Source organism: Coffea arabica, chromosome 2c (genome assembly GCF_036785885.1).
Source record: "Coffea arabica cultivar ET-39 chromosome 2c, Coffea Arabica ET-39 HiFi, whole genome shotgun sequence".
NCBI lineage: Eukaryota > Viridiplantae > Streptophyta > Magnoliopsida > Gentianales > Rubiaceae > Coffea > Coffea arabica.
The window spans coordinates 64,700,157-64,844,335 of NC_092312.1; the positions used below are offsets into that span (position 1 = coordinate 64,700,157).

General features: G+C 35.6%; 6 protein-coding genes and 1 long non-coding RNA gene across 12 annotated transcripts; 3 read left to right on the forward strand and 4 right to left on the reverse strand.

Moving 5' to 3' along the window:
* Window positions 1-572: 572 nt before the first annotated feature.
* On the reverse strand, window positions 573-3,068 carry LOC113727442 (UDP-glycosyltransferase 83A1). Of its 2 annotated transcripts, XR_003457808.2 has the most exons (3): window positions 2,523-3,068; window positions 1,369-2,345; window positions 573-1,130 (listed from the first exon to the last, which is right to left on the reverse strand). XR_003457808.2 is itself a non-coding variant. In XM_027251605.2 (2 exons), exons 1-2 carry the CDS (start codon window positions 3,007-3,009, stop codon window positions 1,438-1,440), a joined length of 1,395 nt encoding a protein of 464 aa, XP_027107406.1. In that variant the 5' UTR covers window positions 3,010-3,068; the 3' UTR covers window positions 1,151-1,437. The 2 variants fall into 2 exon arrangements, 1 of the variants encoding a protein (XP_027107406.1); XM_027251605.2 differs by lacking the exon at window positions 573-1,130 and having other exon boundaries at window positions 1,151-2,345.
* Window positions 3,069-13,290: 10,222 nt separating this feature from the next.
* LOC113727443 (UDP-glycosyltransferase 83A1-like) lies at window positions 13,291-15,230 on the reverse strand. The gene is made up of 2 exons (XM_027251606.2): window positions 14,567-15,230; window positions 13,291-14,390 (listed from the first exon to the last, which is right to left on the reverse strand). Exons 1-2 carry the CDS (start codon window positions 15,051-15,053, stop codon window positions 13,483-13,485), a joined length of 1,395 nt encoding a protein of 464 aa, XP_027107407.2. The 5' UTR covers window positions 15,054-15,230; the 3' UTR covers window positions 13,291-13,482.
* Window positions 15,231-16,427: 1,197 nt separating this feature from the next.
* LOC113727446 (PITH domain-containing protein At3g04780) lies at window positions 16,428-29,437 on the reverse strand. Of its 3 annotated transcripts, XR_011839527.1 has the most exons (9): window positions 29,287-29,437; window positions 29,033-29,119; window positions 25,936-26,059; window positions 25,201-25,249; window positions 25,039-25,096; window positions 24,852-24,898; window positions 24,686-24,763; window positions 18,771-18,932; window positions 16,428-16,726 (listed from the first exon to the last, which is right to left on the reverse strand). XR_011839527.1 is itself a non-coding variant. In XM_027251608.2 (8 exons), the coding sequence occupies exons 1-8, from the start codon at window positions 29,323-29,325 to the stop codon at window positions 16,678-16,680; spliced, it is 531 nt and encodes a 176-aa protein (XP_027107409.1). In that variant the 5' UTR covers window positions 29,326-29,436; the 3' UTR covers window positions 16,428-16,677. The 3 variants fall into 3 exon arrangements, 2 of the variants coding, with proteins under 2 accessions (XP_027107409.1, XP_071932193.1); XM_027251608.2 differs by lacking the exon at window positions 18,771-18,932 and having other exon boundaries at window positions 29,287-29,436; XM_072076092.1 differs by lacking the exons at window positions 16,428-16,726; window positions 18,771-18,932 and adding an exon at window positions 21,560-23,696 and having other exon boundaries at window positions 24,685-24,763.
* A 12,600-nt stretch (window positions 29,438-42,037) lies between these two features.
* On the forward strand, window positions 42,038-45,303 carry LOC113723549 (uncharacterized). Its single transcript, XM_072077298.1, has 6 exons — window positions 42,038-42,169; window positions 42,264-42,419; window positions 42,987-43,061; window positions 43,335-43,460; window positions 43,602-43,682; window positions 44,935-45,303. Exons 1-6 carry the CDS (start codon window positions 42,076-42,078, stop codon window positions 45,009-45,011), a joined length of 609 nt encoding a protein of 202 aa, XP_071933399.1. The 5' UTR covers window positions 42,038-42,075; the 3' UTR covers window positions 45,012-45,303.
* A 1,862-nt stretch (window positions 45,304-47,165) lies between these two features.
* On the forward strand, window positions 47,166-49,420 carry LOC113724509 (protein IQ-DOMAIN 19-like). Its single transcript, XM_072077095.1, has 3 exons — window positions 47,166-47,579; window positions 47,743-47,961; window positions 48,448-49,420. Exons 1-3 carry the CDS (start codon window positions 47,166-47,168, stop codon window positions 49,042-49,044), a joined length of 1,230 nt encoding a protein of 409 aa, XP_071933196.1. The 3' UTR covers window positions 49,045-49,420.
* Window positions 49,421-55,495: 6,075 nt separating this feature from the next.
* Window positions 55,496-57,648, forward strand: LOC113727454 (uncharacterized). The gene is made up of 2 exons (XR_003457811.2): window positions 55,496-56,144; window positions 57,083-57,648. It is a non-coding gene; the product is annotated as an uncharacterized lncRNA (long non-coding RNA).
* A 1,012-nt stretch (window positions 57,649-58,660) lies between these two features.
* LOC113727445 (pentatricopeptide repeat-containing protein At1g62350-like) lies at window positions 58,661-64,627 on the reverse strand. Of its 3 annotated transcripts, none has more exons than XM_072076093.1 (4): window positions 64,473-64,627; window positions 64,258-64,312; window positions 61,078-61,589; window positions 58,661-59,336 (listed from the first exon to the last, which is right to left on the reverse strand). In XM_072076093.1, exons 3-4 carry the CDS (start codon window positions 61,408-61,410, stop codon window positions 58,920-58,922), a joined length of 750 nt encoding a protein of 249 aa, XP_071932194.1. In that variant the 5' UTR covers window positions 61,411-61,589; window positions 64,258-64,312; window positions 64,473-64,627; the 3' UTR covers window positions 58,661-58,919. The 3 variants fall into 3 exon arrangements, with proteins under 3 accessions (XP_071932194.1, XP_071932196.1, XP_071932195.1); XM_072076095.1 differs by having other exon boundaries at window positions 61,078-62,550; XM_072076094.1 differs by having other exon boundaries at window positions 64,226-64,312.
* Window positions 64,628-144,179: the final 79,552 nt, after the last annotated feature.

Sequence of the window (144,179 nt, forward strand, 5' to 3'; positions counted from 1 at the left end):
CACTTTACTCCTCAGCCCTTCTTTTTCTTTCTTAAGACTCCAAGAGTCTCCTCCCTTGCTGTACCCCAGATCACTCCCCTTAAGACCTACTATATTAGAAGGATTCCATATAAAGGTGAAATTGCAAGCCTTATATCTGTTCTTGGCAGGTAGAGCTCACCAGTCACCATTGCAACGAATATGGAACAAATGTATTTGCCAATGCTAAATCAGCAGAAGTTAGAAGCCGAAGACCGACTCATTTTACTTTAAAAAGTTTTATCATATTCATTTATTAGAGCATCAACATGAACAGTGCAAGCTAATTGTTGTTCTGGCTTTTGTCAGGCAACAATGAGTTTTTTAACAGTTAACAGTTAGTCGACTGAAGATGCACTTGCCCGTCAATTTCATTCTTTTCCATCGTGTGTCCTTCATGCGCCACTGCTTCCTATTTAACATATTTTGATGTGAGTAAATAGCTAATGGAAAAACCATTCAAACAGAATCATCAACTGAAAACAGGATTATGTGTTTCGTTTGATAATAAGTAGTCTGAGGAGGTGCTTGATTAAGCAACGAATGAACAAGAATTCTGGGAGCACAACTTTCATATTTATGCATCGGTGGCTTGTGGGAAATCTCATTTGAAAGTCAATTAGAAAAGCAAGTGTATTTGGAAGTCCTGCTATGCTTGACAGATACTAGTCAAACCTGCATTCTGCACGATTTCAGCAGGTTACGAATCAGACATGTATATCAGCCTATCAGGTTGACAACCGACTTGCATAAGTGCTTGAGAATGGGGAAATTTTCTCCAAATTTAATGCAGATTTTTCGTACATTTTATCATTCTCTCCCTCTCCCTCCCCCCCCTCTTTGGATCTATATATGCACTTCAGTCATTTAGCAACAAGTCATTACAGACTACTAGACTTCGACGACTAAATTTTGTAATGATATTTTAGATAATGAGTAAAGATTTCGGAGATAGGCTAGACCAATACAAAGCCACTAAGCAAGCTGTACAAACTCCATATAGCTTGCTCAGTTGCTCCATGCCCCTTTTTGCTTCATCTCATGTGCTTGCTTTATGCCAGGAGGGGCCAAATTTTGTGTTTTCTTTTGAAAGAACAGTTGGAATATTGGTCCTGTAGGCAACAGAATGATATATCAGAGGCGAGTCATGCATGAGATGTCTTATTGCATTTTTAAAAAGATTATCATGATTTTTTCAGTAGCCTTAGAGATTGATACTCGAAGAGGTAGGAATACAACATGAGAGATCATTAATTATTAATACAATCAAATTGATCTTCTTCGGAACTTTTTTTTTCTTTTGGTCGGAGGGAGTGGGGCTGGTGGTGGAATTTGAAGCGAACAACTCACAATGATATCCTTCTGGGGTCTCATTTCAACATCAGTCTCCTGATTCACTTTCACATGTGGCAGTCAAGCCTATCCAGAGCAGGAATAATTTTTCTCAGCCTTAATCCATTGGACCAAATTGTTGAAATTCTTGCCAGAGCTCCCATCTTTGGTAACACTGTTGATAACCTTGGTTTTTAATTTTAAGGCCCTTTTTTTGTATTCTCCAACAGTGAGAAGCTGCTCAATTTTATTCTTTATTTCTTCTCGTGCAATGATTCCATTTGCATCTCGTTCAAATCCTAAACCGATCTTCCAAACATCACATATGTATTTCTCATTAAGGAACTGATCTGCAAAGTAAGGCCAACAGAGGAAAGGAACACCACTGCTCAAACCTTCGATCGTAGAGTTCCAACCACAATGGCTGAGGAAGCAAGCCACCGAAGGATGGCTCAAGACCTGTTGCTGAGGTGCCCAGCCTGCTAGTAGCCCACGGCCTTGTATTCGATCTTTGAAGCCTTCTGGATATGCATTGTCTGTCTCGGTAGTTAAATCTTGCCTCACAACCCACAAGAATGGCCTATTGATGAGTTCAAGCCCAAGTGCCAGCTCTCTGAATTGTGTCGGATCAAAAACTGTGAAGCTCCCAAATGCAACATAAATGACAGATTGCGGAGGCTGCTTATCAAGCCATGCCAAGCAATCTGAATCTTCAGGCCAGAAGGAGCCAACCGATTTTCCAAGTCGATTACTTGCCAAAAGAGGGCCTACAGGTAGTATTTGAGGAAATAAAGTGAAGGCTGCCGCCTCTAATTCACAACTTGTATTGCAAATGAACCAATCTGCCAGTTTAACTATTGTGTTAGATTTTAAAAAGGTATCAAAAGAAAATTTTTGTAATGTGAGATCACTAAAGCAGGTCCAAACAAGATGTTCAGGCTTCATCTCTGGCATGGTAGGTGACAACTTTACCATCTGGTTCTTCAACACGGTACCTGCACTAAAAAGCTTGACGTGTTTAGAAACTTTTCAACTGAATACAAAATAGCAAAATGCAGAACCGATAGTACTAATGCGTGTTCTGATGATTAGCAGTTTGATGACTGCAAATAAATTTATCTTCTTTCTCTAATGGTGCTGGCAAGGAATTATCTAAATGGACTCAATCTTACCAGTGCTACTTATGATTCCATCATCCATGAGCTTTGGGATGCCGAATATCTGTGCCAATACTGAAGCTGACGCTGGCCAGAAGTCTACCGCCTTGATTCTCATTTTCTTTGCAATCTCTAGTGCCCATCCCATGGTTTCATCAGCAATAATGCATGTGATTTTATCACTGTCAGATTGATTTATGCTCTTTATTAGACACTCTAGATTCGCAGGCATGACCTGGTAAACTGATAGCGTCAATTTGATCAGGTCATTTCTGTCCTCCCATGATTCCAATCCATCTGGGATTGACACCAGTTGCATCATAGCTGGTACATTGTCCTCCTGTGATAATGATTTGGTAACTCTCTTGTGATCGAATTCGGAGTTCACAAATGTTACTCTAATACCCTGCCTGACTAAGCACAAGGCCAGTTCCATTAAGGGAAGAACATGACCTTGGGCTGGATAAGGAATGGCTAGAACATGTGGATGAGGATGATTCATGATATTTTGTTGTTATCTTATCCTGCCTTTCCTCTAATGCAGAAATTGTAGTACAAGAACAGAAGAACTTCCACGCTTCTCCCACCGTTTATAGACTGCTTAGGAAAATGCACGTGCATTATGCGTGTCGGATAATGAAGCAGAATGTCATTATTCAATTACGAATTAACACTACTTAATTTGCCTTATGAATTTAAATAACAATATTAGGAGTTGTGAGTTAAAATTATAATTACAACACTTTGTTGAATTACAACAACTAATTCTTTATATGTGTTATTTGTGCAATTCTAGGTTTTACATTGATTCTTTTATACGCAACTCCTTTGTCTATCTTCCTCTATGGCTTTGATTAAGAATACCCTTCACGTCTATTGTTATTTGTCTTGTTGCGTTCTACACATTTTATATTAACTTAAAGTTAAAATAAAATTTTTTATGTGTCTTTAAAACTACTTAAATTATCTATATGCTTTGCAATTCCTAAATACATCCAAGGGAGGATCAGGTTGGATGATAAGGTGTAAGGGATTATAAGTAATAGATCTTGAACTCAAAATCTCCCACTTAGGAAAAACAAAATTTATTCATAATTTATCTTATCAAATTACAATAATGCTAAGTAGTCAATTTGTACACACATAATTTATTAAGTATTCAGTCTTTGAATGGCTAAAACTAAGGAGCAAAAGTTTTTACATACATCAGGTATTGAACTTCTAATTAAATGGCCAACTGGTTTGAAAAATATAAAGTCTTCATATTCTGGCGCTCTTTGAGCGTACAATAATCCTTATCATACAATATTTTGTTGAATAATTTGAAAGAAACAGAGAAGATTCCTCCAAGAACATTATGAAAAACAAGAAATAAATTTGGAGGAGGAATGGGTTGGATTGTTCGAGGGGAGAGAATGTAAGTGGGTTGGGTGGTTCGGGAGGGAAGGGAATGTAAGCAGGCACGGATTTAAGGGGGGGCTGGTGGGGGCTTAAGCCCCCCCCCCAAGCCGCCGGAAAACCCCCTATATATAGGTTCAAGATTCAAGAATTTTTTTTTTTATATGTCCTGAGACCAAGAAAACCATCGTAAATAACACAGGGGCCCCTTGGGCGTTTGGGCTCCTTGCCAACTGCCCAGTTAGGAGACTTACTAAATTGGGCAAACTATACTAATACCCGCGGAACGTTTTGAAAAAATTTCTTATTTTGTTCACTTGATTTTTTTTTTTTTACCCAATTCGATTTGATCATTTAGCCTAGCTTAGATGCCTCATCTTTCCCATTCGTCTAATGTCTGCCTTTATCTCACTGATTAAAAGGTCCTAGATTTAATACGGTATCTTACCCAGAGACATTTTCATCTATTATCTTCATCCGGTTAAGCCATTTACATATAGAAATGTGTTAAATTTTGTATTATTTAATTAATAGTTATTAGATTTTAAGGAAATAAAAAAGAATTAAAATGTGATGTTATGAAGGAGAAAAAAATAATATGATAAAAAGTGAAACAGAAAGTAGCACAAAAGATCCGTCGTGCGTATCAATGAAATTGAATAAAATGGGCAAAATAAGGTATTTACTATTATTGCATAACCTTTTTGAGCACCCCCAACAAAATAGGAATAAAAATAAAAAAGATTAGTACATACTGACTGATTATGCAGGTGATGATGCATATCATTATCATGTAATTTAATACTAAATGATTTTTCTTATGACCACCTTAACTTGATCGGGCAATGTATGGATGTGCTAGCAAGGGAACATATGGCTTTATTGTCAAGACTGATTTGCGCAACAAAATGGGAGACGAGTGGATGAATGACTGTCTGGTTGTATACATCGAGAAGGATATTTTTGCAACAATTGAAAATGAGCAAATATTGCAGCGTTTTCAACGGATGAAGACTCGCAGAATGCAATTGCCTCCTCTTCGTTATTCGAGTGCAACAACTACCAATACTTCAAGTGTTAATCAATAACAAATTTTTGGGTATGTATAATTATATGTTTTTATTATTTTTATAATTATTGATTCTAAATTTTACTTATTAAATATATTTATTTCGTCACAAAAAAAAATTTTAATACACTTCAGCCCCCCCAAAAATAAATTTCTGGCTCCGTCCCTGAATGTAAGTGAAAAGTCCCGTCTTTCTACTTTTACTATAAAAAAAACATTTGAAAAAAAATCAAATCCACAAAGTAGTTATGTTTCTAAAATTCTAGTATTGCACCCAAAAAAGAAAAATAATCCAATCCTACTTATACTGAATAGGATACTTTAAAGTACTTAAACTAATATTTTCTTGAATATAAATTGAACAAGTTGATTTAGTGTCTTACCAATCACAGTAGTAAGTTGAATCGATTATCAGCTGTTTTCTTTAGTTAAGTCCACATTTTACTAGAGGGCTAATGTAATTTTGCATCTTTAGCGCATATGCCGGGATCAACTATTGAAATTCAAGAATATTTTTCTAGGATGAGGCGAATTTCAGAAACTTTTGAAATCGAAATAACTTTATACCCTGCTAAAATGCACACTCTGAGGTGCTAAATGGATGGGCATTAAAGAACCCCCACTGTGGCCATGATAGCACAATTAGAAAGGTAGATAGCACAATTAATTTTGTGCCTTGAATTTATTTAGTATTACAACACATTGGGGAGAAATTTAATAATTAATTTTGTGCCTTGAATTTATTTAGTATTACAACACATTGGGGAGAAATTTAATCCCTGAATCAAGTACAGATGAAAATAAAGTAGGCTGAGAAGTTAAAAATATATTAAAAAAATGAAAATGTCATACGAAAAAGAACAATAATGTTTTTGCCTTAGCAACTTGTATCTCTTAACTTTAATTTCTGTTCTTTTAGAGGCAAAAACTAAAGAAATAAAAGCTATAACCTATGTGCATAACTAAAATTTATAATACCACATTATAACCATATTAAGATATTCCAATAAAAATTTAGTCCTACTTAAACTTCCCTAGTAATAGTTCACGTGTTTTGCACGTGATTGTAATATTTTAAAATATATTATTCTTTAGATACTACAAATTTTTATGAAATTTTGATCATCAACATCATAATATAGTATTTTTATGTTATTTATTTTTTAAGCTAGTTACTTTTAAAAATTTTATCAAATGAAAAGAGATAGAAAACATTCCAATAGTTGACATGTCCCTTAGAATTGAATTTGGAATCATGTACCAAACACTTTCTGATTTATAGCTTGAATTCTAACATATCAAATATTGATAACATCATGTTTTACCAAAATTATTGTATATTCATGGTTCTATTGCATATAAACCACAATCATTGCAATTTTTTTTATAAATGAAGAATATAATTAAGTTAGAAAAATAAATAAACAAACATGTAATTTGAATTCTTGATATTATGTTAATTCTATTTTTGCCAATAATGGAGTATAAATGATCCACGGCGTAAAGTTTTTTTTGGCTTGTACATTCTGACAATTGAAAGTTTATAGATAGAGATAGTTGGAGGTTTTCCATTTTCCATTTTCCTTTTCATTTATTCATATTTTTAGCACAATCCAATGCAAAATAAAATCAACAAGTCTACTTTTTTTCATATGAGCACAATATTTTTGGTTTTGGTATTGGTTTTTTTGATGATCATGGAATTGGAATAAGAATTGTGGCTAATTAACTTTAATATTAATTTTTTGTATATTGCAGTGTTTTATTTTTTAATTGGCAACTTTTAATCCATAACCGCTATCATTATTATCAATTATTAGAATCAATTATTGGAATGCACTAAATATGTCTAATTATAGTTGTCACCATAAATAAAATTTACTTAATTTTAAAGTTTTTCATTTCATAACCGCTTCCATTATTCGCTAATATTGCAATACAATAAATATATGTAATCATTAGAAAAAATAAGGGTATTTTGGGCATCACCAAAAATAATTTGGATATCATTTTCATTTTGTCATTCTTCATTTTAAATGTACTCTTATTGTAATTTTTATTTTATTATTGGAGATGGCTTCTACCTTGATGGATGGAATTGGTTTGCTCAAACCAATACAGATGAAGCATTACTAAATTATTGTCAATAACAATGTTTGTTTTCCCTTGGATATAAGTGATTTGGATGTTGTCTTTGGTATTATTTGAATTGTATTCTAACTTTTTAATTTATTTGCTATTTACTTTATGTTATTTTATGAATAGTTTTCAATTTTTTTCAATTTTTCTTGTTTTGATCAGTTGCTATCAATGATAACAGTGGGGTTGTTTGGAACCTTGATTTTTAGCCAAATTTGTATTATACTAGTTTTTTAACAATTCTTGCTACAGGAACCCTAAAAATTTATCAAAATTTTTAACCTACCCACTTTAAAATTATCCAAAACACCAAAAAAAAAAAATCCCTTCCCCTTTTTTTCTTCTTCCTACCCCACCCCAACCTAACACCACCTCCGTTGCCGGTCACCACTTTCGCAGCCGGTTTCGACTACGATCACCTCTTCCGATACCGATGGCAGGCAGAAGGGGTGGCGGGGGAGAGGGGAGGAAAGGACAAAGAAGAAGTTCAATATGACCAACAGCAACAGGAGCAACTCCGCAGCTATAAAGCCGCCATCCCCAAATGATGAGGAAAAGAAAAGGAGCAACGGCTCCATCAAACTTGCTTCTGTCCATGAGCCCAGTGATTTCCGTTGTAGTACTAGTAGTAGTAGTAGTAGTTTTGGAAATCGGAAAAGCTGGAGTTGCAGTTCCACTAAGGCTGCAGCAGGTGAGGCAGAGGGATGGCGGGGGAGAGGGGGGGAGAGGGGGGAAATGGGTGGCGGGAGAGGCAGAGGGGGGTGGCGGGTAGAGGGGGTGGCGGGGGAGAGAGGAGGAAATGGGTGGCGGGGGAGGGAGAGGGAGGAGTCGCGGGCAGGAGAGGGGGAGAAAAAAAATTCAGAAAAACCCAAAACTGCATTGGCAGTGATCTGAAGAGGGAACAGGGAGGGGGAAGGGGAAGGGGAAGGGAGGAAGGAAAAGAAAAAAAAAAGAAAGAAAAAAAAAGAAAAAAGAAAAAGAAAGAAAAGGGAAAGAAAAAGGAAAAAAAGTTTTTCATCACATAAAAAGTTTTTCTACAACTTCTAAAAAAAGTTTTTTCATCTTATAAAGTTTTTCTACAACTTCTACAGTAATCTACAGTAAAATTTTATACAAACACCTAAAAAACTCACCTTCCAAACAGGCCAAGTGGTTTGTATGGTGCTACTTTAGATTTCTTTTTTTCCAATTTAATACTTCTATTTCAGTTATAAATGCGTCATCATTTTTTGTATATTGAAATTTCAATGGGTGCAATATGAAAAATTCTTTACATTGGCAAAAAGTGCATCATTGTAAAATTTGCTAGTGATATTTGTATAAAGATATACAAATGAATAAGTGTTCTCTTCTTCTTGTATGTTTCTCCATTTTCTAGAAAGTGTCTGTATTTTAACATTGATTTTTTTTTCACAATCTTAACTAATAACTAATGAGAAATTTTTTGTGCTTCAATTAAGAAATTTTGATACGTAGAATAATTGGCGATGGAGTCCAAGGGTAGGTAAATAGTTTTTAATGAGCAGTTTTTAATTATAATTACCAATACTATAATGATGTAATCAATTGGAGTGTTTTTATATCTTTTAATTAGTACCACATTAAAATGCAATAATTCTAATTAAAAGACATGAGTGTAATTTAGGGATAACAAAAAATAAAATAAAAAATTGCTTACACTGACACTCCCTAATACCAAGATTCATATTTTTTATATAGTAATGATAAGACAATTTAAAGTCCTTAAACTGATATTTTATGGATGATAAAGTGAATAGGCTGATTTAAGATGAATCAATACCAGTAGTTTTCTTCAAAAGGTAATGTAATTTTGCATCCTTAAAGTATTGGGATCAAGATTCTTTTTCTACAAGTTTTACTTGTGACTATTGAGTCCCTAAAAATCTATTTTCTTGATTATTTTGACTCCATTTAAAAGTGGTGATTGCTGTTCTTAGAAGGATGAAAAAAGCATGCACAATCTCTAGCCTAGTGAAAAATAAGCATTTGAATGGAAAAAGTAGAGGATAACAAGATTACACGAAAGTTTTTCTTCAAAATGGGGAGAGAGAACACCTAGTTTGATCATTAAATTTGTAAGTATTACCTCATTGATTATGATTAGAAATCTGGTTGACTTCTCATCTCCTAACCTATTATGTTACTCTCCATGTAGGTTGTTGGATACTTTATAAAGTATCAGACAATCAAATGCATGAGCTAGTGTTGTATGAGCTAATGTCTGCCAACGATGAGCCCAAGCGGGATCCAATGGATTGATATGATTTTCTTTGGCATCTTCAATGGTTTCATTTCCTATACACATGAGCAGGTTTGATGTTACTACATTACCATATTCTATATTAGGTCACGTTTTGAGTTTGGAGCCAATCTGTGGTGTTTGTGATCAATGTGTAATTGGGAATCATTTTCCTTGCAACCTTCTTAGCTTAAATTTAATGTATTCTGAGGCTTCAATTTTACTTTCTGAAGGGAACAACCTTTTTATTGTTGAGCTATACTAAAATTCAAGAAAAACTAACAACATGAGAGTCCAGTGTCCTTTTGTTTTGCTTTCTCATCTCTCTCTCAAATTTTTTCCCCTTCCTTTCCTTTTCTTCTTTTTAGTTTCATGTAGATTTTTTGCAGAAAACATTAGGAGGACATGATATCAACTCGTGTCCGGTGAAATCTGACATAATAACTATGTTATTGTAATTTCTTTTCCGTCGCGTGCGTAAAATATTATTTACTTTCTCCCTTGACCTTATTTGAGTGGAAAACCCTGATTCTTTTGCCACCTTAAATATTTCCTTTAGGTTTTTATAACCATGTTGACCGAACCAAAAGAGTTGGCATGAATATATATATATATTACCTTCAGGATGAATCCATGTTTTATAACCAAGTAGGAGGACGTATTTTATAACCCCCCTTAAATATTTCCTTTAGGACGAATCCATGAAAATATATATTACCCAGCAGCTTTCTGACTTACTGCATATAACTGGTTTCTTCGTTCCTGGGTAGGTAATGTTTCTTTTCCGTGCTAATTGATTTTGACAGTGCAACCTCTGGATTCTTTAGGAAGATACCTTGCGAAAGTAGTATGTGCAGTGTAAATCCTTGTGATCAGCCAAACAAAATTTTGAAATACCAATCTGTAAAACCTCCAGACTCATTGGAAGATTCCTTATGAATGTGGTATGTGCAGAGCTAATTTAAATGCCTATATCAGCTAAGTAAAAGTTTGAAATTCCAACTCATAAACTTGGAAAAGACTAAAAAACAAACCCAAATAGGTCTCATGTGTTCTGAAAAGGGACTAGGTTTGAAAGCATTGAACTCATTTGACTGCAAGTGGGAATGTATGGTTTTCCTTCGTAAGTCCTAGTATATGCATTTACGGTCGAGAATTCCTCTTGGTTTATGTAAGAATTAGTGCTTGGCTTAGCTGATCCAGAATTATAGCTCCCATTGCTAGCGTTTTGAATACAATGCAAGATTTGGACCGAAAAAGACTGGACAAGTGTTTTAATTCTCAAGTCCCATGTGGAAAAACTAAGCATTTCACATAAAGCAGAAGAATGTATTTTCATCCATTACTGACAAGAACATCCCATTGTACCAGTAGATTCAAAAAGTATCCAAGGATGAAAGGAAATTACCGTTTGTAGTTCACAAAATTCATCAATTTAGGTCCTGAATTTCAAATAGTTAGTCTAAAAGCTATGTGCTGGCTAATGAAAATTCGGCCTTTCAAGAAATATAACTTCGAATATTTTAGTTACTCTAGATGTTCAAGGTCCCTATTACCCAACACCAAATGCAAATGCAATGATCTTGTGTATGTGATATCCCTAGCAAGGATTTTTCATTTTCCAAGTGAAATTATGTAAGAAATTTGGTTGTTTGGGTTGTCAGGGCACTTGAAGGAAGTCCGGATGGAGGTTTAAACTGGCATATTTTGGATGAGAAAACTTCTCAAACCTTTAAAGAACGCTTTCAGCGGAAAGTACTTGAGGTCAAATCACCTGGAATTCTAGCAAATGCCTTCAGGTAAACTTGACAGAGTTTCTTGAGTCGCTTCTAATTTGGTTTTATGTAATCTTTGCACACAATATTTTAATGGATCATGATCGTTAAAATTGCAGGTTAAGGTTCGCAGCAGTAAGAGATCCAACAGCAACTTCAAGGGTTCCAGATAGGTAGTATTGACCTCTATTCAAAAGCAGAGTCTACCTCTTAAGAATAAAATGGTCAAACATTGGTCTGGTTGTCCTGCTATGGCTTCATCCACATCTTCACTACAAATTAGGGGGAAAATCTTATGCCAAGCCATTGAACTTCTCCATCCTTGGTTTATTTATTCCGTACCAATCCCATGAACCATGTATAAGGCTTAATTGCCATGAGGGGTAACTTCTTATGTTGCTTGCAGATCTGAGATACAAGAAAAAAAAAAAAAAAAAAAAAAGCAGAGAGTGGAGGAAAGTGCATAGTTGATGTCGAGTTGTAAGAACTTGGAGTTACCATTCTGTTATGCCCATAGCATTTTTAGAATAAGATTGCTTTTGATTGATAATTGCTTCAATAGCACAGATGATAATATGTGGTATAATTATTTGAGTTCTAGTATCAGTTCATTATGTTCATGTACGGTTGGCTGGACAAGGAAGAGAAAAAGTAATCAGTTGTTCTCCAGGCTGCCCTTATACCTGATTTGTGAAATGAACGCCATATGATATGCATGGAATGTTGCTCTCGCAGTTTATTCATTTTAAGTCTTGCTCTGTGTATCTGTCTATATACAAGTGGCTAAAAAGCTCTGCATTTCATAGACGGTTGAATGTTTTCAATTTTCCCGACTTCTCCGTCCTTACATTTTCGGGAATAGAATTGCAAGCTGATAACAGTAAATTTGCACACAAAATTGGTAATATAAAAATTACGTACTTAGGTCAACTCTATGATTCTCATTCCAACGTACAAAGTGTAGAATTCTGCTGCACCACTTCACCTCTCCTCTTCTGGGCATCCTCCACCTTACTCCTCAGCCCTTCCTTTTCTTTCTTAAGACTCCAAGAGTCTCCTCCCTTGCTGTACCTCAGATCACTCCCCTTAAGACCTACTACATTAGAAGGATTCCATATAAAGGTGAAATTGCAAGCCTCGTATCTGTTCTTGATAGGTAGAGCTCACCAGTCACCATTGTAACGAATATGGAACAAATGTATTTGCCAATGCTAAATCAGCAGAAGTTAGAAGCCGAAGACTGACTCATTTTGCTTAAAAAAGTTTGATCATATTTTTCATTTATAAGAGCATCAACATGAACAGTGCAAGCTAATTGTTGTTCTGGCTTTTGTCAGGTAACAATGAGTTTTTTAACAGTTAAGGGTTAGTCAACTGAAGATGCACTTGCCCGTCAATTTCATACTTTTCCATCGTGTGTCCGTCATGCGCCACTGCTTCCTATTTAACATATTTTGATGTGAGTAAATAGCTAATGGAAAAAACTATTCAAACAGAATCATCAACTGAAAACAGGATTATGTGTTTTGTTTGGTAATATGTATTCTGAGGAGGCGCTTGATTAAGCAATGAATGAACAAGAATTCTGGGAGCACAACTTTCATACTTATGCATCGGTGGCTTGTGGGAAATCTCATTTGCAAGTCAATTAGAAAAGCAAGTGTATTTTGAAGTCCTGCTATGCTTGAAAGATACTAGTCAAACCTGCATTCTGCAGGATTTCAGCAGGTTACGAATTAGACATGTATATCAGCCTATCAGGTTGACAACCGACTTGCATAAGTGCTTGAGAATGGGGAAATTTTCTCCAAATTTAATGCAGATTTTTCGTAAAGATATTTTAGATAATGAGTAAAGATTTTGGAGATAGGCTAGACAAATACAAAGCCACTGAGCAAGCTGTACAAACTACATATAGCTTGCTCAGTTGCTCCATGCCCTTCTTTGCTTCATCTCATGTGCTTGCTTTATGCCAGGAAGGGCCAAATTTTGTGTTTTCTTTTGAAAGAACAGTTGGAATATTGGTCCTGTAGGCAACAGAATGATATATCAGAGGCGAGTCATGCATGAGATGTCATATTGCATTTTTAAAAAGATTATCATGATTTTCTCAGTAGCCTTAGAGATTGATACTCGAAGAGGTAGGAATACAACATGAGAGATCATTAATTATTAATACAATCAAATTGATCTTCTTCGGAATTTTTTTTTCCTTTTGGTCGGAGGGAGTGGGGCTGGTGGTAGAATTTGAAGCGAACAACTCACAATGATATCCTTTTGGGGTCTCATTTCAACATCAGTCTCCTGATTCACTTTCACATGTGGCAGTCAAGCCTATCCAGAGCAGGAATAATTTTTCTCAGCCTTAATCCATTGGAACAAATTGTTGAAATTCTTGCCAGAGCTCCCATCTTTGGTAACGCTGTTGATAACCTTGGTTTTTAATTTTAAGGCCCTTTTTTTGTATTCTCCAACAGTGAGAAGCTGCTCAATTTTATTCTTTATTTCTTCTCGTGCAATGATTCCATTGGCATCTCGTTCAAATCCTAAACCGATCTTCCAAGCATCACATATGTATTTCTCATTAAGGAACTGATCTGCAAAGTAAGGCCAACAGAGGAAAGGAACACCATTGCTTAAACCTTCGATCGTAGAGTTCCAACCACAATGGCTGAGGAAGCAAGCCACTGAAGGATGGCTTAAGACCTGTTGCTGAGGTGTCCAGCCTGCTAGTAGCCCACGGCCTTGTATTCGATCTTTGAAGCCTTCTGGATATGCATTGTCTGTCTCGGTAGTTAAATCTTGCCTCACAACCCACAAGAATGGCCTATTGATGAGCTCAAGCCCAAGTGCCAGCTCCCTGAATTGTGTCGGATCAAAAACTGTGAAGCTCCCAAATGCAACATAGATGACAGATTGCATTGGCTGCTTATCAAGCCATGCCAAGCAGTCTGAATCTTCAGGCCAGAAGGAGCCAACTGATTTTCCAAGTCGATTACTTGCCAAAAGAGGGCCTACAGGTAGTATTTGAGGAAATAAAGTGAAGGCTGCCGCCTCTAATTCACAACTTGTATTGCAAATCAACCAATCTGCCAGTTTGACTGTTGTGTTAGATTTTAACAAGGTATCAAAAGCAATATTTTGTAATGTGAGATCACTAAAGCAGGTCCAAACAAGATGTTCAGGCTTCATCTCTGGCATGGTAGGTGACAACTTTACCTTCTGGTTCTTCAACACGGTACCTGCACTAAAAAGCTTCACGTGTTTAGAAACTTTTCAACTGAATACAAAATAGCAAAATGTAGAACCGATAGTACTAATGCGTGTTCTGATGATTAGCAGTTTGATGACTGCAAATAAATTTATCTTCTTTCTCTAATGGTGCTGGCAAGGAATTATCTGAAATGAGTCATCTTACCAGTGCTACTTATGATTCCATCATCTATGAGCTTTGGGATGCTGAATATCTGTGCCAATACTGAAGCTGACGCTGGCCAGAAGGCTACCGCCTTGATTCTCATTTTCTTTGCAATCTCTAGTGCCCATCCCATGGTTTCATCAGCAATAATGCATGTGATTTTATCACTGTCAGATTGATTTATGCTCTTTATTAGACACTCTAGATTCGCAGGCATGACCTGGTAAACTGACAGCGTCAATTTTCTCAGGTCATTTCTGTCCTCCCATGATTCCAATCCATCTGGGATTGACACCAGTTGCATCATAGCTGGTACATTGTCCTCCTGTGATAATGATTTGGTAACTCTCTTGTGATCGAATTCGGAGTTCACAAATGTTACTCTAATACCCTGCCTGACTAAGCACAAGGCCAGTTCCATTAAGGGAAGAACATGACCTTGCGCTGGATAAGGAATGGCTAGAACATGTGGATGAGGATGATTCATGATATTTTGTTGTTATCTTATCCTGGCTTTCCTCTAATGCAGGAAATGTAGCATAAAAACTTCCATACTTCTCCCACCATTTATAGACTATGATTCATGCTGTTTATTGTGGAATGCCAATTGCATGTCCAGCCCTATTAATCAAGGTATTTGCCCAAGTTTTACTCAGGCTGCAATAAAGAATTCATTCTTCTTGTTTGCCATTGGTAGATTATATTTCAGTTGGTAGCATTAGGCACCCTTTGTTCTTGTTTGGTTTCCTTTCCACCTCATTGAAGATTCTCAGTTCCTTGCTTAAATTTTATCGACCTTTCTTGTTTGTGTTGATGTTACTTATTTACTTGATTATCCACGATTTTGTTGTTACATGAGGTATATGATCTGCCATTGAATTCTGTTTTGGTTGTGTTTATTGTTGTTTATAATATTGTAAAATTTCTAGCGTCCTAAAAGGACATATTTGAGTGATTGAGTGGAGTTGGCCTTCATCATTCCCAAAGAGAGGAAGCATACTTTGTCAAACAGTTTCTGTTCAAGATTTTTTGAAATTTTCACCAAATTCGGTGACGGATTAGACTCCTCCTAATTTTCCATTGACTCCTGTGGATCTATCCCTTCCCCTTAGTAGTATGTGATCCTGTGACGGTTCAGTCCTCTCCGAATTTTTCATTGATCTCCTTAAGTCCACCCCGTCCCCTTAATATAGAGTAGGAGTACGTGTAAAATAAAATTTATCATGTTCGAGAAAAAAAAAAGTGTAATAGTGCACGTGTTACACGCAATCTTAAGTCTACCCATTAAATGATTAAAACTTATTATATATGCTCATTCCCATTTGTATACAACGAACAAAGACTATTGGGCCATTTGCAGATCAAGATACCATCCCTATCTTTGTCTATTGCAATTTTGGCTTCCCTTGTATCTGATGCACTTGTTATGATTACTTCAAAATTATACGAGAAGATTTCAAAGATGTTAACATGTACAAACTTAAGATCTGTTTGACATGACATGCAAATAAAGGCAAGTTAATTTCACTACAATCTCAGATACTTCAAATAGATACTGTGTAAATAATCGGGTCATGTATCATTCTTCCCTTCTTGTGGCAGAAAATTATCTCATTGATTACACACGCAGAGACATCGAAAATTGTACCTCTGCCAACATGCCACTGTCAAAAGTCATTCACTCTACATTGTTTCTCAAAGATAACAGCACTGACAGATTACCCTAGTAATGCAACTATAGGGGCTATAATTCAGAAAACTTTAGTTAGATTACATGTGTAGTCATGGCAATAGGAGAGGATGTATAAGAACGTTGCGGATAATCAGATGCTCAAATGCACAAACCATGGGATAACGAGTATTACTGGAAGATACTTCAATAATGGAGAAAATCTTCGAAAAGGGAAAAAAAATACAAGCCTAAACTTTGTGTATGGAGTGTTATGCGAAAGTGACAAACAGTAAATGCTCTGTTATATTCCTTAGATAAGCAAGGAAGGAAACATCGTTCGAAGTCCCAAGCAAATGGATCATCTGATCTTCATTGTTCCTATAACAACAAAAGCACTAAAATGCTCGAAACAATCATCCATTGTTGCTGAATTTAAGGGTCAGTGGTCCTCAATCTTCTTCAGTGCCTTCATATCTGTTGTCTCCACCCTGCATCATAAAATGGCATCGCCAGAAAGTCGCATCAAGTGAACAGACGACCTAGTTTTTGACAGCCAATTTTTGGAAGAAGACAAAGCACAAAGTACATACATAAACAATCAAATAATTTGAAAGCTAACTTGAAAGCTAACTTTTGGAAGAAGACAAAGCACAAAGGACATACATAAACAATCAGGAGAATCTAAAGAGGGAGGGGGGAAGAGAGATTTAAGAGCAGAACACAGCATGCTTATAGGGCTAAGCTTAAACCAAAAGCACAATCACGTAATTATGCCTATGAAAATTATTGCTATTATCTTGCCAGAAATAAGGCCGGCTAAGCTGTAAACCCTCAATATAAAACTTTTAAAAAAAAAAGATTAAGTGAGAGACAAAAATCTTAGTACATTGCTCTAGATTTCACCACTTTATATTTAAATCTCTAATTAGTTATGGTGCCACTGCCAATCTAGACATGTATATGACAGCCAAGAATATTCCAAGTCATTGTAATTGACAAGTTTTTGGTTGTGAGTGATGACTTCATTCTCAATTGATATCTCCATAGTAGTAGAAAATAGTATTCCTAAGGATTACATGCATGGATATAATGCTTCAGTTCTTAAGGCTGAGAATGTTAGGATTTCTCACAAGTAATAGTGACTTATGAGGCTACATTTCTGCACAAACTGTTGCTTGAAAATATCACATATCAGCAAGCATAATTATTATGAAAAGGAAAAATTAGAATTACGCTGTTCTAGTATTAAGTAAGTGATAGAGATAAGTGGCAAAATCCACTAGGGTTTATAGGAGGCGTGGAAAGGGTGTGTCGAATGCCCCAGCATTGATTTGGCATGCTTTTGATGACAAGGAACCAACTTGGGAGTTGGTTTGAATCCTAAGGCATTTGTTTTCTGATTTTCACCAGTTGGCAAATTTTAGTAATTTGGTTAGCTGCAGGAATTTTATGTTTATGTTAATTTTCTGTTTAGTAATTATTTTTGATAATTAGTATTTTAGTTGTTATGGGGAATAAAAAAGCTTAGCTTTCCAGCTTTCTACTAGGATTCTATTCTAGTTAGGAGTTCTAATTAGGATTGAAGTTGACTTTGTTCTAGCATCTAAAAATAACCACTTCTCCACAAAGAGAAGTCAGAATTTTTGGCATTGATAAAATTTTCCTGCAGACTCAACATCTTTCTTAGGGTTGTGTGATACATCCCAACTTTAAGTGTGATGCCTAAGATTCTTAGGAGTGATTCCTAGACTTACTAAGCAGATTTTTATCTTCTTAAGCATATTTTCTTATCCTATTCCTAGTTGCTATTTCAACTTCGGGTGAAATTCGATATCTAGGTTTCTCTACAAAGCTGCTGTGCCTACCAAGTGTTCGTGCTGCGTCAGTTTTGGTATCAGGGCAAGGCTTTCCCATGACAACAAGTAGTGGGTTGAATTTTAGGGGTCGATACACAGACAAGGAACGGGATAGCATCATTAATCTTCTCTTGGAGAGGGTTGCTGTGTAAGAAGACAAAATTTTTAATACTAAGCAACAGCAAATTCCTAAATCTAGAGGCAACGGGGGGTCCAGATCTGGGGTCAAAAACAATGGCAAGGAACCAAAGCATTGAACAGCCTGAAGACCCAACCGGGAATCAATCTGGTAGGAGTGAAAATACATTAAATCAATCTTTTGGAAGGCCACGAGCTTCTCTTTTTGACAAGGCTAATGAGATTGTTCAATCAGCAAGGCAAGGAAGACAAGACTCTTATGATTTTGCAGGAGACATCACAAAAAATGTAAGAGTAGATATTCCTGATTTCAACGGAAGAATTGATCCTAAAGTTTCTTCTAATTGGCTTGCTACTTTGGAACGCTATTTTGATTGGTATGATATGACTGATGAGAGAAAAGTTAAGTTTGCTATCATGAAACTTGTTGAACAAGCCCAAGTGTGGTGGACAGGAGTCGAGCATGATCTTCGACTTGCTGGACAACTAGACTTGACGTGGAAAAAGATGAAACTGCGTTTGAAGAGAAAGTACGTGCCTTTACATTATGAAGCTGATCTTTTGAATGATACGAATAGCTTGAGGCAAGGAGGAATGACAGTTGCTGAGTATATGAACAAGTTTGAAGAGTTGAAAATTCGCTGCGGAGGAATAGAAAGTTTAGCACAAGCTTTGTCCAGATTTAAGTTGGGTTTGAGACCTGAAATTCGCAAAGAATTGATGGGATATGATATCTACACAGTTGATAATGCATTCCAAGCAGCTCTTAGAATTGAAAAGAGCCTACAGCAGCCACTAATTAAGAGGTTCAATACTCAAGGTGGGGAGGTAGTTCCTAAAAGATTTGCTACAAATGACAAGCCATATAAATCAGCAGCAACTCAAGTAACTTCCAAGCCTGCAAAGACAAAAACTAAGGCTTCCACAATAGATGAACAAAACAAGAACAAATATGGATGTTTCAAGTGTGGTTTGAAGGGACACATGGCATGGGAGTGCCTGAACAAGAGAAACTTGCTCATTGACACTAATTCCGGAGATAAGGAAAATCTAGAGGTCGAGGAAGATGAATTTGCTGATTATTTGACTGAGATGGCATGACTTAATGTTCATGATTTGGAAGACCAAGAAGAAGACACATCTTATCTCTTGGTTGTGAGGCATTTCCTCAGTGCACCGAAGTCACAAAAGAAACTTCAATCTTTCAAACCTTAGTTTGCTGTGGACAAGAGACTAGAAAGCTCATTATTGATGGCAATAGCATGAACATGGTTTCAGAGTCTACCGTACAGCGGTTAAAGTTGCCTACGGAGCCACATCCTAAACCATACAAGGTTGCTTGGATCAACAGTAGCTCTATTCCAGTAATGAGGCGTTGCTTGGTGTCCATTAAACATGGACCTTACAGTGATTCTATATGGTGTGACGTTATTCCAATGACTGTTTTCCACATACTTCTTGGTCGATCTTGGCTATATGACCGAGATGTGGATCATAATGCGAAGTCAAACACTTATTCATTCAAGTTTAATGACCAGCAGATTGTCTTAAAGCCTATGAGTGCTGAAACTATGAAGAAGTTTCACGACAAGAGACCAACCAAACAAGAGAATTCAACGGTTAATGAAGCGATTGAGACAAGGAAGAAGCCTCCTCAGATTTTAAGCAAGAAGCAATTTGAAAGGAAGAGCAAGGAGCAAGGAGTTATCATGGTATTAATCTTCAAAGAGGTGAAAATTTCAGCAATTGTCAACTCTGAAGAAGTGCTTCCAGAAATTGTCAAATTGCTGTCTGATTTTTCTGATGTAGCTCCAGAAGATCTGCCGCATGGACTACCACCCATGCGTGATATTCAGCATGCAATAGATTTCATACCAGGCTCTCAACTCCCTAACTTGCCTGCCTATCGCATGAACCCGAGTGAGTCTGCTGAACTTAAGAGACAAGTGGATGAGCTCTTGGACAAAGGACATATTCAAATCAGCCTAAGTCCTTGTGCAGTGCCGGTTTTATTGACTCCAAAGAAAGATGGAACCTGGAGAATGTGTGTAAATAGCCGTGCAATCAATAAGATAACAATCAAGTATAGGTTTCCCATACCTAGATTTGATAATATGATTGATATGATGACTGGTTCTATTGTCTACACTAAAATTGACTTGCGAAAGGGGTACTATCAGATCAGAATTCGTTCAGGTGATGAGTGGGAAACAGCCTTCAAGGCGAAGGATGGTCTCTACGAGTGGCTAGTGATGCCGTTTGGCCTCTCTAATGCTCCTAGCACCTTTATGAGATTCATGACACAGGTATTTCAGCCCTTTATTGGCCTTTTTTTGGTTGTCTATTTCGATGATATTTTAATTTATAGCAAGAACAAAGAGGAGCACATTAACCATCTTCAGCAAGTAATGCAAGTTCTTCATCAAGAAAAGCTCTATATCAACTTGAAGAAGTGTACTTTCATGGCTCCTAGAATTGTATTTTTGGGTTTTGTCATTTCAAATGAAGGGATAGCTGCTGATCCAGAAAAGGTGAAGGCAATAGTAGATTGGCTGATTCCTACTAATTTGAAGAAGGTTTGCAGTTTCCATGGGCTAGCTTCGTTCTACAGGCGATTTATAAGGGGATTTAGCTCCATTATGGCTCCCATCACTGATTGCATGAAGCAGGGACAGTTTCAATGGACAAAAACTACAACTAAGGCTTTTGAAGAATTGAAGAAGTGAATGACCAAAGCTCCAGTGCTTAGGCTGCTAGATTTTTCTAAGGTGTTTGAGGTCGCATGTGATGCTTCTCATGTTGGGATTGGTGGAGTTCTAAGTCAAGAAGGTCATCCTATTGCTTGTTTTAGTTAAAAGTTGAATGAGGCAAAGTAGAAATACTCTACTTATGACAAGATATTCGACGCTGTTATTCAATCTATTCGCCATTGACATCATTATCTTATTTATAAGGAATTTGATCTATATTATGATCATGAAGCCCTCAAATATATTAATTTTCAGAAGAAGTTCAGTCATCGGCATGGCAAATGGGTTTCTTTCCTGCAACAATACAATTTTATTATCAAACAAAAGGCAGGTGTTGAGAATAAGGTGGCTGATGCACTTAGTTGTGTGCATCTTAGTCTAACTACTATGGCTGTTCAAGTGGTTGGTTTTGATACACTTAAGCAAGATTATCCTCGTGGTAGAGATTTCAAGGTCATATATGAGGATTTAATGGCTGGTAAACAAGCAAAATATACTGGTTTTTCCATCCATGATGGCTATCTTTTCAAAGGGACTCTACTTTGTATTCCTAATACTTCACTGAGGGTGGAGTTAATTTGAGAATTACATGGTGGAGGTGCTACTGGACCAAAGCAAGATCGCTTCTATTGGCCAAGTATACGATGTGATGATGGCAAGACTGTTGCTTGATGCCGAGTTTGTCAATTGGCCAAAGGGCAAAAGAAAAACACTAGTCTTTACATGCCACTACCCATTCCACATGAACCGTGGCAGGATTTGAGCATGGATTTTGTCCTTGGACTACCAAGAACGTTGTGAGGTTATGATTCTATACTAGTAGTTGTGGACAGATTTTCAAAGATGGCTCACTTTCTCCCATGTGCTAAGACTTCAGATGCTGTCCATGTTGCTAAGATTTTCTTCAAAGAGGTAGTTAGACTTCATGGACTGCCAATGACTATAGTTTCAGACAGGGATGTGAAGTTTATGAGTTACTTTTGGCGGAATTTGTGAAAGATGCTGCACACTAAACTCAAGTTTTCTTCTTCTTTCCACTCACAAACGGATGGTCAGACAGAAGTTGTTAACCGCAGCCTTGGTGATCTACTTCCGTGTTTGGTTGGTGATCATGTTTCCAATTGGGATCAAATTCTACCAATGGTAGAATTTGCTTACAATAGTTCAGTGAATCAATCAACTGGTTATAGTCCTTTTGAGGCTGTAATGGGAAATAATCCTCACAAACCAATTGATTTGCTTCCATTACCAGCTAGCGCTCGTCCAAGTGCTGAAGCTGAGGCTTTCTCTAAGCATATTCTAGATATACGTGATGAAGTTCGATGCCAGATTGCTATCAGCAATGAATGGTACAAAACCCATGCAGATTTCAAGAAGAAATTTGCAGAATTTGAAGAAGGGGATGAAGTTATGGTTCATATTCGGCCAGAGAGGTATCCTAAAGGTGTCTACAAGAAGCTACATTCCAGAAGTGCAGGTCCTTTCAAGGTTCTCAAGAAAATCAGCTCAAATGCTTATGTTCTTGAGTTACCCAAAGATATGGGAATTAGCAACGTGTTCAATATTGAAGATTTGACTGCTTATGATGGTCATTTTGATGATTCAGCAGATAGGACTTCTAAAGCTACTCTTCCAACTCCTACATGCTTATGTGAAGCAATGGAAGATGTTCTTGACCACCAAATTGTGTCAACTACAGGGGGCAGCTACCAGAAGTTTCTTGTTCATTGGAGGGGACGACCATGTACAGATTGTACATGGATTAGTGAATCTGAATTTCAGAAGTTGGATCCAGATTTCTATGAGAGGTATCAGGCCATTAACTCGCCGGGGTCGAGTCTTCTCAAGCCGGGGAGAGATGATAGAGATGAGGGGCAAAAATCCACTAGGGTTTATAGGAGGCACGCAAAGGGTGTGTCGAATGACCAAGCATTGATTTGGTATGCTTTTGATGACAAGGAACCAACTTGGGAGTTGGTTTGTATCTTATGGAGTTTGTTTTCTGATTTTCACTAGTAGGGGTATTTTAGTAATTTGGTTAGCTGCAGGAATTTTATGTTTATGGTAATTTTTTGTTTAGTAATTAGTATTTTAGTTGTTATGGGGAATAAGAAAACTTAGCTTTCTAGCGTTCTACTAGAATTTTATTCTAGTTAAGAGTCCTAATTAGAATTGGAGTTGGCTTTGTTCTAACATCTATAAATAACCACTTCTCCACAAAGAGAAGGCAGATTTTTTGGCATTAATAAAATTTTCCTGCAGACTCAAAATCTTTCTTAGGGTTGTGTGATACATCCCAACTTTAGGTGTGATGCCTAAAGATTCCTAGGAGTGATTCCTAGACTTACTAACCAGATTTTCATCTTCTTAAGCGTATTTTCTTATCCTATTCCTAGTTGCTATTTCAATTTTGGGTGAAATTCGATATCTGGGTTTTTTTACAAAGCTGATGTGCCTACCAAGTGTTCGTGCTGCGTCAGTAAGACTAATATGTTTCTATTTTTCTTTATTGCTTTGTTTTCACAAGAAATACAAAACTAGATTGTGACAATGTGAAACTGTAAAAGGGAAGGTTAAGTTAGCAGGGTAGCACAACATTTTTGTAAGTTACAGCGTAGAAATGGATTGACAAAACAACTGCCAGGCAACAATTGTTTCATGTCACAAATTCTAAACTATCAATCTCCAGGCATTGCCTTTCTAGTTGTCTCCACTGTCAACCTATATCAACTTAGCAGTCATTGCTAACTTCTCTAGCCATACGAGTTATACTAACTGTTCTCAGACAAAAGATAGGAGGTATAGTACATCATTTTTGGCTAGTACCACTTTGCACCCTTTAATATTTGAACCAAGTTTCAACTTTCTACCCCAAACTTCAATTTAGACACATTGTGCCCTAAAGTTACCGCAATTCATCACACTTGGAAACTACAGACAATTACACACATAACTTGCATGCATAACATGTTAGAGGCGATGAAATGGTGCCTTCCATGATCTCAGTGGAGGAGAAGCATGACATGGTGTGCCAGCACTTAATTTCTCCCATTTCCTCTACCAATGTAAGAGATTGGTTTGTGTTAAAACAGATTGATAGCTGCAGCATGCAAAGTATCCAAAATAAAAGTCAGAGGTCAAAGTAAATTTTCATAAAAAAGCAGAGTAGCAAAGTTACATTGCTTTATAGTTTTTCAGGGCAATGGGTGACCAGCTTGTCTAAGGGATGTGTCTACTGCAAGCAATATGGATCAAAGGTTATAGAAAAGGGAGCATAGTGGACCTCTATTAACCAAATGCTTCACAGTAAGCATGACATCAAGACCAAGGGTTTCAGCGCAAGATCTATTGGTAAGTTTTCTAGCATTTCGGCGATACGCCACATTTGCAGATATTACGTTTGTTCTGAAACTAAAGAACTGACTAATATCGAGCCAGAGATTGCTAATAAACATAAATATCTAAAATAATAAAAATGCCAAACAGAAGCAGCATGTTGTACACATCTAAACTACACTACCAACATTGCCCCAACCTTGTCCATAACACCATATGACAATGTACTAAACAAAAAAGCATGAAAAGCATATGGAAAAAGAAGGAAACTGGAAATCCGAGAACGATGAATTTAGCAAGAGACAGAGTACAACTGAAATTTGGCGATAGAAGAGAACACATGAAGTGAAAAATTTGAGAAACTTACGTTGTTCCACATAAAACAATCTTTTCAACTTTTGTAATGTCAGAACCGGACTGATTATCCTCGACAAAAACTGTCAAGCTGATACAAGAAAATGCTAAAATCAAGTTAAATTAAACTGGAAAACATTCAGTCCAAGTGTAAAAAGTACCAGAAATATTCAACATACCTCCGAACATTTTGAAACTTAACATATTTTAAGATCACTGGTTTTCCCTACAAAATAAAAGGTAGTGCGAATCAATTATGACAGTGAAGCGACGAGCATAGTAACCAAACTACAACATCCAGTCAAGTTCTCACTCAAATGCAAGAACCAGCACTGCCATGAAGTTTGTCGAAGCACTAAAATTTACCTTAAGATTATCTTCAGATAGAACAGCTGTATCACTAGGAGGGAAGTCATTAACATTACTGCATGTAAAGGTACAATAAAGAAGTTTATTCCAGTTTTGAAAGGAAAAATAACATGGAAAATTAGAAAAACAATCCAGAAAGGAATTTAATCTCAAAGTTACCTGAATCCCATGTGCTCCCTATTTGAAAAAAGTTTCACAGTTTTAGGACCTGCTGACAAAGAAAACATTCAGATCTATTGCAGTTAGACATGCTCAAATTCAATACAAACTTCCTGGAAATCTTAAATTTAACACCAGCTTTCCTAAGTCTCTTATCACTGATTCTTCTTTATTCACTCTTTTCCCTTTCAATTTAAAAGCTTTTCATGCCCACATTGCAGGAAATTTGGATATGCAGACACTTCACAAGAACATGCAGATACTGAACATTTGCTAGCCATGACCATAAGCATGGAATTTAAGCAGGCTTCATACCAGAAATGCGAGGCAATTACCAGAAGATCTGACAGACCAAAATAACTTTGTAAGTTCGTAAACATGTAAAGACTTCTGTATGTTTGAGTGTACGCAATCTATTTGTGGGCAATTAGTCAAAATGATCATTGCATTTTACACATGATATTACACTTTCTTATAGCAATAATTCTCACAAATTTCACTCTCCCTAATCTTATTTCAACATGCCTATTTGAACTACTTGAAAAAAAAGGTTTTAAGAGAAACCAGGATATGTAGTATACTTAGTAATTAGACAGGAAGGCATCAACAATGCAAATTTCATAAGAGACACTTACAAGAACTGGGACTACAAAATTCGTAACTAGTCACTAAGAGCTGATGCCATTAAATCATGACCTTGTAAAATACCTTTTTGAAAGAATTATAAATGTTTACCTTCCTCCTCTGGTCCTTTGATAATGATGGAATGTAGTTTAACTACTTGATTAAAAGGTATATAGATTAATAGTTGCTCATCTGCGTCGCTTTCTAGTACCAAACCTTCGTCCTCCCGATATCCCTGATTAAAGATAAATAAAATTCAATTACATTGATAAATATAACATCCCTTCCATCTGAGTAAACAAACAAATGAAGTAAATGTCAAATCATCAATATACCATCTATAATTCCATAACCCATCTTATATCTAAAACCAAATACCAAATGCTAATTTTGCAGTATTTATTCAAAAGTTCAGTAAAAACACATGAAATCTTGGCAAAGTTGCTAGTCACCTAAGGTTTCAGGGGTATACAAACTTTGGGTAATATAAATGTTTATTCCCTGCTGGCGAATCTATAGTGTCACTACAGATCTCATGTTAAAATTTCATTGCTAACTGAGATACCATGCAGCATCAGAAATTGCCACTCCTCAGTCTCATCCTTCAGTTTCAACATAACATTGAAATAGAATTATTACACCAAAAAGCTTACAATAACCCAAAGTAAATGAAGAGAATGTTTTTCAATATGCCCCACATGATAAAAACAGAAAACAAGATAAATGGAGAACACAAGAGTGACAAAACCTAGCAAACAACAAAAAAGAAGAAGAAAACAAGATAGATTTAGAGAAAAGTATCTTGAGTGAGAATCTTCCATCATCATTTGGACGTCTTAGAAATCCTTCTAGCCCCTACAACTTCTGTTCCCCACTCTGACTTTTCAAATCTTAGCCAGAGACACATGACTCATGGCCCAACTAGAACAAAATATTGTCTTAACCAACAGTCTCATCAATTTTCTCTGTTGCAATGATTGGAGCTCTTCAAGTACTTAAGGATAATACACCTTAAGTCCCAGTTTCCAAGCTTTAGTGCACATTTTCCAAGATACTTTGCTGGAACGATTTTGTTGGGAAAATGCTTCCTGTTGTTTTAGAAATTTCCAAATTAAGATGCCTAAAACTCACTTTAAGAACAACTGAACCCCCACTCTCACAAAACTCACCCCGAACCTGAATGCAATATGCTTCTATAAACAGCAGCACTCAATAGGATCTGAAAAACTGCTTGGTTGACATGGTGAACAAAGCATAATTGGTGAAAATTATTTATCTAACTAATCGTACTACCACCCATGTAAACAACATAATCACTTCATCTCTTCCAAAATAAAGTGCTCACTAATTCTCAAGGAAAATGCGATTTTCATAAGTAACTTTGAAATATGTCCAAAGAGTAATAATGGTGGCTATCTCAGACTTGGCCACAGTGCACATGCTTATCAAGGCATGTTACTACCCACTCAAGTTGGTGAATCAATTTCTGTCAACTTTCGCAGCCTCAATTGCCATCATGTCATGGACTATCTTTGGCCCGTATCATGAACTGATGCAGGTGTAGTCTGAAGCATGAGAAGATGACTTGGGTTCACATAAAAATCAGGTTTCAAGCAACAGTGAAAGTTAGTAACTGATTTGATGCGAGAGAGGAAAAATATAATAATGTTCCTCAAAGACCTTAAAGCAAAAACCTTCTAACCTTAATATAGTCAGAAAAATAAGAATAAGAGTCCACTATTTCTGCATACTCTTTGCTAACATAGACCATCATGAATCCAAAGTAGAGTTGCTCTTAATTGCCAGAAAGTCAATTAATTTTGGTTCAATTAATTCCTACATCAATGTACACTAAAGTGAATTAATTTTGGTTCAATTAATTCCTACATCAATTTACACTGCCTGTATCAAGAATGTCTTCTGATTTAAAGAAACAAGAATCTCCACTTTCACTCAGTATAATTGCTATAGCTTAAACAGGCAGTCTCCATATTTACATTTCTTGCCTAATCCCAATGTCAAGACTAAAACTAGGGACAACAGCCTTTGCATAGTGATATTACAAGCTTCTTCTACAAACTTTAACTCCCCATATAAAAAATTGGAGTACATCTCAAGATGCCATAAGAATGTAGTGAATCTGCAGAAGTACATCTATGTGTCTAACAAGCAAGCAGGCAAATACTAAATGGTTCAAAAAAAAGTAATTGCTAGAAACTGTAGAAATCTCACTGTACAAGAACCATAAAAGTCCAGAGATCTCCTACAATTCTGAACCTTAAACCTGTAATGTGATCTGCAGACCACTTTTACAGAAACTGTCTTTCCAAAACTAAAACCATATTATATACATTGCTTATTCCTTCTAAGCTAATATGCTTGTGTCAAACGTACTCTTACTTCCAAAGCAGGAAATTCAACACTCATTCTTTCTCTAACATCTTGGAACTTGTGCTAGAAATATATTGAACTCCCCAGAGAGTTTCATAAATTAATCACTCTCCCCTCAATCCTCTTTCTTTGCTTCTTTTATGTAAAGCGAGGAAGAAGCATCTCCCTTAAAAAGACACAGCATGGCAATTTCAGATAATTAACCCAAAAAGAACCTAAAAAGGTCAAACTCAAGAGTAGCACAAGCTAGAATGCAAAAAAATGCTCGTTCACGAGTACATAATTTTATATAGACCTAGTACATAGTTGCAAAGAGGGAATTGCAGTCCTATATTTTCTTGTATTCAAATTTTCTGCATTTCAAAGTTATTGGGAAATTCAGCCACCGTATACTCGGAACTTCTAACTGAATGTTTCCTTTCCAATCAGTTCAAAATTTCAGATTTCCTTCCGTTTATTTCTTCACAAAGGTGGTCTACTCAACTATTAAATTTCAATTTCCTGCTGGCTTTCTACAACTTTGACATATTGCTAAATCCAACAGAAAAAAGGATATTTTAACCTCTTCAAACCTACAAAAATAACATAGCATACTACAAAAAATTAACTATGAGTAAACAATTCGAACACCAATTCCAACCAAAACCCTTTTAGTTATTCGTGCATTCAAACCTAATTTTCCTATTTCATCAGCCAAATAGCAGAATACACAACCTCAATAGCTAGAATAAAGCAAATATCATCAAAGAAGAAAATTGAAATCATTCAACATATATATTAAAAACACAAACGCTCAATAATTTCCAATCTTTTTTACCTGTTTAAGGGCATTAGGAAGAGAGTGAGTACTGCTTTGGTTAAGGCATTCAACTCCTGACCAGTCCACAAAGTCCAACAAATCAACCTGAAAAACAAAACCCATCATTCTTTTTCTTGTTTTTCCATTGTCTTTTTTTTTTTTTTTTTGGTTAAACGGAAAATTAAAGGAAAAAAAATGAAAAACTGAAGACAGAGAACATATGGGAGATTAAATACTGATTACTATTGATCTAAATTGAGAAAATTACTTACTTGGTTTCGTTGAATAGCTGAGGCTGATTCGGCAGACATGGCTGACGATGTGATGCAAATCCACCAAACCAACTATTACTCTTAGGAGACAATACTGAAAAGAAAAAAGAAAAAGAAACTAAATCAAAATAGATAAAATGGCTGCTAGAATTTCAGGGTACATGTATTAAGTAAATTTACACTGACCTCCTTTAGCTTTGTTGATATTATAGAAAAATCCATCTTATTTATGGAAATTGGAGTATATTATAACTTTTTACAGTTTTTATTTATTATTTTTTTTTAAGCAAAAGATTGGTGAGATTTAAGAAGTGAACAGAGAGCAGGCATTAGAAGTCATTAGAACTTAAGAACTCTAAATTCTAAACATTCAATTTTAACCACGAGATCAAAGTATCCTCAACTTATTTTTGCAGAATATTTTATAATAATATGGGATAATGATCACTTGCATTTAGGGACGGCAAGTGGGCAACGAGATGGTTTTGGTCTTGCCCCATTGTCAAATAACTCCCTCTTGGCCCCGCCTTAAATCGTGCCACCATTCCCCACCCCTAACCCATGCAGTTCCCCTTGTGGGTGCTCATAGGAAAGAAAGCAAAAAGGGAAATCACGAAAAGTCCTCTTAAGTTTTATACTATTTTGTACTTTATCCCCTAACATTATATTTTTGGTACTTTTATCCCCTTGATTGGTAGTCAAAACATTCAACTAGTAACTGTGGTAATGGTTAATAGGTAAGGACAATGGTATTTTTGGTAAAACAATGGATAGACAAAACTATCCACAGATTCGTGTCAGATAATAATTTTTTGCTAAAAATACCCTTCTTGGAGAGAAAAAATCCGTTCTCACTAATGTATTTTGCAAAGAAAATGAGCAAATCATATGCTCGACGATTCTAAAATAACTTTTTGTTTTTCAAATTATTTTATCTAAAAGTAAAAAAAGACATTAATTTATTGTACAAATTATACCTTATAATTTGAACATCCAAGAAATCCCCTTCCGAAATTTTTCGATGTCCATAATCTTGTTAAGGGTGCTATTTTACCACATCTATAGGTTTCTTAATTTGGTTCTTTTAGATGTTGTCATGGACAACATCTAGAGAAAAAGACAACATCTAGAGAAAAAGCAACGAAATGAATTTGAAGTAGTTAGAACATTTTTTTCCTTTTTGCGACCTCAAATGTAGGACTTGGAAATTTAAAGGCTTTAATGAATAATGCATTGATAACAAAATATTTCTGAACTTGAAGGGAAACATTTCTTTATATATAACACATTGGGGCATTTTTCGTCAGAAATTTTAATGATTTAAATGGGGGTATATTCATCTAATTTGATGTTTCAACAAATTATTTGTTGAGGTGGACTAATAGAGGGGATAAAGTGCCAAAAAGATAACGTTATGAGGTAAAGTACAAAACATCATAGACCTTAGGGGGACTTTTAGTGATTTTCTCAAAGTAAAATGCAAACAAGCTCAATTTGCCATTGTAAAGAAAGTAAAATTCTTTATTAGGACCAAAATCCAGAATAAAATGAGCTTTCTCAGGTAACATAACGCCAAAAAACTTAACTCATGCTCTACCTTCCAATTTGAAAAGTTAAGCATATATCTTGAATGTATGGATGAGAATCTTGACCTCATCAGGAACGAAGCTCCAATCCTTCAAGTAATTAAAGTTACATATTGCTAATTGACTGTTTATTCTAATTAGAATGAATTCATAATTATTAGATTTTATGTATGATTATTAGGTATTTAGATTATAGGTATAATTTTTTATATTTTATTTAATTATTTCAGGAGACGGAGTGGGGGTGTGCTTCCCTGCCTCCTCCCCCATTTAAGGTGGGAGGAGATTTTCTCCTTCCACCCGATTCTTGCCTTGTCTCTATTCCGTTCCAACCCTTATTCCATTTTTCTCTGCGAGGTGGGCACTCACCCCTATTGTCGTCTCTACTTGCACTTTCATAATTGTATCTCCTCAAAATTTTTTGAGTCACAGAAAGAGACGATGATGCACTTACAAGTCCTAATTACTAGTTAAGAGTATTTGAGACCATTCTTGAGAATAGAAAAGCAAATGGTAGTACCAACAATAAATAGTAGGGTGTCATGACAATTCCCTAGTTATGAGTATTTGCTATGTGTTGCAAATTATTTTTACGACTCTTTTGTAAAACTTTTTGCCAATGAATTTGGCAATTCATTCTGGTTTATTATTTTTGAAAATGATACAAATAACTATAACCTTGGTGACTTTGCATCATTTTCACGATGACCTCTACAACCTTGACAACATAGTTTAATACTTCCAAAATATGAAAAAATTGTGAAACTTCACTTAATAAATAATGAAAAATCCAAGAGTAATAGATATATATATATATATATGTATATATATTAGAAGGAAGAGTAATAGATAGTTTCAAACCACAACAGCCATTAGCTTGCTGAAAAACTACTAAATAGGTTCATACTTATATGGAATTAATAATCTCATCACTATTCACAATTCTATCCATTATTAGTCCTAAAATATTAGGATCAGTGTGAAAACAAGGGAAAGTGAGCTGAGGAGATAAAACATAATGAGTTTCTTTAGAACAATTTTGTCCCTTAGAGAAATTAAAAGGTGTTCTTGTCTTTTTATTAAGCAAAAAAAAAAAAAAAGAAAGAAAGAAAGATGGAGTGGCTAGTACTTTTTTGGAGAACCAATATTAGGGATGGCAACAGAGACGGGTGCCTACCCTGCGGGGGAGTAATGGGGCGGGGCCAAGGACGAGGCGAATTTTTCTCCTCCCGTTTTAAATGGGGTGGGGCGGTCCCCCGCCCCATCCACCGTCCCGTCCTCGCTTCAACTTATTAATATAAATAAATGTAATATATTATATAATCTAATAATAATAAATTTAGAATATTTGGTAACTAAACATAATCTTTATTCCATTTCTATCCAAGCATGGACCACTTGTCTTGTTTCAAAACTCCATTACCAACACAAGCAGACAGTAAAGTCACCATTGCACGATTATTAGGCTTTACTCTTGCTCTCTGCATATAATCAAAAAGCGCCAAGACTTCACTATACCTAAAAAATTAACCTATCTGGTGATCAATGCATTCCAAGAAAACAACGTCCTTCACTAACATTTTATCAGAAACCTTCCTTGCCTCATTAAGAAGTCTAGATTCCCATACATGGAAGGCATAAAATTCCTAGACTCCAACTTCTTTACGAGTATCTCACCAATCAAATTATGAAACAAAGGTATTAGGACATTGATTTGAAGATATCAAATTCCTAGTTGATATTTGACACAGGCATGTTACACACTCTATGAGTATTCTCAAGTGTTATCTATACAATATAATTGAGGTTCTTAATTTTCTTGGTAATTTATTTCAATTCTTTTGTTGTTTCATTTTTCTTTTTTCACTTTTTTCAACTCTGTATTTTATTTTGTTCCTTGAATTTAGCTTTGATCTATTGAATAAAGGCTTCTAGAATAAAAACCAAATTATGACCAGTGGGTACCTGCGAGGGAAACAAGGTGGGGTGGGACAGGAGGAGTTTTTTGGCACCCCCGCCCCGTTGCCATCCCTAACCAATAACAGGTATAGACCTTCTTAGTATCTTTTGCCTTTTCTGAAGAACTTGTATTTTAGCCACAACGACTCCCTAAAAGATTTGTAATTACCACTGAGAACTCCTCCTTTTTTGTGAAATTGGATATCTTACATCAACTTTCCTTAAGGTTTATTTAACATACAAGCGCATGTCTTATAAGTGCATTAACAATTTTTTAAAGCTTTTCTCTTTTTGAATAGTATCATTCTTTTCTATGCTGTAAATTCAAAGTCAAATTACACTAGTAACTCATTTTGGGCCACCTAGTTAATGAAAACTGAGTATTTATTGAATTTCTTTGCCACCAAGCAAAGTTGTTGTCTTTTTACATTACATAAAAAGGACTCCCATACAACTTCAGAAATATCAAAAGTTCGTTGTTGAAAAATATACAAGTTTATAAATTGTAAAAAATAAAATGTACTCGTAACTTAAATTATTAGTAAATGACTAAATAATTATGAGTTGAGATTTGGATATTGGTTATCTCATCCAACTTTGCATATATGCGGGTTGTCAAATTCATGAGTAAAAAATTACATCCCACATTGGTTCGAGAGATAAAGAAAGAGCACTTAATATGTAAGTAAGGACTCGAGACTTAATAGTTTAAGTTTTTAGATCAGAGTTAGGTTCCTAATTTACATGTTGGACTTTTCGATGGGTTCTCTTGAGGTGTTTTCTCCCTAACAAGTGGTATCAAAGTTTCAAGTTACGAGACTGGACTACTCATGGGCAAGTGCTTTTTTCTCGGGGTTGGATCGGTGAAATTTCTCTTCTTAGTAGTGGATCAAAGTGCCAAGAAGTTGAGCTGGTGTTGGATTAGGTACGCCATGGGTTTGACAGGGGTCCAGCTGGTGTTAGACCAAGAAATCAAGAGTTGGCAAGGGTCCAGAATTCAATTTAACTATTGAAGAAGAGCGGGTCCATGATTGGAAGAAGAGATGACCTTAGGTCTTAAGGGGGATTCACGTTAAGTATTAAAGTGGGTTTGGAAAAGAGCTTGTAAACTTGGGTTCAATGGGTTACTCATAAGGGGAGATATTGTTAGGTTCATGAATAAAAAATTACGTCGCACATTGGTTCAAAAAATGGATAAGAGTACTTAATATGTATGTAAGGGTTCGAGACCTAATAACTTAAGTTTTTGGATCATAGTTGGGTCCTTGATTTATATATTAGATTCTTTGATGGGATCTCTCGAAGTGTTTTCCTCATTTTTGGAAATTGAAAACCATACCTTAACCTAATTTTTCAAGTAGGTTTGACTAATCTAACCATTTTAAAAATTATGGGTTGGTTACCCTATTTTTCAATTTAGACCAATTCGATGTTCTCAATTATCCGCTTTTTTGATTCTTTTTAAACACCCCTATCTACTACTACTACTTCATGAATCGGATTCCATGTGATCAATCTCCCTAACTAAATGATATGGCCAACATTACTAACTAATAAACTAACAGTACGTGGTTAATAAACTAACCAATTTGTCACTAGTTTTTTTTTTTTTTTTTTTTTACAATGCCTCCTTTAAACCAAACTTCTCTAATCTGGACATACCTAACATCTTTTTCAACTTGACAAATGTTTTTGTCTTTAAAGCCTTCATGAAAATGTCTATCACTTGCTTTTAAGTTCTGCAATAATAAATCTCAATCTCATTCTCTCGAATCAACTCACGTAGGAAATTAAATAATACTTGACATCTATGTACTTGCTACGCATGTGGAAAAGTGGGTTATTAGACAACTCAATTGTTGACTTACTAACATAATAAATTTTCGTAGCATAAACTTGTTTGTGTTGTAGAACATCAAGCATGCGACACAACCACAATGCATGAGTTGCACTATTAGCTACTGCAATATACTCCGCTTCTGCATAGACAACGTTATCATTTGTTGCTTTTTCAAACCCTAAAAACCCCTCAAGAGCGAATAAAAAATGCATATCTTGAAATATTTGTTCTCTCAATCGTATCACCTATTCAATCACTATTTGCATTGCCAAATAATTCAATTGGATCATTTCTTGAATAAAAAAATATTATCATTATGAATACCTCCAATATACCTCAAAATCTTCTTATCCACCTATAAATGTGACTGACATGAATATTCCATAAACCTACTAATCAAATCTATAGTAAAATTGATGTCTGATCTCGTAGATGTCAAATAGTTCGAACTCCCAACCAAACTTTTAAAGTAGACAGGATCCACATATCCCTCAGTACCCTCCTTAGTCAAATTTAACTTCATTTTTCCTCAACTAGAGTTAGAATTGGATTAGTTGTATCCATCTTAAATTTCTTTTGAATATCACATGCATAATTCTTTTAAGACATAAAAATCCCACGATGAGACTGAAAACTTCAATCCCTAGAAAATATGACATGAGTCACATATCTATCATTTCAAGCTGCTTAACCATGGCCTTCCTAAACTTTGCAATCATTCTTGAAATATTTCAAGTAAAAATCAAATCGTCTATATAGAAGTACATGTTAAGAATATCACCACAAACAAAAGATTTAATATAAATATATATATGTGTGTGTGCGTGTGTATGTGCACTCATATGGATACTTCTAAAAACCACAAGTAAGAAAATAGGAGTCGACTCTTGTATAATATGCCCTTGGGACTTGCTTCAATCCATACAAGACCCTCTTCAACCTATATACTTTATTTTCCTAATCTCTTCTAACAAATCCTGCAGATTGCTCTACATATACTTCTTCATTGAATATTCCATTCATTATCATATGAACTGTGTCAACCTTATCAATAGGTGCAAACACCTCTAAATAGTCAATTTCGGGTTTTTGCTTGTAGTCTTTCACCACTAATCTCACAGTGTACCTATCAACCTCTTAATTGGGCTTAAATTTCGTCCTATACACCCATTTTCACTCCAATGGTTTTTTTACCAGTTGGAAGAGAAGTAAGCATCCAGGTGTCATTTTCTCAATAGCAGAATTTCTTCATCCATTACTTTTACCTAATGATAATCACGATCTACCTCCTCATGTACTATTGGGTCACAATCTGCAAGTAAAGCAAAATTAATACATAATCGTACATATCTTCTTCAAAAAAGTATTATCTGGTGTAATTACATAATCCTACAAATGAGTTAACATCTACCGCTAATACTATGGACATCCAGTTAACTCAATCTATGAACCCTGAGCAACTAGAGATGGCTAAAAATCAAGATTAACCCCCTCTTCCTGATAATTTAAAGTCACCTCTGCTGTCTTGAGATCTCCAATAAACCAGTCCCAAACACCTCTTTTAACAAATGTCACATCTCTACTCACTATCACTTTTTCTATCACAAGATTATATAATTTATGTGCCCTAGAACTTCATTATAGCCAATAAATACACTACACTCTCTCTTGTCGTCAAGCTTCTTCCTCAACTAATTAGGAATATGAGAATAGGCAATGCAACCAAAAATTATGAGATGGTCAAAAAGGGTCTGCTACCACTCTAAACTTCTTTAGGGGTTTTTCCCAAAATACTTCTAATAGGATATCTGTTCAACAAATAAATAGCACAGGAAACTACCTCTGCCCATAAGGACTCTGGCATCTTTTTCCAATTTTAACATATACCTTACCATATCCATAACTGTCATATTATTTCTTTCCACTGCCCCATTTTGTTGTAAAGTGTACCGAGCAGCCAACTGATACTGTATGCCATTTTTTCTCAAGAAAACTTCACAAACCAAATATTCCTAACCCCTTGTTCTCAAAATGTTAATCTAACAGCCACTTTGCTTCTCAACAAAAATTTTAAAAATCATAAACGACTCACATGTATCAAAGTTTTCTTCAAAAAATATATCCAATCCTTTCTACTAAAGTCGTTAATATAGATAATAAAATACCTGCATCCACCAGTAGAAGGAATCTCCATAGTGTATAAATCTGAATTAATAATTTCTAATGGTCTTCTATCCCTCCAAGATTTACTAGTGTGAAAAGAATCCATAAGTTGCTTTCTTAAAACACATATCACAAATTCTGTCAATATATCTGATATCGGATAGCCCATCAACCATTCTTCTACTAGCTAAAAATTTTAAACTATCAAAATTTAAATGATTAAATTGCATATGCCATAGTCAATTACTGTCATCTATCACTGTACTCTGACAAAAAAAATTTGGTATTTAAATTCATTGGAAATAAGTGATTTGGAGTTATTAACACATTCGCAATCATTCCATTTTTTTTTTTTATCAAAAATAGTGCAAGTACCATTTTTTATATGAATGTCATATTTCTTTTTAGACAATTGACCTATACTTAACAATTATAATGTAGCTCAGGAACATAAAAATATCATAAATAAAATCAGCAACTCCATTTTTTCAGGCTAATAGGGATTTATATTTCCAAATTTAACTTCACCACGGACAGATTCATCAAACTCAATATATAATCTTTCTTACTAGAAATATGATTACTACAGTCGGCGTCCAAATACGATTTATTTTTATCAAATAGATCAATAGCATTACAAGCTAATAACAAAGTTTTAGATTTTTTACTATTATCTTGAACCTGATTATCAGCGACATTAGGCTGAAAATTTCTGTTTATATTTTCTTCAGATTTACATTCAAATTGTCTATAGCCAAAATTTTCATAATTATAATATTGAATCTTCTATTCAAAATCATTCTAATTAAAATTATTTTTTCACCAAAATTATCACCTCTACCTCTATCAGAACCACCTCTAAAATTAAAATTATTAATTGTACTGTGTCCAAGATTTGGCGTACTTTTTCTACCTCTGTTGTTATAGCCATGACCACCTCTATTGTTATACCCCGCTCTGTTGTTGTAACCCGAGTTTCTCTGATTGGATTCACTTTGCTCCTTAATTACATTATTGCTTCTCAAATTCAACTACGTCTATAGCATCTTTTCTATGATCCTTCTTTCGGATATCTTCTAACTTCCTATTAATTCTTTATTCATGCAGTATTAATGACTCCTACAAATCTTCAATACTCAAATTTGTCAAATCTTTTGTCTCATGGATCATAGTTATCACATGATCTAAGTTTATGGATAGGGTGTTGAGAAACATGTTCTAACAAGGAAGTCATATTAATTGAGTTCCATCTCATTTTTAATATTTGACAAATGAGAAAAAGATGACTCAATGAATTCAGAATTCTCCATTGTCACAAGTTCAAGCTTCCTTTCCAACGTCATCAAATTATTTTGTTGAACTCTATCAATCCCTTTATACTTTTTCTCCAAAATATCCCAGACCTCCTTCACTGTGTTAGTCTCAACAATTTTTCCAAAAACTGACATATTAATTGCTTGATGAATCTATGACAACGCCAAACTATCTTTCATCTTGTTGTTTTCACTAGCATCCTGAGCAAGTACTTTGACATGAATTATCATCTCTTTCTATCAAAAATTAAACTCTACTTTTGTTTTGAATTTTTTGACAGAACAAACAATATTGGATTGGGGTTTTCTATACTTAAATCTATCGTAACTTTGATACCACTCTGATGGATCCAAATTGATAAACAAGCATAAATCCATGAGATAATACACAAGAAATTGATATTGAGGCAAAAGGAATTTCTTATATTATATTAGTCAAGGGATAATTTCATGAACTTCCCTTGAGACTTTTGACTATTTCACTGGTCTCCCTCCAAATTTTAAAAATTACATTAATCTCTCTTGAGATTTATTATCTTGTAACATCTAAATCCAACCAATAATTAAAGTCCTATTAGGAGAGAGAAAATAATATGATTCCACCATTACCCTTCATCTACTAAACTGTTTACTTAAACTAATACCCGTCCAAACATTAAAAAAAAAACTAGAATTTACTATTTATCATCTGGGATTAAATCATAAATGACAGTATATCATTTTGTATATTTCACTTAATGTAAGATCCAAATTTTTCTTTTTAATTACAAACTTGTTGTCAAACCTAATCAACAATAAATAATCAAAAAAATTTGTAACCAAACTATTACAAAGAGTGAACTTTAATACCATAGAAATCTCAACAACTAATATTAATATGCTGACAAGAATATTTATGATATTGATATTTGTAGTTTGTAATATTTCGATTGCATTTCTTTTTATTATTTGTTATTGATCATATTTGACAATGGGTATATAACTGAAAAGAATACTTTGAATATTGTATTAAGTGAAAAATATAAAATGGTATACCATTTTTTGATGCTACATGTGATTTGATTCCTAATGATAAACAGCAAATTTTAATGTTTTTATTTAATGTATGGGTTGCTATTAAATTAATTAAATAATGTAGTACATGAGGAGCAATGATGGAATCGTATTATTTTTTCTTTTCTAATATCACTTTTTGATTATTAATTGGGTCTAAATGTTACAAAATAATTAACCTTAAAAGAGGTTAGTGAAATTTTTTAAACTTAGAGGGAAGTCAGTGAAATAGTCAAAAACCTCAGGGGAGGTTTCTAAAATTATCCCATTGCTCAAATGAGGCTACGGTTCTTTCTCCCAAAAGACGACAAAACTGGTGCGGAGGCTACAGCTTATTCTTGTACCCTCTGCGGCCTTTTTATACTGACATCTACTACTACTAATTACTTCACGAATCAGGTTCCATGTGACGATTCCTTCGAAAAAAAACAAAAAGGATCCATGTGACCAATGACTAAACAGTATAACCAACGTTATTAACCAATAAACTAACACCATGTGGTTAATAAACTAATCAATTATCACAATTTGGTTTATTTTTTTACATGGTGTACCTGTTTGGTTTGGAGGCAATCCAGTCTCCATCAAGTCTTTCAATGATCCCTTTGGGTTTACCTATCTCTTCAGTAGAAAGTTTAGTATTAAGTAAATATAGAAATAGAAGTAAACTAGAAATCATCGTACGGATAAAAAAGGACTAGCAAATTATCAATTTTGACATTTAAGCATAGTACTCGAGCCATGTACGATTTCAAGTTATTTTATGGCTTTAACCAATTTATCAAACCAACCCAAAAAAATAAAAAAAAATTTACCGACCAACAGTTTAGACGAGATTAATATAGTTACATGCGAATATTTGGTCCTTTTTTACCAAATTATTTTTAGTACTTCTTCACATCCACCGCGCAATGCATGGGGTTATTAATAAACTCAAGACCACATACTCTAAACGCTAGGTAACAAATTGCACCTACCTGAAGGTTAGCATTTTGCTTCGAAAATAAACGTGGATTGTTGTCAAAAAAAAAAAGCGTGGATTCGACCTTCTCATTTGCAATTCAAGATTTGTCTAATAATTGTTTAGGATTATTATGTGGGCAAAATTAAGAAGCTAAGAACCAAATAATTAATGTGGGCAAAACATCAGGATCATTATGGCTCGTCCCTTCCATATATTTGATACCAAAGATGCAATTGTGGCTTTTGCAAAAATCAACCTAGAAAACAATCTGGCGGAGCAATGCATGAGCTAGTTCTATTCTGTTTAGGCAAAATTGAGGGTTCCCCGGTACAGTGGTAACAAGAATAAAGAAACATCAATTTCAACTGAACACAGTAAATGATATGATATGATGAATATACCACCACCAGGTGTACAAGAAAAATTATTTAAAAAAAAAGTTCAAAATGGTGAAAACTTCATTCTTACCCCTCATACAAGAAGAACAAAAGAAATAGGGAATCAAGATGACCACAAATATAGAAAGAAATTTAAAAAATAATAATAATAATTCTCACACAAAGTTACACACGCACAAACAAAAAGGAGTTCCACTGTCCTTATTAACCTTGATTGAGATTTCAATAAAAAAAAAAATCTGGCTTTTGAAGATTTACTGTTGGATCAATTCAAAAGTTCATCAGGTCTAACTTTGCTGCTGCTTCTGAGGAAATATTTTATGTCCTCTAGTGATTAACTTATACATATAGGAAATATTTCTGGCAAAGTTCTTGTTCTTGAAATTGATATTTTGGTCACCATGTGGATGAAATTTGACTTTTCATTGTTCTCAAGGTCAATGATCACAGACTTCTTGAAATGATACGACTATTTCGCTCAATTAACAAGATAATAATATATATGTTTTTTTTTTATAAAGTTGAATATGTCAACTGAACTAAGGTAGATTTTGGCTGCTGCTTTATTTGTCTTGTTGAAACAATTTAGCACATACACATAAATACATACATATATATACACACACATACATACATATATAATATATATATGTGTGTGTGTATTATATATGTATATATGTATGTACATATGTACATATGTATATGTATATTTATATAGTAACTCTAAGGTTCTTCCTAGAAAGGTCCAGTTGAAGTGTTATAATGCAAATAAAATTATTTACTTGATATGTGCAAAGTAAGCTGCCTTCTTTTCCATTTTTAATTACCACAAAAATAAATAGGTAAGAGAAAATCTTTAACTAGATATTAATCCCTGTTATTAAACATAGGCATCAAATTATCAAAAAAATCAACAAATTAAGTACAAAGAAGAAATTATTAGAATGTGTCAGTTGAAATTAAAGGAAACACTCATCTTTGCACCAAGAAGCTTCTAAGTTGCATTTTAATGACCACATTGCAATTTTTCCACAAAAATACTAGAAACCTTGCACAAAAGCGAATTTTTTCCTTTTTAGGTAACCGTTTCTTGCTGCCATCTAGGTCCTCTAGAATACAAGTACATGAACATGTAGGATGTACAAGAACTGAGGACAAATTCAAGCAACATTAATGTACAAGAACTCATGTAGGATATAGTTTGAGGATCAGTTCAATGTCAAAGAAGACTATGTCATAGTCCGATATACAAGTAAAAACAGGTTGAAGCCAAATTAAAGCTTTGCTTTCATTTCTTGGACCTTAATTTCCAAATCATAACTGCTTTTCAAGACTTCTACAATGACTTTTGCCAAATATGTCTAACTTAATTAGTCTAACGATCTAAGAAGCTTCCACGTAGAAAAATCCAATCTACAAGTTTATATATATATCAAGCATAAGAACACCACAAATATCACCTATTCTATCTCATTGTCTTAGCTTTCTTGATCCCTCTTTTGTCTCTCTAGAGATGGCTCTTTCCTGGTTCAAAATTTCTCTTGCCATGGTAATGATTCTTCTACCAATTGCCACAAGAGGAGATGATCCTTTGACTCCTATTTTGAGTACGTCCCCTTTTCTTTATATGTGTGTTTAATATATGGTTTGCGGGAAATAAAACTCTTCTAACTCTCTAGGGTTTTCATGTAATTGTCACAGACGATATATGTAAAGAAGTGGAGTGTGGGAAAGGAACTTGCCAAGCATCTTTAGGCTACCCATTCAACTTCAAATGCATTTGCGACAATGGTTGGAGGCGAACACGTTTAGATAACGAAGAAACTTTAGAGTTTCTGCCCTGTGTAATTCCAAATTGTAAGTCTTTCACCCTTGTTCTCGTCTGCTTAGAGCGTGTTCTTTGTTGATCAAAACCCCTGATTTTAATTCTGATTTTGAAAAAAAAAGAAAAGAAAAGAAAAACTACTATCTTCTTTTTTTTTTTTTTTTTTTCTCTTTTGGGAGATACAATTTTCTTTAGTTGTCAATTTCTGTTCCAATCTTACTTCTAGTTATTTCTTCCCAAGGCAAAAAAGTTGAAAATCAAAAGCAGTATAATAGGTGCTTTTTGGAGTCTCATTGTGATCTTGGAATTTAGAAGAATTTAATATTGAAATAAGTTGATTTGAATTATTATTCCCACCAAAGAAGCATTTTGAATATCTTTCCTAATCTTCAAAATTTTCTTTTATTTTGTCTTAAGTTGAAAAAAAATGTTAATTCTGCCACATACATCTCAAGATATTGTTTGAGAAATTTGTATATTTATTTTGCTAGTACTTTATTTGGTTGTAAGCTAAAAACTGTGATAGTTGTCAAGGTCCCTCAGTCCAATTTGCCGGCCAAATGAAGCATAAGACTAAAAATCTTTCCTCTTGTTTACAGGCTCTCTTGACTATTCTTGCATGCCAGCTCCTGCTCCTCTTCCATCAATTCCATACAATAACTCTTTCTTCGACCGTAAGTACTCTTTCACTTCAGAAAAGAAGGGGAAAAAAAACTGTCATCTCAAGTTTCCAACATTAATGTACTTTACAATAAACGAGAATTCTTAGAATTCTCTTGATTGTCAGGTTTAGAGTACGAATTTCATGTTTGATTGTTAGGAGTACGAAGGGCATAGGAAGGGGAGGGCGGATAAAAATAATAATAATATAAATAAATGCATAAATAATAAAAATCAATTTTTTTTCTAACAAATAATTTTGTAAAATTCTTTTCTTATCCTTCTAGCCTGCTACTGGATTTACTGCGGTGGAGGAACATGCATAAAGGATGCAACATATACACACAAATGTCAGTGCAATAGTGGTTACTCTAATCTCAACGACATCCCAGTTTTTCCATGCTTTAATCAATGTAAGAGCACCATGGCTATTATATAATTTTTGCAATTACTCTTTCATTTTTATTTATATTTGAGATTAATAGAAAAACATGCAGTAGAGGATATATGTATAAAACAGCTATTGTGGTGATTTAAATGTTTGATTTAAAAAGGTGCCGTCGGGTCTGATTGTTCAAGGCTGGGAGTTAAGCTTTCATCATCAACTTCATCTCGAAATAATGATGACAGCCCTGGTGAGTTTACAAATCCATTGAGGAGTTTTGAATTTTAAATACTTAATAATCTTAATTTTAATTTATAAATAGAGTAAATTTAATTTTTTAAAATTAAATTTAACAATAAGTAAATGGAAAATTAGATTAAAAAGATAAAAGGGAGTTAATAAGAAGAAGAGAAAGGGCACAAACCAAAAGTGAAATACAAATATTAATTTTTAGTCGTGATTGTATTTGTACTTGAGAACTTTTTAGTGCCATAATCTTCATTTTCATAGGCGAAAACTAGAACGTACAAGAATTGATTGTTTCACTTGCATTTTGTTTTCTTTGTATTTCTTTTCTTGTGCTTTTCCTTCAACAAGTGCAAGGCATTATATATTTTACATAGAAGTAGGAAACTGAGCTGGTCTTGATTTCTTTTTTCCTATATATTTTACTTAAAAGTGCTTTCATTATTGATAAGGATCAAAAGAAATTTTATCTGATTGATTGTTTAACGAGTATTGCCAATTTTCAAGAAAGAAGATGTAGAAGTTGTGTTCTTGAGACTTGCGCAAATACTATTTGACCAATTCAAAGCATAATAATTAAGTTGAAAGGATTGTTCCCTCATAAGTCCAAGATTAACAAACACGGAATTGACATTTTTTGTGTCAAAAGTTCAAACCCCATAATTACCCTTTTTTTTATTGGTCAAGCATGTACTAGTTGTCAACTTTCCAATCGAAATTCAACAAGTCACTTTAGCCATGGCAAGTCAACTGATATTATAAAAATTTTCAATATTTGAAGCACAATCACTAAGTAAGAATAACATGAAAACAATGTTTATCATATAGACATTTATTATGCTCTATAAATCTAAAGAATAACATTACGGGCTCCAATTTAAAGATTGAACCTGTGAAAAAAAAAAAAACGTGGTAGACATGCTTAAGCTAATGGTCTGGAGAAGCAGCAATGAAATTTAAACCATCTTATTGTCATTCGCAAGGAGCTCAATCCATTTTGTCGCTTAATTTTTATTTTAATAAAATTTGGGCTAGCATCCCACCCCGTGTACGGAATTTGCCCGAAAAAAAAAAAGGTTCCATTTTGTTGTGTTAAATCCCCAACTTTAATGCATTGACAACTTGTAGTATTATTTAGAATAAATGCATCTTGAAATTTTTGTTTCTGATTAACTTTTTCTTCTAGCCTTATTCAAGAAAACTGAAATTGGATTTGACATTTATGCTCACTCTTTCTTGTTTGAAAAAATTTTCAGCTACATCAATTTTACCATGGAAGTTTCAATGGATGGGAATCTTGCTGATATCTGGTGCTATACTACTCTGGAAATAGGAATTTCAATAGTGTGTTGCCTCAGTTTGGCATCACTTTACCAGTTATGTTTACACATAATTGCTTGATATTGATTGTGATGTAGTTATTTAATTATTTTCACAGAGGATAGATTTTGTATTCATTCATAGAATAAACATGAGGAAGAGGATTATTGCTTCTAGAATAGCCTCATATACAGTAGCAAGCAGCATTTTCTATTAAAATCTTTCTTGTGTAAAAGAACATACTGCTAGTGCAGAAATTGATTTTGTTAATAGTGAATGATGGGTTCTGGACCATTTGTTTCAAATACGAGCAATGTTTTCACATTCAGATTGGATCACGGTCTGACTGGTTCAACTCGCAATCGTTCATGCTCCGATTCAGTTCCAAACCTTATTGAATTTAAAATTTGTGTAAAGGTCTTAATTGAGATTAATCTTTCGTTATGTTTGTAATGGCTTCACTATCTTCATCTCCCAGAATGACACTTGACAAAAACTAAAGACAATATTAAGTCACACCAATAGGAAAGTGTGAAGGAAAAATTAGCCTAAATTGGCAGTTATTGTTGATAGGTACATGTACATCTGATCATTTTTGTAATACTCCTACCAATCTAGTTCTGTATAACATACCATTTAAAGTCAAAGTCAAATTGTGTATGGATTTGTGTTTGGTGCATATCCTCCATGTGGCTGATAATTAAAGTTAAACCGTCGTTCCCTTCTTATCTTTTGGATTTAAGTTTTGCTAAAATTAATTGCAACAACTTACGGTATCACTAAACCACGTACCTAAAACAAACCATTTTTTTTCTTAGAATACTAACATTCGAGAGCTTGTTATACAGTTGGAGGAGAGATTGTCCAATATTTGGAATCTCATTTATCAATGACTATAAAAAGGTTGCTAACTGTAGCTTATCAATGACTGTAAAAGGCAATTGCCAATGGGATTGGCTAAGCTAGCAAGGCTTGTTTAAGGGAAGATTGTTTTGATTCCCGATTTTTTTTTCAGTCTAACTTCAACAATCTACACTACTTCTATACTATCGACAAAAGTTTGGTTTGATTCCCATTATCAATGATATCGCATTTGTAGGTAATCTTTGTCAACAATCTACAATACTACTCCTATATTATTAAGGAGAGGGGACTAAGTTGAGTTTATAAGTGGTTGAAGAATGAACTCTTCAGATCAGACAAGTGCACTACTATACTCTCGAGAGAAGTCTACGAGACTCTCTTTGGCCATTAGATCAAAACCCAATGATTTCATTGGTAAGTAATCTATAAATCGAAAAATACACCAATGGTTTGCTTTGACTCGAGAATTGGGATAACCATCCCCCCTTCCTAATCTTTGCCCAAAACAAAAAAAAAAAAAAAAATATGGAACTGCTTCAAGGACTAGGCTTTCGTTCCTCTGCTGCAAATGAATTTAGTTACCTAGTTAAGCATCTAAGGTACTTGTTTCAGTTTCAGTGCATAACTTTGATCCGCATTGTCTCAAGTCTCTACTACACAAATGGGCTTCTACACAAATAAATGGAGATCGGAGATCTTGGTATTGCATAATTGGACATAACTGGAAACCTCTCCCTCTTTAAGAGAAGACTTTTAGTTTTCCTTTTTGGCTTTTCTTTGCATCCCTGAATGAAGAAGACGTAGGTAGTTTAGTTCTAAAAGCAACAAGTACTAAAAACAAAGAACAAACTGATTTCCAGTCGTTGAGAAACCACATCCGCCCTTGAATCCATAGAAATGTGTCAATTGGCATCACAAGGGGAAGTCTATGCAGGCCTCAGCCATAAACAAATAAAACAAGGACCAGTATTCTCCACCAAAATTATCTTGTTTGATTTTTGGGTTAGCAGAAAAGTCGAAGTTTAACGCTATTGCAAACCCTATATAATTGCTATTGTAGCAGAAGAATATAAAGGCCGGATATTCAACAACGTAGACAAATTAAGAAAGGTTGAGACATCAACCTTTTATTAGCCATCAATTCTGTGTCCAAGCTCTTTCTGTTCAAGTTATATAGAAGTCTCAATCATTTTAGTTGTTGATTTTGTTGTTTATAGACATCCCTTTATTCTCTAGGCCATTTTTTTTTTTTTTTCGTTTCTACTTCATTTGTCCCTACTGTTGAAGGCTTTGATGGTATAGGATGGGTAAAGCAGGAAAATGGATCCGGAACTTTTTGTTAGGCAAAAGGGAGGAGAAAGATAAGCACAAGAAAAGAGTGAATTCAGTTGCCACAGAGGTCAGCAATTTAGGAAGTCCAACAGCAATCTTATCAGTTACAAAAGAGAAGAGGAGATGGAGCTTCAAGAAATCCACCACCACAGAAAAAGACACTCGTCGCAATCTGTCATTTGACTCAATCTCTACTCCCCACCTGGGAAAACAGGCCCTAGAGGAGCATGAAATTGAGCAAATTCGTTTTAAGGCAATCCTAGTAGCAACTAGCAAGCAAGTCAATGGAACAATGCCGGTTGTCACAACTCCTGTTTCACAAGCTATAGGGCCCCTCAAAGATGCTGCTGCCATCAAAATTCAGGCTGCATTTCGTTCTTATTTGGTATGTGTAATTTGAGCTTCTAAAGTTTTTTCCATTGGTTTGTTAGATAATCTAGTGGTTGGATGCCCCCTTTTGTCAACAGATCAAATGAATGTGTTTACGATAATCTGATTAAAATCCAGACATACGAACACTTTCACAATGATCTGATCGTTTTCTGCAGGCAAGAAAAGCATTGTGTGCTTTACGGGGACTGGTGAAATTACAAGCATTGGTAAGGGGTCACCTGGTCAGAAAACAAACAACTGCAGTTCTGAGGAGCATGCACGCTTTGATGACTATCCAAGTTAGAGGTCGGTATGGGAGAGTTCGGATGGTTGAGGCCAGAGCAGAGATTGCAACAAAAAGATCAGGTCATGGAGAATCAGCTCGAAATAGTACAGTAAGGCCTTTTCTGGATTATTTTCTCACCTTCCCTTTGGATGATCATCCATCAGGTTCTGCATTTTGTAGGATTTGTTCTTCCACTCAAATTCTTCGTTCAAATCTACAGGATTTTCTCTTCAGTATAGAACTGTTATATGTCAGCTCAGTTCATAAACCTGATACAATCAGATTTTACCAAACCAAATAACCAATAATGTTGGACAAAGATACTCCAGGACAAACCACCAAATCTGATGTTAAAAATACTACTGATTTCACAAAATGTAATTAAATTAGATCTTCCACTCAGATGAGAAATCAACGAGATGGTACACTAAATTTATCTCCATATTTCCCCCTGAACATAGATAATGTATACTCTATTTATATAATTCTAGGAGCATGTATAGCGATATTTGTTTCCTACGTGTGCCACTGGTGTTAAGTGTCTTGTTGTATTCAGCAGCAATAATTAACAAGCCGTTTGATCACTCAAATGTAGGATAGAAAGGATGTTAATGCTCATGAGACGAGGCCCTTAGATTATTCACAAGCTGAAAGAAAGGAACTTGGAGTCATCACCACATATCACTCTGGTCGGTTTCCAATAAACATACAAGAGGATCAGCCTGACCAGACATGTTGTAGTCCATCAACAACAGTGACTGAAACGAGCTCCACCAATCTGTCCACAACAAAACAAATAAAACTGCAGGCATCCACTGCTCCACATTCTCATGAAAATCGAGGTTACATGTCCAACACAACATCTTCAAAGGCAAAAGCAAGGTCACACAGTGAACCAAAGCAAAGGCCAAAAAAATGGCGCCCCGTACAAAAAAACAAGCAGTCAACATCAGTCCAAGGTGTAAACGTCGTTCCTGAAGTTCAGGAGCAATGTACGCCTTCACCTTCAGAATTCAATGAGCAAGAAAATCAGATTCCATGGTTCATCAAGCTTTATCGATCTGCAAAGCAAGTAAACGGTAGTCATGCAGATCATTCGAGTGTAGCAACTTGCAATTCCAACTTTGAGAAGACTTCAAATCCATTTGAGGTATGTTCTAGGTATTTGGCTAATAATACTTCCAGGGGCTAGTGACCTGTTAAGCAGATTGGGAAACTTTTGATCGAAACTTTGTTTCCTAATTGAGAGATCACAGTAGTATTATCATTTGGTCAAAAAGGTTCTTGGTCGAATTATCACCTGATCTAAAAACTCGAACAGTTAGACAACACTATTTTTAAGCACAACAACAAAATATGTATTGGATGAACTCTTGGCAACATGTTTTACTTAATTCCTAAAGATCTTTATGCATATTGATTTCATCATTCCACTGCAGCCTCCCAAGAACCTATACTAACCTTCCCGAGACAGCTGAATCAAATTTAAACTGCTGCAGCCATCAGCAATCCGTGGATGCAATAATGTAGTCATCAGTATTAAAATAATGTAGTACATTCTGATATTCACTGACACAGAAATGAGACTCGTTACATGGCTGCTGAAGCCGTCAAATTTTGCTATTATTGCTACTTTTCAATGGAGTTCTAACCAGTGACTAGTAGTATACTTCTTTTGGTGAAACCAGTGTAGGACTATAGTAATGGGATCAAGTGTTAGAAGGGAATAACCTTCTTTCCCAACACATGAATCAACCCAAAATACAGGAGGTGCCAGGATCAACTCTCCAGCACATGTATCAACCTAAAATTCGGAAAAAAAAACTCCCCTATGGATTCGACCTATTCACCGCTATATACAAATTTGTATTTTTTTTTAGCAGGTAATTATTATTGTATAGGCTCGACACTTGTCACATGTTGATTCAGAAAGTAGGCTATCCATATTAAAATTGAATATGAAATCCATTTACCAAACACACTCTAAATATGTATTCAATGTTATGTGCCACACAAACAGTATTAATAAGTAAAACTATGTAATTTTGTATTGGACAGAAAAGTGGACAAACATAATGGGCAGAAGATCCCTTCTTCTCTCAGAGACGAAATAATACACACACACCCAACTAATCAATATTTGACCGAGGGTTAAAGCTAAGAGGACCGAAACGGTAACCTAAGGGGGACCCACAACGCTTACCTATCCAGCCAATTGGTGGGCAGAAGATCCCATCTCCTCAAAAACTCTCACTTTTAAGACAAATCTATTTTGGCAATTATTTTAAGAAATTAGCCGGATATCACGGGAGTTTGTCTCTCTGTGCCCATAGATAAGCTTTTTCTCACATGGATATCTTAAGAGTTTTCTTTCCTAGTGCCCATAGAGTAAGCTTTTTTCTCATTGCAACATCCACTACTACTCATCCATCTACATCGTCCTTTTCCCATTGTTGATCATCAAATAAGTCCTCAGGTGGGTCGTAAACAATCATATTAGGGAAAAGTTCCAAGAAGTCATCCTTTATTTTTTCCCTCAATTCTGGATATGGGAGGAGCCCCTTCAAGATCACTCTATAAGGCAATGATAGCAGGGGATCAGGAGATAGCCTCATTTCCTCGTATATGTCCATTGCTTCCTTCGGTAGTCCACTGTCTAAGAAGGCCCTAATGAGGTCACCAAAGGTATGCTGATAAAAAAGCACGCCTTCCCTCTTTAAGTCATCCCATACACTCCTGCTTCGTCTACCCTTTTATTTCTCGCTAGCATCATTAGCATACAACCCATGATTTTTGGGCTCATTTTTGTTATCTTGTCCAATTAAATTAAATGGTAATTTACCGTGGGTAAAAGTAAAAATAATTTCAAGTTAGGTTAAAGAATTAATTAAGAGGTAGGATGAAATAAGATAGGGTAAAAGTTCATAACAGTTAAAACTCCTATCTAAACCACCAACTAGTGGGTGGTTATTAGGGTTTAACATACTTATCAAAATAACAAAGAAAATAAAAATAACAGTTTTCCTACCTTTCATTATCTGCCTAACCTAGAGTAAGAACCGTCAGAGAGTAGAGACGGAAAAGCAGGCATCGCCGTCAATCAATCGAGAGACTAGATACTTAAATCTGTAAGTCCCAAATTTCCACGAAACTTCTCTTTTAAGTTATATTAGTTGCATTAATTATTCTAGGATATGCAATGTTGTTATATGTATGTAGATATATATGTTTCTATAAGAAATTTAGGAGGATTCATATTTGAGTTAGTAGAAATAGGGTGTTAGATTTTAATCTTTGGATAAGTAGATCGTCCAAATCTGTTGAAGAAAAGAAAAGAAAAGAAAAGAAAGAGAGCCGCCGCTGCTCTGTTTTGACTGGCGTTGCAGAAGCAACGCAACAGGAAAAAAAAAAAACGGAAGGAATTGCAAGAATTGCAAGGGTTGGCCGAGGCCAACCGAAGACCAGAAAAAAAAAAAAAAAAAAAAAAAAAGGGAAAGGAGAGGAGATGATGTCGGGCATAGTATATGGTTGGCCGAGAGGGTCGCCCGACTTTTCTGGCGACCGTGGTCAAACAACTAGTTGGCCTTTTTGACCAACCATGGGTCCAATCTGAGAAGGGGAAAAAAAAGGGACAAATTAAATGTAGATCAAATTATAATATAAAATTAGTAAATATTTAATAAATAAATTTTAAATATAACTAGTCCATTTTTTTATAATTTATTGTGGGTATTAAAATTCAGGACCCAATCTAAAGTGATAGTTATTTAAAATTATACTTAATTGATTAAGTCTAAGATACTTAAATAGAAATTTAAAACATCTTAATCTAACCTTATAAGACAATGTAAGATAAGTTCTAGATTGTTAAACGAAATGCTTAACACCATGATGATGATAATAATAATAGTAATTAATAATTAATAAAATAATGATAGTAAGAATAATAACCATATAGACATGGAGGAAATACATTAAGGATATAAATGAAAATAAAAGTATAAATACAAGTGCAATAAACTAAGGCAATAATTATAATAATAAGTCAATATATATAGGTACATGTATACATAAATATTAATAACACCTACGCACCCACAAAAGTGAAAATAAAGCGAAAGATAATAGTAATTAATTAACAAATATATATAAATGGTAATAAAATAAAGTAGCGACAACAAGGACAATAATAATAATGAATAATTATAAATTATAAATACGTATAGTAAGATAATAGTTAAGATAATAAATATGATTAGGAATAATTATTTTCTTTTAACTTAGGAAACTTTACAAAAAGGAGAACTTTCCAAATTAAAAAACTTTCTAAAAATAGAAACTTTCCAATTTAGGAAACTTTCTGAAAATAGAAATCGTTCAATTTAGGAAAAGGCTGCTAGGGTTCATATAATGGTTTAGACATGAAACTTCGACTCATTTAGAGTTTGTATATTTATGCATCTATAGGAAATATCAACTAATTAGGAAATCTGTGCATTTGATAGGTACGATATAAGTTTAAAAGACCTAAGGTAGCCCTACTCGAGCAGCCAGGCAAAGGTAGGTGGTACTTACCCTTCTGAGATTTCAAAGGTGCAAAATGAAATTTTGTTTTCAATCCTATTTTGTTGTGTTGACTCAAAATGTATTTGATTAAATGCATTAATTGAATATTCATGAAAGTTATATTTTCCTATACAAAATGGACCATGTGACTTATTTGAAATGTTTTGATACGTTATTATATACCAAACGAGCTGAATCTTTTATGAAATCAAGGATCTATGTATGGGACATGTGGGATGAATTTTCAAAACAGTCATGGAATAGACGGTAGGGGCTATAGTCCTGTCTAATCGTCATGGTAGCTTGGTATAAAGTCCGGCCGATTGACAAGGTCAAGGTAGCCTGGTATAGATTCCGGCCGATTGACAAAGCCATGATAGCCTGGTATAAAGTCCGGCCGATTGGCAAGATCATGGTAATTTGGTATAAAGTCCGGCCGATTGACCCATGTATGAAATGAGACCAATCGGTAGTCATGAAATCTATTGGTCACCCACCTAGAAGGGGTTTAATCTCTAGGCTGAGTACTTGCTAGCCGGTCATCACATGTACTTGTTATAAGCTAATATGAAATGATTTATGAGCTAATATGAAATGATTTATGAGTTGATATGGAATGATTTATGAACTGATCTAAAATGAGACTTGTGAACTGATTTATGAATTTATTTATGAACGGATATGAAGAGACTTGTGAATTGAGACAAAATGATTTATGGCTTTATGATTTTTCATGTATATTTATCAATAAGATACTTTTAAATTGTTTGCCACTCGTTACTACTGATTCTTTTATGAACGACGTTACTTTCAAGATTATGGATGTGATCGATGCGCAAATGGTTTGATTTGTATATATATATGTATCTATAAAGTTACGAGTACATGGTCCAACAGAGGGGTAGATATTACCTACTGAGCGATTTGTCGATCAACTCACTTTTTACCATCTTTGCAGATTGGGAAGAGTACGAATTGATTTACGTAGAAGACCCTGAGGACGACTTTATTAGTTTTTAAGTGAACTAACTACTTCTAGCTGTTAATTTTATTTACCTTTTTTCCGCTGTTTCGACCAGAGAATAAATGTATGAATTTATTGGATATTTGTAGACTACTTTTTATATGATATTTGTACTGCACTTTATGTAGTTATATTATTTAGTACTTTTAAAGTTTAGTATAGTTAAATGTTGCCTTGTATTATTGAGTGGGACTTGAGAGTACGGCGGATGTCACATGATGGTCACGTGCGGGCTCAGGGGCTTGGCAATTAGCATATCCCTGTAGAAGAACATATATGGCCTATACCAAATTTCTTTACGGACCACCTCATACAACTAAAAAGTAAAAGACAAATGTAAGAAAAAGGAAAGACGTTACAGTTTAATTACTGATCCATCTATCAGTAGTAAAAGTTTGTACAAGCCTTAGAATACAAGGTGTACGCTACAATGAGAGAGTGGGTAGGACATTTACAATAACTTGTTAATCTAGAGTTTTGAACCAAAAGAATAACAAAAAACTCAAAGGCAAACACCATGTCCAGAATTCACTCGCATAAGCACCATAGGAGTACAATGCAAATCAGTTTCTTTTCAATGAATTTCATGATATTGGTATCTAAGTTCTAGCTCATTCACATTTCTGACAGCAAATGGCTATAGCAGTATAATCTAGAGTTTTGAACCAAAAGAATAACGAAACTCAAAGGCAAACACCAAGTTCAAATTTACTCGCATAAGCACCATAGGAGTACAATGCAAATCAGTTTCTTTTTAATGAATGTCATGATATTAGTATCTAAATTCTAGCTCATGCGAATTTCTGACAACAAATGGCCATAGCAGTATTCTGGTTTATAAAAGAGACACACACCCTTACTTGTTTTCTCTATACTTGAATGCAGAAGTCCAAAGAACTAATTTCACGGCTACATTTATATGTGTATGTCAGCTAGAGTTGCAAACACGGAGTATTTCAGTTGTTCAAACCTATCTATAACTAATGTGCATGTGTAAGATTGTGGATGTGTGAATTTGTTCTAGGCCTAATACCACAGCCACTTGCAGATCCTTTGTGCTAAAAAGAATGGGTGAAGTTAAGAGCTTAGGTAATTTGTTTCTCTTTCTTGATTTCAGTAGATGAGTATGGTTATTTGTCACTGAATGAACCCTTTTCAGTGGCAAATATGCAAAGCTAATGTCTAAAATCCCGTCCATTTTATATGCATCCACAATGGTCTAGACTTGGGTAGACTCGGATTGTTCAAAGACCCAATGACCCAAATTGTGCCACACCATCTCTACTATAAAGGTATAGTGGAATTGATTTTCAATTTCCAAGCCATCACTGAGGTATTTCAAAAACCAGGTCCACTGCTCTATAGCTTCCCTTTCTACAGCAACCCTGGCAATATGCCACCACCTATTATTAGGGTCAGCAGCATTGGTAGTCAATAACTGCCTCTATAAGTCCCCTTTAGATGTCACCTATCCAAACCTATTATTGGCCTACAATCATCCTTAAATCCTTTCTTCAATGGCCCCAAATAGCAGTATATGGTAAAAGCAAATAATTAGGTCAAAGTCATTTTCACTCCATTTTATGGAGCGGAAGACAGCTCGTCGCAGACAAAAATGCCCTTTGTATTTCAGCGTGCTTTTGACGTGTTATTAGCTACTGAACTTAACAGATGGCCCAACATTTTGCACTTTGGACAGATTAGGAGGCCAAAAGTTCACCCAGCTAATACTTTGAAGGCCACTAAGACTTTTTTCCCTTTAAAGAATATGTGTTTATCACCACATAAGGTTATGCAGCGACAGACACACTCTTTTAAACACAATTTTTTATTTTTTTTTTACAATGAACTATAGCTTCACAATTTTTTTTTCTAAAAATTGTACAGATTAATTAAATTCCTTGCACAATTTTTTTAGCTAAAAATTTTACAGATTAATTAAAGTCTTGTTAATTAGTTAATGTCCACATAAATCATAAAATCGCAAAATCGTCTTAAAGTGACGTGAAATTTGAAGTGAGGAATTCTAATAAAAATTATGTAAGTTTTACATGTTAAGAAAAAAACTACTAGATCTTGAAATCCATCCAAGCCCCTTGCATTTACCACATGGAGTGGTATAGCAGTCCCATTTTTTGTGAACGTTCGTGTGATAGATCTATAGTCGCTCGATTCTCCTAAGTTGTACCTGCAATCCTATATGCACCTGTTCTTTCTCATAAATCAAGGAGCCTATCATAGGAGTCTTCCCACAACTGGGACAAGATAGATAGTAGAAGTAGCGGACCGATCCACACTAGGAGTAGAGTAATTGATCACCTGTTCTACAGATGGTCGAACAACAGAACTAGGGGATCACCTGCACGTGGTTGATTACTCTACTCCTGATGCGGATCGATCGATTAGCCAAAATAGGGGTTCATCACCTGCTCTTGGTCGACTACTCTACTCCATGGATCGGGTTCGCTATTTCTATCGATCTACTCTAATCGATTTGCTACTTCCATCGATATATCCTATCCTGGGAAAACTCCTGTGATGGAATCCTCGATTCTTCTTGCCTGTGCAACCTAAGAGGTCCAAACAATTGCAGCTTGTACAAAATCTACGAAAGAGGTCCAAACAATTGTAGTTTGTACAAAATCTACCACACAGAAGATTACACTGGAAATGCGACTCCTCTACCATTTCACGCGATAAAGGTAAGCATAATTGAATTTCATGACCTAATAATTTTTTTCTTAATATGTAAAACTTATATCATTTTTATTAAAATTCCTCACTTCAAATTTCACAACACTTTAAGATGATTTTGCAATTTTATGATTTTATGTGGACATTAACTAAGTAACTAAATTTTATTTCATTTATACAATTTTTTTAGATAACATAAATTGTGCAAAGACTTTAATTAATCTGTACAACATAAATTGTACAACTTTTCATTTATGCAATTATAATTCATTTAAAAGAGTGAGTCTATTGCCGCAAAAGCTTATGCTGCCACAAACACATATTTTTTTAAAAATTATGTTTCAACAATTTTGTTTAAAAGAATTATTTTGAGAAAAAATTGTGTTTATCACTGCATAAGCTTCTAGAGCTACATACATGTTCTAAAAAAAAGTTTTAAAAAAATTGAGTTGTGTGCAACAACAAACACATTCTTTAAAAAAAAAAAAAAAATTGTATCAGACACCAAGTATGACACTTCTATTTCAACGACGTTAATATTAGAAGCATATCTCAAAGAGATGGGATCCTCTGTCCATTTTTTCTGTCTAATGCAAAACTACGTAGTTCCACTTACTATTACTGCTGATGTGGCACATAACATTGAATGCATATTTAGGGGGATGTTTAATAAGTGAGTTTCAAATTCAATATTATCCATAAATGATGTTTGTTTATACCTAGTTGTATCCATAATCTTCTACTTTGAAATTTCATGCCACATGATTCAGATGAAATTAGGCAAGCATTTGAAAACGAGATCCTTGAATTTATCAGAGTTACAATTACGTGCAGTCATGTTGATAAGTTCCATTTTTATCATTAATTTTACTATTGTTTCCCTCATTTATTCTACCAAATATTGCGTTAATTGGCGAGTTTTACTCATTTTTGGTAATTGTGTTAGTTGCAGGGATTTAAAGCAAAAAGTAATTAAAAGGCGTGATTTTTTACTGGATCTGCTGTTCAGCGTAGGCACGTGGAAGTTTAACTTTTTCATGCCCGGAGATCTTGGGAGTTGAAGCGGAAGTTCCAGCCGTTGAAGTCTCGAAGTCCGATCACAGATGCTTCATCATATGATCATTGTTGATCTTTTCGGATAAGATGATTTGTTAGATCAATTTGATTTGGCTAAATAATAGTAGTCTACTAATAGTAGGAAACATGCGGTATTATTGATAGTAGAAGCTGAATAGGAAACAAAAAGAGAGAAAAAGCCGGATTCCTATTTGATTAGGAGTTGGCCAGCAACAATTTCGGGATGAATTCTTTTGAAGTATTAGGCCGTCACTTGTCTTTCGGCCGAGTCTCTTTCATTAGTCTTTAGGCAAAAACCAATTGTTATCAATAGAGTCCTACGGATTTCCCCTGAAGATGCGTAGCTAAATCTCCATTTTCTAGTTGGATGTCAACTTGAAAACTTGATTCCATACATTTGTAAGATCGAATTATTTTACTTATTTCTTTTATTCATTGATATTCGTAGGTTTTCTGATTTAACTTCTTATGATTATTTTATTGTTTGAATATTAATGGTTCGATATTCGAATTAACCTAATAATTTATTGACAGATTAATTGATTGAATCCGTAATTATTTAATCAATTAATACCAGTGCGCGACTAACGTGATTGGTCCCATGTTAGGAAAACGTATGATCTAATTTAAACAAACTCTTGTAGCGTGACTTTTCTAATTCTTAATGCAAGTGAGAAATTGAATCCTACAACCATAACTAGGGTTATTTCTTAGTTAGGAAAATAGTCGACAGACATACCTTGACTATCGAAAAAATAAGAAAAAGTTGGTTATTTATTGCGTGTATGGCAACTATAACCAATATATTAATAAATAATTGAATTATCATTGCATCGATGATCAGTTGAATGAACCGTGTCTGAAAAATTACACCTTTGGTTAGAGTCGTGCTTATTATCGATTAATTCCTATTAATTTCCGTTAGTTGTTTTATTAGTTGGTTAATTAGTCTCTGTTTGGATCCCCTATTTTTTAAGTGTTTTTCAAATACAATAAAAATTTTTAAAAAGTACTCTAAAAGGTAATTTAAAAATTAGTTCAAATTTTTTAAAATTTTAAAAATTATTTCAAAATATATTCTAGAAACTCTTCTACTCTTTAATATTTCAAAATATTTTCTAAAAATATTCCAAAATACATTCTAAAAACTCTGTTACAGCAAAGTTTTTAAATATTTCCAAACGGCTAACCCAAAACTATTTTCAAAAATCCCCCATGCTCTGAACTCTAGAAAAAATGAATTATCCCCGATCCCTGTAGATTCGACCTTATTCACCGCTATATACAAATTGTATTTTTCTTGAGTAAGTAATTATTATTGTACAGGCTCGACACTTGTCACATGTTGATTCAGAGAGTAGGCTATCCATATTAAAATTGAATTTGCAATCCATTTACCAAACACACTCTAAATATGCATTCAATATTATGTGCCACACAAACAGTATTAATAAATAAAACTACGTAATTTTGCATTGGACAGAAAAGTGAACAAACATAATGGGCAGAAGATCCCATCTCCTCAAAAACTCTCACTTTTAAGACAAATCTATTTTTGCGAATTATTTTAAGAAATTAGCCGGATATCACGGGAGTTTGTCTCTCTGTGCCCATAGATAAGCTTTTTCTCACATGGATATCTTAAGAGTTTTCTTTCCTAGTGCCCATAGAGTAAGCTTTTTTCTCATTGCAGCATCCACTACTACTCATCCATCTACATCGTCCTTTTCCCATTGTTGATCATCAAATAAGTCCTCAGGTGGGTCGTAAACAATCATATTAGGGAAAAGTTCCAAGAAGTCATCCTTTATTTTTTCCCTCAATTCTGGATATGGGAGGAGCCCCTTCAAGATCACTCTATAAGGCAATGATAGCAGGGGATCAGGAGATAGCCTCATTTCCTCGTATATGTCCATTGCTTCCTTCGGTAGTCCACTGTCTAAGAAGGCCCTAATGAGGTCACCAAAGGTATGCTGATCAAAAAGCACGCCTTCCCTCCTTAAGTCATCCCATACACTCCTGGCTTCGTCTACCCTTTTATTTCTCGCTAGCATCATTAGCATATCCCTGTAGAAGAACATATCTGGCCTATACCAAATTTCTTTACGGACCACCTCATACAACTGGAAAATAAAAGACAAATGTAAGAAAAAGGAAAGACGTTACAGTTTAATTACTGATCCTCTATCAGTGGCAAAAGTTTGTACAAGCCTTAGAATACAAGGTGTACGCTACAATGAGAGAGTGGGTAGGTATGACATTTACAATAACTTGTTAATCTAGAGTTTTGAACCAAAAGAATAACAAAAAACTCAAAGGCAAACACCATGTCCAGAATTTACTCGTATAAGCACCATAGGAGTACATGCAAATCAGTTTCTTTTCAATGAATTTCATGATATTAGTATCTAAGTTCTAGCTCATTCACATTTCTGACAGCAAATGGCTATAGCAGTATAATCTAGAGTTTTGAACCAAACGAATAACAAAACTCAAAGGCAAACACCAAGTCCAAATTTACTCGCAAAAGCACCATAGGAGTACAATGCAAATCAGTTTCTTTTTAATGAATGTCATGATATTAGTATCTAAATTCTAGCTCATGCGAATTTCTGACAACAAATGGCCATAGCAGTATTCTGGTTTATAAAAGAGACACACACCCTTACTTGTTTTCTCTATACTTGAATGCAGAATTCCAAAGAACTAATTTCACGGTTACATTTATATGTGTATGTCAGCTAGAGTTGCAAACACGGAGTATTTCAGTTGTTCAAACCTATCTGTAACTAATGTGCATGTGTAAAATTGTGGATGTGTAAATTTGTTCTAGGCCTAATACCACAGCCACTTGCAGATCCTTTGTGCTAAAAAGAATGGGTGAAGTTAAGAGCTTAGGTAATTTGTTTCTCTTTCTTGATTTCAGTAGACGAGTATGGTGATTTGTCACTGAAAGAACCCTTTTCAGTGGCAGATATGCAAAGCTAATGTCTAAAATCCCGTTCATTTTATATGTATCTACAATGGTCTAGACTTGGGTAGACCCGGATTCTTCAAAGACCCAATGGCCCAGATTGTGCCACACCATCTCATCAAGTGATGTGGCACAATTTGGGCCATTGGATCTTTGAAGACAGGTCTACCCAAGTTTGAGCCATGGTGTTATCACTCCACTAATATTGTCAATGGTCAAAGAAAATTATGATTACGTACTCCAACCATCTGCCCTGCTTGGCTCCTACAATTGTCTGAAATCATAAAGGTGTTTGCAACAAACTTCAAATATAGCTCCATTGGTGAATTGGTGACTAAAACTAAAAAACTAAGTAGTTTACTCTTCAGCTCCTAACAATCTACTGAGGCAGCATTCTCAACAAAAAGTTTCCAGCATATTATGCAATGAAGTGTAATGATTAGCTGTAGCGAGACCAACAAAGTGCAAGGAGAACAGGACTTCAAAATGCACCAATTTACATTGCGTACTCTATCACATTAAGCCAGAAACTCTACCAAATGCTGCTTTGCTCAATGTCATAATGCACATACTTTAGCAAGAATCCAACCAAAAAAAGGCAACCAAATATTGTCATCATCTATTATCACAACTAAAACATAAAAAGAATTAGAAGCTCATCTAAGAATCCATCAGATAACATGGTCTAATCCAAAAACTTAATTTTTGGACGAGTATACTAGACCCTTCTAGCTTTGCATCAGAAACATGACCCTAAATTTCAAAGAGAATAATGTTGAACACAACATTGTATCTTCTGGAGTTAAATTATTAAAGACTAGAGAAAGAAAAAAAAAAGGACAACATAATCCTTGACAAATTGCAAGATCAGTATTTACATAACATCTGACCTTGATGGAGAGAAAGACAAGGTCTTGTCTCTGGAACTCAGCAAGGACAGCAATCAGGTCGGATTTAAGGAGGCGGGAGACGTGGGATTTCATGAACCTCTCCAAGCGTATGGGATTTGTCTGAAGGCGCTTCAGCTCTTTAGCCACCATTAAACCCTCTTTTCCGATCTCCTTCTTCCTTCTCCATATTGATAGGCTTGGGCTCGATGACCCTGACGTCGACGAGGGTGATCCTAATGCCTGGTGGCTAAAGATTTGTCTAAATGATGAATTGGGGTGGTGCAGTGGGGTGATGAGATTTGAGGAGACTCTGCGCAGGCCCTGACGCCACATTCTAGGCAAAGTTGCTAGTCACCTAAGGTTTCAGGGGTATACAAACTTTGGGTAATATAAATGTTGACCCTTTATTCCCTGCTGGCGAATCTATAGTGTCACTACAGATCTCATGTCAAAATTTCATTGCTAACTGAGATACCATGCAGCATCAGAAATTGCCACTCCTAAGTCTCATCCTTCAGTTTCAACATAACATTGAAATAGAATTATTACACCAAAAAGCTTACAATAACCCAAAGTAAATGAAGAGAATGTTTTTCAATATGCCCCACATGATAAGAACAGAAAACAAGATAAATGGAGGACACAAGAGTGACAAACCTAGCAAACAACAAAAAAGAAGAAGAAAACAAGATAGATTCAGAGAAAAGTATCTTGAGTTAGAATCTTCCATCATCATTTGGACGTCTTAGAAATCGTTCTAGCCCCTACAACTTCTGTTCCCCACTCTGACTTTTCAAATCTTAGCCAGAGACACATGACTCATGGCCCAACTAGAACAAAATATTGTCTCAACCAGCAGTCTCATCAATTTTCTCTGTTGCAATGATTGGAGCTCTTCACGTACTTAAGGATAATACACCTTAAGTCCCAGTTTCCAAGCTTTAGTGCACATTTTCCAAGATACTTTGCTGGAACAATTTTGTTGGGAAAATGCTTCCTGTTGTTTTAGAAATATCCAAATTAAGATGCCTAAAACTCACTTAAGAACAACTGAACCCACTCTCTCACAAAACTCACCCAGAACCTGAATGCAATATGCTTCTATAAACAGCAGCACTCAATAGGATCTGAAAAACTGCTTGGTTGACATGGTGAACAAAGCATAATTGGTGAAAATTATTTATCTAACTAATCGTACTACCACCCATGTAAACAACATAATCACTTCATCTCTTCCAAAATAAATTGCTCACTAATTCTCAAGGAAAATGCGATTTTCAGAAGTAACTTTGAAATATGTCCAAAGAGTAATAATGGTGGCTATCTCAAACTTGGCCACAGTGCGCATGCTTATCAAGGCATGTTACTACCCACTCAAGTTGGTGAATCAATTTCTGTCAACTTTCGCAGCCTCAATTGCCATCATGTCATGGACTATCTTTGGCCCGTATCATGAACTGATGCAGGTGTAGTCTGAAGCATGAGAAGATGACTTGGGTTCACATAAAAATCAGGTTCAAGCAACAGTGAAAGTTAGTAACTGATTTGATGCTAGAGAGGAAAAATATAATAATGTTCCTCCAAGACCTTAAAGCAAAAACCTTCTAACCTTAATATAGTCAGAAAAATAAGAATAAGAGTCCACTATTTCTGCATAATTTTTGCTAACATAGACCATCATGAATCCAAAGTAGAGTTGCTCTTAATTGGCAGGAAGTGAATTAATTTTGGTTCAATTAATTCCTACATCAATTTACACTAAAGTGAATTAATTTTGGTTCAATTAATTCCTACATCAATTTACACTGCCTGTATCAAGAATGTCTTCTGATTTAAAGAAACAAGAATCTCCACTTTCACTCAGTATAATTGCTATAGCTTAAACAGGCAGTCTCCATGTTTACATTTCTTGCCTAATCTCTACATTATACTCGAAGTAAGACTTTTAAAGCAACAATGTCAAGACTAAAACTAGGGACAACAGCCTTTGCATAGTGATATTACAAGCTTCTTCTACAAACTTTAACTCCCCATATTAAAAAAGGGAATACATCTCAAGATGCCATAAGAATGTAGTGAATCTGCAGAAGTAGATCTATGTGTCTAACAAGCAAGCAGGCAAATACTAAATGATTAAAAAAAAAGTAATTGCCAGAAACTGTAGAAATCTCACTGTACAAGAACCATAAAAGTCCAGAGATCTCCTACATTTCTGAACCTTAAACCTGTAATGTGATCTGCATACCACTTTTACAGAAACTGTCTTTACAAACTAAAACCATATTATATACATTGCTTAGTCCTTCTAAGCTAATATGCTTGTGTCAAACCTACTCTTACTTCCAAAGCAGGAAATTCAACACTCATTCTTTCTCTTACATCTTGGAACTTGCGCTAGATATATATTGAACTCCCCAGAGAGTTTCATAAATTAATCACTCTCCCCTCAATCCTCTTTCTTTGCTTCTTTTATGTAAAGCGAGGAAGAGGCATCTCCCTTAAAAAGACACAGCATGGCAATTTCAGATAATTAACCCAAAAAGAACCTAAAAAGTCAAACTCAAGAGTAGCACAAGCTAGAATGCAAAAAAATGCTCGTTCACGAGTACACAATTTTATATAGACCTAGTCCATAGTTGCATAAAGGGAATTGCAGTCCTATATTTTCTTGTCTTCAAATTTTCTGCATTTCAAAGTTATTGGGAAATTCAGCCACCATATACTCGGAACTTCTAACTGAATGTTTCCTTTCCAATCAGTTCAAAATTTCCGATTTCCTTTCGTTTATTTCTTCACAAAGGTGGTCTACTCAACTATTAAATTTCAATTTCCTGCTGGCTTTCTACAACTTTGACATATTGCTAAATCCAACAAAAAAAAAGGATATTTTAACCTCTTCAAACCTACAAAAATAACATAGCATACTACAAAAAATTAACTATGAGTAAACAATTCGAACACCAATTCCAGCCAAAACCCTTTTAGTTATTCGTGCATTCAAACCTAATTTTAGTATTTCATCAGCCAAATAGCAGAATACACAAGCTCAATAGCTAGAATAAAGCAAATATCATCAAAGAAGAAAATTGAAATCATTCAACATATATATTAAAAACACAAACCCTCAATAATTTCCAATCTTTTTTACTTTTTTAAGGGCATTAGGAAGAGAGTGAGTACTGCTTTGGTTAAGGCATTCAACTCCTGACCAGTCCACAAAGTCCAACAAATCAACCTGAAAAACAAAACCCATCATTCTTTTTCTTGTTTTTCCATTGTCTTTTTTTTTTTTGGTTAAACTGAAAATTAAAGGAAAAAAATGAAAAACTGAAGACAGAGAACATATGGGAGATTAATACTGATTACTATTGATCTAAATTGAGAAAATTACTTACTTGGCTTCCTTGAATTGCTGAGGCTGATTCGGCAGACATGGCTGACGGTGTGATGCAAATCCACCAAACCAACTATTACTCTTAGGAGACAATACCGAAAAGAAAAAAGAAAAAGAAACTAAATCAAATTAGATAAAATGGCTGCTAGAATTTCAGGGTATATGTATTAAGTAAATTTACACTGACCTCCTTTAGCCTTGTTGATATTATAGAAAAATCCATCTGATTTATGGAAATTGGAGTATATTAAGATAACTTTTTGCGGTTTTTATTTATTATTTTTTTAGGGTTATTATCACTTTACCTCCTTAAATTATATTACTACTATCAGTTTATCCTTTAACGCTATCTTTTAGTCACTTCATTTCCATAAGTAATTCAACTCAACATGTTAAGAAATTTTGGACAAAAATACCATTTTATTCCATGGCATTACTACAATGTTATTATTACTTTATTCCTTTAAATTATAGTGATATAATCGATTTAATTTCTAACATTATTTTCTTGGCATTTTACTTCATCATTAATCTAACTACTATGGTCAAAAATTTTTAAATATATTTACCCTTACATATATAATTAAAAATAAAAAAAATTTAGAATGATTATTCTTCTTTTTTTCACTTTAAGAGATCCAAAAATATAAAAATAAAAGGGTTTATTCAAATTTCATTTTTCACACTTATTAATACTATGAAAAGAAAAGGAGATAGGAAAGAAGGAGACAAAAATTAGATTTTACAAAGAAAAAAAGTCTAACATTATCTTATTAATTTAAAATTGTTGGGATTATGATTGAAATCTGATGGTAAACAGTAAAGTGAAGTAATTTCAAAATAATAAAAGTATTTAATTATTTCTTATTTATATTTTCTAACAAAAGAATTGAACTCTCTCTCTCTCTATCTCTCTCTCCCCCTCTCCCTCCCCCTTCGGATCTTTCTATTTTTTTTTATATTAATAAGATTGTCAAGAAGAAAAAAATTAATATTTTGACTTTTTTCCTTGATATTAAAGAGGAGAATAGCCACTCTAAATTTTTTATTATTTTTATTATACAAAGATGAGGGTGCTTTCTTCTAAAGTTTTTTAACTTGCTAAGTTGGTTTAATGGTGGGATAAATTATCTAAAAAAATTCTATGGGGTAAATTGATATTGAGATTATAGCTTATGGGGATAAAATGATAATAACTTTAAGGGCTAAACTTGTCTTTTTACTTTAATTAACAAACTCCGTTAAGTTTGACCGTTAGTTTTGGGGATAAAGTGATTAAAAGATAACGTTAAGGGGGAAATTGATAGTGGTACCGAACATTAAGGAGGTAAAGTGATAATAACCCTTTTTTTTAAGCAAAAGATTGGTGGGATTTAAGAAGTGAAAAGAGAGCGGGAATTAGAAGTCATTAGAACTTAAGAACTCTAAATTCTAAAGATTCAATTTTAACCACTAGATCAAAGTATCCTCAACTTATTTTTACAGAATATTTTTATAATAATATGAGATAATGATCACTTGCATTTAGGGATGGCAAGTTGGCAACGAGATGGTTTTGGCCTCACCCCATTATCAAATAACTCCCTCTCATCCCCCGCCTCAAATCCTGCCACCGTTCCCCACCCCTGACCCCCGCAGTTCCCCTTGTAGGTGCTCATAGGGAAAGAAAGCAAAAGGATAAATCACGAAAAGTTCTCTTAAGTTTTGCACTATTTTGTACTTTATCTCCTAACATTATATTTTTGGTACTTTTATCCCTTTGACGGGTAGGCAAAACATTCAACTAGTAACTGTGGTGATGGTTAATAGGTAAGGACAATGGTATTTTTGGTAAAACAATGAATAGACAAAACTGCCTACAGATACGTGTTAGATAATATTTTTTTCTAAAAATACCCTTCTTGGAGAGAAAAAAACCTGCTCTTGCTAATGTATTTTGCAAAGAAAATGAGCAAATCATATGCTTGACGATTCTAAAAAAACTTTTTTGTTTTTCAAATTATTTTATCTAAAAGTAAAAAAAGACATTAATTTATCGTACAAATTATACCTTATAATTTGAACATCCAAGAAATCCCCTTCTGGAATTTTTCGGTGTCCACAATCTTGTTAGGAGTGCTATTTTACCACATCTATAGATTTCTTAATTTGGTTCTTTTAGATGCTATCCATGACAACATCTAGAGAAAAATCAGCGAAATGAATTTGAAGTAGTTTAGAACATTTTTTTCCTTTTTCAACCTCAAATGTAGGACTTGGAAATTTAAAGGCTTTAATGAATAATAAATTAATAACAAAATATTTCTGAACTTGAAGGGAAACATTTCTTTATAAATAACACATTGGGGCATTTTTGTCAGAATTTTTAATGATTTAAATGGGGGTATTTTCATCTAATTTAATGGTTCAATGAATTATTTGTTGAGGTGGACTAATAGAGGGGATAAAGTGCCAAAAAGATAACGTTATGGGGCAAAGTACAAAACACCACAAACCTTAGGGAGACTTTTCGTGATTTTCTCAAAGTAAAATGCAATCAAGCTCAATTTGCCATTGTAAAGAAAGTAAAATTCTTTATTAGGACCAAAATCCAGAATAAAATGAGCTTTTTCAGGTAACATAACCCCAAAAACTACATTCCAATTTGAAAAGTTAAGCATATCTTGAATGTATGGATGAGACTTTTAATCTTGCATTGTTCAAGCGTGGTGCATTGTTGCACAACCATCTAGCCTTCTTCATCGGGTATATAAAACTAAATATTTTCCCAATACTGATTTTTTCCAAGCTTAAGAAGGATCATGGCCTTCCTGATCTTGGCGCGGACTATGTGAGATCAGGAAGTATATAGAAGCAGGAAGCAGATGGCGAGTTGGTTATGGCCAGTCTATCAAAATCTGGAAAGATAGGTGGCTTCCACGGCCATCTACTTTTAAAATCGTGTCGCGGTCTACTGCATTGCCTGAGAATTCCACAGTTAATTGCCTACTAGACTACGAGCGAAAGACTTGGCGAGTTGACTTATTGCAGGAAATTTTTTGGCCTGAGGAGATTGAATTAATTCAAAGCATTCCAATTGGAGACACTCATAATAGGGATAAGCTAATCTGGCACTTTTCAAAGAATGGATATTTTACTGTGAAGAGTGCGTATTACTTGATCAAGCAGCGATCTTCTAATTGGGAGAATTTGCCATCAAGTAGTAGTACTCTAAAGCAAAATGTTTGGTCTCGGCTTTGGCACTTGAATCTTCCTGAGAAGATTAAAAGTTTCTTATGGAGGGCATGTAAAGATATACTGCCAACCAGCACAAAACTCAATACTAAAGCGCTCCATTTAGATACCTCTTGCCCTTTATGTCTTGCTCCAGTTGATGATATTGATCATACCTTCTTAACTTGTCCTGTAGCTGTGCAATCGTGGGCGCTTAGTTTCTTAACCCAGAAAGTTCAACTGCAATCGGCTGATCATATAACATCCTGGCTTCCCAACTAGCTTTTGCGACTATCAAACAAAGAGATGGAATTGGTGGATGTTATTCTTTGGAATTTATGGAATAATCGGAATGGAGCAATCTTTGATGGGCCCTACAGAGATCCTTTTAGCTTGGTCTCCCTGTCCATAGCATTCCTGAATCAATTCCATGAAGCAAATTCCAAAGATAAGTGCAATACGCCTACCTCTCTTCAATCAAGGTTATCAATAGGTCATTGGATACGACCCAATGCAGGTTTTGTTAAGGCAAACTTTGATGGAGCTGTGTTTATGAATGATAAATCATCAGGGGTTGGTGTTATTATCTGAGATGATAAAGGAAGTTTTATTGCTGGCCTCTCCAAGAAAATTCCTGGGATATTGGAACCAGAAGTGGTTGAATCATTTACGGCCAAACATGCTACTCAATTACTACAATCTTTGGGTTTCAATAAGATTGTTTTGGAAGGAGATTTACAAAAAGTCATCAAAATGCTAGACCATTTGGGATCTGACGATTCATCATGTGGCTTGTTGATTGATGATACCATTGTCTTATGTCAAGATTTCATGTGTTGGGAAGTTTCATGGATTTCTTGGTCGTTTAATGTTCCTGCTCTTAACCTTACTAAGTATGCTGTTAATCTTTCAAACTCTTGTATATGGAGAAACTCTCCTCCATCTTTTATTTGTTCTGCACTTGTTGCAGATTTGATCTCATGATTAATAAAATTATTCTATTTTATTATAAAAAAAAAATGTATGGATGAGACCTTATTAGGAATGAAGCCCCAATCCTTCAAGTAATTAAGGTTACATATTGTTAATTGATTGTTTATTCTAATTAGAATGAATTCATAATTATTAGATTTTATGTATGATTATTAGGTATTTAGATTATAGGTATAATTTTTTATATTTTATTTAATTAATTCAAGAGACGAAGTGGGGGTGTGCTTCCCCACCCCCTCCCCCATTTAATCTCTGTGACAGCCCCACCTCGCCCAAGGCAAACCAAAGGGTTCGGCGGACCACCTGCCCACCTCTCGCCAGGACTACGGAGTCAAATCACACAAACCCAATATAGTACGCGCGCGATAGGACCCAAAGAAAATGAACAATCGGAGATTACTAAGGTGAGAACATGCTTACCAAACCATAAAATCATAATCGTAACTGAATACACTTAATAGACAAGGGTAAATACTTATACATATATTTACATCGGACTCTTTGGCAAATTAACTAAACTAAAGTACAAGTCAAACCATTCATACACTTAAAAATACGATTCGGGTTTCGGTTGCAAAAGAGCTTAATAAAATACTAATTACACTAGCTCGATCCTTTCTTCCAATATCATGGATTCAAAGTTTGGTTCCCTGTAAGGAAAACAAAGATAACGGGAAGGGGGTGAACTTACGCTCAATGAGGTACCAAAATAATAGCAAGTAAAAATCATGGATCTTCATATTCAATTAGTCACATATGCAAATCAAATAAAGAAATGAACAAACACCCTAGATAGAAAGGATACAGGTGGCTCTCAGGAGCCAAATTCCCATTTTCTTTACCGAATCTTGATTAAATAATAGTTGACACTCCGTTAACTTTCCAAATAAAGTAACCAGTCCAGTCCAGTAGAGCACCACTTTACACCAAAATCCCGTTCACCAAACATACCCCTTACCGAGCCCGAACACCTCAACAGAAACGGAAGTGGTAATACTCGAGTATACCGGAATCAAGAGTCTCAATACCCAAAGATTCCGAGAAACAGACTACCATGGTTTGTTATCTAATCGACCAGACCCTTGCCGGCTCGACTCGAGTAACTAACCATAGGTTTTGAGTTCAGAGGTCGCAGACTTATACAGAGAACAGATACAAATAACAAAAATAGAGAGCAAATGCAGACTTATACAGTATACAAGAAACAAGTAAACAGACGAGAGAAACGAGAGCAATAAAATATACCCTCGTTTCATACAGAGTATACAGAAGTCACAGATAGCCAGATAAGCAACAAATTAGGGAAGTGATACACTCACCGGTTTTAGCACAGATACTTCAAAAGTTTTTACCCAAAGTGGCTTTAATCGCCAAGAAACCCTAAAATAACCAAGATAAAACAATTATAGTTCGCATATCCACAAACCCAGTAAATGGAATGCATCAATGAGACTCGACTACAAGTCGTATGCTTTCCCAGGTTAAGTACCAGTACAAAAGAATAAAATATGACTTTTGAACAAAAGATAACAGTTGGTCTTAGGGTTACAAACAACTCCCAAAACCCATCATTTTTACTAAGATCAACTCAACTTGAAGGAATCACGTAGCCCAAAAATTTTGGGCACCACACCCTCTGTATTTACCCATTTTCCACCCATTTATGGCTTCATTGTTTTCTTCAATCAATCCCAAAGTCACACACAAAATAATCTCATTTCAATAGCCGTTCAATAGGCTCAAAACCGTACAAGTACAAATTCAAGCTAGGAAAATGTCTAGAAACGAAGTTTAAGTCAGAAAAAAAAAGACAGATTTGACGTCGCTTAGCGGAACAGACACAACCAAAGCTACGCTTATCAGACTGGGGTACAATTTATACCGTTTCGAAGATAAGATAAAGGCCTACAACTTTGATGAAGACCACTTAGTCCAGTTCATAGTGTATCTAGGTCAAAATTTCAAATTACAGAACCAGCATCTCACAATTAGACTAGTTAACCGCACTATGATTAAACGACAATAACTTAGGCTACCAAAGTCTGATTGAGGTGTATCTTATCGCGTTTCGAAGCCAAGACATATACCTACATTTTTATGAAGGCCTCTAAAGCTAAATCATGTATTTTCAGAGTCAAAAATTGAAATCTCCACGAAGACAGAAAACTGTCCGCGAAACAAGGATTATGGGCAGTCAGCGGTATTTTTGTCTTTTCATATGATACAGTGCTCAAATTGACCTGAATTTTTACAAGAAACTATAAAACAACATTCCCTACAACTTTCATGTTTTGTGCTAAGCCTAATTCGGCCTTTCTCATGGTCAAATAGAACCGATTAGGACAAGGTATCTTCAAAACTGAAAACTGGAATTCATGCAGTCTAATGCTAATTTTCTTATTTCTGGCTTAATTCACTACCTCAACTTCCAATATAAGATTATAAACATCATATACCATCTACCCAACAAGAAATACAGTTGAAGACCTCAACCCTAACTCAAGAACATGCACCATATCCATCCAAACCATTGAAATAACTATCATTAACAAAAAATTTAAGGTGCTATACCAACTTAAGCAAGATTAAAAGTAAGAAAATGCTAAACCAGCATTATTACCTTACTAAAGTTGCTTTCAAGAGTAACCCTAGCTTTCCCTTCCAAACTTTTACCAACACACAACTACCTAAGCACTCAAAGGAAGATTTAATCGGTTTAGTTTCTTGATTTTCTCACTCAAACAAGCAAAACCCAAGATGGAATTGAAGTTCTTTCTCTCCTAATTTCAGCCAAGAGGTATGAGAAATGAAGAAGAATGAAGGTTAAGGTTGGTATTAGGTTGGGTCAAAGATAGTTAGATGTTTGCCAAGTGTCACTCCAAGATCTTCCTCAAATTTTTTTTTTCTTTTCCTTGGCTTTTTGGGTCAAATATTTCGGCCCTCTTGATCAGCTTTAGAGCTGATATTTAAGCTCTAATATCAATGAGATTAACTTGATAAAAATGATGGTCAAATGGTGGGTTCAATCGGTAGTGAACGGTACCTGTCGGTTCGAGCCAATTTTCCTTAAATCACCTATACTAGAGTTTTCGCTTATAATTCACTAACTTAATTGTTATCACTTCTAATCACACACTTAATATCATTTAAAACTCACTCTTAATCACCAAATTTGCTCCACTCTCAATACCGGATAGTCACACTACGGATAGGCGTAAAAATCTTAGTTTACCCTAATAATGAATGCAAAAGGAAAAACTCTTAATTCTATTCTTTATTTTAAACATTGGAGATATAAATGAGTAGTATATCTATTATAAGGGAATAAATGCCAAATAAAAAGGAATTTTAAGAAAATATGAGGGATTTTACAATTCCAGTGATTACAATTAGGGTTTCGATTCAAAATAAGAGATTTAAGAAAACCGGTTAGTCACAAGTAAACTAGGGTTTTTGATCAGAATTTAGGGTTTCTAGAATTTAGGGTTTCTCATTTTTAAAACAAAACAATGTCTTAAATAAAGAAATCGTAATATCCTCTTTGAGACTAAACAACAATAGTATCCTAAAAGTTGGGGTATCACAATCTCCTCTCACCTCATTCCTGCCTTGTCTCTATTCCGTTCCAACTCCTATTCCATTCCTTTCTGTGAGGTGGGCACTCACCTCTATTGTCATCCCTACTTGCACTTTCATAACTGCATCTCCTTGAAATTTTTTCAGTCACAGAAAGAGACGATAATGCACTTACGAGTCCTAATTACTAGTTAAGAGTATTTGAGACCATTCATGAGAATAGAAAAGCAAATGGTAGTACCAACAATAAATAGTAGGGTGTCATGACAATTCCCTAGTTATGAGTATTTGCTATGAGTTGCAAATTATTTTTACAACTCTTTCCTAAAACTTTTTGCCAATGAATTTGGCAATTCATTCTAGTTTATTATTTTTGAAAATGATACAAATAACTATAACTTAGGTGATTTTGCATCATTTTCACGATGACCTCTACAACCTTGACTACAAAGTTTAATACTTTCAAAATATGAAAAAATTGTGAAACTTCACTTAATAAATAATGAAAAGACCAAGAGTAATAGATATATTTTTTTAGAAGGAAGAGTAATAGATAGTTTCAAACCACAATAGCCATTAGCTTGCTGAAAAACTACTAAATAGGTTCATACTTATACAGAATTAATAATATCATCACTATTCACAATTCTATCCATTATTAGTCCTAAAATATTAGGACCAATGTGAAAACAAGGGAAAGTGAGCTGAGGAGATAATGCATAATGAGTTTCTTTAGAACAATTTTGTCCCTTAGCGAAATTAAAAGGTGTTCTTGTCTTTTTATTAAACAAAAAAAAAAAAAGAAAGATGGAGTGGCTAGTACTTTTTTGGAGAACCAATATTAGGGATGGCAACAGAGACGAGTGCCTGCCTTGCGGGGGAGTAATGGCCCCGTCCCCAGCTTCAACTTATTAATATAAATAAATATAATATATTATATAATCTAATAATAATAATTTTAGAATATTTGGTAACTAAACATAACCTTTATTCCATTTCTATCCAAGCATGAACCACTTGTCCTGTTTCAAAACTCCAATACCAACACAAGCAAACAGTAAAGTCACCATTGCACGATTATCAGGCTTTACTCTTGCTCTCTGCATATCATCAAAAAGCTCCAAGACTTCACTATACCTGATAAATTAACCTATCCGGTGATCAATGCATTCCAAGAAAACAACATCCTTCACTAACATTTTATCAAAAACCTTTCTTGCCTCATTAAGAAGTCTAGATTCCCGTACATGGAAGGCATAAAATTCCTAGACTCCAACTTCTTTATGAGCATCTCACTAATCAAATTATGAAACAAAGGTGTTAGGACATTGATTCGAAGATATCAAATTCCTAGTTGATATTTGGCACAGGCATGTTACACACTCTATGAGTATTCTCAGGTGTTGTCTATACAATATAATTGAGGTTCTTAATTTTCTTGGTGATTTATTTCAACACTTTTCTTGTTTCATTTTTCTTTTTTTCACTTTTTTCAGCTTTGTATTTTATTTTGTTCCTTGAATTTGGCTTTGATCTTTTGAATAAAGGCTTCTAGAATAAAAACCAAATTATCACCCGCAAGTACCTGCAAGGGAAATAGGGCGGGGCGGGACAGATGGAGTTTTTTGGCACCCCCGCCCCGTTGCCATCTCTAACCAATAATAGGTACAGACCTTCTTAGTATCTTTTGCCTTTTCTTAAAAACTTGTATTTTAGCCACAATGACTCCCTAAAAGATTTGTAATTACCACTGAGAACTCCTCATTTTTTGTGAAATTGGATATCTTACATCGACTTTCCTTAAGGTTTATTTAACATACAAGCGCATGTCTTATAAGTGCATTAACAATTTTTTAAAGCCTTTCTCTTTTTGAATAGTATCATTCTTTTCTATGCTGTAAATTCAAATTCAAATTACACTAGTAACTCATTTTGGGCCACCTAGTTAATGAAAATTGATTATTTATTGAATTTCTTTGCCACCAAGAAAAGTTGTTATCTTTTTACATTACATAAAAAGGACTCCCATACAACTTTAGAAATGTCAAAAGTTCATTGTTGAAAAATATACTAATTTATAAGTTGTAAAAAATAAAATGTACTCGTAACTTAAATTATTAGTAAATGACTAAATAATTATGAGTTGAGGTTTGGATACTGGTTATCTTATCCAACTTTACATATATGCAGGTTGTTAAATTCATGAGTAAAAAATTATATCCCATATTGGTTCGAAAGATGGAAAAAGAGCACTTAATATATAAGTAAGAGCTCAAAACCTAATAATTTAAACTTTTGGATCAGAATTAGGTTCCTAATTTACATATTGGACTTTTCAATAGGTTCTCTCGAGATGTTTTCTCCCTAACAAGTGGTATCAAAGTTTCAAGTTGCGAGACTGGACTACTCATGGGCAAGTGGATTTTTCTCGAGGTTGAATCGGTGAAAATTCTCTTCTTAGTAGTGGATCGAAGTGCCAAGAAGTTGGGTTGGTCTTGGATCAGGTGTGCCAAGGGTTTAGCAACGGTCCAGTTGGTGTTAGACCAAGGAATCAAGGATTGGCATGGGTCCAGAATTCAATTTAAATATTGAAGAAGAGCGGGTCCATGATTGGGTGAAGAGATGACCCTAGGTATTAAGGTGGATTTGCGTTAAGTATTACAGTGGATTTGGAAAAGAGCTTGTAAACTTGGGTTCAATGGGTTACTCATAAAGGGAGAGATATATTAGGTCCATGGGTAAAGGATTATGTCGCACATTGATTTAAAAGATGGAGAAAGAGTACTTAATATGTAAGTAAGGGCTCGAGACCTAATAAGATCTCCGTTTGGATTAGCTGTTTTTTGGGGTGTTTTTAAAAAACTTTACTGTAGCAATGTTTTTAGAGTATATTTTGAGATATTTTTAAAAAATATTTTGGAATATTTAAGGGTAGTAGAGTTTTTAAAATATATTTTGGGATATTTTTTAAATATTAAAAAATTTAGACTACTTTTTAGGGTATTTTTTAGAGCACTTTTTAAAAATTTTTATAGTATTTGAAAAACTAAAGGATCCAAACATAAACTTAAGTTTTTGGGTTATAGTTGGGTTCTTGATTTACATATTGAACTCTTCGATGGGTTCTCTCGAAGTGTTTTCCCCATTTTTGAAAATTGAAAACCACACCTTAATCTAATTTTTTCAAGTAGGTTTGACTAATCTAACCATTTTAAAAATTATGGGTTGGTCACCCTATTTTTCAATTTAGACCAATTTGGTGTTCTCGATTATCCGCTTTTCTGATTCTTTTTAAAACCCCTATCTACTTACTACTTCATGAATCGGATTCCATGTGACCAATCTCCCTAACTACATGATATGACCAACACTACTAACTAATAAACTAACACCACATGATTAATAAACTAACCAATATGTCACTAGTTTGGTTTATTTATTATTTATTTATTTTACAATTCCTTCTTTAAACCAAACTTCTCTAATTTGGACATACCTAACATCTTTTTCAACTTGACAAATGTTTTTGTCTTTAAAGCCTTCATGAAAATGTCTATCACTTGCTTTTAAGTTCTGCAATAATCAATCTCAATCTCTTTCTCTCGAATCAACTCACGTAGGAAATTAAAGAATACTTGATATCTATGTACTTGCTACACATATGGAAAAGTGGGTTATTAGACAGTTCAATTGTTGACTTACTATCATAATAAATTTTCGTAGCATAGTGTTGTAGAACATCAAGCATGCGACTCAACTGCAATGCATGAGTTGCACTATTAGCTACTGCAATATACTCCACTTCTGCATAGACAATGTTATCATTTGTTGCTTTTTCAAACTCTAAAAACCCCTCAAGAGCCAATAAAAAATGCATATCCTAAAATATTTTTTCTCTCAATCGTATCACCTATTCAATCACTGTCTGCGTAGCCAAATAATTCAATTGGATCATTTCTTGAATAACAAAATATTATCATTATGAATACCTCCAATATACCTCAAAATCTTCTTATCCACCTACAAATGTGACTGACATGAATATTTCATAAACCTGCTAATCAAATCAATAGCAAAATTGATGTTTGATCTCATAGATGTCAAATAGTTCGAACTCCCAACCAAACTTTTAAAGTAAGTAGGATCCACATATCCATCAATACCCTCCTTAGTCAAATTCAACTTCATTTTTCCTCAACTAGAGTTAGAATTGGATTAGTTGTATCCATCTTAAATTTCTTCAAAATATCACATGCATATTTCTTTTAAGACATAAAAATTCCACAATGAGATTGAAACTTCAACCTCTAGAAAATATGACATAAGTCCCATATCTATCATTTCAAACTACTTAACCATGGCCTTTCTGAACTTTGCAATCATTCTTGAAATATTTCAAGTAAAAATCAAATCGTCTATATACAAGTACATGATAAGAATATCACCACAAACAAAAGATTTAATATATATATATATATATATATATATATATATATATATATATGCGCTCATATGGATACTTCTAAAAACCATGAGTAAGAATATAGGAGTCGATTCTTGTATACTATGCCCTCGGTACTTGCTTCAATCCATACAAGACTCCCTTCAACCTATATACTTTGTTTTCTTGATCTCTTCTGACAAATCTTGCAGATTGCTCTACATATACTTCTTTATTGAATATTCCATTCATTATCATACGAACTGTGTCAAACCTATCAATAGGTGCAAACACATCTAAGTAGTCAATTCCGGGTTTCTGCTTAGTCTTTGACCACTAATCTTACATTGTGCCTATCAACCTCTTAATTGGGCTTAAATTTTGTCTTATACACTCATTTCACTCCAATGGTTTTTTTACCAGTTGGAAGAGAAGTAAGCATCTAGGTGTCATTTTCTCAATAGTATGAATTTCTTCATCAATTACATTCACCTAATGATCATCACGATCTACCTCCTCATGTACTATTGGGTCACAATTTGCAAGTAAAGCAAAATTAATACATAATCGTACATATCTTCTTCAAAAAAGTATTATCTGGTGTAATTACATAATCCTACAAATGAGTTAGCATCTACCGCTAATACTATAGGCTTCCAATTAACTCAATCTATGAACCCTGAGCAACTAGAGATGGCTAAAAATCAAGATTAACCTCCTCTTCCTGATAATTTAAAGTCACCTCTGCTGTCTTGAGATCTCTCATAAACTAGTCCCAAGCACCTCTTTTAACAAATGTCATATCTCTACTCACTATCATTTTTTCTGTCACAAGATTATATAATTTGTGTGCCCTAGAACTTCATTATAGCCAATAAATACACAGTACTCTCTCTTGTCATCAAGCTTCTTCCTCAACTAATTAGGAATATGAGAATAGGCAATACAACCAAAAATTCTGAGATGGTCAAAAAAGGGTCTTCTACCACTCTAAACTTCTTTAGGGGTTTTTCCCAAAATACTTCTAATAGGGTATATGTTCAACAAATACACATCACAGGAAACTACCTCTGCCCATAAGGACTTTGGCATCTTTTTCCAATTTTAACATATACCTTACTATATCCATAACTGTCCTATTATTTCTTTCCACAGCTCCATTTTGTTGTAAATTGTACCTGACAATCAACTGATACTGTATACCATTTTTCTCATGAAATTTTAAAAATCATAAAAGACTCACATGTATCAAAGTTTTCTTTAAAAAATATATCCAATCCTTTCTACTAAAGTCGTTAATAAAGATGATAAAATACCTGCATCCACCAGTAGAATGAATCTCCATAGTGTATAAATCTAAATTAATAATTTCTAATGGTCTTCTATCCCTCCAAGATTTACTAGTGTGAAAAGAATCCATAAGTTGCTTTCTTAAACACATATCACAAATTCTGTCAGTATATCTGATATCCGGTAGCCCATCAACCATTCTTCTACTAGCTAAAAATTTTAAACTGTCAAAATTTAAATGATTAAATTGCATATGCCATAGTCAATTACTGTCATCTATCACTGTACTCAGACAAAAAAATTTTGGTATTTAAATTCAATGGAAATAAGTGATTTGGAGTTATTAACACATTCGCAATCATTCCATTTGTTTTATCAAAAATAGTGCAAGTACCATTTTTGATATGAATGTCATATTTCTTTTTAGACAATTGACCTATACTCAACAATTATAATGTAGCTCAGGAACATAAAAACATCATAAATAAAATCAGCAACTCTATTTTTTCAAGCTGATAGGGATTTTTTTTTCAAAATTTAACTTCACCACAGATAGATTCATCAAACTCAATATATGATTCTTTCTTACTAGAAATATGGTTACTATAGTCGGTGTCCAAATACTATTTATTTTTATCAAATACATCAATAGCATTACTGTGACGGCCCCACCTTCCCCTAGGGCGTACCCTAGGGTTCGGCGGGTCGCCTGTCCAACTCTCGTCAGGACTCACTCACTCATATCTCACTCATACATCCATAAACAATAAATAACATTGCAAATCAAACTTATAATATACATCGATGCTCAAATCCAGATACAAGGTTTCTACATACCAAAATACTTCAAAGTATTTACAATTCGAGTACAATCAACCCTAGTCAGGTACTAGCACGAGTACAAATTCAAAATTGAAAAACAACTAGACTACGCTAGTCGATACATGTCTCACGCCTCGCTCATACCCCCTGTAAGGAAAACAAATGGAGTGGAATGAGATAAAATCCCAGTGAGGTTCCAAATAGCAAGTTGACCATTATTTAAAGGTACACGTATCAACGTAGCAAAAGATAGCGAGTATAACAAGTTCAAAAAAGGGAACACTAACACTTCAAGTAGCAAATTTCCAAATGAACGAGTGTAAAGTGCTTTTGGATTTCAAAAGAAACAATAATCCAATAAGCAATAATCATTTCCAAGTATAAGGATACGGATGGCTTTCAGGAGCCAAGTTCCCATTGCTTCACCAGAGTTTGATCAAATATTAGTTGACACTTCGTCAACTTTCAAGTAAAGTAACCAATCCAGTAGAGCACCACTTAACTCCAATCTTTATCCGCCCGAATTCCAAGATAAACATTGGTGGTAATATTCGAGTATACTGATTAGTTGAGGAGATAACACTCCACTCGACAACACTAGATACCCATGGTTCATTATCTAATCGACCAGGCCCTTGCCGGCTCGACTCGATTAACTAGCCAATAGGGTTTGAGTCCTCAAAAAATTGATGAAATAACACTCCAATCGACTGAATCAAGATAAAAGTACGGAGACGGGAATGAGAGGTACCACCCACTCGGATCGAGTGTGGTACATACTGCCGCTCAGTACTTACAAGTCACGCACAAGTATCTCAAATCAATTGCAACAATAAACAAGTACATATCACATTAAGGCAAGTGCGATAAAGTACACCATTACCTGATCATACCAATCACATATCATTCGATCATATTGGTCAAGTATTGAAAACCAGTGTTCAGTTCAATCAGGTATTTGGAAGCACTCACCTAAGGTCTAGTGCATCTCAAAAGTCACGTTCAGGTCCAACTCCTTGGTTGGAGTCCAAATCTGCGGTAAAATATCATTTATGAATGTAAAACTCTCTAAAGTTCGAAACATAGGAGTTTCGTTTCAAGAAAATCAAGTTAATGCAACTCGTTTAAGTAGTATTCACGATACTTATCAAATGCCGAACAATTCATGCTCGCTCTTAAACCTTTGAAACTTTGAAGCAATTATACTTTGAAATACCATTTGAGTCGAAGAAATGGAGAAAACATATTTTTATTAGTCGTACTTTTCATTTTTCCAAGGGTACAAGTTTCGGCTGAATTATAACTCATATACCTCGATAAAAGAAGACGCAAATATCCTAGATGGTTCACATGGTATTCGCCCTCAAGCCTTACTCGATTCGCAAGTATATCTACCTAACCCTCGAGCATAAATTTGGGCAGCACGCCCTTTGTATTTACCTATTTTCCAACCCTTTATGGCTTCATTCTTTTTCTCAATCAGTCCCAAAGTCACACACAAAATAATCTCATTTCAATAGCCGTTCAATAGGTTCAAAGTCATACAAGTACAAAATCAAGTTAGGAAAAATGTCCGGAAATGAAGTTTAAGTCCTAAAGCAAAAGACAGATTTGACGTCGCTTAGCGTATCGGACACAGCCGAAACTACACTTATCGAATTTGTGTGAAATTTATACTATTTTGAAACTAAGAGAAAGGGCTACAATTTTGATGAATACCACTCAGTCTAGTTCGTAGTGTATCCAGGTCAAAATTTCAAATTACAGAACCAGAATCTCACATTCGGGCTAGTTAACCGTACTATGCGTAAATGACAATAACTCAAGCTACCGAAGTCCGATTGAGGCGTTTTTAGGGCCGTTAGAAAGCTAAGTGATAACGCTACAACTTCTATGTTTTGGCCAAAGGCTAATTCAGTACGGATTAGGGTGAACAGACGGGATCAAATTGGTGAAATGTCAAAACTGGTCACAAAGCTCTACCTATGACAGTCAGGGGTATATTTGTCTTTTCACATGCTACAGTACTCAGATTGAATTGAACTTTTACATGCAGATATAAAATATTATTCTCTACAACTTTTATGTTTTATACTAAATCTAATTCGGCCTCCCTTATGGTCAACCAGAACCGGACAGAACAGGGCAGATTAGTTTCCAATTTTTGGCTTTTGCACCTTTACTCTAGAAATCCATATCTAACAAGTGCTCTATCATCAAACCCACCAATTACTAACTCAATAACATCAATTAAGAGGTAGATAACTATAATTAAAGCTGAAAATGTAAACCCTAGCTCCATACCCAACAAATCAATCAAAACTAACCGATTAACCGTCATAAACCAAGAATATGAGTTTCTATTCACACTTAAACAAGATTAAGGAAGAGTAAAGGGATAGGCAGCCATGGTACCATCCAAAAGCTCCTTGGAGGTGAGAAAGACACCACTTTCTTCCAAAAATTTCAGTACACGAAGCCTTCCAAGCACCAAAAGGTAAGTTTAATCGGTTTGGTTTGGTTAATTTTAACTCAACAAGGAAGAATCAAGGTTGGAGGTAAAGTTGTTTTCTCTCTTTTCCCTCTCTTATTTTCGACCAAGATGGAAGAAAAATGGAAGGGAATGGAGCCAAGATAGAAGATAAGAAGGAAGGAAACTCATTTGGTCAAAGGTCCATGGATTGCCAACAAGTGTCACCACAAGATTCAATCTTAATTTTTTTTCTTTTTCCTCCCTTTTTTTGGTCAATAATTTTGGCCCTATGGAGGAGATATTTAGGGCCAATTTTGTTGAAATAAAAGTGAGAAGATTAAGGTAATAAAGTAGTGTTCAAGTGGTACAGTCACTCGGTAACAAACGGTACCCGTCGGTTCAACCCGTTTTTTCTTAAATCGCGTATACTAGAGTTTTAACTTATAATTCACTGACATATTATTATCATTTCTAATCACACACTTAATATCATCTAAAACTCACTCTTAATCACCAAATTTGATTCACTCTCCGTACCGGATAGTCACACTACGGATAGGCGTAAAAATCTTAGTTTACCCTAACGATGAATGCAAAAGGGAAAACTCTTAATTCTATTCTTTATTCTAAACATTGGGGATGTAAATGAGTAGTATAGCTATTATAAGGGAAAAAATGCCAAATAAAAAGAAATTTTAAGAAAATATGAGGAATTTTACAATTCCAGTGGTTACAATTAGGGTTTTGATTCAAAATGAAGGAATTAAGAAAATCGGTTAGTCACAAGTAAACTAGGATTTTTGTTTAGACTTTAGGGTTTCTAGAATTTAGGGTTTCTAGTTTTTAAAACAAAACAATATTTTAAATAAAAAAATCGTAATATTCTCTTGGAGACTAAACAACGATAGTATCCTAAAAGTTAGGTATCACAATCTCTCCTTCATCAAAGAATTTTGTCCTCGAAATTCTAACTTGCACTAATCAGATCAAACAATTCTCGAAAGCAGTCAAGTACTAAGAATCTCCAATCCTATTTATCATTAAGCAACGAGCCACCAGGTAGTTAAACAAATAACCAAATGGAACATGCAAAAGCGCTCGGTTCAACCAACTAGCTCTGAGTTGAAAATAAAGTCTTAGATGTTTGAAAAATTCAGAACATGGCTTAGGCTCAAGTCGGAAGTTTTACCCCTAGCGGTGCTGGACAACACAACAAGTTAGCACAACAGCTATACTTCGCCAAAGAGTATTAGTTCAAAATATCATCCCTGGTGGTGTTGGACAACACAACAGGCATGCCTCGCTAGAAAAATGGCGCTACTTGAAAACACAACAGACGATGCCTCACCAGAGAGGTTCAGTTCAACCGCTACAGAAGAGTAGTAGCCGGTTTACAACCACACAAGTACGAATAAGTTCAAAAGTAAGGTCAAAAGCAGGGTTCAAACAAATAAGTTCAAAAGCAGAGCCAAATACTACAGGTTCAAGGAGCACGATTACGAATAAAAACTCTCTCGCCTAGCCTATGTACAGCGATTTACCTTCTCAAGTAGTCATAGAATTTAAGTCCACTTACAGCTCACATACGAATCAAGCTACTTGTTCATGCGTAAAAGAGATACCCTATATTCAAGCAAGTCAGGTCATTAAGTGTACGTAAGAGCACACTCGTCTAAACAGGTTCAAGTTTCAAGTGAACTCAGCCTGGTTAGTCTCCGACGGTTCAAAGTCAGTCTCAGGCAGTTCAAGTAGTTTAAATCCCAACACTTACAAAACGGGTGGTGCCAACCTTAATCAAACAAGAAGACTAGAAGAAGGATGCAAAATCAAAAGTTTTCTCAACAATTTCGGCCACCACCATAGTCTATCAAAACCCAAGTCAAACACTTATTGGACAAGTCCAAGTCCTTATTTCAATCTCCTCATTCAGTTAAGTCTCGAGTATAATACAAAATCTTCTGCGCTTTAACCTATGCCATTACAACTTATCTCAAACTCAATTATAATTTCTATTCACATCATCATACATTAAACCATGTTCCGTCCAAAATTCACGAGAATTTTCTCAGGAAAAGTATCGAGTACTCAAGTACAAGAATTCAAACTAAGAAACTTCACGACTCAGACCATACGCTCTCAAACGAAAATCAACAAAGTCATATCTTACGCATATCACTTTCAAGATTCACAACTTACGCTCCAAAAGAGCACTTAACTTACAAATCAATCCCACAGTCTGGCATCCTAAACTTTAAGTTTAGGATACACTACAGAGATCTGAAACCTAAGCTCTGATACCACCTGTGATGCCCTCACCTTCTCCTAGGGCGTACCCCAGGGTTTGGCGAGTAGCCTGCCCAACTCTTACCAGGACTCACTCACTCATATCTCACTCATACATCTATAAACAATAAATAACATTGCAAATCAAACTTATAATATACATCGATGCTCAAATCCAGATACAAAACTTCTACATACCAAAATACTTCAAAGTGTTTACAATTCGAGTACAATCAACCCTGGTCGGGTACTAGCACAAGTGCAAATTCAAAATTCAAAAACAATTAGACTATGCTAGTCGATACATGTCTCACGCCTCGCTCGTACCCCCTGTAAGGAAAACAAATGGAGTGGAATGAGCTAAAAGCCCAGTGAGCTTCCAAATAGCAAGTTGACCATTATTTAAAGGTACACGTATCAACGTAGCAAAAGATAGCGAGCATAGCAAGTTTATAAAAGTAAACACTAACACTTCAAATAGCAAATTTCCAAATGAACGAGTGTAAAGTGCTTTTCGATTTCAAAAGAAACAATAATCCAATAAGCAATAATCATTTCCAAGTATAAGGATACAGATGGCTCTCAAGAGCCAAGTTCCCATTGCTTCACCAGAGCTTGATCAAATATTAGTTGACACTCCATCAACTTTCAAGTAAAGTAACCAATCTAGTAGAGCACCACTTAACTCAAATCTCCGTCCACCAACCAAACCCCTTATTGGACCCAAACTCCAAGATAAACACTGGTGGTAATACTCGAGTATACCGATTAGTCGAGAAGATAACACTCCACTCGACAACACTAGATACTCATGGTTCATTATCTAATCGACCAGACCCTTGTCAACTCGACTCGATTAACTAGCCAATTGGGTTTGGGTCCCCAAAAAGTCGATGAGATAACACTCCAATCGACTGAATCAAGATAAAAGTACGGAGACGGGAATGAGAGGTACCTCCCACTCGGATCGAGTGTGGTACATACTGCCGCTCAGTACTTACAAGTCACGCACAAGTATCTCAAATCAATTGCAACAATAAACAAGTACATATCACATTAAGGCAAGTGCGATAAAGTACACCCTTACCTGATCATACCAATCACATATCATTCGATCATATTGGTCAAGTATTGAAAATCAGTGTCCAGTTCAATCAGATATTTGGAAGCACTCACCAAAGGTCTAGTGCATCTCAAAAGTCACGTTCAGGTCCAACTCCTTGGTTGGAGTCCAAATCTACGGTAAAATATTATTTACGAATGTAAAACTCTCTAAAGTTTGAAACATAGGAGTTTCACTTTAAGAAAATCAAGTAAATGCAACTCGTTTAAATAGTATTCACGATACTTATCAAATGCCGAACAATTCATGCTCGCTCTTAAACCTTTGAAATTTTGAAGCAATTATACTTTGAAATACCATTTGAGTCAAAGAAATGGAGAAAAAGTATTTCTATTAATCGTAATTTTCATTTTTCCAAGGGTACAAGTTTCGGCCGAATTCTAACTCATATACCTCGATAAAAGAAGACGCAAATATCCTAGATGGTTCATGTGGTATTCGCTCTCAAACCTTACTCGATTCGCAAGTATATCTACCTAGCTCTCGAGCGTAAATTTGGGCAGTACGCCCTTTGTATTTACCTATTTTTCAGCCCTTTATGATTTCATTCTTTTCCTCAATCAGTCCCAAAGTCACACACAAAATAATCTCATTTCAATAACCGTTCAATAGGTTCAAAGTCATACAAGTACAAAATCAAGTTAGGAAAAATGTCCGGAAATGAAGTTTAAGTCCTAAAGCAAAAGACAGATTTGACGTCGTTTAGCGTATCGGACACAGCCGAAACTACACTTATCGAATTTGTGACAGTCCCACTTTCCCCGAAGGCGAACCAAAGAGGTTAGCGGACCGCCTGCCCAACTCTCGCCAGGACTACGGAGTCAGATCACACAAACCATATATTGCGCACGATCAAACCCCAAGAAAAGTAACAATTAAAAACCACTAAGTTACAATACATCTTACCAACTCGTGTAGGGAAATAGGACATCGATTGAACACTCACCAAAACCCTAGAAGCGTAACATCTCAATGAATACACTTAACAGACAAGACTAAATACTTATATATGTATTTACATCAGAGTTTTCAACATTTTAACTTGAAGTACAAGCCAAAGGGTTCATACTAGTCAAAATACAATTAGGGTTTCGGTTACAAAGGAACTTAACAAAATAACGTATACATTAGCTCGACCCTTTTCTTCCAAAACCGTGGTTTCAAAATTTGTCCCATGTAAGGAAAACAAAGATAACGGAAAGGGGATGAACTTACGCTCAATGAGGTACCAAAATAATAGCAAATAAGAAACGTGAAACTTAATATTCAATTAGTCACATATACGAATCAAATAAAGCAATGAACAAACACCATAGATAGAAAGGATACGGGTGACTTTCAGGAGCCAAATTCCCATTTGCTTCACCAAAACTTGATTGAAATAATAGTTGACACTCTGTCAAAGCTAAAGGAGTAACCAATACCGTAGACTCCACTTTCTCCAATTCCTTCCACCTCACATACCTCTACCGGGCCCGAACTCCAATCAGTTCAGAAATGGTAATATTCGAGTATACCGGAATCAAGAGTCTCAATACCCAAAGATTCCAAACAGACTACCGTGGTTCGTTATCTAATCGACCAGGCCCTTGCCGGCTCGACTCGAATAACTTAGCCACAGGATTTGAGTTCAGAGGTCACAGAAAGGTCGTTGGATACAAGCTTCCAAACGATGTCCGAACAGATACAGATACAGATAACAGATTCAAATTCGCACAGTAAATTGGCATATGAACAGGCAAGAGAACGAGTGTGATAAAGTACACACTTGTCTCAAACAGAATAAACAGATAGTACATTCGTTCGTATCACAGATTGCATATACAGACCCTAAGTTAAACAACAAGTAAAGGGAGTGGTACACTCACCAGTTCAAGTAAAACAATTTCAAACGTTCCCCCCCCGAAGTACTTCCAGGATCACCAGCACGTCCTAAAATAATCAAAATAAACAATTATATGGTTCCTATGGGAACGATATTCACAAATGAAACTCAACTATGAATCGTATGCCTAACCCAACAAACTACAAATGCAGGGGTGTAAAAGCGTGATTTTGGAAACAAAAGTAACGAGAGGACCTAGGGTTTGAACGACCCAAAAGCCCTTCATTTCTTTTAAAAGGCAACTCAAAGCTAAAGAGGCTAAACGGCTTAGAAAATTGGACAGCATTTTCCCTAAATTTGCTTACTTTTCCAGCCATCATGGCTTTATTTTTCCTCAAATCAGCCCCAATGTCACACACAAAATAATCTCATTTCAATAGTCATTCAATAGGCTCAAAGTGGTACAAGTACAAATTCAAACTAGGAAAATGTCCGGAAAGGAAAACAGGTTTGACGTTACTTTGCGTAACGGATACAACGGAGGCTACGCTTATCGGATTGGAATGCAATTCATACTGTTTTGAAGCTAAGACAAAGGCTTATAACTTTGATGAAGACCACTCAGTCCAATTCGTAGTGTAGTTTGGTCAAAAGTGCAATATACGAAACCAGAATCTCACAAACAGGTTAGCTAACCGTACTATGGTTAAACGACAATAACTCAGGCTAGCAAAGTCCGATTGAGGTGTATCTTATGAAGTTTCGAAGCCAAGACATATACCTACATTTCTTATGAAGACCTCCAAAGCCAAATCATGCATTTTCATGATAAAAAATGGAAGTTCCTAGGAAAATAGAAATCTGAGCGCGAAACAGGGTTCATGGACAGTCAAGGGTATTTTAGTCATTTCACAAGATACAGTACTAGGATCGAGCTGAAATTTTGTAGGTAACTAGTTTACACCATTTTCTACAACTTTAATGTTTTGGCCAAAATCTAATTCGGTAAGGATCAGGGTGAAAAGTCACAGTCAAATTGGGTGAAATGACAATGCTGTCCACCGAACTTTTACCTATGGTAGTCTGGGTATTTCTGTCTTTCCACAGGCTACGGAGCTCGGATTAGGCTGAAAATTTATAGAAAACTATAAAACATCATTTTCTACAACTTTCATGTTTTAATCCAAGGCTGATTCCGCCTCTAACCTAGCCGAACAGAACCAGCCAGAACAGGGGTGAATTGAAACCCTAATCTGGAAATTTCGGTACAAAGCGGAAATTTTTCGCAAATAACTACAATTTACGCATCAAAACTTCATTGTAGACCATTCCAAGCCATCATCCATGGCCATGCAATAATAAACATATAAAATAGAAAAAAAATCATGAATAAAATAAAATTCACCAATCTCTACCAAAAATCAAGAAATCTTCCACCAAATCGCATCTTTAACCAACACAAGTCATTAATTTGACATTATCAAGACTAAAGAAAGAATTTCCTAGCTACTCACCTTGCAACCTCAAGAAAATAAGCAACTTAGCACCAATTTCTTTCAAACAACTTCACCAACAACCTTACTACTACTAAACTAAGGGTTTTTATGGAGGAAATTCAAGTTTAATCGGTTGGATTGAGAGATTGAGCAAGATTAGAGGCAAGAGAGTTGAGAGTTTTCTTTTCTTTTCTTCCTACAGAAGGCCGGCCAAGAAGCTTCAAAATGAAGATGATTTTGTGTCCAAATTAGATATTTAGTAAAGGTAATGAATAGTAGTCAAGGTCAAGATTGAACCACCAAGTGACACTTGTCACCCTTATTAATGCAACTGTATCCTTTTGTCTCTCTAATGGTAATCCATCTAGGTAACATCTAATTATCCCTTAACACCTAGTAAATTAATCCCTGTATACAAAACGTAATCTAATTGGTCGAATTTATCGCGCTTAACGCCACTAGTGGGTCCCACGTCCAATATACACTCTTTATTTCTCATGAACTAATATAGACTAGAAAATAGTTTAAAAACTATGTTTACTTATAAAATCTCAGAAAAATAAATATAATATGGTATAATGACGAAAAATGCAGGTGAGGGAATAAAATAAATAATATATAAAATTAGAAAAATTTACGGGTCCTCACAGAATTTGTGTGAAATTTATACTGTTTCGAAACTAAGAGAAAGGGCTACAACTTTGATGAAGATCACTCAATCCAGTTCGTAGTGTATCCAGGTCAAAATTTCAAATTACAGAACCAGAATCTCACATTCGGGATAGTTAACCGCACTATGCGTAAATGACAATAACTCAGGCTACCGAAGTCCGATTGAGGCATTTTCAGGGCCGTTGGAAAGCTAAGACTACAACTTCTGTGTTTTTCAGTACGGATTAGGGTGAACAGATGCGATTAAATTGGTAAAATGTCAAAACTGGTCACAAAACTCTACCTATGGCAGTCAGGGGTATATTTGTCTTTTCACATGCTATAGTACTCAGATTGAGCAGAAATTTTACATGCAGTTATAAAATATCATTCTCCACAACATTCATGTTTTGTACTAAGCCTAATTCGGCCTCCCTCATGGTCAACTAGAACCGGACAGAACAGGGCAGATTAGTTTCCAATTTTTGACTTTTGCACCTTTACTCTAGAAATCCATATTTAACAAGTGCTCTATCATCAAACCTACTAATTACTAACTCAATAACATCAATTAAGAGGTAGATAACATTAATTAAAGCTGAAAATGTAAACCCTAGCTCCATACCCAACAAATCAATCAAAACTAACCGATTAACCGTCATAAACCAAGAATATGAGTTTCTTTTCACACTTAAACAAGATTAAGGAAGAGTAAAGGGATAGGCAGCCATGGTACCTTGCAAAAGCTCCTTGGAGGTGAGAAAGACACTGCTTTCTTCAAAAATTTCAGTACACCAAGCCTTCCAAGCACCAAAAGGTAAGTTTAATCTGTTTGGTTCGGTTAATTTCAACTCAACAAGGAAGAATCAAGGTTGGGGGTGAAGTTGTTTTTCTCACTTTTCCCTCTCTTATTTTCGGCCAAGATGGAAGAAAAATGGAAGGGAATGGAGCCAAGAAGAAAGATAAGAAGGAAGGAAACTCATTTGGTCAAAGGTCCATGGATTGCCAACAAATGTCACCACAAGATTCAATATTAATTTTTTTCTTTTTCCTCCCTTTTCTTGGTCAATAATTTCGGCCCTATGGAGGAGATATTTAGGGCCAATTTTGCTGAAATAAAAGTGAGAAGATTAAGGTAATAAAGTAGTGTTCAAGTGGTGCACTCACTCGGTAACAAACGGTACTCGTCGGTTCAACCCATTTTTTCTTAAATCGCGTATACGAGAGTTTTAACTTATAATTCACTAATTTATTATCATCATTTCCAATCACACACTTAATATCATCTAAAACACACTCTTAATCACCAAATTTGATCCACTCTCCGTACCGGATAGTCACACTACGGATAGGCGTAAAAATCTTAGTTTACCCTAACGATGAATGCAAAAGGAAAAATATTTAAGAAAATGAGTAGTATAGCTATTATAAGGGAATAAATGCCAAATAAAAAGGAATTTTAAGAAAATATGAGGAATTTTACAATTCCAGTGGTTACAATTAGGGTTTCGATTCAAAATAAAGGAATTAAGAAAATCGGTTAGTCACAAGTAAACTAAGGTTTTTGTTTAGACTTTAGGGTTTCTAGTTTTTAAAACAAAACAATGTTTTAAATAAAGAAATCGTAATATCCTCTTGGAGACTAAACAACGATAGTATCCTAAAAGTTAGGGTATCAGAATCTCTCCTTCATCAAAGAATTTCGTCATCGAAATTTTAAATTGCACTAATCAGATCAAACAATTCTCGAAAGCAGTCAAGTACTAAGAATCTCCAATCCTATTTATCACTAAGCAACGAGCCACCAAGTAGTTAAACAAATAACCAAATAGAACATGCAAAAGCGCTCGGTTCAACCAACTAGCTCTGAGTTGAAAATAAAGTCTTAGATGTTTGAAAAATTCAGAACATGGCTTAGGCTCAAGTCGGAAGTTTTACCCCTGGCGGTGCTGGACAACACAACAAGCTAGCACAACAGTTATATTTCGCTAAAGAGTTTTAGTTCAAAATATCATCCCTGGTGGTGCTGGACAACACAACAGGCATGCCTCGCTAGAAAAATGACGGTGCTTGAAAACACAACAGGCGATGCCTCACCAGAGAGGTTCAGTTCAACCGCTATAGAAGAGTAGTAGCCGGTCTACAACCACATAAGTATGTATAAGTTCAAAAGCAGGGTTCAAACAAATAAGTTCAAAAGCAGAGCCAAATACTTCAGGTTCAAGGAGCACGAGTACGAATAAGAACTCTCTCGCCTAGCCTATGTCCAGTGATTTACCTTCTCAAGTAGTCATAGAATTTAAGTCCACTTACAGCTCACATACGAATCAAGCTACTTGCTCATGCGTAAAAGAGATACCCTATATTCAAGCAAGTCAGGTCATTAAGTGTACGTAAGAGCACACTCGTCTAAACAGGTTCAAGTTTCAAGTGAACTCAGCCTGGTTAGTCTCCGACGGTTCAAAGTCAGTCTCAAGCAGTTCAAGTAGTTTAAATCCCAACACTTACAAAACGGGTGGTGCCAACCTTAATCAAACAAGAAGACTAGAAGAAGGATGCAAAATCAAAAATTTTCTCAACAATTCCGGCCACCACCATAGTCTATCAAAACCCAAGTCAAACACTTATTGGACAAGTCCAAGTCGTTATTTCAATCTCCTCATTCAGTTAAGTCTCGAGTATAATACAAAATCTTCTGCGCTCTAACCTGTGCCATTACAACTTATCTCAAACTCAATTATAATTTCTATTCAGATCATCATACATTAAACCATGTTCCGTCCAAAATTCACGAGCATTTCCTCAGGAAAAGTATCGAGTACTCAAGTACAAGAATTCAAACTAAGAAACTTCACGACTCAGACCATACGCTCTCAAACGAAAATCAACAAAGTCATATCTCACGCGTATCACTTTCAAGATTCACAACTTACGCTCTAAAAGAGCACTTAACTTAAAAATCAATCCCACAGTCCGACATCCTAAATTTTAAGCCTAGGATACACTACAAAGATCTGAACCCTAAGCTTTGATACCATCTGTGATGCCCCCACCTTCCCCTAGGGCGTACCCCAGGGTTCGGCGGGTCGCCTGCTCAACTCTCGCCAGGACTCACTCACTCATATATCCATAAACAATAAATAACATTGTAAATCAAACTTATAATATACATCGATGCTCAAATCCAGATACAAAACTTCTACATACTAAAATATTTCAAAGTGTTTACAATTCAAGTACAATCAACCCTGGTCGGGTACTAGCACGAGTACAAATTCAAAATTAAAAAATAACTAGACCACGCTAGTCGATACATGTCTCACGCCTCGCCCGTACCCCCTGTAAGGAAAACAAAAGGAGTGGAATGAGTTAAAATCCCAGTGAGGTTCCAAATAGCAAGTTGACCATTATTTAAAGGTACACGTATCAACGTAGCAAAAGATAGCGAGCATAACAAGTTCATAAAAGTGAACACTAACACTTCAAGTAGCAAATTTCCAAATGAACGAGTGTAAAGTGCTTTTGGTTTTCGAAAGAAACAATAATCCAATAAGCAATAATCATTTTCAAGTATAAGGATACGGATGGCTCTCGGGAGCCAAGTTCCCATTGCTTCACCAGAGCTTGATCAAATATTAGTTGACACTCCGTCAACTTTCAAGTAAAGTAACCAATGCAATAGAGCACCACTTAACTCCAATCTCCGTCCACCACCCAAACCCCTTACCGGGCCCGAACTCCAAGATAAACACTGGTGGTAATACTCGAATTCACCGATTAGTCGTGAAGATAACACTCCACTCGACAACACTAGATACCCATGATTCATTATCTAATCGACCAGCCCATTGCCGGCTCGACTCGATTAACTAGCCAATGGGGTTTGGGTCCCTAAAAAGTCGATGAGATAACACTCCAATTGACTGAATCAAGATAAAAGTACGGAGACGTGAATGAGAGGTACCTCCCACTCGGATCGAGTGTGGTACATATTGCCGCTCAGTACTTACAAGTCATGTACAAGTATCTCAAATCAATTGTAACAATAAACAAGTACATATCACATTAAGGAAAGTGCGATAAAGTACACCCTTGCCCGATCATACCAATCACATATCATTCGATCATATTGGTCAAGAATTGAAAACCAGTGTCCTGTTCAATCAAGTATTCGAAAGCACTCACCAAAGGTCTAGTGCATCTCAAAAGTCACGTTCAGGTCCAACTCCTTGGTTGGAGTCCAAATCTGCAGTAAAATATCATTTATGAATGTAAAACTCTCTAAAGTTCGAAACATAGGAGTTTCGCTTGAAGAAAATCAAGTTAATGCAACTCATTTAAGTAGTATTCACGATACTCATCAAATACCGAACAATTCATGATCGTTCTTAAACCTTTGAAACTTTGAAGCAACTATACTTTGAAATACCATTTGAGTCGAAGAAATGGAGAAAACGTATTTCTATTAGTCGTAATTTTCATTTTTTCAAGGGTACAAGTTTCGGGTGAATTCTAACTCATATACCTCGATAAAAGAAGATGCAAATATCCTAGATGGTTCACGTGGTATTCGCTCTCAAGCCTTACTCGATTCGCAAGTATATCTATCTAGCCATCGAGCGTAAATTTGGGCAGCACGCCCTTTGTATATACCTATTTTCCAACCCTTTATGGCTTCATTCTTTTTCTCAATCAGTCCCAAAGTCACACACAAAATAATTTCATTTCAATAGCCGTTCAATAGGCTCAAAGTCATACAAGTACAAAATCAAGGTAGGAAAAATGTCCGGAAATGAAGTTTAAGTCCTAATCCAAAAGACAGATTTGACGTCGCTTAGCGTATCGGACACAGCCGAAGCTACACTTATCGAATTTGTGTGAAATTTATACTGTTTTGAAACTAAGAAAAAGGGCTACAATTTTGATGAAAACCACTCAGTCCAGTTCGTAGTGTATCCAGGTCAAAATTTCAAATTACAGAACCAGAATCTCACATTCGGGCTAGTTAACCGCACTATGCGTAAATGACAATAACTCAGGCTACCGAAGTCCGATTGAGGAGTTTTTAAGGCCGTTGGAAAGCTAAGACATAGCACTACAACTTCTGTGTTTGGCCAAATGCTAATTCAGTACGGATCAGGGTGAATAGACGTGATCAAATTGGTGAAATGTCAAAACTGGTCACAAAGCTCTACCTATGGCAGTCAGGGGTATATTTGTCTTTTTACATGATACAGTGCTCAGATTGAGATGAAATTTTACATGAAGCTATAAAATGTCATTCTCTACAACTTTCATGTTTTGTGCTAAGCCTAATTCGGCCTCTCTCATGGTCAACCAGAACCGGACAGAACAGGGCAGATTGGTTTCCAATTTCTGGCTTTTGCACCTTTACTCTAGAAATCCATATCTAACAAGTGCTCTATCATCAAACCCACCAATTACTAACTCAATAACATCAATTAAGAGGTATATAACTATAATTAAAGCTGAAAATATAAACCCTAGCTCCATACCCAACAAATCAATCAAAACTAACACTTAAACAAGATTAAGGAAGAGTAAAGGGATAGGCAGCCATGGGACCTTCCAAAAGCTCCTTGGAGGTGAGAAAGACACCGCTTTCTTCCAAAAATTTCAGTACACCAAACCTTCCAAGCACCAAAAGGTAAGTTTAATCGGTTTGGTTCGGTTAATTTCAACTCCACAAGGAAGAATCAAGGTTAGAGGTGAAGTTGTTTTTCTCTCTTTTCCCTCTCTTATTTTTGGCCAGCGGGTACCTGCGAGGGAAACAGGGTGGGGTAGGATAGGAGGAGTTTTTTGGCACCCCCGCCTCGTTGCCATCCCTAACCAATAATAGGTATAGACCTTCTTAGTATCTTTTGCCTTTTCTGAAGAACTTGTATTTTAGCCACGACTCCCTAAAAGATTTGTAATTACCACTGAGAACTCCTCCTTTTTTGTGAAATTGGATATCTTACATCAACTTTCTTTAAGGTCTATTGCATTAACAATTTTTTAAAGCTTTTCTCTTTTTGAATAGTATCATTCTTTTCTATGCTGTAAATTCAAATTCAAATTACACTAGTAACTCATTTTGGGCCACCTAGTTAATGAAAACTGAGTATTTATTGAATTTCTTTGCCACCAAGCAAAGTTGTTGTCTTTTTACATTACACAAAAAGGACTCTCATACAACTTCAGAAATATCAAAAGTTTGTTGTTGAAAAATATACAAGTTTATAAGTTGTAAAAAATAAAATGTACTCGTAACTTAAATTATTAGTAAATGACTAAATAATTATGAGTTGAGGTTTGGATATTGGTTATCTCATCCAACTTTGCATATATGCGGGTTGTTAAATTCATGAGTAAAAAATTACATCCCATATTAGTTCGAGAAATGAAGAAAGAGCACTTAATATGTAAGTAAGGACTCGAGACCTAATAGTTTAAGTTTTTATATCAGAGTTAGGTTCCCAATTTACATATTGGACTTTTAGATGGGTTCTCTCGAGGTATTTTCTCCCTAACAAGTGGTATCAAAGTTTCAAGTTGCGAGACTGGACTACTCATGGGCAAGTGAATTTTTCTCGAGGTTGGATCGGTGAAAATTCTTTTCTTAGTAGCGGATCGAAGTGCCAAGAAGTTGGACTGGTGTTGGATTAGGTGCGCTATGGGTTTGGCAGGGGTCCAGTTGGTGTTAGACCAAGAAATCAAGGGTTGGCAGGGGTTCAGAATTCAATTTAAATATTGAAGAAGAGCGGGTCAATGATTGGGAGAAGAGATGACCTTAGATCTTAAGGGGGATTCACGTTAAGTATTAAAGTGGGTTTGGAAAAAGAGCTTGTAAACTTGGGTTCAATGGGTTACTCATAAGGGGAGATATTGTTAGGTTCATGAATAAAAAATTATGTCACACATTGGTTCAAAAAATGGAAAAAGAGTACTTAATATGTAAGTAAGGGTTCGAGACCTAATAACTTAAGTTTTTGGATCATAGTTGGGTTCTTGATTTATATATTGGATTCTTTGATGGGATCTCTCGAAGTGTTTTCCCCATTTTTGGAAATTGAAAACCATACCTTAACCTAATTTTTCAAGTAGGTTTGACTAATCTAACCATTTTAAAAATTATGGGTTGGTTACCCTATTTTTCAATTTAGACCAATTCGATGTTCTTAATTACCCGCTTTTTCGATTCTTTTTAAACACCCCTATCTACTACTACTACTTCATGAATTGGATTCCATGTGATCAATCTCCCTAACTAAATGATATGACCAACATTACTAACTAATAAACTAACAGTACGTGGTTAATAAACTAACCAATTTGTCACTAGTTTTTTTTTTACAATGCCTCGTTTAAACCAAACTTCTCTAATCTGGACATACCTAACATCTTTTTCAACTTGACAAATGTTTTTGTCTTTAAAGCCTTCATGAAAATGTCTATCACTTGCTTTTAAGTTCTGCAATAATAAATCTCAATCTCATTCTCTCGAATCAACTCACGTAGGAAATTAAATAATACTTGATATCTATGTAGTTGCTATGCATATGGAAAAATGGGTTATTAGACAGCCCAATTGTTGACTTACTAACATAATAAAATTTTGTAGCATAAACTTGTTTGTGTTGTAGAACATCAAGCATGCGACTCAACCACAATGCATGAGTTGCACTATTAGCTACTGCAATATACTCTGCTTTTGCATAGACAACGTTATCATTTGTTGCTTTTTCAAACTCTAAAAACCCCTCAAGAGCCAATAAAAAATGCATATCTTGAAATATTTGTTCTCTCAATCGTATCACCTATTCAATCACTGTTTGCATAGCCAAATAATTCAATTGGATAATTTCTTGAATAAAAAAATATTATCATTATGAATACCTCCAATATACCTCAAAATCTTCTTATCCACCTATAAATGGGACTGACATGAATATTCCATAAACCTACTAATCAAATCAATAGTAAAATTGATGTTTGATCTCGTAGATGTCAAATAGTTCGAACTCCCAACCAAACTTTTAAAGTAGGCAGGATCAACATGTCCCTCAATACCCTCCTTAGTCAAATTCAACTTCATTTTTCCTCAACTGGAGTTAGAATTGGATTAGTTGTATCCATCTTAAATTTCTTTTGAATATCACATGCATAATTCTTTTAAGACATAAAAATCCCACGATGAGACTGAAAACTTCAATCCCAAGAAAATATAACATGAGTCCCATATCTATCATTTCAGGCTGCTTAACCATGGCCTTCCCGAACTTTGCAATCATTCTTGAAATATTTCAAGTAAAAATCAAATCGTCTATATAGAAGTACATGTTAAGAATATCAACACAAACAAAAGATTTAATATATAAATATATGTGTGTGTGTATGTGCTCATATGGATACTTCTAAAAACCACAAGTAAGAAAATAGGAGTCGACTCTTGTATACTATGCCCTTGGGACTTGCTTCAATCCATACAAGACCCTCTTCAACCTATATACTTTATTTTCCTAATCTCTTCTAACAAATCCTGCAGATTGCTCTACATATACTTCTTCATTGAATATTCCATTCATTATCATATGAACTATGTCAACCCTATCAATAGGTGCAAACACCTCTAAATAGTCAATTTCGGGTTTCTGCTTGTAGTCTTTCACCACTAATCTGATAGTTTACCTATCAACCTCTTAATTGGGCTTAAATTTCGTCCTATACACCCATTTCACTCCAATGGTTTTTTTACCAATTGGAAGAGAAATAAGCATCCAGGTGTCATTTTCTCAATAGCATGAATTTCTTCATCCATTACTTTTACCTAATGATCATCACGATCTCCCTCCTCATGTACTATTGGGTCACAATCTGCAAGTAAAGCAAAATTAATACATAATCGTACATATCTTCTTCAAAAAAGTATTATCTGGTGTAATTACATAATCCTACAAATGAGTTAACATCTACCGCTAATACTATGGACATCCAGTTAACTCAATCTATGAACCCTGAGCAACTAGAGATGGCTAAAAATCAAGATTAACCTCCTCTTCCTGATAATTTAAAGTCACCTCTGCTGTCTTGAGATCTCCAATAAACCAGTCCCAAACACCTCTTTTAACAAATGTCACATCTCTACTCACTATCACTTTTTCTGTCACAAGATTATATAATTTGTGTGCCCTAGAACTTCATTATAGCCAATAAATACACTACACTCTCTCTTGTTGTCAAGCTTCTTCCTCAACTAATTAGGAATATGAGAATAGGCAATGCAACCAAAAATTATGAGATGGTCAAAAAGGGCCTGCTACCACTCTAAACTTCTTTAGGGGTTTTTCTCAAAATACTTCTAATAGGATATTTGTTCAACAAATAAATAGTGCGGGGAACTACCTCTACCCATAAGGACTTTGGCATCTCTTTCCAATTTTAACATATACCTTACCATATCCATAACTGTCATATTATTTCTTTCCACTGCCCTATTTTGTTGTAAAGTGTACCGAGCAGTCAACTGATATTGTATGCCATTTTTCTCAAGAAAACTTCACAAACCAAATATTCCTAACCCCTTGTTCTCAAAATGTTAATCTAACAGCCACTTTGCTTCTCAACAAAAATTTTAAAAATCATAAAAGACTCACATGTATCAAAGTTTTCTTCAAAAAATATATCCAATCCTTTCTACTAAAGTCGTTAATATAGATAATAAAATACCTGCATCCACCAGGAGAAGGAATCTCCATAGTGTATAAATCTGAATTAATAATTTCTAATGGTCTTCTATCCCTCCAAGATTTACTATGTGAAAAGAATCCATAAGTTGCTTTCTTAAAACACATATCACAAATTCTATCAGTATATCTGATATCGGATAGCCTATCAACCATTCTTCTATTAGCTAAAAATTTTAAACTATCAAAATTTAAATGATTAAATTGCATATGCCATAGTCAATTACTGTCATCTATCACTATACTCAGACAACAAAAATTTGGCATTTAAATTCATTGGAAATAAGTGATTTGGAGTTATTAACGCATTCGCAATCATTCCATTTTTTTTAATCAAAAATAGTGCAAGTACCATTTTTTATATGAATGTCATATTTCTTTTTAGACAATTGACCTATACTTAACAATTATAATGTAGCTCAGGAACATAAAAATATCATAAATAAAATCAGAATCTCCATTTTTTCAGGCTAATAGGGATTTTTATTTCCAAATTTAACTTCACCACGGACAGATTCATCAAACTCAATATATGATTCTTTCTTACTAGAAATATGGTTGCCTATTTTTTGATGTTACATGTGATTTGATTCCTAATGATAAACAACAAATTTTAATGTTTTTATTTAATGTATGGGTTGCTATTAATATTTTTTATTTTCTATTATCACTTTTTGATTATTAATTGGGTCTAAATGTTACAAAATAATTAACCTTAAGAGAGGTTAGTGAAAATTTTAAAACTTAGAGGGAAGCCAGTGAAATAGTCAAAAACCTCAGGAGAGGTTTCTAACATTATCCCATTGCTCAATTGAGGCTACGGCTCTTTCTTACAAACTAGGAGGGGTTCACCACGCAAGTGCGTGGTGGAAAATTTGAAAATGTATATGCCCAGGCATAGCGCGTTAATGGAGTTTCGTAACAAAGTTGATAACCAAGAAATGTAAAACCACCGAATGAAATCAGACAATAATACATAGAGCATATAAATTGCTGTAATGTAGCTGCAATAATTCAAAATAGTTGCATGCACTAATATTTTTAAAAGTGCAGAGTCTAATAGTCATCTGGCTAGAAACAGCTTAAAACTTAAAGCTAAGCGAACAAAAGCTTAGTTGTTGATGTTAAGGCCATTGAAGTTGACATCATTGATGTTCATGGCTTTATCCGTAGCGTACGAAGTAATTATTTCATAGGCTGCACATTTGATGCCGGAAAATCTGGAAGAGGAAGGTCAAACGTAGAATAGATTTGTCTTTCCATGTAAAGTGCACATGAGGTACGAAGTTATATCAATCCTGTGTTTGAAGAAACCAAAGGGAAAAAATCAATGTAAAGAGAAGAAAAAGGGAAGAAAATATTTATGAATGGATAGTGATCAGTAGGCACCTTTTCGTACAAATAATGGAGCTCAGCAGTTGAGTAGTTAATTAACTTTTCAGCTTCCGTTCCCATAGCAGTAGCAGCTAATGATCCGCTTGAATCAGCAATCGAAATGGTAATACAAGCTCTGTAAGGGAGAAGAGGGTATAACTGTTATAAAAAACTCTGGATTGTATGAATTTATTGAGTAAAGTGAATGGATTGATTGAATAACTTAAAAAACCTTGGTAAAAGTTCAATGGTAGCCTGACAGTATTCGCATCTAACTATCCAGGTGCCTGCAAAGCTGTTTGGTTGATTACATTGGGGGCATGCCATATAGAATAATTTTTGGGGTCTAAAGGAAATTTCAATGATTCCTCTAATCCACGTAGTATTTGTTCTCTGTAAAACAATAATAGTAAGGATAGAAGGGAGGTAAACATGATTTATGGAATATAAATAAGAATAAGATTGCAAACTGTTGGAGTGCAGCACTAATATGAAGAATTCTATCACTGGTAACAGGAGGGGAGAAGAACTCGTGGATCAGTGTAACTTCCTCTATCAACTAACTTGTCTATCGCAAGTGCATGGCTACGGTACTTGATAGATATAAAAGGAAAAAAACGTTTCTTAAGCAGTGGAATGTAAATGGGATAATAGTGTAGCATATATTTAATACTTCTCACCAGTGATCAAGATGCATTGCTTGTTGAGCAAATGGAGCTACCATAATGGCTGAACAATGACAAGTTGAGAAGCTCAGGTCTGATCTCGAAATAAAAGAAGTGTTAATACTAACAGCTTTCAAACCAATAGATACATTTAACGTTATTTAGACAAAGAGGGTGAAGTATATAGCTACAATTGTTTGTTGTGACATTGACTCTTATCGCAATAATGATTGGAAAATGGCGCCCAGGAGCTCTAATGATGGGACCATCTATTTCTTCAAATTCATTCTAGAGGGTTAGAATCATTGGTTTCATACTGGGAAGAAAAAGAGAGCACAAGCTTTGTTGATAAATGCATTTTGGTTTTATAGATTACGATAGGAAAATAACGAGATGACCTAGGAAGGATTTACCTTTGATCAATAATCACATAATCTCGAGAAATAGAGGGTGATCTGTGAAAAGGTGTTGTTTTAGGAGGCAAAATATGGACAACAACTCCCATGATATCTAACATAGATTGTATAAAAGAATATATTAGAATACAAACGGTAAACTTTGCTGAGGGAAAAAAATGGATTGCGAAAGTTGTTACTTACTTAGCAAGTGACGGGTATCAGCAAAGATATCCAACATAGAAAAAGGGTTTAGGTGAAAATAAAAAGGAAATGAAGGAACAGGTTCCTGTATTTCATGTATTATGGTGTTCGGAGTAAGGAGCCAATAGAACAGATATTCATCAGTATCAGCACAAGTTTGTGGCTGACGAACAGCAGTTCTAGATATGTAGTACTTTTTGAAAGGCATAAGCAAGGTGAAAAACTATTCAATTATATCTTCAGCAGCATAGACTATAACTTGAAATCCCTGGAATAAGAATAAAGTCATGATTTGATGCAATCTAACAGCCATAACAGAAAAGAAATAACCATATCAATGTCACCTGGTCATCTGCCAATACAAACGTGCAAAGTATTCGATGAGCTGAGGAACTATTTTTGGTATGAGTGACTTCAATTGCTCGGAGAAAAACACTCCAATTTAGCAGAGATGGATCGATAGCAGATAAGGGAATGTCATTGGCTTCGATGGTAAGAGGATCTATAATGAAATAGGAGACAGTAGAGGCTAATTTTAAACAAAGGAATGAAGTTAAACCAGAAACAATATCATTTTGTAGAAAGAATGCAAAATATAAAGTCAACGTAGAGAGGAAATTATTAACAAATGACTGGAAAAGGTCAAAAGGTCGGGGAAGCAGAAGGAACAAGAAGACGTACAAGATTACTGACGAAGAAGATGAGGTAGAACCAACGGGGAACAAGAAGCAGAGCAAAAAGTAATAGAAACTTGGTTGCATTCGTATAGTAAAAGTAACGTTAATCAAATGTCATATATACTGCTAGGGATGAAGTACGAACTGCAGAACTTAGGATGCGCTGTCAATAATTTAGAAGAGAAATAGGACTGAATCTAAAAAGTAAAACTGATACATAATATTAGATTACAGATGCTTTAACGTTTGGTTGTTGATATCTGTAATAGATGTCTGCGTAGCGTTCTTTAACCTTTGGTTGTTGATGTTACATGATCACTATATCTGTATAAAAAAGGTAGAAAGGCTGCATTCGCTTGTCGAGAGTCGTAGCATTCAAAAGTAACTTTGAATTGGTTCGCTTAGTTTTAAAGCCTATAAGAAAAGTAGTGGAGATGACTTGTGGAGGTCTGCAAAGAGCAGAAAATATTTAGCAGTTTGGAAATTATGTTTCGATTGAGGTGAAGCTATATGTAACAGTGAATAAGCCATATAAATCCATTAGACCAAGTTTCAATGTAATGTCTTATTGTTTGTTTATAAATTGGTCGCTCAGTTGAAGGATGCACAAGCTGTTAAGCCTATTTCAATTATAATAGTTCATTGCTGCAAGGAAGCTGAAACAAGCTAGCAAACACAAGACGATGGAAGTGAAATTATAATAAAGTTAACTCCAACAATGAACAGTACACATCTAAAAAAATTTGTTATCAGAAGCTGTAGTAAATGAGGATGGCAATAAACTAACGTTGAGATGGATGAGCTCAGGTGCAAACTATATATCAGATAGTTAACCGCAAACCTGATTATTTCATTAAATAATGACTGTGTGGTACCATGGAAATATCTTCTCAACTCCACTATAATAAAAAATCAAGACTGCAAATGTAGTTTGCGATTCTGGAACAAATACAAGAACATCGTTATGCTGCAATTGGTGTCAGAAAACAAAGGATCTCCAATTTTTTTTGTGCCCGTTACCTTTAACTCCAATTTATATAATGTTATGTCCCGTCTTGATGAGAATACTGGGAGTCTTCATACCATTCAAGAAGTGATCAGTGAATTTTGGGATTTTCTAGTAGTGATTGGAAACAGTTAGCACGGAAAGCTGACCATGTAAAAGCAAGTGAAATGGAAAGAAGGAAAGCGAACATAAAAACATCTTACCAGTGTGTTTGGAGTTGACAAGTTAAAGATCTGATAAAAGCAATGTGAATCAGATATGCATTGACAGAAATCTGGTTCTAACGACAAAGTCACTCTATGTTGATTAACCGGCGAGCATGTATCATCTAAGGTCATTAAGCATTCAATGAGAAAGAAATAACTACGTTGCAAAGGACTATATAAATTAAGGCTAGATATGTACTGGCCTTGTTCATGATAAGTAGTATTCTGCAAAAGATTTGGTAATAGAACCGTCTAAGGCAGGTAAACCTGTTACTAGAGTTCACAGAAATGAAGAACAACGAAAATAAGACGACCGGTATGTCGAAGCATTAGCATATCATGCGTTTCAACGATATTGTCACGACAATATTCATCCCAGCCATCTTCAAACCAACCATTATTAACTGTGACAGGCCAACTTCGCATTCCATATCTGAGAACGACGATGTTTGCCTGGTGTTGATTAAGTAATGATTGGAACTGGGAAGGTAAAACCTGAAGTTTTCGAATTTGAGCAAATAAAGCGAGGCAAATCGATATAAACAATCTATATACAGAGAGACAGAAAGTTATACTTGGAGAGGAAAAAATGCCGTACCTGTCCTCTATGGCTACATCTAAATAAAAAACAGTGGGGCTTGAAATCATTGTTAGGCAGCTGAAAATTTGACAGAGAAGCGAGAGGACCTTGTGCCATTAAACTGATAGAAGAGCGTTAGACAAGAGGAAATACCAGTGGTACATATAGGTAAAAAAGATCAAGCGGATGAATGAGTTGAAGATATAAACAAGGAGTACATGTTTGTATAGAGCTGCAGCTTTTTCTGTCAGTTGTATGTTACTTAATTATAGCACATGACATGGTCAATAAAGAAGGCATGATATATAAAGAACTGATGTCTTGCCGGGTCAGGTATTTTATTGATATCAATGTTTGTTGCAATCTTTAGGCTGTCATGTTTGCAATAATTTAAAAGCTGCAGAAGTAAAGACTGAGAAATTTTTAAAGAGGAAAAAAGGTGAACAAACGAATGAGCTGGATTTGTATATAAACCAATATGTATTTGTTAAACACAACGAATCCAGAGGAAAACAAAGCAGTATAATGTTGAGAGCCTAACCAGCAAAAAGGATAAAAAGTAGATGAGTGACTTTTTCCTGAAATGACATGAGATCACAATAAATGCAAATATTGTAAATATTTATATTTTTGGTTGGTGTATGGATTAATTGTACCTAGTATTAGTAGCAGGAAAAAATTATTATATTTTCCATGTAGAAGTGAAGGTTTAATCGAATTATATAATAAGGCATGGAAAAAAGTTAAATTGGTTAAGGAAGAATAACAAGAAAGAATAGGACAAAAGAAATACAGCTTAATTAGATAATTGATAGCCAATGAAGACAATCATCTGACATAGCAGATGCAAACGGTTCAAAGAGCTGCTTCATTTACATGTGCAAACAAAAGAAGAAAGTGTATGGAGACAGTCATAACCTCCAAAATGAAGTTGGCAAAAGATAACAACTTGGATCATTCATAAACAACATTTGTCCCAGCAGAATAAAAATGAGCAGCTATGATTTACAAAAACCAAAAATAGCTAGTCTATTTCTTGAACATTGCAATGGTTATTCCAATCTTGCCTTCTTTGGAGAGTCTTTTTCAGTACATTCTGGCTGAATTAGTTGTGAGGCTGTTGAATAATTTGTCTCGCTTTCATTAAATTTGCTAAGAAGACAAAGCTTTCTCTTTGATGAAGAAGTGCCTGCATGTTAAAAGGAAGATTAAAATTTAAAGATGGGAGAAAGCTAAGAATTAGGGGGAAAAAAAGCATAACGATAAAGAACAAAAGCATACCCTCAACAATGGCTTTAGGAGACTCAACGCTGGTGCAGGTCAGTGGAAACATACTACTTTCTTGAGTAATAACCTGTTGCTTACTTTGATACTCTGATGTTTCGCAACAATATATAATAGTATATTGTTGCTTTACATCTGCAAGTTGACTTTGAACAGGTTTTAGATGTGCAACAAACCATTTTATTTTTAAAGATTCATGAACATGATCAAGCTGTGGCTCTATGTTCTGGAAAAATTGCATAAACAGAATAGCGAACAAGATGACGTGAAAAAGGTGAAAAGAGTGCATGGCTTCATGACAAATGTAACGCAGAGGTAACAGAGATACCTGGTTAAAATGATCCATTGCTTCAGCAGCGGTGAAGGTAAGGAGTTTTTCAGCCAAATCTCCAAATATGGAAGCTGTCACTGCGCCTATTTCATCTTCCAAATCAACGTCAAAGCGACATCTATACAGGAACATCAATTATATAGATGGTGTTGTAAGGCAAAGAGGAAAAATTAGGGATATCATCAATCAAAGACATTAAAATATATAAAAGCACACATATAAATTGACGTAAAGGCTTGTTATTGCGTAATAGGTTACCTTTGCTGAGCTGAGTGTTTTGCTTTACATGAATTACAGAGGAAAGCAACTCCATGCATTGCTGATGTAGAGCGAAAACACTCACTGCAAGCCATATACCAGTATCTTTGAAAAATGTGTTCGAAAGAGAATCGAACCTTGACCCATGCTGCCTGAAAGAGCATGACGAACCAATATTAGGCTGAGAATCATACGGATAAATAATGATACAGCAAAATTATTTGTATTATACCTTGTGCATCCCTGTGAGATTGCAAACCCGAGTAAATTTCTGGCTTGGTTGAAGCGAGAGCTCTGGATTATAGTTGTCGTATAGTTTTTGGTTAACTTATCCAAAAGAAGGTTCTAATTTCTCACTGCCCTGTTGCAAAAAATGATAGATAACATTCAAACAGGGGGGAAAAATGGAGTATGCACAGTGAAAGATCAGAAGCACATGTTCATGAGAGCACTAATTTTTTAGTTGTCTAGCTTCTTGGATAGGTGGATCAACAAGAATAACAGAGTCAAACCACGTAGACAAAGCCACACCTAAAAGAAAAGAGCATACATGACTGAGGGAAAAAGAAGCAGAGGAAAAAAGTTAACAGTTAGCTGCTGAAAAAGTTTTTACTATGGACTATTATAACAGCCAACTCTGACTCTTCTGCATATAACAACAGGAAACTTATGCATGTTTTGTATCAGTTTCTGGCCCTCATCATTCACAAAGGCATCCCACATGGAGAGCTTAACGGTCTGAAAGCTAGTTTACAGAGAGACCAATGAATAAGTCATAACAGAAACTGTAAAAGTTCAATATAAGAAATGATTATAAGCAAGAGCAACTCATACTCTTCATTAACAAGGACAAACTTCTGAACGATGGATTCTTTACCATCCCTATTAACTTGTTTCTGGTCCATCGCAGATATAACAACAGCCAAGATGTCTATTTTTAAAAGAAGAAACTATAAACTAAGACTCTGAAAGAAAAGAAAATTCGTACACGCATATACTTTTAAACAAACAAACCCACCTACAGACTGATCTTTATGATCCATGTATTTGATTAGATCAGTAAATTTGGTGTAGCTGAGCTTCATAGGTACAACAACTTCATCATCATTGACCTCTTCGACAAGTGTCCTGGTGGATATGACCCACTGTGTGTGCAGACCTTTAGATTGGAATTTTGGAGGGATTGGTCTGATAACAACATTTGAGATAAGATATTTTTTATACACTTGTAGAAGAAGGCTCATTTTAGGGATGTCATTATTGAAAATGATTCCTTCAACCAAAGATCCCTATTAAAATACAGAAAGAGGTATTAATTTCATTCGAAGTAGTAAGCTTTTGTAAGGTAGGAAAAAAAATAGAACGGGAAAGACTCTGAAAGCCGTAGCCGAGAAATCTGAACATAAGCATTAAAGACTTTCAAAACTCTAGCTATTTATGTCTAGGCAGGGAACTAAGATAGCGAACTACCTAGTTATGTACCTCTGAGTCCAGAAAAATGAATTTCTATTTTTTTGTTGGAGTAGCAATAGATGATGTAGCATGCTATTTTTCTTGAACTATGACTTTGCATGTCCAATTTTGCGTGCCAGGAAGAATGTCTTTCATTGGAAGAATCTGTGACATCCTGAAGGGAAAAAGGAGAATGGATCCGAAAGCATGAAGATGAAACTGAGAAGACCGAGGACATGAAGACGAAACTGAGAAGAGCAATAATTATAAGTGGCAAGCAATTCATATAAACTTACCTTGTCAGAGAGATCTTACGTTCTAGCTAAACGAAACACTTCACTAAAAACAACATTTCTTGTTTTTTTATCGGTTTTGATATCGTCAAAAGTTCCCGGAACAATCAAAATTTTAACTGTATCAGGAGTTCTCGCTCTAGACAGTGCAACGTAAAGTTGACTATGAGAAAAAGCAGGCTCGTGCAGGTAAATTCCAACATAATCCAAAGTCTGGCCTTGAGATTTGTTAATTGTCATGGCGAAACATAGACGGATGGGGAACTGCGTTCTTATGAAAAGAATACCATTTTTTTCGTTATCAGGGATTTGCAGAGGAATTCTGGGAATGAAAACTCGTTTCTCTCTGTGCTGTCCAAAGACAATTTCAGCATAGATGGTATGTTGCCGTAACTCTCTACATATAAGCCTTGTGCCATTGCACAGGCCTTCAGCAGGGTTCAAGTTTCTCAGAAGCATGATAGGACAATTTTCTTTGAGCAGTAGATTATGTGGAGGGAGTCCCTTTGGATTCTGACTATTTAGGAAGTCCTGATAATCTCTTTGAAACCTCTGATTAACAGTTTATCTGAACTTACATAGGTATAAAGCTTGCCTGGAAATTTCTCAATCATCACCTCGTTAAGTTCATCAACAGAGCTATTTCTAGGAGAAAGAATGCATCTGTTGATCATTTGATAAGGATCGACTGAATAAAGGTTCAGATCTGGGAAACCAGAATGTATTAATCTGCATTTAACATTCATGATTTTCTAGTAAAAAAAATATAACATACAAGCTAAACAGCCATTCAAAGAAAAACATGGATGATAGATAAATGGAATAACCTGCCCAAGGACTCGTGTTTGTCGTGATAGGGAATCACTAAGTGAGAAGGAAGTGCTACATCTGCATTTTTGTAACACCTTCACCAATCCGTAACAAAAAATCAGAAAAGACTGGGTTCAAAATAGCTCGCATGTTTACTTTCAATGTCAACTTATGCATACACAACCACAACGGTGAACTAACAAGGCTTGATTCTATCAAATCCTGTTTAGAAGCCTATTCAATATGTGACGACCCTACCTCCCCCTAGAGCTTACCCCAGGGTTTAGTAGACATCCTGTCCAACTCTCGCCAGGACTCACTCACTCGCGTCAAGAAAATAGGGTGCAACTTCAAGAATAAAGGAAATAACAGTTCCCAAATTTGGAACGTATACTTACATTCATTTCTATCTCAAACATTCATACAATCCCAAATATAACAAAAGTTGAGAATTTCAGATACATTCAACCCTAACCGAGCACTAGCACAAGTACAATCTTAAAATTCAAAACTAGACTATGCTAGCCTGTACCAGACTCACGCTCTCGCTCGTATCCCTTGTAAGGAAAACAAAACTAAAGGAATGAGCTAAAAGCTCAGTGAGGTTCCCAAACAAGTAATCAGGTATAGAAACGAAGAAAACATTACATTGAACAAATTGCATATTTTGCACAGTAATAGCCAATCATTCAAGAAATAAACACTCAATTATTGGAAGGATACGTGCTTACATGGAGCCATTCATTTATTCATTCGTCAACCATTTTTCTTATCCCTCCGACATTTGAAAACATTTACAAATGAAAACTCCTTCAGGGATCTTATCATTCATTCATTGATATCATTGCATTGAATTCATTGGCCAGTTCTCCACCAGATTTCGTGGTAATACTCGAGTATACCAAAACACTGTCCCAAGATCACCAACCACCCGACCGAGTCCACTTCTAACTCGAGTCGACTGGCAATGAAGGGCAAGGGTCCAATTTAGCCAAAAGACTTACATTCATGCACAAGTAGCATTCAATCATTTAATCATTGTAAATTTCATGTTCACTTAGGTTGGCGCGATAAAGTACACACTCGCCCATCAAAAATCCATTTAGAAATCCTTGGAAAGCATTTAACATTCAAGCAAACATTTACAAATAGTCACATAGTCACTTATTGCACAAACACACAAGGAGCACTCATTAGTCTAAGCCAAAATAACGTCACAAGTTTCCTTCCGAGTTATGCTCTTGATCACCGACAAACCCTAAGAATAACCAATCCCAATAATTCAAAGTTTTCGAGATAAAACTAACACTTTTCATGTTAGTTGATACTCAATCTTGGTAAAAAATAACTCATATACTACTTTTGAAGTGTATTTAAGGATACATATGTAATTTAAGATCCAACTAACCCTAAAATCAAACCTTACATCTTACTAATATTCATAAGAGCAAGTAATAGAAATTTGGGCAGCATGCCCTTTGTATTTATCTATTTTTCAGCCATATATGGTTTCATTATTTTCCTCAACTCAGCCCCAAATTCATACATAAGTAATCTTAACCCAACAACTCTTCAACTAGGCTCCATGCCATTCAATTACAACACAAGTTTAACAATGTAACCGGAAACCAGTTTTGAAGACAAAAGGCTAAGCAGCAGATTTGACGTCTCTTGGAGTTTCAGTCACAATTGAAGCTACACGCATTGGATTGGGATGAATTTTATGCCGTTTGGAAGCTAAGACATAGACCTACAAGTCTCATGAAGACATCGATAGCTAATTCGTTCATTTTCAAGATCAAAATGTGCAATCACAGAGAAAATAGAAAATTGTCCACGAAACAGGCGTTTGGCAGTCAGGGGTAATTTTGTCATTTCACATACTACAGTGCTCTGATTGATCTGAAATTTTAGAAGCAACTATATAACTCTATTCCCTATAACTTTTATGTTTTTACCTAGGCCTGATTCAGCCTCTAACATTGACAAATTAAACAGGTCAGAAACAGGACAGATTGGTCTCAAATTGCTGGAATTGATGATTCAATGCTTGAAATTCACATTTATACCTTAAATCACTACCCCAAGTCCCTATCCAAGCTCATCAACATCATATACTAGATAAAAAAACAAGAATTACAACTAAAAATATCAAACTCTAACTAAACATTCCATCATATCATGCAAAACTCACTAATTAACCATCATAAACCAAGATTAAGAGCTTCTATCCAAACTTTAGCAAGATTAAGAGGAGAAAAAGGAAAGGCAGCCATGATACCTTCCTAGGATGCTTTTAGGAGAAAACCACAACCTTTCCCTCCAAAACTTTACTTCACAAAACTTCCTAAGTTCCCAAGTGAGAGTTTAATCGGTTTGAATTTTTTATTCAACTCCAGCAAGGCCACAAATCAAGATTGGAATGGAAGTATTTCTTCTCTCTTTTCTCTCCCTAAGAGCTCGGCCAAGATGGTTGAAAATGAGGAAGAAATGAATCTTCAAGAAGATTAAGAAGATAGGAATTAGTTTGGGTCAAAGTTGGTTGATGACTTCCAAGTGTCATCTTAAGATTTAATCTCAAATTTTTCTTCTTTTCTTCTTTCTTTTGGTAGCAATTTCGGCGAACGGTACCCATCGGTTCAAACCGATTTTTCTTAAATCACGTATACTAGGGTTTTAACTTATGATTCACTAACTTATTATTATCACTTCTAGTCACACACTTTTTATTATCTAAAACTCACTTTTAACCATCAAATTTAGTACATGCTCAGTACCGATTACTCACACTACCGAAAGACGTAAAAACCCTAATTTACGACAACAAAAAAATGAAAGAAAAAAAACCCTTGATTCTATGTTTGATTACAATTATTGAGGGGGTGAATGGGTAATAAAGTTAGTATAAAGTAATGGATTCCAAATAAAAGGGAATTTTAATAAAATATGGAGAATTTTGCGAGTCCTCACACTCTCTCCCCCTTAAGAAAATTTCGTCCTCGATATTTTTTACCTTCCATCTCCTCAGATGACTCCGGAGCTTGTTACTTGTCTAAGGCATATACCCGTGCTGGTACTTTTGGTCGGTTCGCTTTTTCGTTAGCTTGTTTCGGTTTGGTTCTATCCACTTGTTGAGCACTATTTCCCCGTGGTTGCTTTTTCAGGCAGTTGTTAATTTGATGGTCGGTACTTCCACAAATCAGACACTTGCGTCCCTTCACCCAGCATTCATCCTCAGTATGATTTGTCTTCCCACAATATCCACAAGCCAAGCGAGGAGCTACCTTTTGGCTTTCTCGAGGAATTCCCTCTTGTTGCCCTTTTCCTATTCGAAGTCCCCTTGAAGAATCTTCTTCCAATTGTCCTAATGTCCAGGGTGGGTAGTGCGGAAAATCCATTCTTTCTACTTTGGAGGGCATTACATTTTTCTTAGATTCCTCAAGTATACTAGTCGGTGTACTTCTCTTTCTAGCATGAAAAGTCTTCACTTGCGCCCTCGCAATTTCAATTCTTTGAGCCTTTTCAAGGGCTTTTGTGAATGTATTAATTTGTGCAGCCGCCAAAGCTTCTTGCATTTCCATATTTAACCCCTATACAAATCGTCTCACCCTCCTTTGCTCCGTAGCTATTAATTTGGACAATTTAGTAAATTGTATTTCATATTCGGCCACGCTTAAGGTTCCTTGGCATAACCTAATGAAATCATTCTCTCTTTTCTCTTGGACCAAAGGTGGAAAGTATTTCTCATTAAATTCTCTCATAAAGTTTAATCAAGTCCATGCCGTTTGTTCTCTTTCCCACTTTGCCCTAATAACATTCCACCATGCCCTAACCGGTCCCTCAAATTGAAAGACGGCAAAAGTCACTTGTCTTTCCTCTATATAATGCAAGGCTGCAAAAATATTTATCATTGCCTCCAACTAGTTTTCAACTACTTTTGGGTCAGACCCTCCAAAAAATTTTGGTGGAGAAAACTTTTGAAACGCTTTAAGGCCCTGTCCTCTCCTATCTCAAGGTTCCTAGGCTGATTCACTGGAGCTCGGCATTGTTGTTCCACCAATTACGCTAAGATATTAGCCATTTATTGTATTGCTGTTGCTAATTGGTCCCTTGCTTCGACCCTCGGTTCTTGTTGCCGCTCTACTGCTGCGTCTCTTGCTTCTCTTGGTTCTTGTACTTGCCTACCGCCACATCCACGGCTAGCCCTATGTCCCTGACTAGCCCCTCGTCCTTAACTTCTTCTACCCTCCATACCCTTTTTTCTCTTTTATTTTTTTTTCAAAAGGTGATATAGTATGTTAACAAAATAAAGTGGCTAAAGCGGCAAGATAAAGACAATTTTAAACCATAAAATCAAGGATAAGGAAACATACTTAACATATTCATAATACATTAGTTCACAAAGATACATATCAAGTTGAACAAATTAAGTGCAGCAAGTATTATACATTTAAGCATTGACATGTCACGAGCAAAATACATACAGTGACAAAATAAGAAGAAAAACATGACATGCCGTCCCGGCCACTCTAACCTACTTCCTACAACCCCAAGGTCTTACGGTTCTAGCTTAGGTCATCACTAAACCAGCTGATTCCACGTCTCTCTAGTCGATATTGTTCCACACTCGGTTAAAATATTCTCCGTCCGATCTCTCACTTCTCTTATTACCCAAACTAAACGTCCCTTCACCCCTTACACTTGCTCTCACAAAATATTAACTCGTTCTTGTTTCCCCGCAAATAGAGATCTCAAGTCTTTAGTATTACCCTCAACTCTTAGGTACTCAGGTACAAGAATTTGAAATAAGATAATTCACAACTCGAGCCGGCCGGTCCTAAGAGTAAATCACCACACTTGAGATTTCTACCCAACATACATATCTACCTTACCCCGAGTATCAAGATAAAGGGTTTAGACCTATCACATTCTTGATTCACAGCTTACGCTCTAGAAGAGTACCTAAACCTTTACTTATTCACTTAGCACCACTTGGCCCCAACTCATCTCGCTAGAGACCACGCGAAATGGCTCTAATACCACCTATGACGATCCACCTCCCCCTAGGGCTTACCCCAGGATTTAGTGGACCGCCTACCCAATTTTCGCCAGGACTCACTCACTTGCGTCAAGAAAATAGGGTGCAATCTCAAGAATAAAGTAAATAACAATTCCCAAATTTGGAACATATACTTACATTCATTTCTATCTCAAACATTCATACAATCCTAAATAGAACAAAAGTTGAGAATTACAGATACATTCAACCCTAACCGAACACTAGCGCGAGTACAATCGTAAAATTTAAAATTAGACTGTGCTAGCATGTACCAGACTCACGCCCTCGCTCGTATCCTCTGTAAGGAAAATAAAACTAAAAGAATGAGTTAAAAATCCAGTGAGATTCCCAAACAAGTAATCAGGTATAGAAGCGAAGGAAACATTACATTTAACAAATTGCATATTTTGCATAGTAATAACCAATCATTCAAGAAATAAACACTTAATCATTTGAAGGATACGTGCTCACTTGGAGCCATTCATTCATTCATTCGCCAACCCTTTTCCTTATCCCTCCGGCATTTGAAAACATTTACAAATGAAAACTCCTTTAGGGATCTTATGTTAATCTCAATCCGTAACTTTTGATGATTACAAAACAAATGGATGTTACTAATGATCTCTCAATAGATCTTTTCAAAAATGGAGCAAAACAGGTTCAAAGATTAAGCACAAAGGATGCTGAAACTCGTGTCTGACGCACAAGAAAACTGGATCGAACGTCCGACAATCATTGCGCAACTTCGGACGCATGAGGAACTCCACCCTCAGACGTCCGAAGATATTAACTAATTCCTTCTAAACTCACTGACCTCGATCGGACGCACATCATCAGAGCACCAGATGTCCGACAAATATTGCGACACTTCGGACGCAAAGCTTTGGAGACATCAGACGTCCGAAAGAATTGAAAAAGAATTCTTAGTTTCACTTTCTACTTTCGAATGCATACACTAAAGGCACCGGACGTCCGAAACAATTCAAGAAGATTTCTTGAGCTCACTGCCCACGTTCGGACGCAAGAAATTGGTCTACTGGACGTCCGACATTGACAACGGCTAGTTGACTTTTCAACTGCTTTCTATTCGTTGGGAGCATTAATTGAAGAACTTTTTAGTCTCATATAAATAGAACAAAGTCAACTACTTCAAAATACTTTTGCACATTGAGACTACAATCGATCAAAAGTGATTTTAGTAGGAAAATACTCTTCAAAAAATATTTGTAATCTTAGTTGTGTAAATTTTGATAAATTTTTCTAGTGTGATTCAATTACTTCAATAGTGTAGCTTTGTGAGGGTTATCCGAGTGATAGTAAAACTTTCTTGCTTGAGCAAGTGTGGTTTGAGGTAAGAAGGAAGTGATCCTTCCTTTGTACATAAAGATTGGTTGTAAGTTGATCAACTTGAAGAAACTTACTCACTAAAGTGATATTCAAACTCAAGAGTAGTTTGGTATTTGGTTTGATATTCTATCTCTTTTACTTACTGTCTTGCTATATAAATTGTTCATCTCTTCTACTTACAAGCATTTGTGCTTTCTCATTAATTGCTCCATTGTGTGTTCTTTTAGAAAAAGAGGGCAAGTACTCAAAAAGTGACTCACAACTTGATCAGTTTTTAAAATTACGTAATTCACCCCCCTCTTAAGTTGTTTTCGATCCTTACAATTGGGATCAGAATTTGGTCTCCTAGAGATTAAGCTCAATCGGCTTTGAAGTAAAAATGATAACCAACAATACCATATTTTTTGAAGGACAAACCGTCACTAGACCTCCAATATTCAATGGATCAAATTATGTGAGTTGGAAGAAAAGGATGATTATTTTCTTACAATCTATTGATATCGAGCTGTGGTTTATTGTCAATAAAGGTCCATATGATGCCTCTATAGTTGATGAAATCACTCATAGATCAAGACCAAAAATTAGAAATGAGTTGACTGGGGATGATAGAACCCACCTCACTTTAAATGTCAAGGCTATGAATGTGTTATACAGTGCTCTAGATTCAAATGAGTCTATTAGAGTCAAAGGCTGTAGATCTGCAAAAAAGATTTGGGATAAACTTAAAAAAATCCATGAAGGGAGTGAGAATGTAAGAAAATAAAAGAAATCAATACTAGTTACTAAGTATGAATCATTTAAGATAGAACCTCATGAAAGCATTGATAAGATGTATTGTAAATTCAATGATCTCATTAAGGACTTAAAAGTGCTGGAAAAAGAATACTTTCTAGGTGAGAAAAATAGAAAAATTCTGAATGTTTTATCCAAGGATTGGGAGAGTAAAGTGACTACCATTGAAGAAACTAGAGATATAAATTTCATGCCTATTGAATCTCTTATTAATTCTCTAACCTCTTATGAGCTGAAACTCAAGTCCAAAGTGCAAGAGGAAGAAGATGCAAAGGTGAAAAAGAGTATTGTTCTAAAAGTCTCGCAAGATGAAGATGACTCAACTTTCTTAGATGGAAAAGTTATGGAAGTTGATGACAGTGATATTGCACTCATCACAAGAAGTTTCAAAAGAATTCTCAACAAAAGAAAATTCAGAAAAGGAGGACCTAGCAATCCATTCCCAAATCAGTTCAACAACTCAAGAAACAAAGGGAAGTAAGAGTTCAATAAAAAGCAAACTAACAAATGCTTTTAATGCGGCTAACCTGGACACTATGTGAGCGAGTGTCCAATGAAGAAAAAGAAGGAAAGAAAAATTGAACGAAAACCAAATTTTAACAACTTTTAGAACACTTGCAATGACTGCAATTCAGAAAGTGAAGTCGAAGAAGAAGAGAAATCTACTCAAATGGCTTTCATGGGCATTGGTGATGATAAGGTAACTACTTGTAACTATCAATTTGATAGTGATGATGAATCTAATGATGATGTTAATTTATTTATGGAGAGATTGCATAATAACTTGAAAGAATCCTATGTTAGAAACAAGGAACTAAAACAAAAGATCAACTTTCTGATTCAAGACAATGCAAACCTTTTTCGACAAAACAAAAATCTGAAAAATAAAAATGAAAACCTAAAAATGATTGAAAATGATTTACATGCTGAACTTGATAGAAAATCAAACTTCTGTGACATGCTCAAAAATGAACAAGAGAGTTTGAAAAGAAGAATGGATGATCTTAATCAATTGATTCAACATAAGAAACAAAAATGTTTTCAAAGGAATGATACAAAATTTCATTTTGGCATTCATGAGAAAAGGTTGAATTCTAGTACAAACGAATTTACCATTTATAAGAGAAGGCAAATCAGATTTGTTAAACCTGTCCATGCGAGTAATTCACTGACTATGTGCAGCTTTTGTTGTCAAATTGGTCACATGAAAAGTGATTGTTATGTAAGAAAGAATATGAGAAATAGCATGAAATGCATGTGGATAGTTAGACATAATGCTAACTCTCAAGGACCCAAAAAGTAAAGGGCATCAAATATTATCTTGTGAACTCTTGTGCAGGTGAACTTGGTGAATATTATTAAAGAATCAAAATGGTTCATAGATAGTGGATGTTCAAGGCATATGAGTGGTGATCCATCACAATTCATCAAATTCAAATCAAAATCAAGTGAAAAAGTAATATTTGGAGATGACAACAAAGCTAAAACAATTGGAGTAGGAGATGTTGGCAAGGATGGTCAAACTTTTGTTCACAATATTCTCTTAGTTGACAATCTGAGTTATAACTTGTTAAGTGTTAGTCAATTATGTGATAGAAATCTGTTTGTGTTATTCAAAAAGTATGAATGCTTGTTTTTGACTCAAAGTTTAATCCTATTTTCAAAGGAAAAAGAGTTAATGATATTTACATAGTCGTTCTTAAAAATGTTGATTCTTCTAGTTTTAAATGTCTTAAAGTTGCAAATGAAAACCCTTGGTTGTGCCATTGAAAGTTTTGTCATTTCAACATAGTTTTGCTAAAAGAAATTTTCAAAAAGGAGCTTGTTAGAGGTTTGCCAAAAATTAAGTTTGAAAAGAACAAAATCTATGATGTTTGCCAATTTGGAAAGCAAGTCAAAATTTCTTTTAAATCCAAGAAATGTGTTTCTACCACAAAATCTTTGAAACTTTTGCATCTTGATTTATTTGGTCCTACACAAACTGCTAGCTTAGGTGGCAAAAAATATTGCTTTGTTGTTATTGATGATTATTCTAGATATATTTGGGTGATGTTTCTTGCACACAAAGATGATACTTTCAAAAGATTTGTTTCATTATTTGCAAAGGTTCAAAATCTAATTGGGTTGAAAATCATCAAGATCAGAAGTGACAATGGTTCAGAATTTCGTTTTTGTTGCTTTCTAGAATTTTCTGATAACAATGAAATTACACATGAATTTTCTATTGCAAGAGTTCCGCAACAAAAATATGTTGTTGAAAGAAAGAACAGAATACTTCAAGAGACTGCTAGAACCATGTTGAGTGAATGCAACTTGCCAAAATATTTTTGGGCTGAAACTATAAATACAGTTTGCTATAGTATAAATAGAGTTTTTTAAAACCAATTTTGAACAAAATCTCTTATGAGTTGATGTTTGATAAAAGGTTTATTGTTGGTTATTTCAAAGTTTTTGGTTACAAATGTTTCATTTTAAACATCAAGGAACATCTTGAAAAGTTTGACAAAAAATCTGATGAAAAAATTTTCTTGGGGTACTGTGAAAATAAAAGAGGTTTTAAAGTCTATAATAGAAGGACTCTGGTTATAGAGGAAACTATACATGCTACTTTTGATGAATCTAATGGTAATATTTCCAAAAGTTGTGGTGAAGATGATGATGCAAGTGTTCAAGAAGAACTAAAGAAACACACAATCAATGACCAAGACATTACTTTACTAGAAAATGATTCAAAAGAAGATGATTCTCAAGATAGTCCAGCACTAGAAGACAATGACAGGGATGTTAGTATACCTAACGATCTTCCAAGAGATTAAAAATTTATTCAAAATCATCCTAAGGATCTCATCATTGGTGATCCATCCGAGAAGGTCAGAACTCGTTTCTCCTCTAAACAATTGATGGATAATTTTGCATTAGTCTCACATTTTTAACCCAAAAATGTTGTTGATGCCTTGAAAGATTTAGCTATTGAAGAGAAGTTATATCAATTTGAAAGGAACAAGATTTGGATATTAGTTGAAAGACCTCAAGATCATCATATCATTGGCATAAAATGGGTTTTTAGAAACAAAATGAATGACAAAGGTGAGGTAGTAAGGAATAAGGCCAGACTTGTAGTTAAAAGATATGTTCAAGAAGAATGAATAGATTTTGATAAACCATTTGCACTCGTGGCTAGGTTAGAATTAATTAAAATGCTTTTGGCCTTTGCATGTTTCAAGAATTTCAAACTATTTCAAATGGATGTTAAAAGTGCTTTCTTAAATGGCTTTATTGATCAAGAAATATATGTTGATCAACCTCCTGAATTTGAAAATGAGATTTATCAAAATCACGTGTTTAAAACTCAAAAGTTTTGTATGGATTAAAACAAGCTCCAAAAGCATGGAATGAGCGCTTAAGTGATTTTTTGGTTGAGAATGGTTTTAAAAGAGGCGTTGTTGATACCACTCTTTTCACTAAACATAGTTCAAATGATATTTTAGTTGTGCAAATATATGGATGATATTATATTTAGTGCTACTAATGAGAGTTTGTGCAAGAATTTTTCCACAATTATGCAAAAAGAGTTTTAGATGAGCATGATGGGAGAATTAAATTTCTTTCTTGGGTTCCAAGTGGTTCAAACCCGAGAAGGAACGTTCATTAATCAAGCCAAATATACCAAGGAGCTGCTCAAAAGAATTGGAATGGAAGATTCAAAATAAGTTGGAACACCTATATGCACATCTACCAAATTTGACAAGGATGAAAAAGGTACAAAATTTGATGAAAAGAAGTATAGAGGTATGATTGGTAATTTACTTTACTTAACTGCTAGTAGACCTGATATCATGTTTGCCGTGTGCTTGTATGCTCGTTTTCAGTTTTATCCAAAGGAATCTCATTTGAATGCGGTAAAAAGAATTCTTTGCTTTCTAAAAGAAACTTTAAATTTTGGCTTATGGTATTCTAAGTGTCATGAATTTCTTTTATGTGGATTCTCGGATGCTGACTTTGGTGGTTGTAGGATAGATAGAAAGAGTACAACGGGTATATGTAACTTTCTTGAAAATTACTTAGTATCTTGGTTTAGCAAAAAATAAAATGTTATTTCCTTGTCTACAATCAAATCAGAATATGTTGTCACCGGAGCTTGTTGTGCTCAATTATTGTGGATGAAAAATACATTGAATGATTTTGGATTAATGTATGATTGTGTGCCTATGTATTATAATAACACTAGTGCCATAAATTTGATAAAAAATTCCATTCAACATTCTAGGACAAAGCACATAGACATAAAGTATCATTTCATTCGCAATTTTATTCATAAGGGTGAAATTAGTGTTCAATATGTTTGTTCAAAAGATCAAACTGCTGATATTCTCACAAAAGTCTTACCATTGGATCAATTTGTGTCTTTGGAAACAAAATTGGGCATTTCAGAAAAAATATTCTAAAAATTCTCTGGTCACTCTTTATCGGACGTTCGACAGTGTTCTTCATCATTTTTCCAGAAAGTTTTGGTTCAGACGGTTGTGTCGGACGCCCCACTTCGTTCGGCCGTCCGACACTTGAAAGAAAAATATTATAAAGCAGTTTTCTTCCTCATTTATTTCACTCTCGACCACTATATCGGATGCAACTCTTCATATTCTCCCACATTCAAAATTCAAAATTCATCTTATTTGTGATCAAGTTCCAAGAAATTGAGTTGTCAAACACCATTACATTCCTATTGCTCGTTTATTACCTCTCATGATTTCTTCTAACTACCAACTACCCCATAAATCCCAATTTTCACCCGAAATCCTAACCACTCAAAGTTCACTCTCTGTGGACGATTCAAGCAGTCATTGTAGTTCATTTGTACTCACAGTTCATTTCATCACACACTCGCATCATACTCTGCACAACATCATCTTGCATTGCATCATGGTGAGATTTAGAGGAGGGTCTTTTAGTGTCGGATATACCACAAGATTCTGGTTGATTGATTAAGACATTGACATTGTTAAGCCATCCACCACCAAATCTCCAAAGAAAGGAACAAAAAAACATGGTGAAAAAGGGAAATGTTCGGCCCAAAAGAAACATTCAGAGGAGCGGCAAACTACTGAGCAAATCGAGGAACAGCTTACTGCATTGCCTCTAGTCAGTAATAGTGAAGAGGAACTAGAGCAGCCCACTAATGCTAATGCATCCGTCATGAAATCGCCCAGAAAAGTGATGAAATCTCATAGTAAAAAGAGAAAAAGGTCCGCTAAAAGGAAAGGGACTGCCCAAACTAAGGAAAGGCAAACTGCTAATCCTTCGATTGAGCAAAGTGAAGAACAACAGGCTACTGAGCAAAATGCTGAGATTCAGCAAGCCCCTAAGACTTCTACCAGAAAGTCACCAAGAACAAGATCTGGTGGACAAACTAATGCACCTGTTGCTTAACGAAGTGCAAAAAAGAAACGAATTGCCAAGGAGCAACCTGAGGCTCAAACTGCAAAGAAACCTACCCCCTTACCCAAGTTCATTGATGATGATGCCAGGGAGAGGTTCGAATGGATCTCGTAAAAAGGTTTCATCACTCAGAGGACTGTCATCCCTCACGAATTTCGTAAACTTGACCTTGAACCAGTTCTTAAGTTTTTTCAATTCCAAAAATGCACTCATCTTCTGACCATTCCAAACACAAACTATCCTGACATGCTTCATCAATTCTTTGTCAACCTTAAGAAAGGTATATCACATACTGATCTAGTGTCACGTGTTAATTCTGTTGACGTAGAGTTGAACCCTAATATTGTCAACACTGTTCCAAAAACCAAAATTGAAGATGGTTTTAAAGAAAAAATTGCAAACTTCTTTTCATATGAAGAATTTCCTTTTGCCTATTATCATTTTCATGTTACTAAATTGATGACATATTTTCAAACTCATTCTAATACTCCTGCTGAGACAAGATTGGAGGATCTCAGTCCTCAAAATTTGATCATCTTTTCTATAATTTTGAATCTGTTGGTCCCTACTGATAGTCATAGGACTAATGCCAACAAAATGGAGTTTTACCTGTTCTATTGCTTTCTTGAAAAAATCAGAATTGATTTTGGCTTTGTTATGTATAAATTCTTGCTCAAAATCAGCACTGATAGCCGTAGAAAACTTTCCTATGAAAAATTTCTAACTCCTATCTTTGCTCCTCTTTAAATTCCCTTCACTGGAAAATCACCAAAAGAAAGTGCATCAACTGTTTTCTCCAAGACTTATTTTGAAAGAAAAAATCTGAAATTTTTTTAGGGTCATTGGTGCTACAAGGAAACTGTTTTGGAAACTAGGACTAAGAGTCGTCATGAAACACCTGTTTCCCCTAGGACTCCTCGAGATCAGTCCATGTTTGTCCCACCCTTTACCATCCATCCTAAAAGGTCAGCCACTAAGTCCTTTTCATCCAACTTTGAGGTCATTTTCTTGTTTGAGGATCTCAAACAACACATTCTACTCCTTCAAGATAATCTGATGATGACCATGTCATCCGACCAACAAACCACCTTCATTGACAAAAGGAACTTGATTGTGCCTCCCATTCCTGAAGACAATGAGAATGCACACCAAAAGGAACCCAGAACTGAGCCAACTGAGCAAACTCCCCGTACTGAAACCACTCCAGAGTTTCGTGCTTCCAGTTCTCAGCCACAAGACAAGGGAAAGCCTCCAGCAACTGAAAAGGATGATGATGAGGACACTGAAGAGGAAGAAGTGGATCCTGCTCAGTTTCACCTAACAAGGAGGAGATTTGGATCGTCCAAAATCACCATTTAGGCACTTCTAGGTAAATGTACTTCATGATTAGGATGATAGTTCATAATAGGGTTTTGGCATCTTTTACATTTTAAACATTTCGTGTGTTCTGTATTAAGGATTCTATTTTCCTTTCTTTACTAGTCTGTAAAACTATTTGGTTATCTTTTATACTTTGAATGAATGTGGCCTTTGTGGATTATCCCATAGTTTTTGGATGAATATTGCTTAATTTAATTTGGCCTCTAATTTCTGATATTGACTGTCAATAATTGATGTTGTTCATGGTGCTGTTGACAATTACTGGTTGTTGCCAATATTGATGATGCTTTTTTTGGTTTCTGGTTTTGCTGATAATGATTAATAATTGTTGATAGTATTGCTTTTGAATATTGGTTTCTGGTTGATCCAATGATGATAAAAAGGGGGAGAAATGGATACTGATTTCTAATGATGTCAATCTGGTGATAAGTGTAATAAAGGGATATCATTCTGAGGGGGAGTATTCACTCCTTGATGCATTAAGTAAGGGGAGCTGAGTCTCAATTATTTTCCTCCATCCATCATTTTGTCATCATCAAAAAGGGGGAGATTGTTAATCTCAATCTGTAACTTTTGATGGTTACAAAACAAATGGATGTTACTAATGATCTCCCAATAGATCTTTTCAGAAATGGAGTAAAACAGATTCAAAAATTAAGCACAAAGGATGCTGAACCTGCTGTCGGACGCACAAGAAGACTGGATCGGACGTCAATCTGGTGATAAGTGTAATAAAGGGATATCATTCTGAGGGAGAGTATTCACTCCTTGATGCATTAAGTAAGGGGAGCTGAGTCTCAATTATTTTCCTCCATCCATCATTTTGTCATCAGCAAAAAGGGGGAGATTGTTAATCTCAATCTGTAACTTTTGATGGTTATAAAACAAATGGATGTTACTAATGATCTCCCAATAGATCTTTTCAGAAATGGAGTAAAACAGATTCAAAAATTAAGCACAAAGGATGCTGAACCTGCTATCGGACGCACAAGAAGACTGGATCGGACGTCGGACAATCATTGTGCAACTTCGGACGCATGAGGAACTCTACCCTCGGACGTCTGAAAATATTAAGTCATTCTTTCTAAATTCACTGATCTCGATCGGACGCATATCATCAGAGCACTGGACATCTAACAAACATTGCGACACTTCGGAAGCAAAACTTTGGAGGCATTAGATGTCCGAAAGAATTGAAGAAGAATTCTCAATTTCACTTCTCACTTTCGAACGCATACACTGAAGGCACCAGATGTCTGAAACAATTCAAGAAAATTTCTTGAGCTGACTGCCCACTTTGGACTCAAGAAATTGGTCTACCAGACGTCCGATACTGACAACGGCTAGTTGACTCTTCAGTTAGCTTCTATCTATTAGGAGCATTAATTGAAAAACTTTTTGGTCTCATATAAATAGAACAAAGTCAACTACTTCAAAATACTATTGCACATTGAGACTACATCAGATCAAGAGTGATTTTAGTAGGAAAATACTCTTCAAAAAAGATTTGTAATCTTAGTTGTGTAAATTTCGATAAGATTTTCTACTGTGATTCAATTACTTCAATAGTGTAGTTTTGTGAGAGTTATTCGAATGATAGTAAAATTTCCTTGTTTGACCAAGTGTGGCTTGGGGTAAGGAGGAAGTGATCTTTTCTTTGTACACAAAGATTAGTTATAAGTTGATCAACTTGTAGAAGCTTACTCACTAAAGTGATATTCAAACTCGAGAGGAGTTTGGTATTTGGTTTGATATTCTATCTCTTTTACTTACTGTCTTGCTATATAAATTGTTCATCTCTTCTACTCACAAGCACCTGTGCTTTCTCATTAATTGTTTCATTGTATGATCTTTTAGAAAAAGAGGGCAAGTACTCAAAAAGTGACTTACAACTTGGCCAATTTTTAAAACTACCTAATTCACCCCCCTCTTAGATTGTTTTCGATCCTTACATCTTATCATTATTTCATTGATATCATTGCATTGAATTCACTGGCCAATTCTCTATTAGATTTCATGGTAATACTTGAGTATACCAAAACACTGTTCCAAGATCACCAGCCGCCCGACTGCGTCCGCTTCTGGCTCGAGTCGACTGTCAACGAAGGGTAAGAGCCCAGTTCAGCCAAAAGTCTTACATTAATGCACAAGTAGCATTCAATCATTTAGTCATTAAAAATTTGACGCTCACTTAGATCGAGTGCGATAAAGTACACACTCGCCAATCGAAAATCCATTTAGGAATCCTTAGAAAGCATTTAACATTCAGGCAAACATTTACAAATAGTCACACAGTCACTTATTGCACAAACACGCAAGGAACACTCACCAATCTAAGTCAAAATAACGTCACAAGTTTCCTTCCGGGTCATGCCCTTCATCACCGACTGACCCTAAGAATAACCAATCCGAACTTGAAGTGAGCAAATGTAATTCAAAATTTTCGAGATAAAACTAACATTTTTCATCTTAGTTGATACCAAATCTTGGTCAAAAATAACTCATATACTACTATTGAAGTGTATTTAAGGATACATATGTAATTTAAGATCCAACTAATCCTAAAATCAAACCTTACATTTTACTAATATTCATAAGAGCAAGTAATAGAAATTTGGGCAGCATGCCCTTTGTATTTAGCTATTTTTCAGCCATATATGGCTTCATTATTTTCCTCAACTCAGCCCCAAATTCATACATAAGCAATCTTAACACAACAACTCTTCAACTAGGCTCAATGCCATTCAATTACAACACAAGTCTAACAATTCAACTGGAAACCAGTTTTGAAGACAAAAGGCTAAACAGCAGATTTGACGTCTCTTGGCATTTCGATCACAACTGAATCTACACTCATTGGATTGGGGTGACTTTTATGCCGTTTTGAAGTTAAGACATAGACCTACAAGTCTCATGAAGACATTGACAACCAACTCGTTCATTTTCAAGGTCAAAATATGCAATTTCAGAGAAGACAGAAAACTGTCCACGAAACAGGGCGTTTGGCAGTCAGGGGTAAGTTTGTCATTTCATATGCTACAGTACTCCAATTGAATAGAAATTTTACAGGAAGCTATATAACTCCATTCCCTACAACCTTTTTGTTTTTACCTAGGTCTGATTCGGCCTCTAACATGGACGAATTAAACAGGTCAGAAATAGGACAAATTGGTCTCAAGTTGCTGGAATTGATGATTCAATGCTTGAAATTCACATTTATGTCTTAAATCACTACCCGAAGTCCCTATCCAAGCTCATCAACATCATATACTAGATAAAAAAACAAGAATTACAACTAAAAATATCAAACCCTAACTAAACATTCCACCATATCATGCAAAACTCACTAATTAACCATCATAAACCAATACTACAAGCTTCTACCCAAACTTTAGCAAGATTAAAAGGAGAAAAAGGAAAGGCAGCCACGATACCTTCCTAGGATGCTTGTAGGAGAAAACCACAGCCTTTCCCTCCAAAGCTTTACCACACAAAGCTTCCTAAATTCCCAAGTGAGAGTTTAATCGGTTTGGATTTTTGATTCAACTCAAGCAAGGCCACAAATCAAGATTGGAATGGAAGTATTTCTTCTCTCTTTTCTCTCCCTAAGAGCTCAGCCAAGATGGTGGAAAATGAGGAAGAAATGAAGCTTCAAGAAGGTTAAGAAGATAGGAATTAGTTTGGGTCAAAATTAGTTGATGACTTCCAAGTCTCACCTTAAGATTTAATCTCAAATTTTTCTTCTTTTCTTCTTTCTTTTGGTCAGTAATTTCGGCCATCTCATGGCTGATGAAGGGGTGATATTTGTGTAATAATAAAAAGGATATTAAGGTAATAAAGTGGTGGTCAAATGGTGTATTCCATCGGTAACGAACGGTACCCGTCAGTTCAAATCGATTTTCCTTAAATCGCGTGTACTAGGGTTTTAACTTATGATTCACTAACTTATTATTATCACTTCTAGTCATACACTTTTTCTTATCAAAAACTCACTCTTAACCATCAAATTTAGTATACGCTCAGTACCGATTACTCACACTACCGAAAGACGTAAAAACCCTAATTTACGACAACAAGAAAACGAAAGGAAAAAAACCCTTGATTCTATGTTTGATTGCAATTATTGAGGGGGTGAATGAGTAGTAAAGTTAGTATAAAGTAATGGATTCCAAATAAAAGAAAATTTTAAGAAAATATGGAGAATCTTGCGAGACCTCACACTCTCTCCCCCTTAAGAAAATTTCTTCATTGAAATTTTTACCTTCCATCTCCTCAGATGACTCCGGAGCTTGTTGCTTGTCTAAGGCATATACCCGTGCTGGTACTTTTGGTCAGTTCGCTCTTTCGTTAGCTTATTTCGGTTTGGTTCTATCCACTTGTTGAGCACTATTTCCCCGCGGTTGCTTCTTCGGACAGTTGTTAATTTGATGGTTGGTACTCCCACAAATTAGACACTTACGCCCCTTCACCCAGCATTCATCCTCAGTATGATTTGTCCTCCTACAATATCCACAAGCCAAGCAAGAAGCTACCTTTTGGCTTTCTCGAGGAATTCCCTCTTGTTGCCCTTTTCCTATTTGAAGTCCCCTTAAAAAATCTTTTTCCAATTATCCTAATGTCCAGGGTGGGTAGTACGGAAAATCTATTCTTCTTACTTTGGAGGGCGTTAAATTTTTCTTAGATTTCTTAGGTGTACTAGTCGGTGTACTTCTCTTTCTAGCATGAAAAACCTTCACTTGCGCCCTCGCAATTTCAATTCTTTGAGCCTTTTCAAGGGCTTCCGTGAATGTATTAATTTGTGCAGCCGCCAAAGCTTCTGCATTTTCACATTTAAACCCTGTACAAATCGTTTCACCCTCCTTTGCTCTGTAGCTATTAATTCAGGAGCAAATTTGAACAATTTAGTGAATTGTGTTTCATATTCAGCCACGCTTAAGGTTCCTTAGCGTAACCTAATGAAATCATCCTCTCTTTTCTCTTGGACCAAAGGTGGGAAGTATTTCTCATTAAATTCTATCATAAAGTTTACCCAAATCCATGCCGTCTGTTCTCTTTTTTACTTTGCCCTAATAATATTCCACCATGCCCTAACCGGTCCCTCAAATTGAAAGACGGCAAAAGCCACTTATCTTTCCTTTGTATAATGCAAGGTTGCAAAAATATTTATCATTGCCTCCAACCAGTTTTTAGCTACTTCTGGGTCAGACCCTCCAAGGAATTTCGGTGGAGAAAACTTTTGAAAACGCTCTAAGGCCCTGTCCTTTCCTATCTCAAGGTTCCTAGACTGATTCACTGGATCTCGGCCTTGTTGCTCTACCAATTGTGCTAAGATATTAGCCATTTGTCATATTGCCGTTGCTAATTGGTCCCCTGCTTCGACCCTCGGTTCCTATTGCTGCTCTACTGCCGCGTCTTTTGTTTCTCTTGGTTCTTGTACTTGCCTACCACCACGTCCACGGCTAGCCCTATGTCCCCGACTAGCCCCTCGTCCTTGACTTCGTTTACCCTCCATACCCTTCTCTCTCTTTTATTTTTTTTTTCAAAAGGTGATATAGTACGTAAACAAAATAAAGTGGCTAAAGCAGCAAGATAAAGACAATTTTAAACCATAAAACCAAGGATAAGGAAACATGCTTAGCATATCCATAACACATTAGTTCACAAAGATGCATATCAAGTTGAACAAAATTAAGTACAGCAAGTACTATACATGTAAGCATTGACATGTCACAAGCAAAATACATACAGTGGCAAAATAAGAAGAAAAACACGACATGCCGTCCCAGCCACTCTAACATACTTCCTACAACCCCAAGGTCTTACGGTTCTAGCTTAGGCCATCACTAAACCAACTGATTCCACGTCTCTCTGGTCGATATTGTCCCACACTCGGTTAAAATATTCTCCGTCCGATCTCTCACTTCTCTTATTACCCAAACTAAATGTCCCTTCACCCCTTAGACTTGCTCTCACAAAATATTAACCCATTCATGTTTCCCCGTAAATGGAGATCTCAAGTCTTTAGCATTGCCTTCAACTCTTAGGTACTCAGGTACAAGAATCCGAAATAAAATAATTCACAACTCGAACCGGCCGGTCCCAAGAGTAAATCACCACACTTGAGATTCCTACCCAACATACATACCTATCTTGCCCTGAGTATCAAGATAAAGGATTTAGACCTATCACATTCTTGATTCACAGCTTACGCCCTAGAAGAATAGCTAAACCTTTACTCATTCACTTAGCACCACTTGGCCCCAACTCACTCCACACAGAGACCACGCGAAGTGGCTCTGATACCACCTGTGACGACCCCACCTCCCCCTAGGGTTTATCCTAAGATTTTGCGGACCGCCTGCCCAACTCTCACCAGGACTCACTCACTCGCGTCAAGAAAATAGGGTGCAACATCAAGAATAAAGGAAATAACAGTTCCCAAGCTTGGAGCGTATACTTACATTCATTTCTATCTCAAACATTCATACAATCCCAAATATAACAAAAGTTGAGAATTTCGGATACATTTAACCCTAACCAAGCACTAGCGCGAGTACAATCGCAAAATTCAAAACTAGATTATGCTAACCTGTACCAGACTCATGCCCTCGCTCGCATCCCCTGTAAGGAAAACAAAACTAAAGGAATGAGTTAAAAGCCAGTGAGGTTCCTAAACAAGTAATCAGGTATAGAAACAAAGGAAACATTATATTTAACAAATTGATATTTTACACAGTAATAGCCAATCATTCAAGAATAAACACTCAATCATTGGAAGGATACGTGCTCACATGGAGCTATTCATTCATTCATTGGCCAACCATTTTCCTTATCCCTCAGACATTTGAAAACATTTACAAATGAAAACTCCTTCAGGGATCTTATCATTCATTCATTGATATCATTGCATTGAATTCACTGGCTAGTTCTCCACCAAACTTCGTGGTAATACTCGAGTATATCAAAACACTGTCCCAAGATCACCAGCCGCCTGACCGAGTCTGTTTCTGGCTCGAGTCAACTGGCAATGAAGGGCAGGAGCCCAATTCAGCCAAAAGGCTTACATTCATGCACAAGTAGCATTCAATCATTGTCGCGCCCCACTTTTTGATGGTGGTGAAAGTAGTGTGTAGGAGATGTATGTGAACGTGTGTGAAAGTGAAAATAAAAGGCCGGGGGATTGTGAAATGCGACGGTTTGGCCAAACAAAGGGTTTTAGATAGAAAAGGAGTCGCCACTTGGTATAGAGTTAGGGTGTACCAAGTCACCCAAAAGTGATCTTTTGAAAAATAAAAGTAAACAAACCCTTTTTAAAGAATTTTTAGGTCTACGTAACCAAAGAAAGGGATCAGGGGTCACATTTGATAAAGGAGAAGGCAAAGGCAAAGTCTAAGGCACTCCCTTACCCTAGCCAAAGCTAGTTGCGTGACTTAACCCTTCTTTTCCTATTTCTTCTACCCAAAATATGTGTTGCATGTTGGATGTGACTAATGGATACGAAAAAAATGCAATCATAAATCTAAAATGTCTCTTATGAGGCTTTTTGGTCCCAACCACATGAGTTGTGATGGCCAATAAGGAAAGCTCTCATAGAGGTCACGGGTAATGCAAATGAAGACCCAAATATGAGTGCAAGTGTGAAAATGTAAGAAGAATGCAAAATAAAATAAAAATACAAATGTAAGTGCAAGTGTGCAAATGTAAGAAAAGTGCATGTGTGCAAATGTAAGAAAAGTGCGTGTGTGCCAATTGAGAAAATAAAGGTGTTTGTGTGCAAGTGGATGAAAATATGGTAGAATACTAGTAAATGCATATAAGTGCAATTTGTGAGGTAGAAAATAAATAAGTGATAGGGAAAGAAAAATGTGCAAACATGGTATGTGGATTGCGAAAAATATAAGTAGTGAGAAAATGTGGATAAAAAAGTGAGAAGGTGATATGATAGAAATGAAAGTGTATGAACCTAGAGGAATGCATTAAGTCGGGTACGGGAATGACTCCTAACTTCACAACTTTAATTTTTCCTTTGATTAGAAGGAAGGACTAGCTTGCTAAGGCTATTTTGTAGCCACACTCGCTCGTTTCCCTTACCGAAAGGGGACTCTCAAGCAAATGTACCCTATAACTAGCATGAGGATGCAAAGACCTAAGATGAAGGGGAAAGGATGGGAGGGGCATGCCAAGTGCTAGAAACTAAGAAAAATGCATGAAATGTAGTGAGACGTGCGATTATGAACTAGCGAAGGAGATCCCTAAGGGCCTAGCGTTGGACTAGCCCATATCTATGAATTCCTACTAGCATTGGACTAGTGGAAAATCGGAACAATGAGCCACAACTAGCGTTGGACTAGCGTGGATTTCGAGAAAATGACCACAACTAGCATTGGACTAGTGTGGCGACGTCACACATCGGTTACAATCAACTAAATCATGTAAGAGCTAATAAAAGCACGTAAACACATAAATCACATATAGCACATAACACATAAGCATGATATCTAGATGCAAGACCCTAAGAAAGTGGTAACACGTAGCACATAGACATGCAAAACACACATAAGGCAAATAAAGCAAATAAAACCCTAACTATTACATTCGGGGAAGCCTGCTACAATCTAAGAGGGGAGACGGAATAAAATAAAATTATAACCTAACTATTACAACTTTGGCATTCAAGTGCCTTTCAAACGATCGAAATTGAAAATAACTATACAAAACTAAAACAAATAAAGTGGATAAATAAACAAATAAATAAATGAAACATTCAAAAAGCATGCAATTAAGCATATAAATCACATAGATACATAGGGTCAAATAAAGTGAAAATAAGGGATAGAATGTACCTCCCTTGAAGTTGGGGCCTTAATGGAGGGAAATCCCTTATTTATCCTCCAAAATAAAAGAAAGGGTCAAGGCACCACTTTAATTAACAAATAATCACAAAAGATAAAAATGAACATGAAATTGTATCAATTAAATCATGTAGACAACCAACATTTAAGAAGTCAAAAGAAGAAAGGACTTGCTTGCGAACATTAACAAAGTTTTGGGGTCAAAATTAAAGGAAAATAAAGTTTAGGGACCCATTTGCAATTAAATTAGGGACCCAATTGAAAGCATTGAAAGTTTATAGGGCCATAGTGAAACTAAAGAAAAGAATAGGGACTGATATGCAAATTCGTTCCCCGGTTCCTTAATGGATCAGGCTGCTGGGCCATTTCTTATTTGTTGGGGCTAAAAGTCACTTGGCCCAATCGGAAGTCCAAGGAAAAATAAGCGGGCTAGCCCAACACTTTCACTAATCTAGCTCAGACAAAGTTAAGGGCTTTAAGCCTCCAAGCCCAAACCATCAGCCTAAAAGAAATATACCAAAATCTATTACAAAACCCAACCTAATACACTTCTTACCCAAAAAAAAAAATCCAGTTTTCCCTAACCCAACATGACAAAATCCTCCAAATTATTAAGCCGCAATTATGATCTAAACACAGGAAATAATCAAGCTAAAAGACTACTTATGCATATTAAAAGGTGATTAAGATCATATGATTTCACCAAAGGTCAGGGGTCAAATTGAAATTTCATAAACATTTCTCCGACCCGGTTCTTCCTCCTCGCATACCAATACAAGCAAAACATCATTCAAAGGAAATTTTTAGTTGGGCGTTTTCTCAAACAGGTTGGGGCATAGAATTTCATCAGATTTTTGCTCAAATTGGAGTTAATCAACCCCAAAATTGTTCAACAAACAAGAGATTTCAATCCAATTTAATACATAAGGCACATATGATCTAAAATTATAAACAAACAACATGAAAATTGTGCTGAACAAACGCACGGCAAATATGCTCTGAACATCGCAAGATGCAACAACGAAAAGTGGAAAAAAAAAACAACTTTGAGAATCATGGCTTTTTCTTTTTCTTCCCGGCTATTAAACGCACGGATTCTGGCCAGCCTTGAGCTGGCTAGGTTTTCCTTTGAATCACATACAAAAGATACACACGACTCATTCTTTTTGGGTTCAAAATTTTCATTCGGGCATTTTATCAAACAACTAACGGGCAGGGAAACATTCAACAATTTTCTGCTCAAATGATGTAATTCACCACCCAAAATTATCAGATATCCACAGAAATTCAAATCAATCAACACACCAAGCAGCCATATCAACCCGTAGCAGACATGCTTTGAAAGAAATAATGAAATCTAAAGGAAGAGAGCAACTTACAGGGTTCGTCAGTGAGCTTTTCTAACGATGACGGTGGATTCTGGTGATGTAGTTGCGGCTCCGGAAGGAAGACAAAATGATGCTGCAATCGCCATCATCAACAACGGGGAAGGATGAATCACGGTCACTATGACAATCATCAGGCACCACCGCCGCGGCCGCTGTCTGGATGGGATCATGGAAATCCCCGCCGCGGCCGTCGTCTGAAGCCTGGGTCCACTGAAAGATTCCACAGCACTACTCAAGCTGCTAGAAGTGGGCCGCTGAGGATGCAAAGTCTGGTGGTGTTCTGGTGGGGCTGATGATAAGAAGAGGTTGATGGCAAAAGGAAGAATGGTTTTAGCTTTTCGGAACCCGTTTCTCTCGCCCAGCTCCCTCTCGGTTTCTGTTTTTTCCTCAAAAACCTTCCCAGCCGTCCCCTTCTCATCCGCGGCTTCCCTCTTGTTTTTATTTGCTCTCCTTTTTTCCTTTTCCTTTTCTCTATTTTTCCTTAGTCCCCCCAAGATGAAGCACTTCCGTTCTCTTTTTTTCTCTTGCACAAGCCCTTCCCCTGTTTTCTTTCTGATTTCTGTTCACCGAAGCCCCTTCAATTTTCCTTTTTGTTTTCCAGCCGCCCCTTATTGCCTTTCCATCTCCCTCTCTCGGCCCTCTGTTCTAGATTTGCAGCCGTCACTAACAAGTCCCCCCCTTCTCTCTCTTGCGGCTGTTTTCATTTTTAAGGCACCCCCCAAAGGCTGAACCTAATTTGAAAGGCCCAGATTTCAAACCCCAAAGTAGGCTTATGTGTTTTATTCTTGTCCCTTTGATTGACTTTTCCTCTCTTTTTTTTTTCTTTTTTTCAAAAAATTCATGCTAAAATGTCTAAAAATGAGATTAGTAAAATAAAATAATACAAATAATAAGTATCGATAAAAATTAAAAATAAAGCCAAAATTTGGTGTCTACAATCATTTAATCATTGAAAATTTCACTTTCACTTAGGACGAGCGCAATAAAGTACACATTCGCCCATCGAAAATCCATTTAGAAATCCTTGGAAAGAATTTAACATTCAAGCAAACATTTACAAATAGTCACATAGTCACTTATTGTACAAATACACAAGAAACACTCACCGGTCTAAGCCAAAATAACGTCCAAAGTTTCCTTCTGGGTTATGCCCTTGATCACCGACAAACCCTAAGAATAACCAATCCCAACTTGAAGTGAGCAAATGTAATTCAAAATTTTCGAGATAAAACTAACACTTTTCATCTTAGTTTGTGAGGACCCGTAAATTTTTCTTATTTTATATTATATTATTTTATTTTCTCTCATGCATTTTCTTCACTATACCCTATTATATTGATTTTTTCATATATTTTATAAGTGAGTAGAGTTTTAAACCCTTTTTCCTAGTTCAAGTTAGTTCATATTAAGTTTGAAGCGTATTATGGACGTGGGACTCGCTAGTGCGCTAAGTGTGATAAATTTTTTATGATTAGTTAAAGTTTTGTATAAAGGGATATTACTGTATAAGGTGTTAGGAGATAATTGGAGATTAGTTAGAGAGATTGTCCATTGGTAGACTAAAGGATGAGATTGAAATCCTAAGGTGCCAAGTGTCACCACCCCATTGATGGTAGACTTTGACCAAGGTATTTTACTTTCCTAAAACTCTAATTTTGACCAAATTACCTTCATTTCTTTGTCCTCCCTGGCCGGCCATTTGAGAGAAAGAAACCAAGAGAGAAACTTCATTTGTTCTTCAATTTCTTGCCCAATCTTGATTCCAAACCATCACTTTTGCAAAACCCTCCATAAAAGTTGTTTGCTAGGGAGGATTAAAGGATTGAGTGGAGTGATTTTGGAAGGACAAGCTCTAAGTTACCATCTTTATTGAGGATACAAGGTACTTTGGACAAGAAACTTCCTTTTCCTTCATATATGTGTAAATTAGTGGATTATAGATGTTACATAGATAACTTTGTAAGAATATTTTATGGTTTGAAGTAGTTTTATGGTAAATTTCAGTTTCATAGTGAAAATTCTGATCACATGTGATGCTTGAAGGTTGTTTATGTTTTGATAGCTTTGCTATATGAATTATTGAGGTTTAGTGGGCTAGAATACTTTGCCTAAAGAAATTTTCCAGCTTATGTGCACAAATTCCAGTTTAGGATTTCCATTTGGTAGTAATCTGCCTTGTTTTTGCACTGTATGTTCGTCCTTGAGAGAGACCGAATCAGGCCTTGCTCAGAACATGAAAGTTGTAGGTATTTGAGTTAGCTAGCTACTGGTAAAATTTCAGTTCAATTGGAGCACTGTAACTTGTGAAATGACCGAAATACCCTTGACTACTCACAAGTCTTATTTCACGGATAATTTTCTGTTCTCTCTGATATTTCAATTTTTTACCATGAAAATACATAATTTAGCATTGGAGGTCTTCATAAGAAATGTAGGTATATGTTTTGGCTTCGAAACACCATAAGATTCGTCTCAATCCGATAAGTGTAACTTCAGTTGTGGTTATCATGTCGAAAAGTGCGTGGAACTTGATGATTATAGAATTTCTTTTGCTTGACATGATATTCGTAACCTAAGGCTTGGACTTGAGCAAGGAAACTATCTTTGATTAATGTGGAGCTCAATTGTGATTGGTTTTGGAGCTATCAATTGGCTCAAATTGAAGGATATTGTGACCCTAATTAGGTGTGTTTTATAGTCTATGATTTGTATGTGGAATTGTGGTTGATTTGAGATGAGTTAGTGTTGATTGTAGGATGGAAAAGTAAGAAAATTTAGGGAAAATGCTGCTCAATTTTCTAGGTCATTTGGTTCCTTTAAGTTTGAGTTGCATTTTGGTAGAAATGGAGGGTTTTGGAGTTGTTTGTATCCCTTGGACTAACTGTTATCCTTTTGCTCAAAAGCCACACTTTTATCCTTTTGTACTAGTAATTAATTTGGAAAGGCATACGACTTGTAGTCGAGTCTCATTTATGCATTCTGTTTCCTGGGTTTGTGGATGTGAGAACCATAATTGTTTTACCTTGATTATTTTAGGGTTTCTTGGCGATTAAAGCCATACTTTGGGTGAAAACTTTTGAAGTATCTGTACTTGAACTGGTGAGTATACCACTCCTCTAATTTGTTGCTTATCTGGTTTATCTGTACATGCAATTTGCAACCTGATTATCTGTGACTTCTGTATGCTCTATATGAAACGAGAATTTATTTTATCACACTCGCTTCTCTCATCTGTCTGTTCTGGTTCCTGTATACGTTTGAATCTGTTATCTGTATCTGCTATCTGTATCTGTTTGATGTCGTTTGGAGGTTTGTATCCAACGACCCTTCTGTGACTTCTGAACTCAAATCCTGTGGCTAGTTACTCGAGTCGAGCCAGCAAGAGTCTGATCGATTAGATAACGAGCCACGGTAGTCTGTTTCTAGGAAATCTTTGAGCATTGGAAACTCTGAATTTTCGGTATACTCGAGTATTACCACCCACTGTTACTGTTGAGGTGTTCGGGCCTGGCAAGGGATATATTTGGTAGACAGGATTTGGCGTAAAGTGGGGTCTACGGACATGTTTGCTCTATATACGTTGATGGAGAGCTAACGGGTTTGGATCAAGTCTTGCAATGGGAATTTTGACTCCTGAGAGCCACCTGTATCCTTTCCAGTTGAAATGTTTGTTCATTTCCTTCTATGTTGTGTATATGTGCCTTAAAAATGAAATGTTATGATTCGTAACTACTTGTATTTTTGGTATCTCATTGAGCGTAAGCTCACCCCCTTCCCGTTACCTCTTGTTTCTTTTCAAGGAACAACACTTTTGAACCATGATTTTGAAGAAAGGAGTAGAGCGAGCTCTAGCTTTTCTTTTGTATAGCTCCTCTGTATGAGAAAATCCTAATTGTATTTTGATCAAGTATTACACTTTGACTTATAAAGTTCTAACATATGTATAAAAGTGTTTGTTTATATTTTCTTTGTGTATTTGTTGGTGAATGGACGTTCTATGGGTTTATATGAACTTTACTTGTATCCGGTGGGGATTCGAGCGAGAATGGTATTTGATCGAGGAAAAAAAATTGGCTAGAAACTATTCAGGGGAATCCGGCCGTATATCCGGCCAGTTCTTGCCCGGATAGGTGGCCGGATTGACAGGGCAAATTGAAAAAAATTGGAAATGGTTATTGCCTTGAATCCGGCAGGCTATCAGGCCAAATCTTGGCCGGATTGTGACGTGGCCGCATTTCGTTCCCTTTTTTAGTTTCGTTTTCATTTTCGTTTGAGTGTTTAATCGAAGTCCCATTTCACCGTATGGTTTGGTAAGTTATATTTTGGCTTGGTGGACTCCGATTGTTTGTTTTCTTTGGGTTCTATCGCGCGTAATATAGGGCTTGTGTGATTTGACTCCGTAGTCCTGGCGAGAGTTGGGCAGGTGGTCCACCAAACCCTTTGGTTCGCCTTTGGGGAAAGTGGGACTATCACATAGTTGATACCAAATCTTGGTCAAAAATAACTCATATACTACTATTGAAGTGTATTTAAGGATACATATGTAATTTAAGATCCAACAAACCCTAAAATCAAACCTTACATTTTACTAATATTCATAAGAGTAAGTAATAGAAATTTGGGAAGCATGCCCTTTGTATTTAGCTATTTTTCAGCCATATATGGCTTCATTATTTTCCTCAACTCAGCCCCAAATTCATACATAAGTAATTTTAACACAGCAACTCTTCAACTAGGCTCAATGCCATTCAATTACAACACAAGTCTAACAATGCAACCGGAAACCAATTTTGAAGACAAAAGGCTAAACAGCAGATTTGACATCTCTTGGCGTTTCGTCACAACTAAAGCTACACTCATTAGATTGGGGTGAATTTCATGCCGTTTCGAAGATAAGACATAGACCTACAAGTCTCATGAAGACATTGACAGCCAATTCATTCATTTTCAAGGTAAAAATATGCAATCTCAGAGAAGACAGAAAACTGTCCACGAAACAGGACGTTTGGCAGTCAGGGGTAAGTTTGTCATTTCATATGCTACAGTGCTCCGATTGAGTTGAAATTTTACAAGCAGCTATATAACTCCATTCCCTACAACTTTTATGTTCTGATCTAGGCTTGATTCGACCTCTAACATGGACGCATTAAACAGGTCAAAAAAAGGACAAATTGGTCTCAAATTGGTGGAATTGATGATTCAATGCTTGAAATTCACATTTATGCCTTAAATCACTGCCCCAAGTCCCTATCCAAGCTCATCAACATCATATACTAGATAAAAAAAAATAAGAATTACAACTGAAAATATCAAACCCTAGCTAAACATTCCACCATATCATGCAAAACTCACCAATTAACCATCATAAACCAAGATTAAGAGCTTCTATCCAAACTTTAGCAAGATTAAGAGGAGAAAGAGGAAAGGCAGCCATGATACCTTCCTAGGATGCTTGTAGGAGAAAACCACAGTCTTTCCCTCCAAAGTTTTACCATACAAAGCTTCCTAAGTTCCCAAGTGAGAGTTTAATCGGTTTGGATTTTTGATTCAACTCAAGCAAGGCCACAAATCAAGATTGGAATGGAAGTATTTCTTCTCTCTTTTCTCTCCCTAAGAGCTCAGCCAAGATGGTGGAAAATGAGGAAGAAATGAAGCTTCAAGAAGGTTAAGAAGATAGGAATTAGTTTGGGTCAAAGTTGGTTGATGACTTCCAAATGTCACCTTAAGATTTAATCTCAAATTATTCTTTCTTTTGGTTAGCAATTTCGGCCCTCTCATGGCTGATGAAGGGGTGATATTTGTGTAATATTAACAAGGATATTAAGGTAATAAAGTGGTGGTCAAGTGGTGTATTCCATCGGTAGCGAATGGTACCCGTCGGTTCAAACTGATTTTTCTTAAATCGCATGTACTAGGGTTTTAATTTATGATTCACTAACTTATTATTATCACTTCTAGTCACACATTTTTTCTTATCTAAAACTCACTCTTAACCATCAAATTTAGTACACGCTCAATACCGATTATTCACACTACTGAAAGATGTAAAAACCCTAATTTATGACAACAAGAAAACGAAAGGAAAAAAAACCCTTGATTCTATATTTGATTGCAATTATTGAGGGGGTGAATGAGTAGTAAAGGTAGTATAAAATAATGGATTCCAAATAAAAGGGAATTTTAAGAAAATATGGAGAATTTTGCGAGTCCTGACACTCTCTTTCCCTTAAGAAAATTTCGTCCTCGAAATTTTTACCTTCCATCTCCTCAGATGACTCCAGAGCTTGTTGCTTGTCTAAGGCATATACTCGTGCTGGTACTTTTGGTCTATTCCCTCTTTCGTTAGCTCGTTTTGGTTTGGTTCTATCCACTTGTTGAGCACTATTTCTCCGTGGTTGCTTCTTCGGGCAGTTGTTAATTTGATGGTCGGTACTCCTGCAAATCAGACACTTGCGCCCCTTTACCCAGCATTCATCCTCAGTATGATTTGTTTTCCCACAATATCCACAAGCCAAGCGAGGATCCACCTTTTGGCTTTCTCGAGGAATTCCTTCTTGTTGCCCTTTTCCTATAACTGGTCGAGTCTGTTGAAAATCTCCACCAAAAACAACAACATGGCTACGGAAAGGCAGATGAGAATCTTTGAAGTCCTGAAGCAAACTGTTAAAAGCCTCAATTGTTTGCCTCTTAGCCATGGACGCTTCGTCCCAAAAGATCAATTTGGATTCACAAATCAACTTAGTTACACTGCTCTATTTGCTAAGATACAGGTTTTACTCTTTGTGAAATTTAAAGGAATTTTAAATCTAGAGTGCGCAATACCAGAGGTAGCAACAGCAATAGCAATGTAACCTTGAGACCTTAAAGCAGACAGAAGCGACCGATATAGGAAAGTCTTTCCAGTTCTATCAGGGCCGTCAATAAAAAAGGCTTTACCTTCCGAAGAGAAGACTGACTGTAAAATTAAATCAAATGCATATCGCTGTTCAGCATTCAATTTCGAAGGCAATAACATAGCTCAGGATCAACCACAATGTTTCTCTCACTGTCCACTTCTCTGGTGATCCGTTCAGGAGCAGCAAAGGAATCAGTAACTATGTGAAACTCACTTATACTCTTTCCCATTTGCACTAATGACTTATCAATGTCTTCTAGAACTCGATTTTGAATCTCACAATTAGAATAATTAGTGTACTTCCGAGCATGAAGATAATCTGCTGAGTGATCCTTTTCAAATCTATTCCTCAAGAGTTTAAGATCAGCGGGAGAGTAGTAGAATAGGAGAGTAGCAAATAATAACCGTAGCGATGATGGCATCTGAAAACCTACAGCTTCCTCTGGAGTTTCTTCTATGTAGTTATCAGATTCCAACAAACCCAACCTAAGAGCAACTTCTCTAAAGGAGTTCATCCGTTCACCGCTAACAGTCAGAAGATAATCAAATGACGTTGGGGCACGAACATGACACTACAAAAGTCTCAAAAAATAGCGTTCACCTTCCTTTGGACTTGCTATAACTAATCTCCCTATTGCTCGACGGCGCTCCCTTTTAGACCACGATTTCGTTTTAGGAGTCCACACAAAATGTTCAGGAAATTCCCTATACAAACACCTTAAGGTTTGCGCCTTTGCATTTGACTTGTTTGTGTTAAAAAATTCAGTCAACATTGTCCTAGAGAAATCGATCTTTTTCAGCAAGTAGCTCAAAACTGAATTCTCGTCAAAAAAAATGGATTGTTGATCAGGAAGATGGACCTAAAGAGTATAAATGGATAGAGTCATTTCACTTAGCCGGAATTCACAGATTCGCCATAACGCCTCAGGTGGAGATATCCATCTAGCGTTCTGAAAATTACTGATTTCGTCAACATCAGCAGAAGAAGCCTGATCGATGACTTGACAACTGATAAGATCAGGCCCTTTAAAGACGTATTTGTAAAGGTATTTGACAAGCTAGACAGTGGAACAGATTTCCATATTTATGTGGCAATCGATTAAAGCAAGGAGGTATCGATTATGAGGTATAACCCATCTATTATCCAATTCATGCTGCCGAACTTTCACTTTTCTACCATCATTCCTCCTTCTATAACATGGGTAGGAATCTTCGGCATGAATAGTATGGTCCAAAAAATTTTTTGGATAATGGTTTTTACAAGAACCATTTTTCATGCAAGGACAACTCCTATCCATATCTTCACAGGAACTGTGAATCATATGCTTAACAACGAGAGAGTACAAGTGCTGGTGTTCTTTTGGATCAGGAAATTCAGCACAAACAATTTTATCATATGATTCAGCATTTAACAATTTGAACTCGGGCTTAAGAATTAATAGGACATGAGCATGAGGAAAGCCGCGTTTTTGAAATTTGATAGCATAGACACACGCTGCAACCTCTCCAAAAATGTGTTTATGGAGAAGTTCAGTCTTAATCACTTCAAATTTAGCTCTAAAAACTCTAGACAATAAATCAGGCCTATCCTGCGGCTTCTCTGTATATCGCAAACCTTCCTGAATTTCCTTCCACATAGGATTGCATGTCATGGTTAAAAAAATGTTAGGTTTTCCATATTTCTGAACCAAAGACATGGCATCCAAATATCTGCGTTCCATGTCCCTCGGACCCCCAATAACAGAAGCAAGTAAAATGGTCCTTCGACCAAATTTAGAACCTTGCGTTTGACCAATAGCAATGCTATCTAAAACCCCTTGGAGTACTTCAATACGTATTTCATTTTGTTTTCTTCTATGGAAGTCAAGTCTAGACATTTCAATCTTAATGTGAGAACCCATGACAAACTGTTGAAACAGCCTAAGGCTGTGCAGCAACATAGATGCATCATCATCTCTCACTTGGAACTTGTAGCAATAATATTCTCTAGCATACACAAAATAGTCTTCACCCCAACCCTTGTCAGCAACTAAAAAGAACAAATATAGACACAATGAGGAAAAAATGTACACCTGATGACTAACTGGACTCAGAAAAGGCGAAGGAAAAAATAAACGTGCCTCTTTGTTCCAACTCCAACAACTGTGATGGAGTATCTATGGAAGAAAGATCAACAGATTGGTCGATCTCAGACAAATCTCCTTTTTTTTCTTCTTATGAAATCGTTTAATTCCATAATGCCACCCAGATTCACCTCTAGGAAAGAGGAGAGGGTACTGCAAAGAATCATAGTAGCCATAATAAGGTTGAACTCTATAACTCGTGCTAGAGTGACTATAAACCTGAATGTGAGGACGCATATCAACTGAATCATCATCAATTTCAGTCCAAATAGCAGCAACCTAGGATATAGTAGGAAGATTATACACTCACTGGTCGAGGGAAGGATTACAATTGAGAATAATTCTATGATCCTCAAGGTTCGGAAGATCCCTTAAGCTTTTAAAGAATTTTGCATAAGGATTATCTTGGAGTATACTCATAAGTAGCTTCAAAGTAGCCTCATGAAGCTTATCACAGTTCTCAATTCTCCTCCTTAATTCTTCATCAGTATCATAAAATTATAAATGAATTCCACTAGCCTGATCGCCGCTTGACAGCAAAGAGTTTAAAAAGTGATAAACTTGACCTTGAACTCGAAACGTATACACTCCATGCTTGTTCTTTGCTAATTCTTTGTCATATTTTGCAGCATATGATGTAAAAGCGCATTGTTATTATAAGTGCGGGCATTTCTTCGAAAATCCTCGCACTCCTCATCAAAACCAGTAAATAACCACTTCAAACCATAAGGCATGGGAGGAGAGACAATTTTAACCTCGCCACCACAGCAACAAAAAGAAGGAGGCTCCATGTGAAACCTCTTAGTACCACAATGTTCACAAGCTGGAACATTGGGAAGGATAAGAGATTCCTCAGGAATTCTTTTAAGCCTAGAAAGTTTTGAACAGCTACGGCGACGAGAGATAGCTGTAATTTCACAGCGAAAGAACTATCATGGCTAGAAAAATGGCACCTAGGCTAACAGTTAAAAAGAAGGGAAAAAACAAAGGGCACAGGAGCTTATGACCATATAAATAGAAGCATAAGGCGATATGAAGCATCGGTATCAAAAGCTAAATAATAGAATCAGTCTCCGGAACAACTACACTGGATAGGCACGAAGAAACCAGGATTAGAAAATATGGTTGAATAACAATATTACCACCAGACAAAGCAGACAGCAGCAGAGCTTCTGGTCCGACACAAGGAGATAGCTGCCTATCAGAGCATGACTGGACATCAGCTATATGATGCACAGCACCATAAAGTTGATTTCGGCAACCAGATCGCAGATAAGGAGGAGGTGTTTCAGTAAAAAGGTGGCTATTCTCAGTCCCACAAATAGACGGCTGAACTGTGTCATTGGTAGCAGATGCTGATTCCATGCATTGTTCTGCAGCATTAACCACCAACCGAGACAGGAGGGTACACAATAAGCAAATGTAAAGTGGAAGAAATAGAAAACAAGCTGCTCAGACGAGCAAAAAAAATTCAACTCGTACAGAAGAAGACGGAAACTGACGGTGTAGGCCAGTAGAGAAGGAGATTTGATTCTAGGCATCTAATGCAGTAAATTCAGCATTAAGATGGCAATCTGATTGTAGAATATCCCCAGTGGCCTGCCTATTAAGTGCAGGAATACCTAAATTACTAAGCGTGTCCGGGAAATTGGGAATCGACTGGCCATAATATCTACTATCGACATGTTGGAAAGACCACTGGGGAAAACACAACCAAGAGAGGTTCCAGCATTATGCTGGCTACCCTCGCCCTCTGCTAGAGGTGAGGTAGTTTCGCGACCATTAGCAGGAAAAGAAAGCCTTCGTTTCTTTGCAGAATTAGCATCACGACGACGGCACAAACGATCGGCCTTTTCATGCTCCGGTATTTTCGCATACTGTTTACGACGCCTTGCATTTCTATCCATGTTCTTAGGCTGGAAGACTCAAGAACAGAAACTAAGACCAACAACCAAAGAGGAAATGACTCAACAACATCCAAAGTGCAGAACAACCGAAAGTAAAAAATGGAATAGATGCAATTAAACAGAAACAGGCCTAGAGGCATGCACCAGAGGTATACAACACAGGCTAAACCAAATTATCCAACAAGAAGTTCCAGGACAACAAGACAATAATAAAAGGACGCAGAGCAGAACGAAAAAGAACAAGGCAGAATAGTTAAAAAACCTGAACTGGTTCAAACAAGAACTGGCTGGGAGCATACGTCTCCAAAGCAAAAGGAACACCAAGGGGAACAGGACCGGCGCAACCAACAACTATAGGATAAAAAAAACAATCAAAACTTTAGCATGCACAGAACAACAGAAACAAGACAGAAGAACATGAAAAAAAGTGAAAAAAGGGAAAGTAGGCGACAAAAGGCACTAACAAGCATTACAACAAACAAATAAAGCACAAAAAGAAAGGAGCTGAAAGAAAACTAAGCAACGAGCAAAAATAGAAGGCACAAGGCAACGGTCGAAGGATGGAAATGGCTAAAAAATAGGTGAAAAGAAGTAAAAACCGAAAGAAAAGGAAAAAACATCTGGAACCAAAAGAAGCGCAAACATGCACAGCATAAATGCAGGCAACAGCACACTTTCTTACCATAAAAAAACAGAGGAAGAAAGATTAAGGACCTGGACGCGTGTTCATGGAAGATGGCAATGCAACAGTAGACACGCAAAAGCTACCAAAAGCGACTAACGAAGAGGTGGAAGAGCTAAGACCCAGAGAAAAGGTAGAAAAATCTACGGAAGCAAAAGAAATACGAACATGCACAACATCAATGCATCATAAAAAAGCAGAGGAAGAAAGATTAAGAACATGCACCTGTGGTTATGGAAGGCGGCAATGCAACAGTAACCACCTATAAAGCTAACAACCAGGAAACAAAAAGAATATAAGGCAAACAGAGCTAAAAGCACACAACAAAAAATTTGAAAAGCAAAAGCAAGCATGAGGACAGACCACACTCACCATAAGCA

Excerpts from the sequence above, each read along its gene's own strand:
- LOC113727442 (XM_027251605.2), bottom strand. The coding sequence starts at position 3,009 with ATGAATCATCCTCATCCACATGTTCTAGCCATTCCTTATCCAGCCCAA. Across the intron at positions 2,346-2,522 it reads TGGAATCATAAGTAGCACTG|GTACCGTGTTGAAGAACCAG; the intron begins GTAAGATTGAGT and ends TTTTTAGTGCAG.
- LOC113723549 (XM_072077298.1), top strand. The coding sequence starts at position 42,076 with ATGGCTCTTTCCTGGTTCAAAATTTCTCTTGCCATGGTAATGATTCTT. Across the intron at positions 42,420-42,986 it reads GCCCTGTGTAATTCCAAATT|GCTCTCTTGACTATTCTTGC; the intron begins GTAAGTCTTTCA and ends TCTTGTTTACAG. Across the intron at positions 43,461-43,601 it reads TTTTCCATGCTTTAATCAAT|GTGCCGTCGGGTCTGATTGT; the intron begins GTAAGAGCACCA and ends TGATTTAAAAAG.
- LOC113727445 (XM_072076093.1), bottom strand. The coding sequence starts at position 61,410 with ATGTGGCGTCAGGGCCTGCGCAGAGTCTCCTCAAATCTCATCACCCCA. Across the intron at positions 59,337-61,077 it reads TTGTCTTTCTCTCCATCAAG|TTGTATGAGGTGGTCCGTAA; the intron begins GTCAGATGTTAT and ends TTTATTTTCCAG.
- LOC113724509 (XM_072077095.1), top strand. The coding sequence starts at position 47,166 with ATGGGTAAAGCAGGAAAATGGATCCGGAACTTTTTGTTAGGCAAAAGG. Across the intron at positions 47,580-47,742 it reads CTGCATTTCGTTCTTATTTG|GCAAGAAAAGCATTGTGTGC; the intron begins GTATGTGTAATT and ends CGTTTTCTGCAG. Across the intron at positions 47,962-48,447 it reads AATCAGCTCGAAATAGTACA|GATAGAAAGGATGTTAATGC; the intron begins GTAAGGCCTTTT and ends ACTCAAATGTAG.
- LOC113727446 (XM_027251608.2), bottom strand. The coding sequence starts at position 29,325 with ATGTCTGCCGAATCAGCCTCAGCTATTCAACGAAACCAA. Across the intron at positions 25,097-25,200 it reads AGGGAGCACATGGGATTCAG|TAATGTTAATGACTTCCCTC; the intron begins GTAACTTTGAGA and ends CTTTACATGCAG. Across the intron at positions 24,764-24,851 it reads AAGTTTCAAAATGTTCGGAG|CTTGACAGTTTTTGTCGAGG; the intron begins GTATGTTGAATA and ends TTCTTGTATCAG.
- LOC113727443 (XM_027251606.2), bottom strand. The coding sequence starts at position 15,053 with ATGAATCATCCTCATCCACATGTTCTAGCCATTCCTTATCCAGCGCAA. Across the intron at positions 14,391-14,566 it reads TGGAATCATAAGTAGCACTG|GTACCGTGTTGAAGAACCAG; the intron begins GTAAGATGACTC and ends TTTTTAGTGCAG.